Genomic DNA, 144179 nt, shown 5'->3' with positions numbered 1-144179 from the left:
CATTTTGTGAGGAAACTTTCCTGTGGAAAGAACCAAATTATACATAAATGAAAGAGGTGGTAAGATTAAATCTAAAACATATTTCACCGGCTTAATTTGTATATTATCGATATCACGAAAGAAATGAATGCTGTATGAATCTCAATCTCATTTGTGGGACTCAAGTAGAAACTCTCACTGTTCCTGTTGATTCCATTTGTAGCCTCAGGATGATATGAACTCGAAACTAAACTTACAAAATGATTATTGAAAGCCTCCGCCAACTCAATGCCAGAAACCAGGGAGTTGTTTATTGTTAATTCCCCAACGGTATGATCCGTAAAGGAACGGTTTAAGATTTTATTTATGTTTTTCCAGAGAACATCCGGTTTAGAGTTGCACTCTGGCTGAAAAAGGTCGTAAAGGTACTCTCGCTTCTTATTCCCTATAAAAGCATTGGTTTTGTTTCTATGGTGTTTAAATATCTCCCACTCATTTGTGTCTCTTATAGTTATGTACTTCTTTAACAATTTATCTTTCCTTCGTATCATTTTAAGGCATTCTTTTGATATCCAAGGTTTCTGAGATCTTGTTGGTTTTTGCTTAGGGATTGAAATAAATGATACGAGATAGTTTTTTAGAAATAGAAACAATAAATTATTATACGCTTTATCAGAGGTTTCTGAGGTATATAGGACATCGCAGTTTGTTCCTAGGAGCATAGTACGAAATTTTTGTAATGTGCTATTGTTTATGTCCTGTATTTTTGGGATAATGGCTGGCTTCTTCAGCCTGTCTTTAAGTGTCATTCAACTAAATAGGAAAATTGGCATGTGGTCACTGATATGTGAGGAAAGAACATCGGAGGTAGTATTTCGTATAGCTTCATTGGTTATAAATGTTTCTAACAGTGTGTTGCTGTTTGGTGTCACGCGTGTAGCCGTTTCAATTAGGTTGTTAAATCCATGCGAGTCAAGGAGTGTTTCAAAGTTATGCTGTAATGTAGATGGAGTTAGCATGTCAATATTGAGATCACCTCCAAGGATAAGAACGAGCTTATTTTCATTTACATAATTAAGTATCCTATCAATAAGACAGAGAAAACTGGAGACGTTGCCCTCAGGGGGACGATACATTACTACAAGCAGATATTTTTTACATGTTACAGCAAGACACTCAGTGCTCAACGTGATAAAAGAAAATTCTTCAAGTAATTCACACTGAAATGATCGTTTTATATGCATGAGCACACCACCTCCGCGTTTGTTTGGTCGGTTTAGAAAAAACGTGTTGTAATCTGCATCCTTCATGACGTCAGAATCGGTATGTAAACCATGTTTCGGTGAGCATTATTACGTCGAATTGAAATCTCAAACTGTTTAGAAGAGCGGTTAATTGATCCTCTTTGTTTCGCGCCGGCCGTATATTTAAGCGAAAACATGTGAGACTGTTGGGACCATGGGAGCAAAAAATTGAGTTAACTTCTACAGGGGTTTTCGCCATTTCGGGATGCAGAAACACAGCACGAGGTCAGGCATACACACGTTAGGCAATTTTCTGAACATCACGCTCACACTGCACATGCAGCACGTTTGACTTTTCTTCCTTAAGGGCAAAGATTTTGCCATCCTTAACCCACACAAATTTCCAGTTGCAAGCCTTTTTCCTTTGAACAGTTTTACCCAATAGCACCTTTAGGGCTGGGCAGAGGTGTTCATTGACATAAATGGGGTGACTTGAAGAATGTCCAAGGTCAGTCATTGAAAGTCGGGTTTTTTTTTTGCCTTCTGAAGAAGCAGGCTGCGCTGCGATCGGCTTTTCAGTTTAACAACACTGTTAGGACAAGTTGAGTCATTGCGAGCCTTTTCTCTGTGGCAAACGTCAATGTCACCAGGCGTTATTGTCATGAAGTTTAACAGAGTACACTGTGGGGCCAGTTGGTCATGCATAATCTGAACGAAGAAACGTAGCGTTAAACAGGACACAGAAAGATGAGGACAGGACGGGGCTACAACTTACAACTGAATGAAATCGATCGACGAAAGACACATGCCTTCTCGAGCAAAGACACGCATGCGCAAACTTGAAAGAATGGCAAAACTATGATAATCTAGAACAATCCGATAAAAGAAAAAAGAAAAGGGGAGGAATAGCAACCGCTGATGAAGGCTGTTTTACAAACATTAAGTGCGTCTTAGAAACTTTCTTTTTCCATTAGGTAAATAGATGGTGTGGTAATGCACGTGTCACTACTGCGTTGTGATATTTCATGAGCTTCCAAGATTTTAATCGCCAATTGATCTTTACCCCTTCCTAAGATCTTCATGCGGTTCAAAGAGGGAAAGCAACCTGGGCAGCTCTTGCAATGCTTTGGCAAGTGCTCATCAGTTTGCTGACGAAGCGAAGATGCATGTTCACTCAGCCTCACGTTTAGGCACCTGCCCGTCTGCCCAATGTACACACTTCCGCCGCGGAAAGGGATCGGATAAACAATATCTGTGGCGCATGAGACGTGCGGCTTCTTATGTTTTGTGCTACACCCTGAATTCTTGACGCTCTCATGATCAGCCAGAGCGCAAAGCTTTGCAAGCTTGGGGGGAGCTGAGAATACCACATCAATACCAAATTTTGCTGCCACTCAATTAAAGTTGTGCGAGAGCCTGTGTACATAGGGCATAACTTCAAACTTCCTTCTCTGTTGTTCCGGTACATTTACCTTAGATAACTGGATGAGTTCTCTTTCTTTGCGTAACTTTTTCTTTAGAGTCTCTGCGACGACAGCCACAAGAACATCGCCAGGAAAGCCTGCTTCTTTAAGTCTTTGAACCTGGTTGTCAAAACTACTACGAACTTTGTGCGGACATGACTTGAGAACACGTACAAGCGCAAAAAAAAAACACGGACAGAGAAGACACTTGGACAACACGAGCGCTTACTTTCAACTGAAGGTTTATTGATACACAAGCACAATTATATACAGCTTGCTGCATGACGTCAAACTGATAGCCCTGCCGACATCACGTGGCTGCTCCCAAAAACATTATTTCCTTTTTAGTGTGACAGATGGTGCACTGACGCAGGATGGACCGGCTTTTCTAATCAAATCTGCTCCTATTATCTCTCTCACATCCTGACAACTATGTTTGGCCACAATCTTGCAATGCGCTGAAGACAGGTTTAGATGGTTTCTTATTCTTTTCAGCACAATCATGACAGTGTTCAGAAAGATTACCGTCTCTATAATCGCCTACCTTCCTCCTGTGTTCCAGTAATCTTTCATTCAGACACCGGCCAGTTTGACCGATGTACCTAGAGCCACACGATAGAGGAATTTCATAAACTACACCAGCCGCCGCGGTGGCTCAGTGGTTATGGTGCTCGGCTGCTGACCCGAAAGACGCGGGTTCGATCCCGGCCGCGGCGGCTGGAATTTCTTTGGAGGAGAAATTCTAGAGGCCTGTGTACTGTGCGATGTCAGTGCACGTTAAAGAACCCCAGGTGGTCGAAATTTCTGGAGCCCTCCACTACGGCGTCTCTCATAGCCTTAGTCGCTTTGGGACGTTAAGCCCCATAAACCATAAACTACACCAGAAACACATGCTACAAAACGATCCCGGTGCTTGATACCGCATGGTTCTTTAGGCTTTGGAAAAGGATTAGTCAGCTTGACTAGTTTTTCCAACTTCTCCGGAGCCGAGAAAACTACTCTGACGTCACTACGTTTCGCAATCTTCTTCAGGCGATGCGAGGTGTGCAAATAGGGGATGACTACCGTTCTGTTTCCATTTGCTTCGATCTGGTTCTTGTCTTTTCTCTTTACGGTTTTCAACATTCCTTCAGATACGGATACAATGAGGCTTGTCGGAACCCAGCTGACTGAAGACGTGTCACTTGCTTTTGGAAACTATTACTCAATGAATGGCAACACGTGTTGCCACAGTACAAAGACTGTTCAGGTGACGCTGGAGGAACCTGCCCAGACGTGCTTGCCAGCTGTGTCACTCTGTGATAATGATTCTGAAGGGACATTCCGGTTTGTGAGTTTTTGCGTTGAAGAAAACTTTCAGTGCATCTCCTTTGCAGTTCCTCACCTCCTTCGCCAGCCTGTCCAGCTTCCCCTCTTTTAGCAACTGCAACGCCCTACTCTTAGCCTTGGCTGGCTTAAGAAGCGAGCGCTTAAAGTTCTTCTCAATTGCTTTTGTAGCCTTTGCATCATACACCTCCCGAGGAGGAACGACAAAGCCTCCATCCTTATCGGCTTGCATCAGAGACAGCTTTGAATCACGAAAGTGCCCAACGACGTTGTTCACCTTTGTGTGTCTTCTTGTTCTTGTTTCAGACGTGTAGGCCTTTTCGAGAGTGTCAACCCACTCCGAAATACAAACGGGCCTTTCTTTGCTTGTACGGTACTGTAACGGAGAGGATGCAATGATCGCTTCCTAATGTATGACGCATTGTGGTCCACGTAATACTAACAAGGTTGCGGCTCAGTGTCAAATCCGGGCTGGTGTCCGCGCTGACACTCGCGGCGGTGTTAAAGTTGTTGTGTATTGTGAGGCGGAGCTCTCGTACCAAGAACCAGCGACGCCTGACTCGTCCAGTAGTGGTGCGGTAGCCCCAGTCAGTATGCTTCGTGTTGAAATCCCCTCCGATAATGAATGGATGCTTGCCTGCAAGACGATGGCGGTTCCTCAGTAGCGTTTGCAATGAAGCCATCGGGTGAGATGGTGGGTGGTATATATTGCGACAAAAATCGAGGGTATTTAGTGTGTATCTTGTATGATTCCTGTAATTACGCAGGTCGTCTCGAAAGTGATGTGATGAGTTTAGTGAGTAATGGAGCGATGTATGAGTGTGGACGCCATGGGCGTATTCGTGGCGTCCGAGTGAGCAGATGTATAGCTATGAAGTGTGGCAGGGCTATGTATGCCATGAAGGAGAAGGATATGGGCCGTGGGAAGTGTGGGGAGGAGGAGTTGGAGGGGTGCGCGCTTGCCCCGGAAGCGGCGGCAGTTCCACTGCAGAATTGATAAGGAATTAGGAGGTAGCCCCGCCATACTGGAGCTTTTGTGGGGTGAGGGTAGGTGGGTTGGTTGGTTGGGGAATTCTGTGGAGTAGGTGGGCGGGATTGATGTGGCAGACTGAGGTGTAGCGAGGGAAGGGCCTGCTCTATTGTTTGGAGACGGCGTCGTACTGTGCAAGGCTGATCTTTAGGGTGTGCACCATGTGCGTAAATCCTGCTTCAATTTGTTGCTCGAAACGTTGGGAGAGGTGGTCGATGAGGTGATTGAATTTTGCCTCTAGACGCGCGTCCATCTCAGCGAGTTTAGCGTCCAGGCGGGCCTCGAGGGATGTAAGGTCGGTCTGGATAACGGGTGGGGGCTCTGTTGTTCGTTTTTTCTTGGGTGGAGGTGAGGATGGGGATTGGGGAGACGGACTCTTCCATATTTTCTGTTGATGTTTCAGGTAGTGGAGTGTGCTGGGCGCGGGAGAGACGGTTGGTGTAAGCTGTGGAAGGACGGAGGTGGGGGTCTTGATAAGAGAGGTAAGACGACTCATCTCCTCTCGCAGGGCCTGGAGCTCCCGGTCACGGGGATCCACCTGTGTGGGCGGAGGGGCCTGGGGCTTTCTGGTAGTGTTGATTCTGCCGGCCACTCTGTCCGCCCTGGAAAGTTGACGAGCATGCTGGTCTTGGCGGCGACGAGATGATGAACGCGACTTGCTGAAGCGACGGACGTTGGTGCGGTCCGCGTCTCGGTCCGGTGTGCGGGAGATGTGCTGTTGCAGTGAGGCGGGCGGTGAGCGGCGTCCCCTGCCTTTGCATCCTCTAGTGCCGGTCAGGTGGGCACCTCCACATAGTATGCAGACTGGGTTGCATGTCGGAGTGTCCTCTCGTGGGTGGGGGACACCACCACATCTTGGCGCCACATCTTGGACAGTTGTGTGTGCGCTGAAGGGTGCACACGTCCGCATGGTGTCCTGGTTGACGGCAGTTTGTGCATGCGTTTGTACAGTTTGGACCAGGCGAACATCAGCACCGGCTCGCGACCTGCAGATTCCATACACCAAGCGTCTCAGCAGCGAGCGGCGCGTCTCGGGGCGCAAAGGTCGCAACGACAGCCAGCATTACCTGCGGCCGATTACAAGATTGTCTACCGCTCGAACGGAGGCCTTTCTTTAACCGACCTTCAACCGCGCCAGCTTCGGCTCGCCCTGATAGCTGCGGCCAAGGACATCCAAGACCCAGACGCCACCCAGTTAGGCAGAAGGCTATAATGCATCATCGTTGTAAGCAGGAGTTGTCGACAGAAATACAAATCTTTTCAATTGTCGAAATGGTCGTGACGTCTCAGTGCGTGAATTTCAAACGGTCCAATTGTACTTTGGCTAGTAATTAAAGGGATCGTATAGTGATGCTCCAAGTAAGTGGGACTGAGGTTAGTTAATTGCTTAATTGACCAAGTAGCCTAATTAATCTTTCTAGTCAGACCAGATAAACAAATAAAACCGAGTAGGAAATTGGTCGAGTTCGGGAATCGAACTCGGCCCTCCGGAGTGCGAGACGAGCACGCTACCACTCCGCCATGCCAGCTTTTTTTTTCTTCAACATGGTATTTATTACAGTGATGTAATGTTCTATGTACATGAACTACATACAAGCCATTATAAAAACAGTGTTAAGCAATACATACTGAAAAGGCCATGCACTAGAAAAGGGGCAATGCAGAGCACATCACTAATAGTGAGTGCCACTCCGGTTCGTACTCAGTCTGGGCATACACGTCTCTTATATGAACAACCATTCGACTGTAGTGATCCTTCGTAGACACAACAGGTTCACAGTGTCTGTCCATCATGCGGGTTTTTCAGAGGCTGTGCAGTCCAATCAGAAAGAACATGTCCAGGGGTTCATCTATAAATGGCAGCGCAGTGAGATAGCGAACAGAATGTGGAGTCAGATGAATTCTTTTTTAAATGTGCGTTGCAGGATATCCCAGAAGAGTACTGCATCTTTGCAACTGATAAAACAATGCTCAGTTGTTTCTGGTTCATCACAAAGGCGGCAATTAACGGTAGACACAAAAATGCCCTTTTTCTCTAACCATGTTCTAACGGGCAACGTACCGGTGTGTAACTTAAAGAAAAAGGTCTTTGTACACGGCGAGACTGGCATCTACGTACTCCTTTGAGTACGTCATGCCCAGGTAAACCAAAATACTGAGAGCGGTACATGGGCGGAGGGAAGAGCATACTAATCAAATCCTTATACAACTTTTTCCTCGATAATAAAAAAAAAGGAACTGAGGAGAAAGAACAAGTAGGAAACGGACAGCCAAATACACCTCTTGCATTATGCCCCACAAACACGGACGGTCACAAACATTGGAAGACATAGTGAGGTTGGGTAAAACATGAACTAAATTTTTTTGCAGGAATGAACGTACTATTGGGTGTGTAGTGTCACGGAAAAACATGAAACGTGACACTATCTGTCGGACATACAGGTGAACTACACCAAGGCCACCAGCGCTTACAGGCGGAAAAAGGTTATCACGCCTCATGGATTCAAAAGACGAATCCCACACAAAAGTAGGGAAAACCCTGTGAAAACGATGGATAGGAAGTCTTGCGCAATGAATAATTTGCAGTACATAAAATACTTTAGTGGCGAGAAACAGATTACAGGCGGTCACCCTGCCAAAAATTGAGAGGCCATGGGGGACAAACGTTTGAGCATAGCGCTGAAGAGTTGACACGCGGTCTTTCCAATAATGTGCGCTATGCTTATAGGCACTCAAAGGGACGCCAAGGTACTTTGGTGGCCTGCATGTCCGTGTTATACTAGCATATTCAGCAGGTGTCGTACCCCAGCTACCAAACCAAAGACCGCAACTCTTAGAGCGATTAATCCGACTTCCTGACACCGAACCAAAGTCCTCCGTTAAACGAATAACCTCATCGATGCTTGGCTTATCAGTACAAAAAAACGCAAGGTCATCTGCACAAGCCAATACCTTCAGTTCGTGCCCTATTATTCGGAAACCATTGACAGCTCTGCTGTTTATAACATTTATGCAAAGTGGCTCCAAGTATAATGCGAACAGGAGCGGAGACAGTGGGCACCCTTGTTTCACCGCAGACTGAAATGGGACTGGTTGCGGCACTGAGCTCTTTCGGCAAGGTGCTGGACATCACCCACCCCGTCCTCAAGGGCCGTCGTCACGTCGGCAACGGGACGCGCTTGGTCCGGATCGAGATGAAGCAGGCGGTGCCGAACTTCTTGACCGTCCAGGGCCACCGCGTCATGTTTGACTACCGAGGCGTCCGGAAGGTGTGTTCCCGCTGCGGGCAGGACGGCCACATCGGCGCGGCGTGTCGAACGCCGCGGTGCGCTCGCTGCGAGGTGTTCGGCCACGACACGGCCGGATGCGGAGCGGCTTGCAGGCGCTGCGGTGGAAGCCACGCCACAGCGGACTGCCTGCGGCCACGGTCCTATGCGGCGACCGCCGCCTCGAGGAAGGAACCGAGTAAGGACAACGTGGCCGCAGAAACGCGGAGCCCTCCAACCGTCCGGACGCCTGTTGCCGACGCAGACCCTACGACCAGCAGCCCGAGGGAGCCCGAGCCCACCCCCGTGACGGAGGTGCCCGTGAAGGAGCAGCTCGAGGGGACGCCTTCAAACGAGGTGGAGCCGTTCGGTGCTGTTTTCGCGGAACCCTTACCGCCGCTACCCCGCACAGCTTCCTTCAACACCGAGAGCAGCAGCGGCGATGAGTCGAGCGTGGCGTCGGGGACCTGGTGGACGTACCGGACAAAGTCACGCCGCTTCGCCTGACAGGCGACTTGACGTGCGGCCAGGTGTCGGGACCGACGACTCCTGGAGGTGCGGACGACGCGCGCTTCCCGTCACCAGCCAACCACACCCTCCCATCGGCGACCCTGGCGTCGGCATCGGCTTCAGCTGCGAGCGTCGTCAAGACCACGAAGCAACCAGTGAGCGAGGCCACAAGCGCCGACGGCCCCGAAAACATGGACTTTTCCCGACCAGACTTCAAACGTGCCCACCCCCAATCATCGGAATCCGAAGGGACTGTTAACGAACGTTCTAGCAAAAAAGTGCCGCGCGCGCCAAGCGCCGCCCATGGCAGCGCTCTTTAGGTTGTATGCTATGCCGTCGGTGCTCTTGGCAGTCATGGCGGTTGTGCATCTCCTCTCCCTGAATGTTCGGGGATTTCAATCCGTAGACAGACAGAGAGAGGTGATGCACTTTGCCAGGGCTAGGGGCGTCGACATCCTGTTTTTACAGGAATGCAACTTCCGTACTTCACTTGATGTGCCGAATTTCACCACCCGGTTTTCTGTTTTTGCTTATTTTTCGTTGACTGATATTCATATGTGCGGTGTTGGTGTCGTTTTTGTAAACCCCTGCCTGCGCGCGGGTGCTCATTGCACTTTCGGGCTGGACGGCCGCACGTTTGCGGTCGACTTCACACTAAACCAGCGGCGGGTACGTGCGTTGGTTGTATATGCGCCAGCACGGCAGACTGGTAGTTCTGATTTTTTTGAGCGCCTCGACTAATTCCTCCTTGATCCATACCCCACTTTCATCGTCGGTGACTTCAATTGTGTACTTAACATCGACCGTGACGTCCGCGGACAGGGTCACGGTCGCCGTTATTGCGGTGCCCCCGCGCTCCGCGATCTCGTGACTCAGTTCCGCTTGTCTGACGCGTGGGTGCAGCTTCACGGGGATGCCTTTGGAGCGACGTGGGAGAGAGCGCAGTCAGCGAGTCGGATAGACAAATTCTATTTTCCACCAGAGCTCGCTTCTTTTGACGTTAGCTGCGAAGTTCTCGCGTTCCCTGCAGGCACGCCGGTGATTTCCGATCACCACCCCTTGTCAGTCAGGCTCGACTATGGTGAGGACACCCCACGTACTGTTACGTGGCGCATGGACACGAGCCTACTGGCGGACCCGGAAAGCGTGGCGTGGCTGCGTACGGCGCTGGCCGCATCGTGCAAGAGCTTCGTTGCGACTGATTCATGGGACACACTCAAGGCTCGTTGGCAGGCAACTCTGGTGGCAGCTTGTCAAGACCGCAGACGCCGGGTAACTCATGCACTGAATGACACCCTCAAGCGCATCCGTATAGTGCAAAGGGGAGCACCCTTAACCTTTGCCATGAGCGATTACCTGAGCCTACTCAAAGCACGTTACCACGTGTGGCTCTGCCAGTCATCACGGGCAGCTAGTCGCGCACACCAGCTCGGGCGGCCTATATCAGACCCGGCTGTGCTACGACACGTACACGCAGGCACGGCAGAGGAATTCGCTCCCGCTACTGTGCCGTTCGTGACACTCCCAGACGGCACCCAAAGCAAAACCGCGTCCGATATCTGCACGATCTTTGCAAGTCACTTCTCGAACCTGTTCTCTACGGACAGTTGGCTAAATCTTCAAGATGGTTATGACGGGCTTCTACAAAGCTTTTGTGGAAGCTTGCCACGAGTAGCTGAAGAGCTGCATGAAAACCTTTGCTCACCAGCCACAAGCCAAGAGCTGCACGCCATCCTGCAGAGTATGAATACAGCCTCTGCCCCCGGTCCAGACGGCATTCCAACAAGTTTTTATTCAACGTTTTTTTACCAGATCCAAGAGCACTGCTGAAAATGGTCAACGGCTTTCTCGCGGATGGGTTACGTCCGAACTCTTTCCGCGAATGTCGCATCATACTCACTCCGAAAGCGGGCGGTGACCCCTCCGACCCGCAAGCATGGCGGCCCATAAGCCTCTTAAACACAGACTACAAAATAGTCGCATCTTTACTAAACAGAAGAATGCGGACGATCCTGCCTCACCTAATCCACCGGGCTCAAACCAGCATCGTCCATGACCGCTCTGTGTTTTCTGAATTGGCACTCACAAGAGACCTGTTCACATTTGCCAGCAGGACGGGCTTCACAGGATGTTTTGTTTCGCTCGATCAGGCGGAAGCTTTCGATCGGGTGGAACACTCGTATTTGTTCGGAGTCCTCAAAGCCTTGCCTTCGGATTCCCGCCGCAAATTGTCAGCAGGCTGCGCCTACTTTACGCAGACCTGAACGCTCATCTCTCCGTAAACGGCCACCAGAGCGCTCCCTTCTCAGTCACCCGGGTCATAAGGCAAGGATGCCCTCTCTCCCCAACATTCTTCGTGTTATGCCTGGATCCACTCATCCGGCGCATTAACGACAGTCGATCCATACGCGGCTTCCCTCTGCCTGGCCAGGGCCAAATCAAAGTTTCGGCCTACGCCGACGACGTGTCGCTTTTCCTCAAGGACGAGGATAGCTACGCCGCTTTTTCGCGGCTGTTTCTCGAGTACAGCGAGATATCGGGGGCCCTATTGAACAGGGGAAAAAGCAAGGCACTAAGGTTTGGCACCTTCACACCGAACCTTGCTGGCGAGGTGGAGTGGGTGCAGGGAGTGAAAGTCCTGGGAGTAGTATTCCTCGCCAGTGGAGAAGTAGCCCGCGAAACCTGGACTAACCTCCGCACGAACGCTGAGAAACGCCTCTCGGTGGCGTCAACTTTCCGCCTTTCAATGGAAGAGCGCTGCTATTTAGTTAAGTCAACAATCCTAGCCGCATGTTTTTTTGTCGCCCGCGTCGCAAACCCACCGCGACCGCCTCCGCCCGATGCCCGCAATGCGGTCTTTTAGAAACGTTGCGGCACGCTATGTTTGACTGTGTAGTGGCGCGCACCTTTTGGGTACTGGTGTCACGGATGTTTTTAACCCGCCTCGAAGAGCGCACTAGTTCACGCGAACTGTTTACAAATATGCTCTTGTGTGTCGGCATGTTCGTTTTGTGGCGGCAGCGTGGAGCGGCTTCCTTAAATGGGCGTCCGCAAAGAGCAATGTTTCCAATGTTGCAGCTCCTCCGCACGCGCCTCTTTGAGCAAGCATGCGTGGACGCACTGTCGATGAGTGAGGATGAGTTCTTGCGCAAATGGTCGACATATTTCATCGTCCTGCGCGGCGGTCGAGTGTCGGCTTTTTTACTGCCTTACTGACGTGCTCAGTGCTGCGTCACTGCGCATGTGCTTGACTGATCAGAGCATGGAGTTCAGCAGCTTTTCATTGTATTTTTGTTCACATTAGAAAAAAATAAACTTCTCTTTCTACGCCCGAGCTCGTCCAAAACCAGCGAAGTTTTTTCGGCGCTGGCTTCGTGAGAAGTTTCGACAAGTGCAGGCGGGCCCCGGATCCACTGCGACCCGGAGGATCCGCAAACAGCTTCCCAGCCCAGGCGCCGTGTCTTTGGCGGTGCTCGGGCAACTTCCTGACCTTCGTGCGAGCAGCAGCCCAGTAGCCCACCCGTGATGTCATGGGAGGCCCGGGACCTGCTGCCCCACCGGTGTTCCGTGCGCCGCCCCCAAAGGTGCACTGCTTCCAGTTCACAGTTACTTCCGACGCGACAGCTGACGACATTTTCGACGGCATCGAGTCGGTTGTCGGCCCGAAAGGGCTAGAGAGCCTCTAGCACCATGGAGGCATGAAGTTCTGCGTCGCCTTGGCCTCGGCTGCGGCGCGGAGAAGATGCTAGAGGAAGGCGCCTTCAACGTGAACGGCACTTCCGTCCCAGTAGCCTGCGTGGGTCCCGCCGTGGTCCACGTGACGGCTTTTCGTGTGCCGCTGTTCGTGGGAGACGCGGCGCTGGCGGCGGCACTGAGCTCTTTCGCCAAGGTGCTGGACATCACCCACCCCGTCCTCAAGGGCCGTCGTCACGTCGGCAACGGGACGCGCGTGGTCCGGATCGAGATGAAGCAGGCGGTGCCGAACTTCCTGACCGTCCAGGGCCACCGCGTCATGTTTGACTACCGAGGCGTTCGGAAGGTGTGTTCCCGCTGTGGGCAGGACGGCCACATCGGCGCGGCGTGTCGAACGCCGCGTTGCGCTCGCTGCGAGGTGTTCCGCCACGACACGGCCGGATGCGGAGCGGCTAGCAGGCGCTGCGGTGGAAGACACGCCACAGCGGATTGCCTGTGGCCACGGTCCTATGCGGCGGCCGCCGCCTCGAGGAAGGAACCGAGCTCAACGACCAGCCGCCCGACGGAGCCTGAATCCGCCCCCGCGACGGAGGTGCCTTGCGGCGTGGGGCGCCACGCCCCACGCCGCAAGGTGGTCTCTTGTGGGCAGGACCCGCCTGCCTCGCAGCCAGCCGAAGTCCCTGACATCTGCAGGAAGCGCAGCTGAGGTCAGTTGGCGCCAGCGCGCCCGTCGTCTCGTTTTCTGGAGTTGTTCGCGGGTCAGCGCAGCGACCGTTAGTGCTTCACACATCCTGGAGGGCGGGGTTTCATCAACATCCAGATCGGGCACGCTGGCAGTCAACGACGCCAGTGTGCGACGCACGTTAACGAAAAATGCCGGCGGCTGCTCGGCTGTAGGGCCAACCACGTGTTGTGTAAAAAACACGTTACGCGCTGTACCCAGAAACTATGTGAGGAGTGTTCTCCCGGGATAGTCTGGGTTGCGTACAAGATCTCGTACTCCTCACAAGGCGAGCTCATTGCACATGGTGCGGATACAAGGTATGCCGAACCCACCAATGTACGATGGAAGACGCATGAGCATTCGTGACACAAGTTCGGTTTTGCCCGCCCAAACGAAAGAGCCACAGGCCGAGGATAGCCTGCGAGCAAACGTGCGCGGTGGGTTTGCGACGCGGGCGACAAAAAAACATGCGGCTAGGATCAAATTCAAATTCAAACTCTTTATTTCTGCCTTGTAAAGATACAGACAGCGGAGGCGCAGAAAAAGCTGTGAGAGACAGCTTGACTAAGCCGCAGCCCCCTTTCGCTTGGCAGCAGCTTGACAGCAAGGCTTTTAATACAAAAGGCAGCTGCAAAGCGTGATAACAAGTATACAATAATGAGCAGGTACAAGAGAAAACGAAAGAACATTATACAATATTGACACAATATTCACATTGGGTAGACACAGGTAATGGCAGCAAAGAAAGAAAAAGAGAAAGAAGAAAAAAAAACACACACAAAACAAAAATCCTACATACTAGCATACAAAGCACGCAAAGACCTGTTTGACGAACTGAAAAGGTCAAAATTATTATATATATACGCATTTAGCAGGGACGGAAGAGTGAACTGCAGGTGTTCTCTACCCGACTTTAACCGTGGGGTCGGGACTATCCATGAAGGAGCTAGACACCGCCGCGGACACGGGACAGAGAAAGAAGACGACACAGGGCGGTACTTGCAACTAAAAATTTATTTGGAACTTCATTGCTTTATAAAGAAAAAACAAAAAAGTTGCTTCCCAAGAACGAGCCGGCCAGAAAAAAGTGGAAGTCATTCCCTACCTGCACAGGGTTTCACATAATCTCAAAAAGATTTCAGGCATATATGGCATCGACATTGTATTTTCGGCACCCTGTAAGCTCTCTAGATTATGCAATCTAGTGGGAAAAGTGGACTCGATTCGAGGAACTTGCGGCAAGAAACATTTGGAAGAAAATAAGCGTGTCGCATGTGCAACAGGGGTCATCTACAAGATCCCCCTCAGTTGTGGGCGTTTTTATATTGGACAAACCGGTAGGTGCTTAAATGATCGCTTGAGAGAACATGCGCGTTCCATGGGGGAGGCGGGGGGTTCGAATCTGCCTGTTCATTGCCGCAACTGTCGGGGTTGTTGCCCTCAGTTCGGCCAGACCCAGATTGTTGGAAGAACGAAGGGGCAGCTCGAGAGAGAGATTGTGGTGGCCATTGCCATCTTGCGCTCGCAACCGGATGAATGCGTTAGTTCGCCTTCGGTTTCCATCCTCCAAAAAGAACTGGGTTTCCTTGACAGGTAACAGGTTGGGTGGCTTCCTTTTTACGTTCTTTTTCTTCGATTGTCTTGTGGTTTTTATGCTTCCACATGCGGTCGACGGTTTTTAACACTTCTGATATATGTAGATTGTGACTCGCATGATGAGCATTGCACAACGTTTTAAAGTCTGATTTCGGTACATTGTGACGCGCATATCTTTCCTGTGCATTGTTGTCAGTTAGGTGTTGTTATCTGTTGCTTTTCATTCATCTTTTTTACCTGATTGTAAGATCAGACGTGCCTCTGTCTTTATAAAGCCATAAAGTTTCAAATAAAATTTTAGTTGCAAGTACCGCCCTGTGTCGTCTTCTTTCTCTGTCTCGTGTCCGCTGCGGTGTCTAGCTCCTTCATGTCTCACCAACTGGCCTACACATCTACCCTCCTAAACTATCCATGACATAACTGGACATAACTACATAGCTGCGCTCTGCTACTGAAAGGCGGAAAGTTGACGCCACCGAGAGGCGTTTCTGAGCTTTCGTGCGGAGGTTAGTCCAGGTTTCGCGGGCTACTTCCCCGCTGGCGAGGAACACTACTCCCAGGACTTTCACTCTCTGCACCCACACCACCTGGCCCACAAGGTTCGGTGTGAAGGTGCCAAACCTTAGTGCCTTTCTTTTTCCTGTTCAATAGGGCCCCCGACATCTCGCTGTACTCGAGAAACAGCCGCGAAAAAGCGGCGTAGCTATCCTGGTCCTTGAGGAAAAGCGACGCGTCGTCGGCGTAGGCCGAAACCTTGATTTGGCCCTGGCCAGGCAGAGGGAAGCCGTATATGGATGGGCTGTCGTTAATGCGCCGGATGAGTGGATCCAGGCATAACACGAAGAACGTTGGGGAGAGAGGGCATCCTTGCCTTATGCCCCGGGTGCCTGAGAAGCGAGCGCTCTGGTGGCCGTTTACGGAGAGACGACCATTCAGGTCTGCGTAAAGTAAGCGCAGCCTGCTGACAATTTGCGGTGGGAATCAGAAGGCTTCAAGGACTCCGAACAGATATGAGTGTTCCACCCGATCGAATGCTTTCGCCTGATCAAGCGAAACAAAGCACCCGCTGAAGCCAGTCCTGCTGGCAAATGTGAACAGGTCTCTTGTGAGTGCCAGTGCATCAAACACAGAGCGGTCAGGCACGCTGCTGGTTTGAGCCCGGTGGATTAGGTGAGGCAGGATCGTCCGCATTCTTCTGTTTTGTAAAGATGAGACTATTTTGTAGTCTGTGTTTAAGAGGCTTATGGGCCGCCATGCTTGCGGGTCGGAGGGGTCACCGCCCGCTGTCGGAATGAGTATGATGCGACATTCGCGGAAAGAGTTTGGACGTAACCCATCCGCGAGAAAGCCGTTGACCATTTTCAGCAGTGCTCCTTGGATCTGGTAAAAAACCGTTGAATAAAAACTTGTTGGAATGCCGTCTGGACCGGGGGCAGAGGCTGCATTCATACTCTGCAGGATGGCGTGCAGCTCTTGGCTTGTGGCTGGTGCGCAAAGGTTTTCATGCAGCTCTTCAGCTACTCGTGGCAAGCTTCCAAGAAACCTTTGTAAAAGTCCGACATAGCCTTCTTGAAGATTCAGCCAACTGCCCGCTGAGAACAGGTCCAAGAAGTGGCTTCCGAAGATCGTGCAGATGTCAGACGTGGTTCTGCTTTGTGTGCCGTCTGGGAGGGTCACAAAAGGCACAGTAGCGGGAGCGAATTCCTCTGCCGTGCCTGCGCGTACGTGTCGCAGCACAGCCGGGTCTGATATCGGCCGTCCGAGCTGGTGTGCACGACTAGCTGCCCGTGATGACTGGCAGAGCAACACGTGGTAGCGTGCTTTAAGTAGGCACAGGTAATCGCTCATAGCAAAGGTTAACGGGGCTCCGATGCCCGAAGTGCGGTCTCCTTGAAACTTTGCAGCACGCAATGTTTGAGTGTGTAGTTGCGCGCAACGTTTGGATATTAGTGTCACGTATGTTTTTAACCCGCCTGGAAGTGCGCACTAGTTCTCCCGAAGTGTTTCAAAATATGCTCCTGTGTGTCGGCATGTTCGTTTTGTGGCGTCAGCGTGGAGCGGCTTCCTTAAATGGGCGTCCGCAAAGAACTATGTTTCCAATGCTGCAGCGCCTCCGCACGCGCATCTTTGAACAAGCATGCGTGGACGCTCTGGCAATGAGCGAGGCTGAGTTCTTGCGCATATGGTCGACATACTTTATCGTCCTGCGCGGCGGTCGAATGTCGGCTTTCTTACTGCCATACTGACATGCTCAGTGCTGCGTCACTGCGCATGTGCTTGAAAGATCAGACTTCAGTTCAACTGTTTTGCTTCGTATTTTTGTTCCTTTAGAAAAAAATAAACTTCTCTTTCCAGGCCGCCACCGAGTGATTCAGTTCTTTTGCGGGCGCAAGTCAGCCCATATAAAGAGCTTCGTTTGCAAGTTTTGTTGATGTCTTCCTGTCTGCTGGATTGCCGTCACTACAACGTGACATCTGGTGGAGGTGCGGGGTAGCCTTCCAGGTACCGGACAACCCCTGCAAGTCGTGACGCCAGCCCTTTGAGTTATTCACCGGAAGACCTGACTCCAGCCTACCACGCAGCCTCTGGAGCCTCCAGCCATGACTTACGCCGCAGCAGTGCACCGTCTTGCCCCTCGACGACGGGACCCAAGCCGCTATCGCCCTTAACCAGCTGCGCTGGAGCGCCGCCCTCTCGCCCCAACCCGCTCGTCCTACGAGCGTCGCACACTGCCGAGGAAATGCGACGAGTGGAAAACTCCCGACCAGTGCCGCCCACTTTGCTTCCACTGTGGCGAAGCCGGTCACATTCTCCGGTACTGCCCATACAGGAGATTGGGCATCCGAGGGTTTTCTTACGACGCTCCACGACCCGACCCGGCTAGCGACCAGCCGAAATCGAAGAGTTTTTGCGCCGGGAAGAATGCTCACCGCCGAGCCGCCTATCACGTTCCCCGTCGCCATCTTAACCGCGCTTTGTATCTCTAGCCGCGGTTACGCGATGCGTGGACGCTCCCCCAGCCAACGAAGGTTAAACTGAATAAAGCATACTTCTGAAGGAACCAGCGCACAAAACACAACGGACAAGAAAAAGGTGGTACACGACGGACAAGAAAAAGGTGGGAAAAAGGTGGTTTATTGAGCGACCTGTATTTAGTCAAACTTGAAAAAAGCGTCAGCAGTCGGTTGGAGGGTACAAAAGTAACAAAGATTTTTCGTTTTGTAGACGACTTTCTCGTTTTTCTCAATTGCAATCAGGATACCTTCCAAGTTGATGTCTCGAAAACATTGGCCATTTTCTTAGAATGCTTATCTCCTTTAACCCTTACACATGAACTTCCAAATAATGGGTCCTTGAGATTTTTAGAATTGGGCCTTCATTTCAAGTGTGATCACCTATGCTGGTCTTATGAGCCAAGGGTCCAGAAGCCGGTACTTCCTTTTGACTCAGCCCACTCTAAGTTGGTTAAAAGGAATGTAGTTCAAGGAATCTTTAGAAATGCGCTGGTAAAATCGTGTGAACACCAAATTGAGAGTAGTTTTTTAGCGCAAACAATTAGATTAGAAAATGCTGGCTACCCCACTAAGCTTTTAGCCTCAGTCGCTGAAGCAATGCTTAAAAAATCAAAACGACCCGATTCGACTGCCCCTACTGACAACACCAATAGAAAGAAAGTCTCTGTTATGCCCTACTTGCATCGCATTTCGCACAACATTAAGAAAATTGGGAAACGTGTTGGAGTTGAAGTCGTCTTTAGTGCCCCAAAGCGACTTTCCCAGCTTTTCAGAAAGGTCAATGAAACTTGTAAAAAAGAGAGTACATGCAATATCAGGCACCAGAAGAATTTTGTGCAGTGTACCGATTCAGTTGTCTATTCCATCCCCCTGTCCTGTGGGAAGCAGTATATTGGACAGACAGGGCGTTGTTTAAATGAAAGACTAAAAGAACATGATTACAGCGCAAATGTCCAAAAGCGCCGTCACATTGGTATTCATTGTCGGGATTGCAAAGATGTAGAAACAGGATGTTTGCCACACCTCGAAAAAACTCGGGTAATAGCCACAATCAGAAACACGAGGCCCCGTGAAATAGTTGAGGCAATCACGATAGCGTCGTTAAAAGAAAAGTGCATTAGCCAGCCTTCAGTGTCGCTATCTAAGAAAGAACTCGCCTATCTGGCACAAAATTCGAGGCACTAGCATTTTAACTTCCCACCTTATGCAACCGTCTTTTTCCCGCCAACTTTATTCCCCTATTTGTTTACACAAGACTTAACCTTATGTTTCTGTGGGTTTTACCTTTTAGCTGTTAGTATTTTTTGCCGCGTTACTTGTTGGCATTTTATCTTTTTCATTTCCATTGCCCTGTTAACTTTATTGCTGTTATCGCTTTTATTGGCTTTTGCCTTTTTGTTTTTATCGGTTTTTGTTATCGGTATCAATTTTCATCTTCACGAGGTCTGGCGTTTTTCCCTTGTTTTTTTCCCTGTTGTTTTTCTTGCCTCCATTGAAATTGGTCACCTTCACATGTTATATTAGTTAAGGTTTTTGGTTTGCTTGTGCCGCTTGTCTCATCATGACCTTGTAGATTTCACTTGTTCTTGCTTTCCCTGTGTGACACGCCTCCCTGACATGGCTGTATATATACGTTGCATCTTTACTTCCGAAATAAAGTTGTAAGTTCAGCGCTCCTGTCCGTCGTGTACCACCTTTTTCTTGTCCGTTGTGTTTTGTGCGCTGGTTCCTTCAGAAGTATGTATTACCAACTAGCCCAACAACAAGTGTTGAATAAAGCAGCCTCTGGAGGTCAGGTTGCTTCTGACCGCAAGAACTAAGATCCTCCATCGACAAAAACACAAGACTATGCCTCAAATACGATGAGAACTACGACGAGAACTACGACGAGAACTACGACGAGAACTACGACGAGAACTACGACGAGAACTGCGACGACGACCCCTACGACGACGACAACTACGACTACGACGACGACAACTACGACTACGACTACGACGACGACGACGACAAATGCGACTACGACGACGACAAGTACGACTACGACGACGACACGGCCAGACTTGAAGCTTTTACTGCTGCCCTTAAACGTTATTATGAAGGCTAAAAGACTCGAAGTTAGCATTCTTCGTGTTTATTTTCATTTTAAAGCATCGAGACGATGCTTCTTTGGGAGGGGGGTAATGCCACATATCATTGTAGTGTCCGTTCGTTCGCGCAAGGCCACACAAAATGGGTGTTATCATTTGTTGTTCGTGACGCGAGAAGCGACCGGACTTATCTCGATTGTTCACAGCCATGAACAGCTGACTCTACGTGTTTCTAGATTGCTCTAGATGATCTCGACCTGTTATCTCGAAGGTTCCTTGCCGGCTTTAAATTGAATAATGCTGCGAGCAGCGGGCATTCGTAGTTCGACGACCGCCGAGCACGCTTGTTGCTGCCCGTTTGCTCGCAGGCTAACCTCGGCCTGTGGCTCTTTCGTTTGGGCGGGCAAAACCGAACTTGTGTCACGAATGTTCATGCGCCTTCCATCGTACATGGGTGGGTTTGGTATACCTTGTATCCGCACCATGTGCAATGTGCTCGCCTTGCGAGGAGTACGAGATCTTGTACGCAACCCAGACTATCCCGGGAGAACACTCCTCACGTACTTTCTGGGTACAGCGCGTAACCTGTTTTTTACACAACACGTGGTTAGCCCTACAGCCGAGCAGCCGCCGGCATTTTTCGTTAACGTGCGTCGCACACTGGCGTCGTTGTCTGCCAGCGTGCCCGATCTGGATGTTGATGAAACCCCGCCCTCCAGGATGTGTGAAGCACTAACGGTAGCTGAGCTGACACGCGAACAACTCCAGAAAACCAGACAGGCACGCTAGCGCCAACTGACCTCAGCTGCGCTTCCTGCAGATGTCAGGGACTTCGGCTGGCTGCGAGGCTGGCGGGTCCTGCCCACAAGAGACCGCCTTGCGGCGTGGGGCGTGGCGCCCTCCGCCCGATGTCCGCAGTGCGGTCTCTTAGAAACATTGCGGCACGCAATGTTCGACTGTGTAGTGGCGCGCACCTTTTGGGTACTAGTGTCACGAATGTTCGTAACCCGCCTCGAAGCGCGCACTAGTTCACGCGAACTGTTTACAAATATGCTCTTGTGTGTCGGCATGTTCGTTTTGTGGCGGCAGCGTGGAGCGGCTTCCTTAAATGGGCGTCCGCAAAGAGCAATGTTTCCAATGTTGCAGCGCCTCCGCACGCGCCTCTTTGAGCAAGCATGCGTGGACGCATTGACAATGAGCGAGGCTGAGTTCTTGCGCAAATGGTCGACATACTTTATCGTCCTGCGCGGCGGTCGAGTGTCGGCATTCATACTGCCATACTGACGTGCTCAGTACTGCGTCACTGCGCATGTGCTTGAAAGATCAGACTTTAGTTCAACTGTTTTGTTTCTTATTTTTGTTCCTTTGGACAAAAATAAACTTCTCTTTCTATGCCCGAGCTCGTCCAAAACCAGCGAAGTTTTTTCGGCGCTGGCTTCGTGAGAAGTTTCGACAAGTGCAGGCGGGCCCCGGATCCACTGCGACCCGGAAAATCCGCAACCAGCCTCCCTGCCCAGGCGCCGTGCCTTTGCCGGTGCTCGGGCAACTTCCTGACCTTCGTGCAAGCAGCAGCCCAGTATGCCACCCGTGATGTCATGGGAGGCCCGGGACCTGCTGCCCCTCCGGTGTTCCGTGCGCCGCCCCCAAAGGTGCACTGCTTCCAGTTCACAGTTACTTCCGACGCGACAGCTGACAACATCGTCGACGGCATCGAGTCGGTTGTCGGCCCGAAAGGGCTAGAGAGCCTCCAGCACCATGGAGGCATGAAGTTCTGCGTCGGCTTGGCCTCGGCTGCGGCGCGGAGAAGATGCTAGAGGAAGGCGCCTTCAACGTGAACGGCACTTCCGTCCCAGTAGCCTGCGTGGGTCCCGCCGTGGTCCACGTGACGGCTTTTCGTGTGCCGCTGTACGCGGGAGATGCGGCGCTGGCGGCAGCATTGAGCTCTTACGGCAAGGTGCTGGAAATCACCCTCCCCGTCCTCAAGGGCCGTCGTCACGTCGGCAACGGGACGCGCGTGGTCCGGATCGAGATGAAGCAGGCGGTGCCGAACTTCCTGACCGTCCAGGGCCACCGCGTCATGTTTGACTGCCGAGGCGTTCGGAAGGTGTGTTCCCGCTGTGGGCAGGACGGCGGCCGCCGCCTCGAGGAAGGAACCGAGCCCAACGACCAGCCGCCCGAGGGAGCCTGAATCCGCCCCCGCGACGGAGGTGCCTTGCGGCGTGGGGCGCCACGCCCCACGCCGCAAGGCGGTCTCTTGTGGGCAGGACCCGCCAGCCTCGCAGCCAGCCGATGTCCCTGACATCTGCAGGAAGCGCAGCTGAGGTCAGTTGGCGCCAGCGTGCCCGTCTCGTTTTCTGGAGTTGTTCGCGGGTCAGCGCAGCGACCGTTAGTGCTTCACACATCCTGGAGGGCGGGGTTTCATCTACATCCAGATCGGGCACGCTGGCAGTCAACGACGCCAGTGTGCGACGCACGTTAACGAAAATGCCGGCGGCTGCTCGGCTGTAGGGCCAACCACGTGTTGTGTAAAAAACACGTTACGCGCTGTACCCAGAAAGTATGTGAGGAATGTTCTCCCGGGATAGTCTGGGTTGCGTACAAGATCTCGTACTCCTCGCAAGGCGAGCACGTTGCACATGGTGCGGATACAAGGTATACCGAACCCACCCATGTACGATGGAAGGCGCATGAGCATTCGTGACACAAGTTCGGTTTTGCCCGCCCAAACGAAAGAGCCACAGGCCGAGGTTAGCCTGCGAGCAAACGTGCGCGGTGGGTTTGCGAGGCGGGCGACAAAAAAACATGCGGCTAGGATCAAATTCAAATTCAAATTCTTTATTTCTGCCTTGTAAAGATACAGACAGCGGAGGCGCAGAAAAAGCTGTGAGAGACAGCTTGACTAAGCCGCAGCCCCCTTTCGCTTGGCAGCAGCTTGACAGCAAGGCTTTCAATACAAAAGGCAGTTGCAAAGCGTGATAACAAGTATACAATAATGAGCAGGTACAAGATAAAAGGAAAGAACATTATAAAATATTGACACAATATTCACATTGGGTAGACACAGGTAATGGCAGCAAAGAAAAAAAAAAGAGAAAGAAGAAAAAAAACACACACAAAACAAAAAATCCTACATGCTAGCATACAAAGCATACAAAGACCTGTTTGACGAACTGAACAGGTCAAAATTATTATATATATACGCGTTTAGCAGGGACGGAAGAGTGAACTGCAGGCGTTCTCTACCCGAGTTTAATCGTGGGGTCGGGACTATCCATGAAGGAGCTAGACACCGCAGCGGACACGGGACAGAGAAAGAAGACGACACAGGGCGGTACTTGCAACTAAAAATTTATTTGGAACTTCATTGCTTTATAAAGAAAAAACAAAAAAGTTGCTTCCCAAGAACCAGCCGGCCAGAAAAAAGTGGAAGTCATTCCCTACCTGTACAGGGTTTCACATAATCTCAAAAAGATTTCAGGCAAATATGGCATCCACATTGTATATTCGGCACCCTGTAAGCTCTCTAGATTATGCAATCTAGTGGGAAAAGGGGGCTCGATTCGAGGAACTTGTGGCAAGAAACATTTGGAAGGAAATAAGCGTGTCGCATGTGCAACAGGGGTAATCTAGAAGATCCCCCTCAGTTGTGGGCGTTTTTATATTGGACAAAACGGTAGGTGCTTAAATGATCGCTTGAGAGAACATGCGCGTTCCATGGGGGAGGCGGGGGGTTCGAATCTGCCTGTTCATTGCCGCAAGTGTCGGGGTTGTTGCCCTCAGTTCAGCCAGACCCAGATTGCTGGAAGAAGGAAGGGGCAGCTCGAGAGAGAGATTGTGGAGGCCATTGCCATCTTGCGCTCGCAACCGGATGAATGCGTTAGTTCGCCTTCGGTTTCCATCCTCCAAAAAGAACTGGGTTTCCTTGTCAGGTAACAGGTTGGGTGGCTTCCTTTTTACGTTCTTTTTCTTCCTTTGTCTTGTGGTTTTTATGCTTCCACATGCGGTCGACGGTTTTTAACACTTCTGATATATGTAGATTGTGACTCGCATGATGAGAATTGCATAACGTTTTAAAGTCTGATTTCTGTACATTGTGACGCGCATATCCTTCCTGTGCATTGTTGTCAGTTAGGTGTTGTTATCTGTTGCTTTTCATTCATCTTTTTTACCTGATTGTAAGATCACACGTGCCTCTGTCTTTATAAAGCCATGAAGTTTCAAATAAAATTTTAGTTGCAAGTACCGCCCTGTGTCGTCTTCTTTCTCTGTCTCTGTCCGCTGCGGTGTCTAGCTCCTTCATGTCTCACCAACTGGCCTACACATCTACCCTCCTAAACTATCCATGACATAACTAACTGGACATAACTGGACATAACTACGTAGCTGCGCTCTGCCACTGAAAGGCGGAAAGTTGACGCCACCGAGAGGCGTTTCTCAGCATTCGTGCGGAGGTTAGTCCAGGTTTCGCGGGCTACTTCCCCGCTGGCGAGGAACACTACTCCCAGGACTTTCACTCTCTGCACCCACTCCACCTGGCCCGCAAGGTTCGGTGTGAAGGTGCCAAACCTTAATGCCTTGCTTTTTAACCTGTTCAATAGGGCCCCCGACATCTCGCGGTACTCGAGAAACGCGCGAAAAAGCGGCGTAGCTATCCTGGTCCTTGAGGAAAAGCGACGCGTCGTCGGCGTAGGCCGAAACCTTGATTTGGCCCTGGCCAGGCAGAGGGAAGCCGCGTATGGATGGGCTGTCGTTAATGCGCCGGATGAGTGGATCCAGGTATAACACGAAGAACGTTGGGGAGAGAGGGCATCCTTGCCTTATGCCCCGGATGGATGGATGGATGGATGGATGAATAGGAGCGCCCCCTTTGAAACGGGGTGGTGGCAATTGCCACCATGCTCAGCTTTTCTTTATTTATTATTTTTTTTTGTTTACTGTGTTGGCAATTCTCATTAAGATTCTCCATCAACTTTGCCTACGGTTTCCTACTATTCTAACCTTATGCCACATCTCTGCTTTTCAGCCACCAATCCTCCAATCGCTTTTTGCTGACTTCCACTGCAGATTTATTTACATGACCATTGTTATCTTTAAACCCTAGGGCCTCAGAAAGAGTGACTGTGCCTGCATCGACATCCGGATGGATACCATCACATTTGATTATGAGGTGTTCAATTGTTTCCACAGATCTACCACACACTGCACATGTGTCATCTTCTTCGTTAAATTTCTTTTTGTAGCTGCGCGTTCTAAGACACCCTGATCTAGCTTCAAAAAGTAGGGCACTGCCTCTTGAGTTATCATAGAAAAATTCTTTCCTGATCTGCCTTTTCCAGAATCGATATAGTTCTACACTATGTTTCTTTTCCATTGAATTCATCCACTTTTTAACTTCCGCGTTTTTGACCTGTCGTTTAATGCTCTTTCTTTCTCCGTCCTCATGACCGGCATACTTACTGGTTAGTTTTCTAGTTCTTTTCCGCCACTGTGAGTCAACGTTCTTTCTGTATAAATATTTAAATACCTTAGCTGCCCATCTGTTATCGTCCAATTTCCTCAGGCGTTCTTCATATAGTATTTTACTCTTAGCTTCCCGTGCCTCGAACGATGCCCAGCCCATATCCCCTTGTACTGCCTCGTTTGTGGTTTTGCCGTGGGCACCTAGTGCTAATCTTCCAACAGCTCTCTGATTTACGTCTAATCTCGACTGAACTTCTGCCCTTAAGCACAGAACCGCATTGCCGAAAGTAAGTCCCGGCACCATTATTCCTTTCCAAATACCTCTTAGTACTTCATATTTGTTCTACCCCCATAATGCCCTATGTTTCATTATCCCGGCGTCTCTTCGTCCTTTTGCCCTAAGAGCCTGTTCATGCTTTTCCGTGTATATCTGCCCTTCGTTTAGCCATATCCCGAGGTATTTGTATTCGGCCACTTTGGGTATTTCGTGGACTTGTATTCTAAGCACCTGATCAGTTGTATCGTTAAAAATCATCACACCTGATTTAGTTGCGCTAAAACTGAATCCTAGAGCGTCTCCTTCGTCTCCACAGCAATTAACCAAAGTTTGTAAATCTTCCTGGCTATCTGCTAACAGTACAATATCGTCCGCATACATTAAACCCGGGAGTCGCTGCTCAACTACATTTCCGCCTAATCTGTACCATAGATTATAACCCAGATTACTTTCTTCTAGCCTTCTTTCCATATTTATCACGTAAAGCATGAACAGCAGCGGTGATAGAGGGCAACCTTGCCTTAATCCTTTGTGCACCCCTACAGTTGTGGTACTTTTTTTCCCTTCCCATGTAATTTGAACTTCATTATCTCGGTAGATTTCCTGTAGAAAATCAATTACCTCATCACCAATACCTAAATCTTTCAATATGCTCCACAGGAGTTCCCTGTTCAAGTTATCGTATGCACCGCTTATGTCTAGAAAGGCTATAAACAGAGGTCTATTTTCCGCCTTAGCTATTTCTATGCATTGGGTAAGCACGAACAGGCTATCATCTAACCGCCTACCCCTTCTGAACCCATTCTGAAGTTCTCCGAGTATCCTATTCCCTTCTACCCATGACTGCATTTTTAATTTCACCGCCTGCATTGCCAGCCTGTACATAACAGATGTTATCGTAATCGGACGGAAGGATTTTATGTTCATCTTATCTCCTTTCCCTTTATAAATCAAATTTATTTTACTCTGTCTCCAGCTGTGCGGAATTAGCTTATTTGTTATGACTGCCTCCAATGCTTTTATCAGCGCGTCCTTGCTTCTTGGGCCAAGTTCATTAATCAGCTTAATTGGAATTTCGTCTATCCCTGCGGATGTGGTTTTAGGAATATTCGCTTCCGCCTTTTCCCAGTTAAGACTAGTCAGTTCTAAGCTGTTCTCTTTTGTGCTGTCCTGTGTTGCCGCCTCATTTGGGGAGATTACCCCATTGGCGTCGCTAAAAGACGCAGCTATAAATGACGTAATGTAGTCCACAGCATCGTCTCCCTCCAAACATTTTCCCTCAGCATCTATAATCTGTTCCTGCATTCTTTGATTTGTTTTTCCCAACCAGCTTATATGGTTCCAGAATTTTCTTGGCCCCCCTTTATTTGCCTCGAGAACTTCAGCCAGCCATTTATCAGAGGACTGCTTTATTTTAGCCTGGACTAGGACCTGAACTTGCTGTTTCTTTTGTCGATAAGATTCCCATTTTTTGCCTATTTCTTCTTCAGATAACTGCGCCCTCTTTGCTTCTCTGTGTTCCCCGGGTGACTGAGAAGGGAGCGCTCTGGTGGCCGTTTACGGAGAGACGACCATTCAGGTCTGCGTAAAGTAAGCGCAGCCTGCTGACAATTTGCGGTGGGAATCAGGAGGCTTCGAGGACTCCGAACAGATACGAGTGTTCCACCCGATCGAATGGTTTCGCCTGATCAAGCGAAACAAAGCACCCGCTGAAGCCAGTCCTGCTGGCAAATGTGAACAGGTCTCTTGTGAGTGCCAGTGCATCAAACACAGAGCGGTCAGGCACGCTGTTGGTTTGAGCCCTGTGGATTAGGTGAGGCAGGATCGTCCGCATTCTTGTGTTCAGTAAAGATGCGACTATTTTGTAGTCTGCGTTTAAGAGGCTTATGGGCCGCCATGCTTGCGGGTCGGAGGGGTCAACGGCCGCTTTCGGAATGAGTATGATGCGGCATTCGCGGAAAGAGTTTGGCCGTAATCCATCCGTGAGGAAGCCATTGACCATTTTCAGCAGCGCTCCTTGGATCTCGTAAAAAAACATTGAATAAAAACATGTTGGAATGCCGTCTGGACCGGGGGCCGAGGCTGCATTCATACTTTGCAGGATGGCTTGCAGCTCTTGGCTTGTGGCTGGTGCGCAAAGGTTTTCATGCAGCTCTTCAGCTACTCGTGGCAAGTTTCCAAGAAACCTTTCTAAAAGTCCGTCATAGCCTTCTTGAAGATTCAGCCAACTGACCGTTGAGAACAGGTCCAAGAAGTGGCTTCCGAAGATCGTGCAGATGTCAGACGTGGTTCTGCTTTGTGTGCCGTCTGGAGGGTCACAAAAGGCACAGTAGCAGGAGCGAATTCCTCTGCCGTGCCTGCGCGTACGTGTCGCAGCACAGCCGGGTCTGATATCGGCCGTCCGAGCTGGTGTGCACGACTAGCTGACCGTGATGACTGGCAGAGCAACACGTGGTAGCGTGCTTTAAGTAGGCACAGGTAATCGCTCATAGCAAAGGTTAACGGGGCTCCGATGCCCGCAGTGCGGTCTCCTTGAAACTTTGCAGCACGCAATGTTTGAGTGTGTAGTTGCGCGCAACTTTTGGATATTAGTGTCACGTATGTTTTTAACCCGCCTGGAAGTGCGCACTAGTTCTCCCGAAGTGTTTCAAAATATGCTCCTGTGTGTCGGCATGTTCGTTTTGTGGCGTGAGCGTGGAGCGGCTTCCTGAAATGGGCGTCCGCAAAGAACGATGTTTCCAATGCTGCAGCGCCTCCGCACGCGCCTCTTTGAACAAGCATGCGTGGACGCTCTGGCAATGAGCGAGGCTGAGTTCTTGCGCATATGGTCAACATACTTTATCGTCCTGCGCGGCGGTCGAATGTCGGCTTTCTTACTGCCATACTGACATGCTCAGTGCTGCGTCACTGCGCATGTGCTTGAAAGATCGACATGAACTGGTGGGCGAGTTGGTCTGACATATCTTAGTGACATATCTTAAGGGCACTTTTAACTAGCGGAACGCGACGAAATTTACGCCACGTGTCGGCCGCACAAGCAGCGCAACGGCACGAGGCCAAGGGAAGAAGAGGACAAACACAGCGGTGAAAGAGCACAACTTCCTGATTTCAAATGATCGATGTACAGCTGCAACGGAAAAAGATTAGCACAAGTTACTCATGACCGGGGCGGAAAAATTGCGAGACGCGGCGCTATTGTAGCCGTATGCGCAGATAGCGAGAGTGCCTGGCACATTCCACTTTCCAAAGTAGGGGTGGCCGACAGAAAGCAGCCCATCCGAAAGCAGGCACTGCCACACGTTACTTTTGACAGTGCGTCCCCAGCACATTTTTAAAGGAAAACGGTGATGAAGATAACGTTGATCGCCACGCTAGCGCAAAAGAAAAAAATAAAACGAGATTATGTGCTTAGTCGCCTTAGCACATGGTTAGGCTGATAAGACATCTACAGGCGTTCGTTTGAGATGTTGCATCTCTGATGGGCGAATGTCTAGGTGGGCTGCTTTCTGCCGGCCACCCCCGCTTTAGGAAATGGAATGTTCCTGGAACTCTCGCTATCGGCGTACTCGTCAACAATAGCGCCGCGTGTCGCGATTTTTTCGCTCCGGTCATGATTCACTTGTGCCATTCTTTTTCCGTTGCAGCTGTACACGCGATACAGCTGCATGCGCATAATGACTGGGATTGATACTTTCTGCTGCTCTCTGTTTCTTTGTTTTTTCTAAGGTGCAAAAGAGTATATATATGCTGTTAGCATCCGGAATAAACATTTGTTGTCAGTTCAGCGCTGCGTTTGTCCTCTTCTTCCCTTGGCCTTGTGCCGTTGCGCTGCTTCACTAAGATTTGAAAGATCAGACTTCAGTTCAACTGTTTTGCTTCGTATTTTTGTTCCATTAGAAAAAAATAAACTTCTCTTTCCAGGCCGCCACCGAGTGATTCAGGGGCAAGTCAGCCCAAATAAAGAGCTTCGTTTGCAAGTTTTGTTGATGTCTTCCTGTCTGCTGGATTGCCGTCACTACAACGTGACATCTGGTGGAGGTGCGGGGTAGCCTTCCAGGTACCGGACAACCCCTGCAAGTCGTGACGCCAGCCCTTTGAGTTATTCACCGGAAGACCTGACTCCAGTCTACCACGAAGCCTCTGGAGCCTCCAGCTATGACTTACGCCGCAGCAGTGCACCGTCTTGCCCCTCGACGACGGGACCCAAGCTGCTATCGCCCTTAGCCAGCTGGGCTGGAGCACCGCCCTCTCGCCCCAACCCGCTCGTCCTACGAGCGTCGCACACTACCGAGGAAATGCGGCGACTGGAAAACTCCCGACCAGTGCCTCCCACTTTGCTTCCACTGTGGCGAAGCCGGTCACATTCTCCGGTACTGCCCATACAGGAGAATGGGCATCCGAGGGTTTTCTTACGACGCTCCACGACCCGACCCGGCTAGCGACCAGCCGAAATCGAAGAGTTTTTGCGCCGGGAAGAATGCTCACCGCCGAGCCGCCTATCACGTTCCCCGTCGCCATCTTAACCGCGCTTTGTATCTCCTAGCCGCGGTTACGCGATGCGTGGACGCTCCCCCAGCCAACGAAGGTTAAACTGAATAAAGCAGCCTCTGGAGGTCAGGTTGCTTCTGAGCGCAAGAACTAAGATCCTCCATCGACAAAAACACAAGAGTATGCCTCAAATACGATGAGAACTACGACGAGAACTACGACGAGACCTGCGACGACTACCCCTACGACGACGACAACTACGACTACGACGACGACAACTACGACTACGACGACGACAAGTACGACTACGACTACGACGACGACACGGCCAGACTTGAAGCTTTTACTGCTGCCCTTAAACGTTATTATGAAGGCTAAAAGACTCGAAGTTAGCATTCTTCGTGTTTATTTCCATTTTAAAGCATCGAGATGATGCTTCTTTGGGAGGGGGGTAATGCCACATATCATTGTAGTGTCCGTTCGTTCGCGCAAGGCCACACAAAATGGGTGTTATCATTTGTTGTTCGTGACGTGAGAAGCGACCGGACTTATCTCGATTGTTCACAGCCGTGAACAGCTGCATCTACGTGTTTCTATATTGCTCTAGATGATCTCGACCTGTTATCCCGAAGGTTCCTTGCCGGCTTTAAATTGAATGATGCTGCGAGCAGCGGGCATTCGCAGTTCGACGACCGCCGAGCACGCTTGTTGCTGCCCGTTTGCTCGCAGGCTAACCTCGGCTCTTTCGTTTGGGCGGGCAAAACCGAACTTGTGTCACGAATGTTCATGCGCCTTCCATCGTACATGGGTGGGTTTGGTATACCTTGTATCCGCACCATGTGCAATGTGCTCGCCTTGCGAAGAGTACGAGATCTTGTACGCAACCCAGACTATCCCGGCAGAACACTACTCACATACTTTCTGGGTACAGCGCGTAACCTGTTTTTTACACAACACGTGGTTAGCCCTACAGCCGAGCGGCCGCCGGTATTTTTCGTTAACGTGCGTCGCACACTGGCGTCGTTGTCTGCCAGCGTGCCCGATGTGGATGTTGATGAAACCCCGCCCTCCAGGATGTGTGAAGCACTAACGGTAGCTGAGCTGACACGCGAACAACTCCAGAAAACGAGACGGGCACGCTGGCGCCAACTGACCTCAGCTGCGCTTCCTGCAGATGTCAGGGACTTCGGCTGGCTGCGAGGCTGGCGGGTCCTGCCCACAAGAGACCGCCTTGCGGCGTGGGGCGTGGCGCCCTCCGCCCGATGCCCGCAGTGCGGTCTCTTAGAAACATTGCGGCACGCAATGTTCGACTGTGTAGTGGCGCGCACCTTTTGGGTACTAGTGTCACGAATGTTCGTAACCCGCCTCGAAGCGCGCACTAGTTCACGCGAACTGTTTACAAATATGCTCTTGTGTGTCGGCATGTTCGTTTTGTGGCGGCAGCGTGGAGTGGCATCCTTAAATGGGCGTCCGCAAAGAACAATGTTCCCAATGTTGCAGCGCCTCCGCACGCGCCTCTTTGAGCAAGCATGCGTGGACGCATTGACAATGAGCGAGGCTGAGTTCTTGCGCAAATGGTCGACATACTTTATCGTCCTGCGCGGCGGTCAAGTGTCGGCTTTCATACTGCCATACTGACGTGCTCAGTGCTGCGTCACTGCGCATGTGCTTGAAAGATCAGACTGCAGTTCAACTGTTTTGTTTCGTATTTTTGTTTCTTTCGACAAAAATAAACTTCTCTTTCTATGCCCGAGCTCGTCCAAAACCAGCGAAGGTTTTTCGGCGCTGGCTTGCTGAGAAGTTTCGACAAGTGCAGGCGGGCCTCGGATCCACTGCGACCCCGAGGTTCCGCAACCAGCCTCCCAGCCCAGGCACCGTGCCTTTGCCGGTGCTCGGGCAACTTCGTGACCTTCAAGCAGCAGCCCAGTCGGCCGCCCGTGACGTCATGGGAGGCCCGGGACCTGCTGCCCTTCCGGTGTTCCGTGCGCCGCCCCCAAAGGCGCACTGTTGTCAGTTTACAGTTACTACCGACGCGACGGCTGACGACATCGTCGACGGCATCGAGTCGGTTGTTGGCCCGAAAGGGCTAGAGAGCCTCCAGCACCATGGAGGCATGAAGTTCTGCGTCGCCTTGGCCTCGGCTGCGGGGGCGGAGAAGATGCTAGTGGAAGGCGCCTTCAACGTGAATGGCACTTCCGTCCCAGTGGGTGGCCTGCGTGGGTCCCGCCGGGGTCCACGTGACGGCTTTTCGTGTGCCGCTGTACGTGGGAGATGGGGCGCTAGCGGCAGCACTGACCTCTTACGGCAAGGTGCTGGACGTCACCCACCCCGTCCTCAAGGGCCGTCGTCACGTCGGCAACGGGACGCGCGTGGTCCGGATCGAGATGAAGCAGGCGGTGCCGAACTTCTTGACCGTCCAGGGCCATCGCGTGATGTTTGACTACCGAGGCGTCCTGAAGGTGTGTTCCCGCTGTGGGCAGGACGGCCACATCGGTGCGGCGTGTCGAACGCCGCGGTGCGCTCGCTGCGAGGTGTTCGGCCACGACACGGCCGGATGCGGAGCGGCTTGCAGGCGCTGCGGCGGAAGCCACGCCACGTCAGACTGCCTGCGACCACGGTCCTATGCGGCGGCCGCCGCCTCGAGGAATGCACCGGGCAAGGATAACGTGTTCACAGAAACGCGGAGCACACCCACCGTCCGGACGTCGGTTGCCGACGTGGTCCCTACGACCAGCAGCCCAAGGGAGCCCGAGCCCGCCCCCGCGACGGAGGTGCCCGTGAAGGAGCAGTGTGAGGGGACGCCTTCAAACGAGGTGGAGCCGTTCGCTGCTGTTTTTGCGGAACCCTTGCCGCCGCCACCCGGCACAGACACCTATGACGCCGTGAGCAGCAGCGACGAGTCGAGCGTGACGTCGGACGACCTGGAGGAGGTGGCGGACAAAGTCACGCAGCTTCGCCTGACAGGCGACTTGACGTGCGGCCAGGTGTCATGACCGACGACTCCTGGAGGTCCGGACGACGCGCGCTTCCCGTCACCAGCCAGCCACACCCTCCCATCAGCGACCCTGGCGTCGGCATCGGCTTCAGCTGCGAGCGTCGCCTAGACCACGCAGCAACCGGTGATCGAGGCCACAAGCGCCGACGACCCCGAAAATATGGACTTTTCCCGACCAGACTTCAAACGTGCCCAGCCCCAATCATCGGAATCTGAAGGGACAGTTAACGAACGTTGTAGTAAAAAAGTGCCGCGCGCGTCAAGCGCCGCCCATGGCAGCGCTCTTTAGGTTGTATGTTATGCCGTCGAAGCTCTTGGCAGTCATGGCGGTTGTGCATCTCCTCTCCCTGAATGTTCGGGGATTTCAGTCCGTAGACAGACAGAGAGAGGTGATGCACTTTGCCAGGGCTAGGGGCGTCGACATCCTGTTTTTACAGGAATGCAACTTCCGTACTTCACTTGATGTGCTGAATTTCACCACCCGGTTTTCTGTTTTTGCTTATTTTTCGTTGACTGATTCTCATATGTGCGGTGTTGGTGTCGTTTTTGTAAACCCCTGCCTGCGCGCGGGTGCTCATTGCACTTTCGGGCAGGACGGCCGCACTCTTGCGGTCGACTTCACACTAAACCAGCGGCGGGTACGTGCGTTGGTTGTATATGCGCCAGCACGGCAGACTAGTAGTTCTGATTTTTTTAAGCGCCTCGACTCATTCCTCCTTGATCCCTACCCCACTTTCATCGTCGGCGACTTCAATTGTGTACTTAACATCGACACGTCCGCGGACAGGGTCACGGTCGCCGTTATTCCGGTGCCCCCGCGCTCCGCGATCTCGTGACTCAGTTCCGCTTGTCTGATGCGTGGGTGCAGCTTCAGGGGGATGCCTTTGGAGCGACGTGGGAGAGAGCACAGTCAGCTAGTCGGATAGACAAATTCTATTTTCCACCAGAGGTCGCTTCTTTTGTCGTTAGCTGTGAAGTTCTCGCGTTTCCTGCAGGAACACCCGTGATTTCCGATCACGACCCCTTGTCAGTCAGGCTCGACTTTGGTGAGGACACCCCACGTACTGTTACGTGGCGCATCGACACGAGCCTACTGGCAGACCCGGAAAGCATGGCGTCACTGCGTACGGCATTGGCCGCATCGTGCAAGTGCTTCGTTGCGACTGATTCATGGGACACACTCAAGGCTCGTTGGCAGGCAACTCTGGTGGCGGGCGGTCAAGACCGGAGACGCCGGGTAACTCATGCACTGAATGACACCCTCAAGCGCATCCGTATAGTGCAGAGGGGAGCACCCTTAACCTTTGCCATGAGCGATTACCTGGGTCTACTTAAAGCACGTTACCACGTGTTGCTCTGCCAGTCATCACGGGCAGCTAGTCGTGCACACCAGCTCGGGCGGCCTATATCAGACCCGGCTGTGCTACGACACGTACGCGCAGGCACGGCAGAGGAATTCGCTCCCGCTACTGTGCCTTTCGTGACACTCCCAGACGGCACCCAAAGCAATGCACGTAATATCAATGCACGTAGTATTGTAAATAAATCGGAGGCTTTGTAGGCTATCTTGTTGATTCACAATACACACGCCGTAGTTAAAACCGAGACCTGGCTGAGAGATGATATTGATGATGAAACTGTTTTCCCCCGCTCTTATCAAGTTTTTCGCCGTGATAGAGCAACACGTGGAGGGGGAGTTGCGGTCCTGGTGAATCAAAACACAGAGGCACACACGTTGCAGCAAATAGCTAACCATGAAAGTGTGACTTTAAAACTGTCGTACGGGGGTAGATCATTTGTGCTTTTTGCTGTATACAGACCACCTGATTCACAACCTCAATATTTATGTGATCTGGCCGATCACATGTCTAAATTTCGTCGTGATAAAATATACCTTGTCGGTGATTTTAATCTCCCAAATAATGACAGGAATAGTCCCTTCCCTAGTACAAACAATGACATAAATTCTTCATGCATGTGTGATATTATGCTGATTCATAATTTGCAACAGGGAGTTAAGCACCCAACGCTCATACACGGTGAAGCTGCATGTATTCTCGACCTCGTCTTTCTCAGCCAAGAAACAGAACGTTTTACTGTTTCAGTTGAAACTGGGTTATCTGATCATTGCATGGTGATTTTTACTTGTCCCATTCAACAAAATGTCGACAGTGAACCTGCAAAAATTATTTCTGTGAAAAACTTCTCCAGAGCTAATGATGAAAGTGTGTTAGACTACTTCAGCTTACACCTTGACATGTTTTGAGGAACTAATGTTGATGAACTCTGGAATAAATTTAAAGAAATCTGTACGTACTGCATTGATAACTACATTCCTAATAGAACAAAGAAAACGTGTAAAAAAACTCCTTGGATCACGCGAGAAATAATACATTTGAAAAGAAAAATCAAACGTCTGAAGCGTGGGGGTGCCTGTCGAAATATAGTTAAAATACATCAGACTAACTTCACAAGCGCTTTGCGCCAGGCTAAACAAAATTACTTTCAGCATAGCCTGCCAAATTTTCTTCGTGACTCACCACATAAGTTCTGGAAATTTTTATCGAAAAAGAAAAAAACAATTACGCGCATTTCATGTCATGGTGTGCAGCTTGCTGATAAATCGCAAATCTCTGAGGCATTCAATAAGTATTTTCAGAGTGTGTTTTCCCATCATGGTTTATTTGTTCAACCCAGTACCATGTCTCCCAACTCGACCCCCGACATTGTTTCTTCATCTGGCGTATTCTCCATGCTACTTAACCTCAAACCTAAAGCGTCCGCTGGACCTGACGGGATACCAAATATTTTTTTTGCGCCGTTATGCAGAAGCCATCACAGAGTTCCTGGTTGTTATTTTCCGCAAATCATTTGAAACAGGAAACATTCCTTCCGACTGGAGGAAAGCGCGGATTGTGCCCGTGCTGAAAAAGGGTGATCCTGCCTTGATTGCTAATTATCGTCCCATATCAATAACTTCCACATGTTGCAAACTTGCTGAGCATATCATAGCTAACTACATAACTACATTTCTAAACGATAACAAGGTACTTACCCCCCATCAGCACGGGTTTCGAAAAGGCTTTTCCACTGTCACTCAGCTAACTTCTGTCATTCATACTTTTGCAAGTGTACTAAATAGCGCTGGTCAAATGGATGTTATTTTTTTAGACTTCAGCAAAGCCTTTGATGTTATTTCTCATGCCAAACTAATTTACAAACTTGAACTTATTGGTCTTCCTAATTTCATAATTCGTTGGATTTCCTCATACCTTTCTCACCGCACACAATGTGTTTGTATTGATGATTGCTATTCTAACCACCTGCCGGTCACTTCAGGCGTCCCACAGGGAAGCGTCCTCGAACCTCTCCTCTTTTTGATATATATCAATGACATTATTAACGTCATACCTACCCCTGTTCAAATTAGATTATTTGCAGATGACTGCGTTTTATTTCACCAAATTACTTGCCAAGATGATCAAGTTTTACTAAACTCCAATCTTCAGAACCTACATACATGGTGTAATAAATGGGACATGAAGCTCAATTTAGAGAAAACAGTATACATGACGATAACTAACAAAAAGGCGTCCTTCTCATTTCCTTACAATATTTCATCTCACCTTCTGACCGAAGTCAGCGACACAAGTATCTAGGAGTTACAATAACGAAAAACCTTAGCTGGAATAAACATGTATCAAACGTATGCTCCTAAGCCTTTCGAAAACTCTGCTTTCTTAGACAAACTAAAATTTGCCCCGCCTGAACTTAAAAAGTTAACCTACTTTTCAAAAATAAGACCATCACTAGAATATGCGTGCACCGTCTGGGATCCCTACACTAAACTTAACATCGAGGCCCTTGAAATGATTCAACGCAAAGCCGTCTGTTTTATTTTTTCAAAGTATCGTGTAACTGACTCACCAACCACCCTCATGCGAACTCACGGTATTGAAACATTACAGCTGCGACGGAAAATTCAAAGACTGAAACTACTTTTCTTACTAAAAAACCATAAACTGTCTATGAATGCAGACCCCTTCCTTAAACCTAACACTACGCGCCAAACACGAAATCATCATACACAATCATTAACCCCTTACAATGCTAGGATTAAGGCCTTTAAATACTCATTTTTTCCACGCACCATTGAGGAGTGGAACAGGTGTCCGCCAGATCTCTTAACCAGAGCTGTTTCTTTTGACTCAATGTTTTCTTCACAGCATTTAATTTGAGAGCAATTTATTTCTACGTTTACTTTTTGTATTTTGCTTCTGAGCCTTGTATTTATTGCTGTATTTTGTGTTACAACTTATATTTAACATTTTTCAAATTTTGCTAAACCTGATCTTTTTTGCATATATTATGTATTCGCCCCTCCTGCTTGGGCCTACTGCAGGCCTGCAGTATGTTCTAAATAAATAAATAAACCACGTCCGATATCTGCACGATCTTCGCAAGCCACTTTTCGAACCTATTCTCTACGGACAGTTGGCTACATCTTCAAGATGGTTATGAGGGACTTCTACAAAGCTTTTTTGGAAACCTGCCACGAGTAGCTGAAGAGTTGCATGAAAACGTCTGCGCACCAGCGACAAGCCAAGAGCTGCACGTCATCCTGCAGAGTATGAATGCAGCCTCTTCCCCCGGTCCAGACGGCATTCCAACAAGTTTTTATACAACGTTTTTTTTTACCAGATCCCAGGAGCGCTGCTAACGATGGTCAACGGCTTCCTCGCGGATGGGTTACGTCCAAACTCTTTCCGCGAATGTCGCATCATACTCATTCCGAAAGCGGGCGGTGACCCTCCGACCCGCAAGCATGGCGGCCCATAAGCCTCTTAAACGCAGGCTACAAAATAGTCGCATCTTTACTGAACACAAGAATGCGGACAATCGTGCCTCACCTAATACACCGGGCTCAAACCAGCAGCGTGCCTGACCGCTCTGTCTTTGATGCATTGGCACTCACAAGAGACCTGTTCACATTTGCCAGCAGGACGAACTTCAGCGGGTGCTTTGTTTCGCTTGATCAGGCGAAAGCATTCGATCGGGTGGAACACTCGTATCTGTTCGGAGTCCTCGAAGCCTTCGGATTCCCGCCGCAAATTGTCAGCAGGCTGTGCTTATTTTACGCAGACCTGAATGCTCGTCTCTCCGTAAACGGCCACCAGAGCGCTCCCTTCTCAGTCACCCGGGGCATAAGGCAAGGATGCCCTCTCTCCCCAACATTCTTCGCGTTATGCCTGGATCCACTCATCCGGCGCATTAACGACAGCCCATAAATACGCGGCTTCCCTCTGCCTGGCCAGAGCCAAATCAAGGTTTCGGCCTACGCCGACGACGTGTCGCTTCTCCTCAAGGACGAGGATAGCTACGCCGCTTTTTCGCGGCTGTTTCTCGAGTACAGCGAGATATCGGGGGCCCTATTGAACAGGAGAAAAAGCAAGGCACTAAGGTTTGGCACCTTCACACCGAACCTTGAGGGCGAGGTGGAGTGGGTGCAGGGAGTGAAAGTCCTGGGAGTAGTATTCCTCGCCAGCGGAGAAGTAGCCCGCGAAACCTGGACTAACCTCCGCAAGAATGCTGAGAAACGCCTCTCGGTGGCGTCAACTTTCCGCCTTTCAATGGCAGAGCGCAGCTGTGTGGTTAAGTCCACAATCCTAGCCGCACGTTTTTTTGTCGCCCGCGTCGCAAACCCACCGCGCACGTTTGCTCACAGGCTAACCTCGGCCTGTGGCTCTTTCGTTTGGGCGGGCAAAACCGAATTTGTGTCACGAATGTTCATGCGCCTTCCACTGTACATGGGTGGGTTTAGTGTACCTTGCATCCGCGCCATGTGCAATGTGCTCGCCTTGCGAGGAGTACGAAATCTTGTACGCAACCCAGACTACCCCGGGAGACCACTCCTCACATACTCTCTGGGTACAGCGCGTAACGTGTTTTTTACACAACACGTGGTTGGCCCTACAGCCGAGCAGCCGCCGGCATTTTCGTTAACGTGCGTCGCACTCTGGCGTCGTTGACTGCCAGCGTGCCCGATCTGGATGTTGATGAAACCCCGCCCTCCAGGATGTGTGAAACACTAACGGTCGCTGAGCTGACCCGCGAACAACTCCAGAAAACGAGACGGGCACGCTGGCGCCAACTGACCTCAGCTGCGCTTCCTGCAAATGTCAGGGACTTCGGCTGGCTGCGAGGCTGGCGGGTCCTGCCCACAAGAGACCGCCTTGCGGCGTGGGGCGTGGCGCCCTCCGCCCGATGCCCGCAGTGCGGTCTCTTAGAAACGTTGCGGCACGCTATGTTCGACTGTGTAGTGGCGCGCACCTTTTGGGTACTAGTGTCACGGATGTTTTTAACCCGCCTCGAAGCGCGCACTAGTTCACGCGAACTGTTTACAAATATGCTCTTGTGTGTCGGCATGTTCGTTTTGTGGCGGCAGCGTGGAGCGGCTTCCTTAAATGGGCGTCCGCAAAGAGCAATGTTTCCAATGTTGCAGAGCCTCCGCGCGTGCCTCTTTGAGCAAGCATGCGTGGACGCACTGTCAATGAGTGAGGCTGAGCTCTTGCGCAAATGGTCGACATATTTCATCGTGTAATAAAAACAGCGCAAGGACACAGGACGAGAACGGAGAGTAGACACACACGGCGCTGAACTTGCAACTGCGTTTATTGGAAAAACACGCTGATTTTCAAGGCAGGGCGTCAAGAAAGCGCGCGCATGCGCTTTGTCAATAATACACTTATCGGGTAATAAAATGTCTCGTAAATTCACGTGTGATTATCGGTGCTAAACACTGTTTAGCAACTTCATTTCCTTAGAGGACAATGCTACTGAAGGCTGGCTGACACATCTGTTTCCTTTTCTCAAGATATGAAATGCCTCTTCTACTTCCCTCGTGCTACGATCGTTATGTATGAACAAGATTTCGGTGTCAACGAAAAACGGGGTGCACTTACACTCGAGACAATGCTTGGCCAAGTTTGTTGAACACTTTCCCAAATAATTCTGATGCTCCAAAAGCCGTACATTAATGCAACGACCTGTCTGGCCAATATAAGTACGGCCACAGGAAAGAGGAATCTGGTAGACCACAGCAACCTTACACGAGACGAACCTGTTTCCATGGTTAATTTTACACTCTGTTTTCTTTCCCATTCCATCTCTCTTCCTTTGAACAGCTGCCCCCACCTTGCCTACCTTATTAGGTGCCGAGAACACAACGTTGACACCATACTTGGCCCCCACTTTCTTAAATCTGTGCGAGAGCGAATGTACGTACGGCATTACAGCTATATTCCTTGTTCTATCGTCCACACTGGCGCGCTGCTCAGAGTCACGTTCGGGGGTTTTCAATTTTTTCAGGATCTTTTCTGCGCACGACACAAGAACTGAGTCTGTGAAACCGGCCTGCTTACAGCGGTGTACCTGGGCGCAGAGGCTAGTCTTCATTTTGTGAGAACAGGATTTCTTTAACGCCATACTCATGCACCCGGTTACTATCCCGTTTTTTACTAGTTTCGAGTGGCAAGACCTATAGTTCAGCAGGGGCTTCTCAGTCCGAGGGGAGTATTGCCAGCACACGTGGTCTTTTTCAAAGACCAACAGTAAGTCCAAAAATTATAATGTGTTATGCTGAGGAATTTCATGCGTAAATTTCAGCCGGGACCCGTTCTTTACAAAACAATCTAAAACACTTGAGACGGTTTCTGCCTGAGGGGACTTCACAACCACAAGGTAATCATCAACATACCTAAAAATGCGTATAAAACCACCTGCCAATTCATTCGCCACTTCCTTGTCGACATGACTAAGGAAGACGCCTTAGTCATGTCGACAAGGAAGTGGCGAATGAATTGGCAGGTGGTTTTATACGCATTTTTAGGTATGTTGATGATTACCTTGTGGTTGTGAAGTCCCCTCAGGCAGAAACCGTCTCAAGTGTTTTAGATTGTTTTGTAAAGAACGGGTCCCGGCTGAAATTTACGCACGAAATTCCTCAGCATAACACATTATAATTTTTGGACTTACTGTTGGTCTTTGAAAAAGACCACGTGTGCTGGCAATACTCCCCTCGGAGTGAGAAGCTTCTGCTGAACTATAGTTCTTGCCACTCGAAACTAGTAAAAAACGGGATAGTAACCGGGTGCATGAGTATGGCGTTAAAGAAATCCTGTTCTCACAAAATGAAGACTAGCCTCTGCGCCCAGGTACACCGCTGTAAGCAGGCCGGTTTCCCAGACTCAGTTCTTGTGTCGTGTGCAGAAAAGATCCTGAAAAAATTGAAAACCCTCGAACGTGACTCTGAGCAGCGCGCCAGTGTGGACGATGGAACAAAGAATATAGCTGTAATGCCGTACGTACATTCGCTCTCGCACAGATTTAAGAAAGTGGGGGCCAAGTATGGTGTCAACGTTGTGTTCTCGGCACCTAATAAGGTAGGCAAGGTGGGGGCAGCTGTTCAAAGGAAGAGAGATGGAATGGGAAAGAAAACAGGGTGTAAAATTAACCATGCAAACAGGTTCGTCTCGTGTAAGGTTGCTGTGGTCTACCAGATTCCTCTTTCCTGTGGCCGTACTTATATTGGCCAGACAGGTCGTTGCATTAATGTACGGCTTTTGGAGCATCAAAATTCTTTGGGAAAGTTTTCAACAAACTTGGCCAAGCATTGTCTCGAGTGTAAGTGCACCCCGTTTTTTGTTGACACCGAAGTCTTGTTCATACATAACGATCGTAGCACGAGGGAAGTAGCAGAGGCATTTCATATCTTGATAAAAGGAAACAGATGTGTCAGCCAGCCTTCAGTAGCATTGTCCTCTAAGGAAATGAAGTTGCTAAACAGTGTTTAGCACCGATAATCACACGTGAATTTACGAGACATTTTATTACCCGATAAGTGTATTATTGACAAAGCGCATGCGCGCGCTTTCTTGACGCCCTGCCTTGAAAAGCAGCGTGTTTTTCCAATAAACGCAGTTGCAAGTTCAGCGCCGTGTGTGTCTACTCTCCGTTCTCGTCCTGTGTCCTTGCCCTGTTTTTATTACAAGATGCTTAACCAACTCGCCCAAACTCCCATTTTACTACAGTATATTTCATCGTCCTACGCGGCGGTGGAGTGTCGGCTTTCTTACTGCCTTACTGACGTGCTCAGTGCTGCGTCACTGCGCATGTGCTTGACTGACCAGAGCATTGAGTTCAGCAGTTTTGCTTTGTATATTTGTTGACATTAGAAAAAATAAACTTCCCTTTCTACGCCGCCACCGAGTGATTCAGTTCTTCTGCGGGCGCAAGTCAGCCCAAATAAAGAGCTTCGTTTGCAAGTTTTGTTGATGTCTTCCTGTCTGCTGGATTGCCGTCACTACAACGTGACAATTCAACTCCGATTCAATGATTTCGCGCGTTACACGTTGATTATTATTTTTTCTAATGACGGTGCTAGTAAGGTCTGGAGAATATTCTTGACACGTAAGGCAGTGGGCGGCCAGAAGGCCTTCAAAATCTTTTCCTTTAAGGGCATTTTATACATTTTTGGCATGTTCCCTCAACTTGTCATTCACGCATCTCCCAGTTTGGACGACATAAGTTTTACCACAGTTTAACGAAATTTCGTATACTACGCCTTCTGCGCATTCAACAAAGGGCCGCCGATGCTTCTTTCCAAAGTTCTTTTCCTTCGCTGTCTCGCGATCCGTCATCTTGCACAGCGCTGACAGCTTGTGAGGAGCAGAGAAGAGGACTTTCACGTCGTACCGCTGCTCTACCTTTTTCAGCTAGTGCGACAATTTGTGAATGTAAGGTATCACAGCTACTTTATGGTAGCTGGCGTCGGCTGGAGTCGGCAAGCTCGCCTGTACCGTGGCCTCCTGAGCGCCCAGGTGTGCAGCAGGACACAGGTCTCCTCGCACCAACGTAAGCTGCGGAACTTCCACATCCTGGTTGATAAATCAATGGAGTTCCTCTGGCAACAAGTGCTGAGACGACTTAGAGCAAAGCCTGCCCAGAGCTCGGCTGCCCCATCCTGCAACGTGCACATCGTAGGTGACGTTACCTTGCCAGCCTATGTGGAACGTGTTCTTTCTCTCGGACCAAAGTTGCTGTGCCGTCTGGGGAATGTCGGTTAGAGCAACTATCTTTGGTTCGTCAGGTGTCTCCGTATACACAGGCTGAAGCACGTGTTCGGTTTGTCTTGGAAGGGGTTGATGTCCTGCACCGGTGCAAGAACTCGGTTCCCTCTCTGCCTGTCAGAAGAGTGGCCGCCTTTTTACGTGATCACTCGCTTCGTCTCCTTCTGGTCGATAAGGAGGGTGGATTCACTGTTCTGCCTTGCACAGTTTTTAAAACAAAATCTAGGGATGCTATTTCGTCAGTCTTCAACAACCATCCTAAAGTATCCTTGACTAAAGTCAAGACCCGCGCAAAGAAACATTGCGAACGGTTAAACCTTTCAGAGCTTGTAAAGGCGATCGATAACAGCAAGAAAAACTTCTTAAATGCATTCTTTAGCGCGGAAACCCATAAGTTAAAAATGCTACTAAGGACTATTGTCTCTGAAGCTGGAACATGGCAACATTCTGTATCAGGTTTTTTGCAATGACAACTTAAGCTTTTCCCCGTGGACAATCCGTTTCTGCTCAAGAACTCTAACCAGGTTATAGAATTCTTCTCCCATAATCATGACAAGGGCTGCCAAGCCTTCTCAGTCGACATTAAAGACCTCTTTTATCCTTTACCTCACAAGCTAATCCTTGAATGCGTTGAGCACTCTATTGACAAATTTGGCTGCACTGCCTTCTAGAACGCAGCTGGAGTTCCAGTCCGAGGTTTTTTAGAGCTTTTAACCTTTTATTTAGGGTCAACTTGCACCAGTTTGAAGGCACACCACACCTGCAAAAGCAGGGCGTATGACTCGGGTCTTGCATTGCCCCAGCCCTTAGCGACCTTGTACTTGCTCATTTAGACCGTCTCTTAATCCCATCCTTCAAAGACCAAAACGTTCGCAGGGTCTTAATGTTTGTAGATGATTTTTAGTGGTAGATTGCGACGCGCAGGCAATTGCACGTGCTGCTGGAAAGATATGGGGCACCTTTGGAACGGTGATGAGGCCTGCTGACCTAACCCACGAACTCCCAGTGAACGGCCAAATTAGGATTTTAGATATCAGGCTCCAATTTAAAGGTGAAGGTGTCTGCTTAGGCTATGAACCGTGCGCCAGAAAACCGCTTCTGCCATTCAACTCTGCACACTCAAAGCTCGTTAAGCGAGTAACCGCCACCTCCTGCTTTAAAAACGCCCTTACAAAAAGTTGCCCGCATCTCGCCGCAGAAGCGTTCCACCATCAAGCCGATAAGCTGAGCAGTGCCGTTATCCGTAGCACCTTCTCATTTCTGTTGCTGAAGGCCTACTCAAAAAGTAGCGCACTAACGTAAGTGTGACGCCCACCCGCAGCGTATGCAACAGGTAGCTTTGATACCTTACACAAGCTCAAAAAGGTAGCGCAGCTGTACGACGTGAAAGTCGTCTTCTCTGCTCCTCACAAGCTGTCAAAGCTGTGCAAGATGACTGATCGCGAGACAGCGAAACAAAAGAACTTTAGAAAGGAGCTTCGGCGGCCCTTTGTTGAATGCGCAGAAGGCGTAGTATTTATTATTTTGGTTCTAAGACGCTTGTTGTATCTGTACCGCTGTGAGCTGTGTAGGGTCAGAGGCCTCGTCAGGCACCATTAGCCTTTAGCTTCTGTCCCTGCATCAGACTGTGTTTCGTCTGATGCTGAAATAAAGTCTGAAAATTCCGCTAAACTGTGGTAAAACTTATGTTGGCCAAACTGGGAGATGCGTGAATGACAGGTTGAGGGAGCATGCCAAAAACGTAGAAAATGCCACTAAAGGAAAACATTTTGAAGGCCTTCTGGCCGCCCACTGCCTTACTTGTGAAGAATATTCCCCAGATCTTACTAGCACCGTCATTACAAAAAAGAATAATCAACGTGTAACGCGCGAAATCATTTAATCGTAGTTGATATATAATCGATGAGAAGCATGTGTTAGCTCCGCTTCTATCACTCTGATAAAGAGCTGACATATTAGCGCATGCACTGTGGATGACGCCGGATCGTTCAGAATGCATATAGGTTCGCACGATTCCTTGGCAATAAAATTTGGAAGTTCAGCGCCGTCCTTGTTGTCTCGTCTAGTCCTCGCCTCCTTGCGCTGCCATTTATTTGTTCTAGACATGTAAAAACACGCCAAATTTTCCACGTTAGTTAGGCATCCAACTTCTTTTTGAAAACCCCTGCAGACGATGATTGATATACAATTGTCATGATGGCTGGGTGACGATTTGTGCGTATTTTACATATGTTGTAAGCTGTGCACCTTGTGTTGAAGCTGTGTTCCTTCAGGAGATATTTTCGGAAAAATTCAGTTTCATTAAGCTTGACTGCGCGGAATATGGCAATTGCAGTTTTTCTGTTTACCAGGTTTTCGATTTTTAGCACATTGTTCTTCTTGAAAAGCAGGACAGAATGAGTCCTGTAAGGTGCATTTTCTATAATGCGTACTATTCGTTTCTGTAATGCATATAACTTATCTAAGTTGGTTTTTGTTGTAGTTCCCCAGACGAATAAACAGTATTGAAGGCGTGAATGCACTAGACTATAATTAGGGCCCGGAAATTTAGGCACTAAAGAACCTCGAAATAGGTAGGCATCTAGGCTCTAAAAAATATTGAAATAGGCGCTATAAAGCAAAAATAGGCGCTTTGAATAATGCTCTTTATTCATATGTACAAGATTTGTAAGTCAAGCACGGAGCGTACGCAGTCCTCAACTGAAGCAATAAAGCGCATTCTTGAAGCTCCTTCGGTTTTTGCTAAGCATAGCTTTGCACTTTAAAAGGCTTTTTTCGACATCACATGAACTTAGTGGCGCGAACCTAAAAAATGAGAGTTTGTAAAGGCTTAGGCCTTCAGGTGATGTGGCCGTATCGTCTCCGCGTAGAAAGTCTCTGATTTGGGAAATTGTTTCTAGGCATCCATTTTTTTCTACCAATTGTTGCATCTTCGTAGAAGCAGTAGCACCCTTTCCTTGCAGACCCCGAAGTACTGCTGGTACATCTGCCACTACCTTCAACGATTCATCTATTTGGAGTCCAGCCTTTTCCAACTTTGTCATCCTTTCCGCCAATTTTGAGAAATTTGCAGTAATGCATGTCGGGTCTCTTTCCACACTCGTCTCTTGCTACGCTTCGAGATAAACACTTCGTTACACGGCATTCAAGTTACAATTCGAGAAAAACGTTCGACGAGACCCGCGCCTTTTGTGCGTGCATCGGCGCGCGCCTTTCACCATACAAAGACAGATGTCTCAAAAATGAAAAACGGCACCGAGGACCAAAGTGCCGGATTTAGGCATTTATAGGCAATAAGTGCGGTTAAATAGGTAATATTTCCTAAAAAATGACAAAAAGGCAGGCAAGTGCAAAAATGCCCCGTTTAGGCATTTATAGGCATGTTTAGCAAATGCCTAAATTTCCGGGCCTTAATATAATGCAGCTGAATTTTCAGTTGTTGGAGTAGCAGGTTTCTTAACTTAATAATAATACCTGTAGATCTGACAATAGTGGATTTTATGCTGTCGATATGATTTCACTAGTTCAAGTTTTCTTCAAATTCCCTGAAATTTATGATAAATGGAGCGCTGGATGGTCTCACCGTTATGATGAGGATTGCTGGTCACTGGCCAAAGTCAATAAAGATGGAAAGACGTTTCGGGAGCGCTACGGCTCCCTTGCTCACTATGAAGCAATCGGCGCACGGATCCGTCCTTTTGTAGCACCCAGTAGCGCTTTAAATGATTTAGCATAGATAGGATGTAGATTCCCGTCATTCCTGTTTAGTGTGTTAGACGATGTCTGTATGATAAGCGACTCAAGATTCTGCCGTGCTGATGTGTTCTTTTCTGTTGTCAATATCTTCACTTGATCCTAGTTAATCTCGTGGCCGGATTCTTGCACATGCTCGGCGATGGCGTTAGATGTTACTTTCTGGTTTCGGACGTCAGTCTGGTGCTCCCTCAGGCATCTCCTAAAGTCCTTTGTCTCACCAATATATATTGATGAGCAATCGGCGCTGTCAATTTCATACACTACGCCTGGAAACCTTTCACGAGGGAGCCTGTCCTTCGCATTCACCAGTTCTGTTCGTACCTTGCCAGCGGGGACGTGCGCGATGTTGACACCATGCTTGCGGAAAATACGTGCAAGCGCTTCGCTAATTCCCGCTACGTATGGGACAGCAGCTCTTTTTCTTTTGGTTTTTCTGTGCTCTCGATTTCTTCGGAGGCAGGCTGATTCGCTGGCATTCTTCTTTCGGTGTTCCTGATGAAGGAAAGAGGATAGCCGTCTCTTCGCAGATCGGATTCTATTATTTTCATTTCGCTCTTTAGATTGCCATCTTTACTGCAGACTTGTCTGGCACGGTTGATCAGGAAGACAACTACAGACCGTTTGTGAGCGACTGAGTGCACAGAACTGAAATGTAAGTATATTCCAGAGTGCGTAGGTTTGCGGCAAACATTAAATGAAAGGCCAGTCGGAGTACGGGTTACCGTGGTGTCCAGAAATGGGAGGCAGCCGTCGGTTTCCTCCTCAACAGTGAACTTGATTGATAGTTCAATGGCGTTCAGGTGGTACAGGAAAAGGGCCATGTGCTTGCGCTCCAGGACACAGAAACAGTCGTCCACGTCATCATCATCATCATCAGCCCAACTACACCCACTGCAAGGCAAAGGCCTCTCCCATGTCTCTCCAATTAACCCTGTCCTTTGTCAGTTGCCGCCAGCCACTGTGTCCCCGCAAACTCCTTAATCTCATCCGCCCTCCTAACTTTCTGCCGTCCCCTGCTACGTTTGCTTTCTCTTGGAATCCACTCCGTTACCCTTCAGGACCAGCGGTTATCTTGCCTTCGCATTACATGCCCTGCCCAAGCCCATTTCTTCTCTTGATTTTAACTAAGATGTCATTAACTCGCGTTTGTTCCCTCACCCACTCCGCCCTCTTCCGATCTCTTAACGTTACACCTATCATTTTCCTTTCCATAGCTCGCTGCGTTGTTCTTAGCTTAAGCGGAACGCTCTTTGTTATCCTCCACGTTTTTTGCAGGAAGAAGAAGAGGAGGTTCCGCTCCGGCCCCCTTCGGTAGTGTCACCGCTTATCGGCTTCTTTTCATGCGCAACAAACGCTCAAGAGCTCACCTCTTATGTCCAACGTTTCCTAAAGGTGAGCGCTTTCCAACCGCTACAACCATTATTCGATCCAGTCCTCTCTTGTGACCGCACCGACGTCGTAAAGTTTGCTCCTCGCCAGCCGCCGCGCTGGGCCTCGCCTCGCTTGAGGCTAGGCCTATCACCGGCAGCGCACCTACCCCAACAGCCATGCAGGTGCAAGCGCAGGGCGACAACCTCGACCCTTAAACGTCCCGATCCAGTGAGTGGACCGCAGTGCTCCGCGCATACCAGGTTCTAGAACCAAGCCCGAATACCCTGGTTGGACCCACACAAACAGCCGTGTCCGCCGTCGGTGCTCAGGCCGAGGCTGCCCCTGCGCCCTTTAAGCCGACGTACCGTGCTCAACAGCAACAGCTGCGCGTGTCGCACGCAGTCTCGCAGCGAAGTAAACCCCTTGCTTCACTCCCGCCCGGCACCATACGGGTAGTTTTTCGACCGAGAGGCGGGCTCGCTTTGAACGGAGCCATGGCGCAGCCCCTTATGCAAGCCCTGCAAGTCACTGCCGATGGCCGGGACCTAGGGGACTTTCACCTCCGGATCCATCCTACGAATAACACATTCACCGTCGCTACCCATCAGGAGACAACCGCCCTGCACCTCGTCCAACTCAAGGAAGTGGTACTCCAAGGGACCAGTTACCCTGTCGCCGCCTACATCGCACCGCCGCCCGCAGCTGTACGTGGAGTCATCTCGCAGGCCTACTGGGCGGAAACCCCGGAGCAGATGCTACGAGACCTCCAGACCCGCAACCCGGACGCTGATATTATCGCAGCACGCAGAATGGGGAGGACGCTCTCCATATTAATCACTTTTGCGCATGGACCAGTCCCTCATACCATACGCTACATGAGTGTGGTTTATAGATGCACGGCGTACAAGGGCAGTCCAGATGCCTGCACCAACTGTCGCCGACCGGGCCACAGATATGACGTCTGCCCCCACCCCAAGACTGGTCTCTGCACGCGGTGCGGGGACAAGCATGACCCGCAAGCTGTTCCTTCCTGCATCCGGATCTGCATTCTGTGTGAGGGCGAGCACCCCACGGGTACCGGCTCATGCAAGGCAAGACAAACAACTCCGAAAAAACGCAGCCCGCCGCCACAGAAAACAAAGCCCTTTAGCTAGAAGGACTTCCCCCGCTGCAAACGACCCTTCCCACTACCTCTACGTGGGCCTCCAAGGCCGCCAGGACTCATACGCCGACCTCCCAGGACCACGAAGTGACTGCTCTGCGGGAAGAGGTAAGGAAGCTGAAGGCAGCCATCTCTACCTCCACCACAGCTGTACCCCCAAATCCTTCCGGATACGCTCTTATCTCCTCGGACTCTACTGATCTTCCTCGGGTGGTCACATACGTCTGCAACTCTTTGCATTACATGGAACACACAATTACCACACCTATCGCTCACACGTTCATCAAAATTTTACCTCCAACCCCTGCACAATCTCCCTTGTTCGTTCTTAACTGCTATCTTCTACCACGACAGCCAGTTAATCTACTCCCTCCACTCCTCAAATCCGTGGCGCAATTGGCTGGATCAAATCCCCTACTCATTGCCGGTGACATCAACTGCGCACACGTGGACTGGGGCTGTCGGCGCACAAACCACAGAGGCACAGTTCTCTGCAATGAAATGATGGTCCTGCACTTGTCCATCTATAATGATTTCAGCCTGCCTACGCGGGTTGGTAACAGTGTTACTACAGATACCAGCCCAGATCTCACGCTTGGAAGAAATGTGGCCCACCTGCAGTAGGAAAGAACGCAAACCAAACTAGGCAGCGACCACCACCTAATTCGCATAACACTAAGCTATCGCCGCCCTCAGCGCAAATTTACCGTTAGACAAACTAATTGGGACCAGTTACGAAAATTTCGCCAGGAACACGTAAACTCAACACAGGTACCCTTCGACCTAGACACCTGGACTACCCAGTTACAGGAGGACATTCGCCAACATACCCGAACGCTAGACACTACCCCAGACACCCCCGTAATTGACAGTAAGCTCGCGCACCTCCTTCAAGATCAAGAACGCATAACACACAGATGGAAAACTCAAAAACACAATAGGAAACTGAAACTCAAACTCGCACAGCTTCAGACTCAAATAGAACACCACAGTGCCACTCTTTGCAAAGCTAATTGGAATCAGATTTGTGACAGTCTCCGCGGCAATCTTTCCACAACTCGTGCCTGGCACCTCTTACGCCACATGCTAGACCCCACGCAATCTAAAACACAGACACGCCTTAGCATTCGCCGCCTTACTCATAACCTCAGGCAGGACACGAACGCCTTCCTCGCGCAGGTGAAATCAACATATACCACCCCAGGTGACCCTTGCATGCACCCCGAGTACATGGGTCCACCTCAACCCCAGCTTGACGCCCCTATTACAGAGGCGGAATTTCGGACAGCCCTTTTGAAATTGCGCAATACTGCACCCGGGGAAGATCAAATTACCAATGCTGCCATCCGAAACCTTGACGATGCCTCCATATCTCATCTAGTCACCCACTTCAACGAGTGCTGGAAGTCAGGTACCCTCCCAGCCACCTGGAAGCATGGAAAAATCATATTTATTCCTAAACCCCACAAACCCATCAACATAGAAAATATCCGACCAATTTCTCTGACATCTTGTCTCGGCAAGGCCTTCGAACACATAATTCTTGCCCGACTAAACACGTACATGGAAGACAACCACCTTTTTCCGCACAGCATGGTGGGCTTTCGTGCGCACCTATCTGCACAGGATGCCCTACTACAAATTACACATGACGTGCTTGATGACACGATCCCCCACCTCACTAAAGCTATTCTGGCGGTTGACCTCACAAAGGCATTTGACAGGATTCGACACGATGCCATTTTGCGAGAACTGCAGGCTCTACACGTAGGCTCAAATACCTACAACTACGTTCGCGCCTTTCTCTCAGGCCGCACCGCCTCCCTGCACATAGCAGAGCTGAGCACACCACCTTATACGAGGGGGTACCCAAAAGAAACCGGACTTATTTTTGTTTGAACTTATTTGTTCACATTTTAAGCACACACCTTCAGTCTCCTTCAAAGTATTCCCCACTTGCAATGATACGCTTGTCGAATCTTTCATTCCATTTTTCAAAACATTGTTTAAATTCATCTTTTGTGATGCTTGACAGTGCCTCCGTCGTTTTTTTCTTCACCTCAGCAACATCAGCGAAACGCTTTCCATTCACCTATATTTTCATTCTAGGAAACAAAGAAAGTAGCACGGGGCAAGGTCAAGAGAGTATGAGGGTTGAGGAATAGGGGTCAGGCCATTTTTGGTCCAAAATTGTTGTAGAGACAGGGCTGTGCGAGCAGGGGCATTGCCATGATGGAAAAACCAGTCACCCGACCGACACAAATCTGTCCGCTTCCACTGCGCACTCTTGCCCAATCTTTTCAAAACATCCAAGTAGAAAGCCTGGCTAACTGTCTGACCCTGCGGAACAAATTCTCAATGGACGACTCCTCTTACGTCGAAAAAACAAATCAGCATTGATTTGAGGTTTGGTTTCACCTGACGAGCTTTCTTGAGGCGAGGTGAATTTGAAGTTTTCCATTGGTATGATTGTTGCTTTGATTCAGGATTCGATTCAGGAACACTTCAGTTGTCCCCATAGCATCGTCCTTGTACGTCTTTCTTAATATTTCAAGAGTTTCCATTCAACTTTTTCCGAGCAAAAATCAGAATTTCACCGGCGCGCGCTGTTCACGAAAATCAGCCATTGCAAAAACGACATTCACACAAAACAGTCGTCACCCTAAAACTCTGCATAAACTAGTCTGACCTCCTTCAACGACGGCACTCGGCTTACCGACTCTGGAATGTTCGTTCTATGCGCCCCTAGTGGCAAAACGCGGTACCATAGAAGCTTTGCCGACCAAAAAATTTAGTCCGGTTTCTTTTGGGTACCCCCTCGTACACTCGGCGAACTTGGAACCCCCCAAGGCGCGGTCCTCTCCCCTCTTCTCTTTAATATTGCTCTCATCCCCCTAGCTCATAAACTCGCTCTCATCCCACACCTAAGGAATAACTTGTACGCTGATGATATTACCGCATGGACCACTCATGGATCTGATGGAGAAATTGAGGAAACTCTTCAATTAGCAGCTGACACCATCTCTGCTCATGCGTCATCTATTGGGCACGAATGCTCCCCCTCTAAATCCGCACTTCTCCTCATAAGACCGAAATCTGCAGCTAACTCGCCCATTCAAATCGCTTTACAAGGAACCCCTATCCCCGTCACCCCCACCCTCCGTATCCTTGGCCTTTACTTGCAGGATTCAGGACGCAACGATCATACCCTTAAAACACTCAAGGCCTCCACGCAATCTGTGTTGCAACTTCTACGCCGCGTATCCTCCCTGTACAAAGGTTTAGACGAAGCGGACAGCATGAAAGTAGTGCATGCTTTTACACTTAGCCGCATTTTATACGCCACCCCATATCTTAAGCTCAACCGCATGGAAACAGAGCGAGTAAACGCCATGATTCGTCTAGCAACCAAGGCAGCATTATATTTACCCCGCAGCACTAGCACAGCCAAGCTCCTTGAACTAGGCATGCATAACACCATTCAGGAACTAGTAGACGCGCACCTCCAGACACAGTATCTGAGACTTGCCGCGAGCGCAACTGGCAGGCATATCCTCGCTTCCCTTCGCATCAACATTCCCGCTAATCAGACATCCCTTAGAGCTATTCCTCAACACATTCATACCCCCCTCGTTGTGAAACCCCTTCCCCGGAACGTTCATCCCCAGTATCACATCCCTCGCCGCATGGTTCGCGCTAAGGCCCTACACAAGTATTATGGACAAGCCCAGGACGCCATTTGGGTAGACGCCGCGTGCACAACTCATGAAGCTGTAGCTGTTGGTTACAATCCAGCCCTAGCACAGCCCCTCACACACCGCCTTCCCTCGGGCTGTACGCCTGAGGAGGCAGAGGAAACCGCCATCGCCCTAGCCCTTGTACATTCCAATGCAAACTACATCTTTAGCGATTCCAAAACGGCTCTGTTCAACTTCGCGAGAGGCAGGATTCACGCCCCTGCTTGGGAGTTGTTGAACACCCCCACCAAAAACTTACCACGCAGGGTAGAGCTCCAGTGGGTGCCGGCTCACTCTGGGAATCCAGGAAATGAGGCTGCCGATAATTTGGCCCGAGGTTTGATTTGCCGGGCTCAGGACGGCCTCGATCCAGGTTTCTCGAGAGAACGGGCGCACACCTTTGCAGAGCTCACGCAAATGCCCCGCTTGGACCGTCGGACTTACCCTCCTCCACACCCCTCCCTTACCCATTCCCAACAGATCCTCTGGAGACGCCTCCAGACCCGCTCTCTCTCACACCTCAGCTGCTATCCCACTACTGTGCCACCTCGCCTGCATGTACCCTGTGCGGCGACCCTCACGCCACTCTCCCACATCCTTTTCGGCTGCCCTGCTGATCCTCCCCCGCAGGGACAGCCAGCGTTATCAAGTTGGGAGGACTGGGAGGTCGTGCTCTCGTCTCCGGACCCGCCATCGCAGCTTGCTGCGGTGCTTCGGGGTGCCGACGTCATGGAAAAACACCACATGAACATTCCGACGTAGAGTGGGACCGTGCGGTAGTCCAGGGACCCAAGGGGGTCTAACACACTTGTCATAATAAAGTTTTTCTCTCTCTCCACGTTTCTGCCCCATAGGTGAGGACCGGTAGGATATAGCTGTTGTATACTTTTCTCTTCAGGGATATTGGTAAGCTACCATTCATGATCTGAGAGAACCTGCCATATGCCCTCCACCTCATTCTTATTCTTCTAGTTGTTTCCCTCTCATGATCCGGATCTGCGGTCACTACCTGCCCTAAGTAGACATATTCTCTTACTACTTCCAGCACCTCGCTACCAATTGCGAACTGCTGTTCCCTTGCTAGGCTGTTGAACATTACTTTGGTTTTCTGCATGTTAATTCTTAGCCCCACCGTTCTGCTCTGCCTGTCTAACTGATTGATCATGCTTTGCAGTTCTTGTCCTCAGTGGCTTAGCAAGGCAATGTCATCAGCGAATCACAAATTACTCAGGTATTCTCCATTAACTCTTATCCCCAACTGTTCCCATTCCAGTCCCCGGAATACCTCCTGTAAGCAGGCAGTGAAGAGCATTGGTGAGATCGTGTCACCCTGCCTGACACCTTTCCGTATTGGAATTTTATTGCTGACTTTATGGAGAACTATAGTGGATGTGCAATCGTTATAAATACCTTCCAATACTTTCACATAACACTCTTCTACACCCTGATTCCGCAATGCCTGCATGACAGCTGTTTCCACTGAGTCAAATGCTTTCTCGTAATCAATGAAGGCTATATATAGGGGTTGGTTATATTCTGCGCATTTCTCTATCACCTGATTGATAGTGTGAATGTGGTCTATTGTCGAGTATCCTTTACGAACGCCTGACTGATCATTTGGTTGACTAAAGTCCAAGGTTGTCCTGACTCTATTAGCAATTACCTTAGTAAATACCTTGTAGGCAACGGACAATAAGCAGATTGGTCTGTAATTCTTCAAGTCCTTGACGTCTCCTTTCTTATGAATTAAGATAATATTAGCGTTCTTTCAAGCCTCTGGTACTTTCGAGGTCACAAGGCATTGCGTATACAGGGTGGCTAGTTTTTGTAGCACAATCTCTCCTCCGTCCTTCAACAAATCTGCTGTTACCTGATCCTCACCAGCTGCTTTCCCTTTCTTCTTTACTTCCTTTACTTCCTCGTTCTTTCTTTACTTCCTCCTTCGTTACTGGCAGGATGTCCCATTGCTGTGCTCGACTGCCTCCCTCAGTAACTTGATGATTACATTCGCTACTGTATAGATTTGTGTAGAACTCTTCGGCTAATTCAACTATCTTATCCATATTGCTGATGACATTGCCATGTTTGTGTTTAAGCGCATACATCTGGTTTTTACCTATGTCCAGTTTTCTCCTCCCTGATTTTAGGCTACCTCCGTTCCTTAGAGCATGCTCGATTTTCTCCATGTTAAACTTTCTTATGTTGGCTACCTTGCGCTTATTTATGCTCGTGTCTTTCGACGTCTGCTCACTATTCAACAGCGTTCCGGTCAATCTAGCCGTTGAAGCTTGCAGGCAACGCCTCGAAGATGAAGACTCGTGGGAAGATCGGACCCCTTTCGACGCAGCAGAGCTAAGCGAGCTATTGCGCTTCTGTCTCGGTAACACCTATTTTACGTATAATGGCACCTTTTACCAACAGACTTTCGGCACAGCAATGGGAGCAGCAATTGCGGTGACAGCGGCGAACATCAAAATGGAAGTCATCGAAAAGAAAGCCCTAACTAGTTTCCAGCCGCGACCAAAAATATTTCCAAGATACGTGGACGACTGTTCCTGTTAGCCCGTTGTATCGTATGACGGTGCGGGCAGGGCACTTTTTTTTATTTCTTTCTTTTTAGCCCAAACTACAATCTGTTTCTGTGTCCTGGAGCGCAAGCACATGGCCCTTTTCCTGGAGCACCTGAATGCCATTGAACCCTCAGTCAAGTTCACTGTTGAGGAGGAAACCGAAGGCTGACTCCCATTTCTGGACGCCACGGTAACCCGTACTCCGACTGGCCTTTCATTTAGTGTTTACCGCAGACCTACGCACTCTGGAATATACTTACATTTTAGTTCTGTGCACCCAGTCGCTCACAAACGGTCTGTAGTTGTCTCCCTGATCAACAGTGCCGGACAAGTCTGCAGTAAAGATGGCAATCTAAAGAGCGAAATGAAAATAATAGAATCCAATCTGCGAAGAAACGGCTATCCTCTTTCCTTCATCAGGAACACCGAAAGAAGAATGCCAGCGAATCAGCCTGCCTCCGAAGAAATCGAGAGCACAGAAAAACCAAAAGAAAAAGAGCTGCTGTCCCATACGTGGCGGGAATTAGCGAAGCGCTTGCACGTATTTTCTGCAAGCATGGTGTCAACATCGCGCACGTCCCCGCTGGCAAGGTACGAACAGAACTGGTGAATGCGAAGGACAGGCTCCCTCGTGAAAGGTATCCAGGCGTAGTGTATGAAATTGGCTGCGCCGATTGCTCATCAATATATATTGGTGAGACAAAGGACTTTAGGAGACGCCTGAGAGAGCACCAGAACGACGTCCGAAACCAGAAAGTAACATCTAACGCCATCTCCGAGCATGTGCAAGAATCCGGCCACGAGATTAACTGGGATCAAGTAAAGATATTGACAACAGAAAAGAACACATCAGCACGGCAGAATCTTGAGTCGCTTATCATACAGACATCGTCTAACACACTAAACAGGAATGAGGGGACTCTACATCCTATCTATGCTAAATCATTAAAAACGCCACTGAGTGCTACAGAAGGACGGATCCGTGCGCCGATTGCTTCATAGTGAACAAGGGAGCCGTAGCGCTGCCGAAACGTCTTTCCATCTTTATTGACTTTGGCCAGTGACCAGCAATCCTCATCACCATGATTCCTGACCAGACGGTATGCCGTCAAACTCTCGACTACGTCTCACCGTTATATTTTAGCGCCGTTTTCATCAATATGCTTACCACGAGGGCGAAAAACAATGTACTTTGTTTTTTTAAAGTTCAGTTCTAATTTATTTATTCTTAGCCATTCAAAAAGGTTCTTTAGCAAAATATTCGCTTCGCGCTGCACATTAGTTAAGTTTGCACCAGAAAAAAATACGTTAGTGTCATGAGCATATAGTATGATGTCTGCTGGTAGAGGTACATTAATAATGTCATTTATGTACAAAAGAAAAAGGAGAGGACCGAGAATAGACCCTTGTGGGACATCATATTTGATTTCTCCTAGTGCTCATCTCGATTTAAGTATTTCTGTGCACTGCAGTCGATTACTTAAATAGCTTTTCACTCGGTTAACAGCAATTCCCCTTAAGCCATACTCACTTAACTTTAGCAATAAGGTGTCGTGTTTGATAGAGTCGAACGCCTGTTTAAAGTCAAGAAATATTCCTATTGTGAACTGTTTATTCACAAAGTTGCTATTTTTTCTTTAATGCTTAGTATTGCTGTTTCCGTACATTGTTGTTTTCTAAACCCGTGCTGTTTATCGGTCATAATGTTATTTATATTTCAAAAACTTAGTAAACGTTTATTAATCACCTGTTCGACTACTTTTGAAAAAACTGGCAAGATAGAATTTGGCCTGTAGTTGTTAATGTCATTTCTGTCAATCCCTTTAAATAGCACGGATATTTTCGCGATTTTTTATTCGTCTGGAAAGATACCATTTGAGAACATCAGATTGCAGATGTGTGAAACGGGTTTACTAGTACATGCGGCAACTGTTTTGACAGGCCGCGCTTTTATACCGTCGATACCACAAGCTCCCGAGTTCCTTAACTTGAGAAGAAGATCGCATATTTCTGTCCCATCTGTAGGTGTGAAAAATAAAGACTAGTGGAGATATACGATCTATACGTAGGGTTGCAAGTGTACGAAGTGCTTGAGGATCAACTTTTCAAGAAATGTTGATTATACTTATTCGCGAGTCAAACTCCGGTACCGCCATCGCTTATCTCAGAAACAGGGCTTTCTTTTTGATGCGGAAGCAGTTCACTTAAAGTTTTCCAGACATTTTTGGGGTCATTAAGAATAGTACTGAATTTGTTCTCATAATAACTTTCACGTGCTAATTTTATATCCCGGGTCAGCCTGTTTCTTACTTTTTTAAATTTATTAAGTACTACGGATTCCTTGTCTTTATAAAAGCAGAAGAAAGTCGTTCTCGCTCTTTTATTCTTTTTAACAGCTCGTTGTCAATCCATGGTTTTCTGTATTTCTTATTGCATTCAGTCTCTCTTAAGGGATATGCCTCCTCATAAAACTATTTGAATACTGTAGCAAAACGGCAGAACGCCTCTACAGGATCTGTCACGTTGCAAATGCAAGCCCAGTCTAGTTTGCTGATTGATCTTTCAAAAATAGCCATCATTCTCTCGTTTATTGCTCTGTATAGTGGTCGTGCGTCATGTTCACGTTGTCGGCATATTTTTATTTCTAGCTTAAAAAATACAAATATCGCCATGTGATCACTTACTTCTGATATTAGGACACCCGACTCTAGGCCAGTTGTTTGCGTCGTGAAGCACAAGTCCAGTAGGGTTTCAGATTCATTCGTCACCCTTGTACAAACAGTGATACGATTTCCCTAGCCAAAAAAAAAGAACACATCCAAAAAAGCCTCTGTGTGATGCTCCACATAAAGTAGATTAATATTAATCCCCAGTGACAACGACACATTTGCCAAGATGTGAACAGTAATCAAACATGTGGTCAATGAAATCTACCAGCTTAGATATAACTCCAGTGGGGCGACTGTAATAACGACAAATATAGTGCTGGCACATTCAATCATCAGTGATTCGTAGTCAACAAGTGTAACCGTAAACTCACCAATGACATCAAATGAATAGTTTGATTTGACATAAAAAGCAACACCTCCCCTTCTTTTATTTTCCCTGGGAAGGGAAACGCATCTATATCCTGGGAAGTGCACCGCACCAGACTCATAATGAAACCATGTCTCAGAAAAAGCTTTAATATCAAATTCGTGGTTTAATTCATCTAGGAGCAAGCAGATTCATGCTTACTTTATAAGCTTTGTGCATTCAAGTGAAACATAGAAAGCCGGTTGTCACGACGAAATGATCTGCTTTCTTTCGCGAAAAGGGACTGTCATTTTGAGCACAAATAAACCAGGAAACAGGCACAAATGACTGTCGCTACATTCATCTTTTTCATCTGGTGGTGCCTTCATGTGCCAGAAAAGCGTTTATTTTGTGCTGTGAGGTTTTCATTGAAATCAATGTTTTTTTCTTGATTCTTTCAGTGCACCTTTTTTTTCGAGCCAGGCATCTCTTGTTCTACGGGAAGTAAAGCGGTCAAGAAAGGGTGGAAACTTGACCTTCTTGTCGGTACTACATTTCTCTGTTTCGACGTCAGTTGCATCAGCTCGTGGCTTTAGCGGAAGGCGGATTCCATGTCTGACGCAGAGAGATGCGGAAGCTGCAGATCGTCTGCGATGCGATCAAGCACTTCTAGCAGATTTTCACTTTCATGTAAGAGAAGACCATGTACTTCTAGATTGAGCCTCCTGCTCTACTCATAGAGGTAATTTATTTGCTGCCGAAGCTCATGAATTTCCTGATCACTTACTTTGACCTCCAGCTTTTCCACACGTTTACGTAGGCTTGCGATGTCCGCATTTTTCTTCATCTGAATGAGATCTCGTCATATTTTGAAGACACCTCGTGCATTCACTGTTCGACATTTATCCCTGTTTTATTTATTTATTTATTTATTCAAAGTACCTACAGCGCCCATAAGGCATTATTGTAGGGGGGTATTACTATATACAATAACACATGCAAAGAAGATATTGGAAAACATGTCAGCAAGGATAACACAACATATTAAAAGAAGACTAAATGAGTTTACAACTAGTATGAGTGATGGCACAGTGCTGGTAAACACACGAGACCTGGAAAAAAATACATCAGACTATCGCTTCAACAGCACTTTCGAAATCAGGTGCACAAACCACATCATTCGGAAGCTTATTATAGCCCACGATTGTGTTAGGGAAAAACGAATACTTAAATACATTAATGCGGCATTGATAACTATTAATCTTTTTTGTGTTATCGAGTCTCTCCGAAATGTAATATGGCTGCTTTAGATAAGTGTTTTTATTAATACCGGTACAATCATTGTAAATACTGTGCAAGAACTTCAGCCTGAAGATTTTTCTTCGGGTTGCTAAAGTCTTCCAACCAATACTGTCGCGAAGTTCGGAGCTCTTTATATGAAAATTAAAATTTCCAGTCACAAACCTTGCAGCGCGTGTCTGTACCCTTTCTAACTTGTCAATGAGTCTACCCGTGAAAGGGTCCCATGCTACACATGCATATTCTAATACTGGCCTGACATTTGTTAAATATAATTTTTCTTTTAGTACCTGGGGAGAGCTTTTGAAATTTCGTTGGAAAAAATACAAAAGACGAGAAGCTTTGGCAGTTATCATGTCAACATGGGCTGTCCAGTCGAGGGATGCTGTGAGTATAACACCAAGATATTTAACCTTATCAGTAGTTTGGATAGTGTCATGGTTTAAAAGGTACGATCCAATAATTTTCTTTTTTTTGTTTTTAAATTGCACATGGAAACACTTAGATACATTCAGTTGCATGCCCCACTTCAAGAACCACTCGAAAACTCTGTCAAGGTCAGCCTGTAATACACAAAGATCATCAAGGCACGTGACAGGGAAATACAAAACGCAATCGTGAGCATAAAGTCTAACAGCGGATCTGAGACCGACAGGTATGTCATTGATGAATATGAGGAACAGTAATGGTCCGAGCACCGAACCCTGTGGCACTCCAGATAAAACATCGACTTCCAAGGCATCCACTTTAATTTTCATTTCGATTAGAATTCCAAGTTTGCGGTGAATCTCTAAACTTTCAGATGAAAGGTTCCGCTCAGCTACCTCGCCATCGGTTGCGGCACTCTGACCACTTCGGGCCTTGGCTGTTTTGTAAGTGGCACGTTTCCAGGAATTTAGGGCCGCCTAGGATTTTTTTTCGGTGCGCAGTTTATGATACTCCCGAGCGGGCGCCCACATGGTAATTAAATTGACATTCCGAACAAGGTAGGAAAATTTCCTCGTCCCGTAAAGAGTTGTTGCATATGAGACATTCAGATATGTTTATAAAAACAGGCGCGCTTAGCAGCAACGGCAGCCACACACCCTCTGAGTACAAAGTCAACGGGACCAACCTGTAACATATGAAGGGTTGTCTTAGGCGAGCGCTGCTGCTGAGTGTATGTGAACACTGCTGTCGATGTGGGCCCCTTTTGTAGTGGTCCTGATGTGGCATAGATATGAAGTGGGGATGAACGGAACAGGTGCGTTGTCTTCTGCTAATCGGCTGGATCTGGGCTTGAGGACGGAGCAAGAAGTACAGAAAGGTGGGCAAGTTGGTAAAACAGCGCGGAAAAAACACGAGGACGGAAAAAACACGACAACACGAGCGCTGACTTTCAACTGACGATTTATTACGCACATGTTACATATATAGCATTCCCGCCAAACACTAAACAGAACAAAAAACACACTGCATCATCACTGAAAATATTAAATCTACATATCTACAAATGCATGCACCAAAAAGGTGATTTCGTGGTTAGCCAGTGATAATGAGGGCTTACTAATGCATGCTGTACCCCCTTTGTCAATGTGATATGCCTCTACTATTCCCCTTACTATCTGATCCTTATGTTTGAAGATGACGGATGTCTGATGAAGGAATGGGGCGCACGTGTGCTCAGGTTGCCTGCAGTGAAGCGCCAAATTCGAACCGGCTGCCTTGTCCAAAGAATTATGGTGCTCCCTCAGGCGTTCGTTTAGACATCTCCCAGTCTGGCCAACATACCACCCACCGCAAGAAAGGGGAATCTTATAAACAACACCCTCGATGCACTCAACCCTCCTCTCTACGTGTGCTGTGGTACAACCACCACCGATCCTCCTTCCTAGTAGGGCCTCTCGCTTCCGCTCAGTCCGGGCATTCCAAGCTGGTAAAGGAAGGCATCGCCTTGTCTTGTGTTAGCGCCGCTCTGACCAAGTCGTGTGTCCATCGTATTGAGGAAGGAGTGCAAGGCCAAATTTCCAGGCTTAAGCACGATGGTTTTCCTGAGGCAACTATTGGAAGGTTATGCGAAAGGTTGGTGGCCAAAATCAAATCGGACCATAAGTGTGTTCCTCAGGCGAATGAAGTCTCAAAGCGCCGGAAGATAGCTGTCATCCCATACGTCCACGCATTTTCACACCGTTTGAAGAAAGTGGGGCGAAAATTTCAAATTGATGTGGTATTTTCGTCTCGCAGAAAATTAAGTAACATTTGCCGAGCTGTGCAGCGGAAGCGACAGGCCCTACTAGGAAGGAGGATCGGTGGTAGTTGTACCACAGCACACGTAGAGAGGAGGGTTGAGTGCATCGAGGGTGTTGTTTATAAGATTCCCCTTTCTTGCGGTGGGTGGTATGTTGGCCAGACTGGGAGATGTCTAAACGAACGCCTGAGGGAGCACCATAATTCTTTGGACAAGGCAGCCGGTTCGAATTTGGCGCTTCACTGCAGGCAACCTGAGCACACGTGCGCCCCATTGCTTCATCAGACATCCGTCATCTTCAAACATAAGGATCAGATAGTAAGGGAAATAGTAGAGGCATATCACATTGACAAAGGGGGTACAGCATGCATTAGTAAGCCCTCATTATCAGTGGCTAACCGCGAAATCACCTTTTTGGAGCATGCATTTGTAGATATGTAGATTTAATATTTTCAGTGATGATGCAGTGTGTTTTTTTGTTCTGTTTAGTGTTTGGCGGGAATGCTATATATGTACACATGTGCGTAATAAATCGTCAGTTGAAAGTCAGCGCTCGTGTTGTCGTGTTTGTTCCGTCCTCGTGTTTTTTCCGCGCTGTTTTACCATGGAAGGAGCAAGGCACGTGCTGGTGATGGTGTGAATTCTGTAACATGTGAATGGTTGTCTTAGGCGAGCGTAAGGAACATTCGGGACCGCTCCTGCTGAATGTATGTGAACGCTGCTGTCGATGTGGGCCCCTTTTATAGTGGTCCTGATGTGACGTAGTTATGAAGTGGGGATGAACGGAACAGGGGCGTTGTCTTCTCGTAATCAGCTGGATCTGGGCTTGAGGAAGGAGCAGTGCACGTGCTGGTGACGGTGTGAATTCTGTAACTTATGAATGGTTGTCTTAGGCGACCGTCAGGAACACACGGGACCGCTGCTGCTGAATGTATGTGAACGCCGCTGTCGATGTGGGCCCCTTTTGTAGTGGTCCTGATGTGACGTAGTTATGAATTGGGGATTAACGGAAAAGGGGCGTTGTCTTCTGGTAATCGGCTGGATCTGGGCTTGAGGAAGGAGCAAGGCACGTGGTAGTGATGGTGTCAATTCTGTAATATGTGCCGGTTGTCTTAGGCGAGCGCCAGGAACATTCCGAACCGCTGCCGCTGAGTGTATGTGAACCCTGCTGTCGATGTGGGCGCTTTTCGTAGTGGTCCTGATGTGACGTAGATATGAAGTGATGAAAGGGACAGGAGCGTTGTCATCTGGTAATCGGCTGGATCTGGGCTAGAGGAAGGAGCAAGGCCCGTGCTGGTGATGGTGTGAATTCTGTAACATACGAAGGGTTCTCTTAGGCGACCGTCAGGAACATTCTGGACCGCTGCTGCATAGTGTATGTGAACGCTGCTGTCGATGTGGGCCCTTTTTGTACTGGTCCTGATGTGACGTAGTTATGAAGTTGTGATGAACGGAACAGGGCCGTTGTCATCTGGTAATCGGCTGGATCTGGGCTTGAGGAAGGAGCAAGGCACGTGCTGGTGATGGTGTGAATTCTGTAACTCATGAATGGTTGGTTGTCTTATGCGAGCGTCAGGAACATTCAGGACCGCTGCTGCTGAATGTATGTGAACGCTGCAGTCGATGTAGGTCCTTTTCGTAGAGGTCCTGATACGACGTAGTTATGAAGTGGTGATGTACAGAACAGGGGCGTTATCTTCTGGTAATCGGCTGGATCCGGGCTTGAGGAAGGAGCAAGGCACGTGCTGGTGATGGTGTGAATTCTGTAACATATGAATGGTTGTCTTAGGCGAGCGTCAGGAACACACGGGACCGCTGCTGCTGAATGTATGTGAACGCTGCTGTCGATGTGGGCCGCTTTTGTAGTGGTCCTGATGTGACGTAGTTATGAAGTTTTCGGCATAACTGATGAGGCAAACGAGTCAGAATCTGTTTTGCGCGACAAGGTAATTAAAGATGTTTTCGAAGCCAAGCTGGGATTGAGCTGCTCGTCAGTTGCTAGAATACACAGACTCGGTAAAGCGTCTGGAAATCAACCAGTTATTCTCTATTTTCAAGATTTTAAAGGAAACGAAGCAATTCTTAGTAATTGCACGAAACTAAAGGGAACGGGCATTGGCGTTCAAAACGATTATTGCGCAGACACGCTTCGAAGGCGAAAACTGCTTTGGGCCAGCGCTCAGAAAGATAAAGATGCAGGAAACAAGATTTGGCTTGTACATGACAAGATCCGTATTGACGATGACATGTACACGTGGGATGATGCTTCGAACTCGCGTAAGCTGTTATCAAAGCCCAGTAAGCTGCAGCCCCAAAGCTAGCGGTTAGGGGCGCGTCAATTTCGCCTGCTCAGTCTGAACGCTAGAAGCATTGTTAACAAAGTGCAAGATTTGGAAGAACTGCTGTTGTTACATGATCCTCATTTCTGCATTATCACTGAGACATAGTTGCATGGTCTGATTCGCAATGATGACATCGTTCCGCCAGGTTACCAACTATACCGAAGAGAGAGAGGGTCTCGTGGTGGGGGCGTAGCCATTGTTGCGAAGTATGGTACTGAGGTAACAATTGCAGACCAAATCAGTGAACACGAAAGCCTGCTCCTAAATGTGTCCCTCTGGGGTAACACGTTCTTTCTTATCGACTTTTATCAACTTTTATCGACTTTATCGACCTCCAGATGCTGATGATTCGTTTCTACTTAAGTTATATGATCATCTTCTAGTATTTTCAGGTAAAAACTTAATTATTACTGGGGATTTTAATCTGCCCTGTATTGACTGGAATCGCATACAGTATGGCTATTCCGTTGCCGGTGGCACACTAATAGATATAATGTACTCTCTTAACCTCGAGCAGATAGTTAAAAATTGTACTCGCGGTAGTTCAATTCTAGACCTACTGCTTATTTCTGAAATGTTCTGTAACGGAATAGTTCGCGTGGAGCCTGGTATTTCTGACCATAATTTAATATCTTTTTCCTGGAGTAAGACTGCTAGTAAAAGCAGGCGACTTGTCTCATCAACTGCAGTTAAAAATTACACCAGAGCGGACGACACGGCCATAATTGACTACCTGGACATGCATCTTGATAGCGTTAGTCATAACGTAGAACGTTCCTGGCAACATTTTCGCGCAACGGCACAATTTTGCATTACCCACTTTGTTCCCACAAAGAAAATTTCCAAGCGTCGCGCTAACCCTTGGATCAATCGCAGTATTATTCACATGAAAAGAAAAATTAAGCGCCTGAGAAAACAGCATAAAACTTCCACACCGCAGTTTAAAGAAATGAAAAACGATTTAGTAACAAAAGTGAGGCATGCAAGAAACAATTTTTTCAGTAAAACGCTATCAGAGTTTATTTTGAGTGACCCCCCAAAATTTTGGCGTCACATAAGCCAAGATAATGAGGAGATTCATAAAATAAAATTTGAAAATAAAATTATCAATGAACCAGCATACATAGCAGGAATTTTCAATCGGTATTTTCAGACAGTTTTTTCGGAGCGGGATAAACATGAATATCACAGTACCCCAACGGCTCCAGCAAAAGCTCTATTGATTACTCGCGAAGGTGTCATTACCATGTTGCTTAATTTGGATGCAAAAAAGTCCACAGGCCCTTATGGCATTCCGAACGCTTTTCTTAGACGTTATGCTGAGCAGATTTCAGGGTTTCTAACTGATATGTTCAACTTGTCGGTTGCTACAAGTGACATTCCAGCTGATTGGCGCATTGCACGTGTTACACCAATTCATAAAAATGGTGACCGACTCTCTGTAAATAATTGTCGTCCTGTTTCAATTACAAGTACATGTAAATTGTTGGAGCACACTATTGCATGTTACATTCAAGATTTTTTAGCAGACCATAAATTGTTGTCGTCATATCAGCATGGCTTCAGAAGAGCCGTGTCTACAGTAACCCAGCTGGTTTCAACTGTGCATGATTTATCGAGTGTGCTTGATGTGTCTGGTCAGGTAGACATTCTGTTTTTAGATTTCTCAAAGGCCTTCGACAAAGTGCCTCACGGTAAACTACTGTATAAATTAGAACGCCTTGGTCTCCCTTCTTTTATTGTTCAGTGGGTCGGTGCACACCTCCCCAATAGAAGCCAATTTGTTGAAATAAGAAGTTGTGCATCTGGTGTCCTTCCTGTTACTTCAGGCGTACCACAAGGAAGTGTTTTAGGGCCACTGTTGTTTCTTATCTATGTTAATGATTTAGTGGATGTTATTCCCGGTGAAGTATCTATAAGACTGTTTGCTGATGATTGTCTTGTTTTCAAAGAAGTAACCTGCGCTAACGATCATATTTTGCTTCAGAACAGTATTCTAGCAATAGCACGATGGAGTGATCGCTGGGGGATGGAGCTGAACACAGATAAAACGGTACTCTTGCGTGTTACTAGGAAGAAGTCAATTAGAAACTAGAATATGCCTCTGTTGTATGGGACCCTCATTGTAAAAAAGATATTATGCAGCTTGAAAAGGTACAAAGAAAAGCAGTTAGATTTATTTTCGGAAAATATAAACGCTTAGACTCCCCTTCTAATTTAATGAAGCTCAATGATATCCCTACATTAGCAGCACGAAGGCAAGTTAGCCGTCTTGCATTTCTTTATAACGGTCTTTCAGGAAAGATCAAGTTACCCATACCAGAATCTGTTAAACATGCTAGTACAAGGACAACGCGGCATAATCACGAACAATCCTTAGCCCCAATCTTCGCTCGCACTAACACATTTAAATATAGTTTCTTCCCTCGCACGATCACTGAATGGAATTCTTTACCACGCAACATTTTTAAAAGCAAAGACTTTGTGAAAGGACTAGAAAGCCATATTTTGCATACAAAACATATCCTGTTTTCCTTCCAGAAGAGTTATTTGTCATGCATTTCCAATTCGTATTATACATGAGATGTGTTGTTGCCATTTATTTCCCAATATTAGTTTTATCATACAGTTGTTCTTTTAAGAAATGTGTTGTTTCCCATGTGTTCTTTCTCGCACTGTATATGTTCTTCTTGTGTTATAAATTTGTATGCCCATCCTGCTTCCACCAAAACATTGGCCTGCAGTATATGTAAATAAAAAAAAAGTGGGAATGAACGGAACAGGGGCGTTGTCTTCTGGTAATCGGCAGGATCCGGGCTTGAGGAAGGAGCAGTGCACGTGCTGGTGATGGTGTGAATTCTTTAACATATGAATGGTTGTCTTAGGCGAGCGTTAGGAACACACGGGACCGCTGCTGCTGAATGTGTGAACGCTGCTGTCGATGTGGGCCCCTTTTGTAGTGGTCCTGATGTGACGTAGTTATGATGTTGTGATGAACAGAACAGGGGCGTTGTGTTCTGGTAATCGGCTGGAGCTGGGCTCGAGGAAGGAGCAAGGCACGTGCTGGTGATGGTGTGAATTCTGTAACATACGAAGGGTTGTCTTAGGCGAGCGTAAGGAACTTTCGGGACCGCTGCTGCTGAGTGTATGTGAACGCTGCTGTCGATGTAAGCCCTTTTTGTAGAAGTCCTGATGTGACGTAGTTATGAAGTGGGGATAAGTGGGGGGGGGGGGGGGGTAGTCGCTTTGGGACGTTAAACCCCATAAACTAAACTAAACTAAACTCAGCAGTCGTTTTCTTCGTGCTCATTACCACGGGACTGGCGCATTGGGAAGGTCATTCCAGTCTACAAGAATGGTAACAGATCTTCACCACTTAACTATAGGCCAATCTGATTAACCTGTGTTTGTTGTAAAATTATGGAACATATCATATATTCTCATGCTGCCAAGTTTTTATCATCTCGTAACATTTTCATTCTAACCAACACGGCTTTCGTAAAGACCATTCCTGTGACACGCAACTTGTTCTTTTTCTTCATGATATACACGCATGCCTAGATCGTAACATTCCCACGGATGCAATATTTCTGGATTTCGAAAAAGCATTTGATAAGCATTTGATCAGCGCTTGTAGTGTCTCCCCTCTTTTCTCTGTTTTCTGTCTAAGTTTGCGCTGTTTTTTCCACCAACAATTTGATAAAGTCCCACACGCGCGCCTTATTCTTGAACTGTCACGCCTAAACCTTCATCTCCTAGTTCTAGAATGGATTCGAGCCTTCCTTACTGATCGTTATCAATTTGTTCTTGCTAACTCACACTCGTCATCCCTCTCCCCTATCTTGTCTGGCGTCCCTCAGGGGACCGTTTTAGGCCCTCTTCTTTTACTTATCTACATAAATGCTTTAACCTTTAACATCAGATCTAATGTCCGACTCTTTTCGGATGATTGCGTTATCTAGCACCCAATACATAATTCCTCTGACGCCACCATTCTCCAAGAAGATCTTGCACGCGTTGAAGAATGGTGTAGTACCTGGCGCATGTCCCTAATTAGCAGTAAAACGTCACTTTTTTCTTTCCATTGCCGACGCAACCACTGTGAAAATACTTATACAATTCTCAACAATCCTATTTCGTCCGTTGACTCATACAAGTATCTTGGTATGCATTTAAGTAAAGATTTAACCTGGTCACATCATATTCACCACGTCACCAAATCAGCTAATCAAGTTCTAGGATATTTGCGCCGTAACCTATCCTTAGCTCCCCCTCCCATTAAGCTTCTTGCTTACATAACTTTCATACGTCCTAAACTTGATTACGCATGTGCTGCATATGATCCGCACCATACTAACCTAATCACCACGCTCGAAGCAGTCCAAAACCGCGCCGCCAGAATCATTTGTTCAGACTACTCTCATTATTCTAGTTTTACAGCTAGAATAATGAGGACAGCTGCCCTGCTCCTTCCATCATCACCCCCTTGATGGCGCAAGTAGCTGGCTCTGAGGCAGCCAATCCCTCCTCCTCCTCCCCAAGAATTTTAAATCATGGCGAGACACCTTAATCAAAGGAGTTCCGCCATCTCCAATTTGGCTATATCAACTTCCATAACACAATGGAACTGTAGAGGCTTTAAAAACCGCCCTACGCGGGCCAATTTCCGCCTCTACCTTGAAACCTTCGAGTCCCTACCAGCCGTGGTTGCCCTCCAGGAGCCAGGGCTGGGCGCCACACTTTCAAATTACACGACCTTCCAACAGGATCCCGCGTCATGTCTTCTCGTTCACAAAGCCTACACAGCCAACTTAGTGGATCTCGACCTCAAGCTCGAGTATTGCTATGTAATGGTGACTATCCTACCACTCCGCCGCAGGGGCCCGCCGTTGCATATACTCAACGTGTACTGCTCTCCCAAACTCAAGCGAGTGACTCTTGCGGACCTCTTTAGCCGCGCGCTAAGAGTAGCGGGCCGCGATCCCCTGCTGATTGCGGGCGATTTTAACGCTCCCAGTCAGCTGTGGGGGTATCGCAAGGAGGAGTCGCGCGGACGTAGGCTGGCGGAGCTTGCGTCCACGTTGGGCCTCACCCTCCACACGGACCCCGTCCACCCAGCACGGCTAGGAAACTCCGTGACACGGGATACGTGTCCGGACTTAACCTTCACTCGCAACAGACGACACGCAGACTGGCTCAACACCGAGGAGACCCTCGGTAGCGACCACTGCATCATTAACACTACACTACGCACACGCCCCCTCAAGCGTCCAAGAACACAAGCCCGTATCCCAGATTGGACGAAATTCAGGCAAAATTTTAACTCACTTGATAATACACCCATTTCCGCGCAAGGCTACACAGCATGGTCCCAACAGCTGCTGGCACACCTTTCCTTGCATGAAACACACATCCAGCTCTCAGAGGCGGTGACAGACGTGGATAACCACCTTCTACACCTCTGGGAAGCCCGTCGCAGCCTCGTCCGCCGTTGGCGACGCCAGAAACACAATAGAAAGCTTAAAGCTCGAATTGCCGAGCTTACCCAGAAAGCGCCAGAGTATGCGGCCACACTTGCCGACTCCAACTGGGTAGATAGATGCAACACGGCCGCGCGACAGATGTCCAGCCGAAACACGTGGCGTCTCTTTCGAGCCCTAATCGGCCCAACCCAAACACGAACCGATACACAAAAACATTTGCAGCGAGCCATGCACGCTTTTCCTGGCAACACGACTCAACTGGCACAGAAACTTCGGGACCAGTATCTGTGTACAGCCCAAGACCCCCGTGGATCTGCGTACTCTTATGCAGGCAGAGAGAACACGGAGCTGGATCAACCTTTCCAGCTCCATGATCTGCGGGCGGCTCTCGCCAAAATGAAACGGGGCACTGCGCCAGGCCGAGATCAACTCACCGTCAAGATTTTGACGAACCTGCCCGACTTGGCATACCAGTCCCTCCTGGAATACGTCAATGCGATTTGGCGCGGGGACGCCCCCCTGCCAATCGAATGGAAAACGGCTTTGGTCACTTTTATTCCTAAAGCAGCTGGCAAACCAATTAACACGGATAACCTCCGCCCCATCTCTCTCACCTCATGTGTGGGCAGACTAATGGAGACGATGGTGCGGGATCGGTTATCTACATATCTTGAACACAAACATGTCTTTGCGAGCACCATGTTCGGATTCCGCCCACACAGATCCGCACAGGATGTCCTCCTGCAACTCAATCGGGAAGTCCTTGACCCCCTCGAATGCCCCCATAATGACCGGGTAGTACTCGCCTTGGATCTTAAAGGGGCATTTGACAATGTAACCCATGAGATCATACTCACTAACCTAAGTCACACCGACTGTGGCCTCAACACATTCCGATACATAAGCCAATTTTTAATGGATCGTCAATCCTACATTCGAATTCAAGATAGAGACCATGGTCCTTACCTACTCGGCACGCGGGGAACCCCTCAAGGCGCGGTACTTTCCCCGCTGCTCTTCAATCTGGCCATGATGCACCTGCCGGCCCAGCTGGGTGGTGTCATCGGCGTGCAGCACGCCCTGTACGCCGATGACATCACTCTGTGGGCCACGCAGGGCAGCACAGGGGACATTGAAACCAGCCTGCAAACAGCGGCGACGATAGTAGACCGCTATGCCCGCCGCTGCGGTCTTCAATGTTCCCCTGAAAAATCGGAATTTGTGCACCTCCGCCCCTCACAGAAGTGCACAACTAAAATATCGTTTTCTCTTGACAGTGGTCGCATACGCGAAAGTGATGAGATACGGGTACTCGGACTCTACATTCACAAACACAGGCGGCCAGACACTACATTGGCCAAACTCCGTAAGGTGGGGGACCAGGTGGGCCGCATGGCCCGCCGGGTTTCCAACAAACGCGGAGGGTTACGAAGTAAGGATGACTTGCGGCTGGCAAACGCCTTCGTAACCAGTCGAATTCTCTATTCGACACCTTATCTCCACCTACGGAAACAAGAGGAGGACGCCCTTGAGGTCATCCTTCGCAAAATTGTTAAACGTGCCCTTGACCTCCCCATCACTACTTCAAACAGCCGGCTTATGGCCCTTGGGGTGGTGAATACTTTCCGGGAGCTCTGGGAGGCGCACCTTACAAACCAGTACACGCGCTTGTCGCTCACGGAGTCGGGTCGCCGCCTTCTTGCTCGACTCCATATCCAACACACCCCTCCAATGGAAGACAGGTTTCGCATCCCGGAACTGTGGAGACGTGCCCTCCACGTGCGGCCTCTTCCAGCAAACATGTCACATGAAGACCATAATGGTGGGCGCCTGGCACGAGCGGAAGCGCTAGCCCGATATTATGGCAACAAAACAGGTGTATACTACGTGGACGCCTCCGGTCCTCACCACGGGGGATGGTACACGGCCGCGGTAGTTCACAACAGCAACACAGTTAACGGCCTAATTTACAGAGCGCGCAGTGCAACACAAGCAGAAGAGGTCGCGATTGCTCTCGCGGCCTCACATTCCAATTCAAAATACATAATCACCGACTCGCGAGCGGCCTGTCGGAACGTCGAACAAGGCTGCACTCCCTTCCTAGCCTATCGAATATACCAAAATTGCATACGGGATACGGACCCCGCTCACCATTACCTCATATGGGCCCCTGCTGATCAGGGGTTGGCAGGAAACGAGGCAGCAGACGCAGCCACCCGCGCGCTCTCTCACCGGGCTGTTTTCTCCTCCCCACCTGATCAGGAACCCGATTTTAATCCGGTCTATACGTTCAAAAATATAGCAACCTACTATAAAGATAGCCATCGCCTTTACCCTAGCCCCTGTAAAGGACTCAAGAAGGCGGATGAGCGGCTTCTTCTCCGCCTCTTCACCAATACATTGCTGTGCCCGGCAGCCCTAAAACATTTCGATCCCTCGTTTAGCGGCAACTGCCCGCACTGTAGTGCGGTGTCTTCGGACACCTATCACATGGTGTGGGCCTGCCCCTCCAACCCCGCTATTCCCCCATCCCCAACCAAACCCGGGAGGACTGGGAGGCGACCCTGCTCGGCTGCCACGACTGCGGGCTGCTCGGCCCAACAAGCCTTAGTCAGGCGCGCCCGGGCGGCGGCTACAGCCACTGGGGTCCCAAACTAGGGACCTCCAGCTAGTGTTTGTAAGGATCGGTCCCTTACGGGCTGATCCAAACAACTCCTGCCCGTTCTGAATAAATCTTTTCACCACCACCACCACCCTAACGCCGTCTACCCGGAACGGGCCCACAACGAAACATATAAAAAGTCATTTTTTCTTCAAACAGCCAATGACTGGAACGACCTTCCATCCGAAGTGGCGACCATCATCAATCCTGTTCCATTCAAAACCGCCATTGAAGGCATTTTGTGTTCATATTAACTCTTTTCTTTGCCCACCCCTCATGTAATGTCCCCTGTGGACCCTTGAGGAAGTAATAAATAAAATAAAAAGCACGTGCTGATGGTGTGAATTCTGTAACATACGAAGGGTTCTCTTAGGCGAGCGTCAGGAACATCCTGGACCGCTGCTGCTGAGTGTATGTGAACGCTGCTGTCGACGTAGGCCCTTTTTTGTAGTGGTCCTGATGTGACGTAGTTAGGAAGTGGTAATGAACGGAAGAGATGCGTTGTCTTCTGGTGATCAGCTGGATCTCGGCGTGAGGAAGTAGCAAGGCACATGCTGGTGATAGTGTGAATTCTGTAGCATATGAAGGGTTGTCTTAGGCGAGCGTCAGGAACATTCGGGACTGCTGCTGCCGAGTGTGTGTGAACGCTGCTGTCGATGTTGTCCCTTTTTGTAGTGGTCCTGATGTGACGTAGTTATGAAGTGGTGATGAACGGAACAGGGCCGTTGTCTTCTGGTAATCGGCTGGATCTGGGCTTGAGGAAGGAGCACGGCTCGTGCTGGTGATGGTGTGAATTCTGTAACATACGAAGGGTTGTCTTAGGCGAGCGTCAGGAGCATTCAAGACCGCTGCTGCTGAGTGCAAGTGAACGCTGCTGTCGATGTGGGCCCTTTTTGTACAGGTCCTGATGTGACGTAGTTGTAAAGTGGTGATGAACGGAACAGGGGTGTTGTCTTCTGGTAATCGGCTGGATCTGGGCTTGAGGAAGGAGCACGGCTCGTGCTGGTGATGGTGTGAATTCTGTAACATACGAAGGGTTGTATTAGGCGAGCGTCAGGAGCATTCAAGACCGCGGCTGCTGAGTGTATGTGAACGCTGCTGTCGATGTGGGCCCTTTTTGTACAGGTCCTGATGTGACGTAGTGATGAAGTGGTGATGAACGGAACAGGGGCGTTGTCTTCTGGTAATCGGCTGGATCTGGGCTTGAGGAAGGAGCACGGCTCGTGCTGGTGATCGTGTGAATTCTGTAACTTACGAAGGGTTGTCTTAGGCGAGCGTCAGGAGCATTCAAGACCCCTGCTGCTGAGTGTATGTGAACGCTGCTGTCGATGTGGGCCCTTTTTGTACAGGTGCTGATGTGACGTAGTTGTGAAGTGGTGATGAATGGAACAGGGGCGTTGTCTTCTGGTAATCGGCTGGAACTGGGCTTGAGGAAGGAGCACGGCTCGTGCTGGTGATGGTGTGAATTCTGTAACATACGAAGGGTTGTCTTAGGCGAGCGTCGGGAGCATTCAAGACCGCTGCTGCTGAGTGTATGTGAACGCTGCTGTCGATGTGGGCCCTTTTTGTACAGGTGCTGATGTGACGTAGTTATGAAGTGGGGAAGAACGGAACAGGGGCGTTGTGATCTGGTAATCGGCTGGATCTGGGCTTGAGGAAGGCGCAAGGCACATGCTGGTGATGGTGTGAATTCTGTAATATGTGCCGGTTGTCTTAGGCGAGCGCCAGGAGCATTCCGAACCGGTGGCGCTGAGTGTATGTGAACGCTGCTGTCGATGTGGGTCCTTTTCGTAGTGGTCCGGATGTGACGTAGATATGAAGTGAAGAAAGGGACAGGGGCGTTGTCATCTGGTAATCGCCTGGATCTGGGCTTGAGGAAGGAGCAAGGACCGTGCTGGTGATGGTGTTAATTCTGTAACATACGAAGGGTTCTCTTAGGCGAGCGTTAGGAACATTCGGGACCGCTACTGCCGAGTGTATGTGAACGCTGCTGTCGATGTAGGCCCTTTTTGTAGTGGTCCTGATGTGACGTAGTTATGAAGTGGGGATGAATGGAACGGGGGCGTTGTCTTCTGGTAATCGGCTGGATCTGGGCTTGAGGAAGGAGCAAGGCACGTGCTCATGATGGTAGGAATTCTGTAATATGTGCCGGTTGTCTTAGGCGAGCGCCAGGAACATTCCGAACCGCTGCCGCTGAGTCTATGTGAACGCTGCTGTCGATGTGGGCCCTTTTCGTAGTGGTCCTGATGTGACGTAGATATGAAGTGATGAAAGGGACCATGGAGTTGTCATCTGGTAATCGCCTGGATCTGGGCTTGAGGAAGGAGCAAGGCCCGTGCTGGTGATGGTGTTAATTGTGTAACATGCGAAGGGTTCTCTTAAGCGAGCGTCGGAACATTCTGGACCGCTGCTGCTGAGTGTATGTGAACATTGATGTCTACGTGGGCCCTTTTTGTAGTGGTCCTGATGTGACGTAGTTATGAAGTGGGGATAAACGAAACAGGGGCGTTGTCTTCTGGTAATCGGCTGGATCTGGGCTTGAGGAAGGAGCAAGGCACGTGATGGTGATGATGTGAATTCTTTAACTTATGAATGGTTGTCTTAACCGAGCGTCAGGATCATTCGGGACCGCTGCTGCTGAATGTATCTGAACGCTGCAGTCGATGTAGGTCCTTTTCGTAGAGGTCCTGATACGACGTAGTTGTGAAGTGGTGATGAACAGAACAGGGGCGTTATCTTCTGGTAATCGGCTGGTTCCGGGCTTGAGGAAGGAGCAAGGCACGTGCTGGTGATAGTGTGAATTCTGTGACATATGAATGGTTGTCTTAGGCGAGCGTCAGGAACACACGGGACCGCTGCTGCTGAATGTATGTGAACGCCTCTGTCGATGTGGGCCCCTTTTGTAGTGGTCCTGATGTGACGTAGTTATGAAGTGGGGATGAATGGAACGGGGGCGTTGTCTTCTGGTAATCGGCTGGATCTGGGCTTGAGGAAGGAGCAAGGCACGTGCTCATGATGGTATGAATTCTGTAATATGTACCGGTTGTCTTAGGCGAGCGCCAGGAACATTCCGAACCGTTGCCGCTGAGTGTATGTGAACGCTGCTCTCGATGTGGGCCCTTTTCGTAGTGGTCCTGATGTGACGAAGATATGAAGTGATGAAAGGGACCATGGAGTTGTCATCTGGCAATCGCCTGGATCTGGCCTTGAGGAAGGAGCAAGGCCCGTGCTTATGATGGTGTGAATTCTGTAACATACGAAGGGTTGTCTTAGACGAGCGTCAGGAAGATTCTGGACCGCTGCTGCTGAGTGTATGTGAACGCTGCTGTCGACGTGGGCCCTTTTTGTAGTGGTCCAGATGTGACGTAGTTATGAAGTGGTGATGAACGGAAGAGATGCGTTGTCTTCTGGTGATCAGCTGGATCTCGGCGTGACGAAGGAGCAAGGCCCGTGCTTATGATGGTGTGAATTCTGTAACATACGAAGGGTTGTCTTAGACGAGCGTCAGGAAGATTCTGGACCGCTGCTGCTGAGGGTATGTGAACGCTGCTGTCGACGTGGGCCCTTTTTGTAGTGGTCCAGATGTGACGTAGTTATGAAGTGGTGATGAACAGAACAGGGGCGTTATCTTCTGGTTATCGGCTGGATCCGGGCTTGAGGAAGGAGCAAGGCACGTGCTGGTGATAGTGTGAATTCTGTGACATATGAATGGTTGTCTTAGGCGAGCGTCAGGAACACACGCGACCGCTGCTGCTGAATGTATGTGAACGTCGCTGTCGATGTGGGCCCCTTTTGTAGTGGTCCTGATGTGACGTAGTTATGAAGTGGTGATGAACGGAACAGATGCGTTGTCTTCTGGTGATCAGCTGGATCTCGGCCTAAGGAAGGAGCAAGGCACGTGCTGGTGATGGTGTGAATTCTGTAACATACGAAGGGTTCTCTTAGGCGAGCGTAAGGAACATTCGGGACCGCTGCTGCTGAGTGTATGTGAACGCTGCTGTCGAAGTCGTCCCTTTTTGTAGTGGTCCTGATGTGATGTAGTTATGAAATAGTGATGAACGGAACAGGGCTGTTGTCTTGTGGTAATCGCCAGGATCTGGGCTTGAGGAAGCAGCACGGCACGTGCTGGTGATGGTGTGAATTCTGTAACATACGAAGGGTTGTCTTAGGCGAGCGTAAGGAACATTAAAGACCGCTGCTGCTGAGAGTATGTGAAAGCTGCTGTCGATGTGGGCCCTTTTTGTACTGGTCCTGATGTGACGTAGTTATGAAGTTGTGATGAACGGAACAGGGCCGTTGTCTTCTGGTAATCGGCTGGATCAGCACTTGAGGAAGGAGCAAGGCACGTGCTGGTGATGGTGTGAATACTGTAACATACGAAGGGTTCTCTTAGGCGAGCGTTAGGAACATTCGGGACCGCTACTTCGAGTGTATGTGAACGCTGCTGTCGAAGTCGTCCCTTTTTGTAGTGGTCCTGAGGGGTGTTGTCTTGTGGTAATCGCCTGGAACTGGGCTTGAGGAAGCAGCGCGGCACGTGCTGGTGATGGTGTGAATTCTGTAACATACGAAGGGTTCTCTTTGGCGAGCATTAGAAACATTCGGGACCACTGCTGCCGAGTGTATGTGATATCTGCTGTCGATGAGGGCCGTTTTTGTACTGGTCCTGATGTGATGTAGTTATGATGTTGTGAAGAACGGAACAGGGGCGTTGTCTTCTGGTAATCGGCTGGATCTGGGCTTAAGGAAGGAGCAAGGCACGGGCTAGTGATGGTGTGAATTCTGTAATATGTGCCGGTTGTCTTAGGCGAGCGCCAGGAACATTCCCAACCGCTGCCGCTGAGTGTATGTGAACGCTGCTGTCGATGTGGGCCCTTTTCGTAGTGGTCCTGATGTGACGTAGATATGAAGTGATGAAAGGGACAGGGGCGTTGTCATCTGGTAATCGCCTGGATCTGGGCTTGAGGATGGAGCAAGGCCCGTGCTCATGATGGTGTGAATTCTGTAACATATGAAGGGTTCTCTTAGGCGAGCGTCAGGAACATTCTGGACCGCTGCTGCTGAGTGTATGTGAACGCTGCTGTCGACGTGGGCCCTTTTTGTAGTGGTCCTGATGTGACGTAGTTATGAAGTGGTGATGAACTGAACAGATGCGTTGTCTTCTGGTGATCAGCTGGATCTCGGCTTGAGGAAGGAGCAAGGCACGTGCTGGTGATGGTGTGAATTCTGCAGCATATGAAGGGTTCTCTTAGGCGAGCGTTAGGAACATTCGGGACCACTGCTGCCGAGTGTATGTGAACGCTGCGGTCGATGTGGGCCCCTTTTGTAGTGGTCCTGATGTGACGTAGTTATGAAGTGGGGATGAACGGAACAGGGGCGTTGTCTTGTAATCGGCTGGATCTGGGCTTGAGGAAGGAGCACGGCAACACTAAAGACCTCTGCAGTATCATATTGTCTCTGATTCTTCAGCAGTCATTTTCTTCGTGCTCATTACCAGGGCACTGGCGCATTGGGAAGGTCATTCCAGTCTACAAGAAAGGTAACAGATCTTCACCACTTAACTGTAGGCCAATCTCATTAACCTGTGTTTGTTGTAAAATTATGGAACATATCATATATTCTCATGCTGCCAAGTTTTTATCATTTCGTAACTTTTTCATTCTAACCAACACGGCTTTCGTAAAGACCATTCCTTTGACACGCAACTTGTTCTTTTTCTTCATGATATGCACGCATGCCTAGATCGTAACATTCCCACGGATGCAATATTTCTGGATTTCGAAAAAGCAATTGATAAAGTACCACACGCGCGCCTAATTCTTGAACTGTCATGCCTAAACCTTCATCTCCTAGTTCTGGAATGGGTTCGAGCCTTCCTTACTGATCGTTATCAATTTGTTCTTACTAACTCACACTCGTCATCCCTCTCCCTTGTCTTGTCTGGCGTCCCTCAGGGGACCGTTTAAGGACCTGTTCTCTTACTTATCTACAGAAATGATTTACCCTTTAACATCAGATCTAATGTCCGACTCTTTTCGGATGATTGCGTTATCTACCGCCCAATACATAATTCCTCTGACGCCACCATTCTCCAAGAAGATCTTGCAGGCGTTGAAGAATGGTCTAGTACCTGGCTCATGTCCATAAATAGCAGTAAAACGTCACTTTTTTTCTTTCCATTGCCGAAGCAACCACTGTGAAAATACTTATACAATTCTCAACAATCCTATTTCGTCCGTTGACTCATACAAGTATCTTGGTATGCATTTAAGTAAAGATTTAACCTGGTCGCATCATATTCACCCCGTCACCAATTCAGCTAATCAAGTTCTAGGGTATTTGCGCCGTAACCTATCCTTAGCTCCCCCTCCCATTACGCTTCTTGCTTACATAACTTTCATACGTCCTAAACTTGATTACGCATGTGCTGCATATGATCCGCACCGTACTAACCTAATCACCACGCTCGAAGCAGTCCAAAATCGCGCCGCCAGATTCATTTCCTCAGACTACTCTCATTATTCTAGCGTTACAGGACTAAAATCTCAGCCTAATCTTCCAACACTGGCCTGTCGGCGTAAAATCGCCCGTCTTTCGCTGTATCATAAATTTTATCACACTACTGATCATGAAACAGCCCCGATAACACGCGCTCATCGCTTTTCTCGTAATAGTCACCCTAACGCCGTCTACCCTGAACGGGCCCACAACGAAACATATAGAAAGTCATTTTTTCTTCAAACAGCCAATGACTGGAACGACATTCCATCCGAAGTGGCGACCATCATCAATCCTGTTCCATTCAAAACCGCCATTGAAGACATTCTGTGTTCATATTAACTCTTTTGTTTGCCCACCCCTCATGTAATGTCCCCTGTGGACCCTTGAGGAAGCAATAAATAAAATAAAAAGCACGTACTGATAATCGTGTGAATTCTGTAACATACGAAGGGTTCTCTTAGGCGAGCGTCAGGAACATTCTGGACCGCTGCTGCTGAGTGTTTGTGAACGCTGCTGTCGACGTGGGCCATTTTGTAGTGGTCCTGATGTGACGTAGTTATGGAGTGGTGATGAACGGAACAGATGCGTTGTCTTCTGGTGATCAGCTGGATCTCGGCGTGAGGAAGGAGCACGGCTCGTGCTGGTGATGGTGTGATTTCTGTAACATACGATGGGTTCTCTTAGGCGACCGTAAGGAACATTAAAGACCGCTGGGTCTGAATGTATGTGAACGCTGCTGTCGATATGGGTCCTTTTTGTACTGGTCCTGATGTGACGTAGTTATGAAGTTCTGATGAACCGAACAGGGGCGTTGTCTTCTGGTAATCGCCTGGATCTGGGCTTGAGGAAGGAGCAAGGCACGTGCTGGTGATGGTGTGAATTCTGTAACTCACGAAGGGTTCTCTTAGGCGAGCGTTAGGAACATTCGGGACCGCTGCTGCCAAGTGTATGTGAACGCTGCTGTCGATGTAGGCCCTTTTTGTAGCAGTCCTGGTGTGACGTAGTTATTAAGTGGGGATAAACGGAACAGGGGCGTTGTCTTCTGGTTATCGTCTGGATCTAGGCTTGACAATGGAGCAAGGCACGTGCTCGTGACGGTGTTCAAAACTTCACCAGAGCTGCGATGAGGAACAAGAACAGAGAACGAAGGGGAAGGACAAGTGCTTGTCCTTGTCCTTCCTTCTCTGTTCTTGTTCCTCGTCGCAGCGCTGGCGGAGTTTGGGAAGATGTACCTAGTAGCTCAAACCACGATTTTCCTCTGGTGATGGTGTGAATTCTGTAACATACGAAGGGTTCTCTTAGGCGAGCGTTAGGAACATTCGGGACCGCTTCTGCCAAGTGTATGTGAACGCTGCTGTCGATGTAGGCCCTTTTTGTAGAAGTCTTGATGTGACGTAGTTATGAAGTGGGGATAAACGGAACAGGGGCGTTGTCTTCTGGTGATCAGCTGGATCTCGGCTTGAAGAAGGAGCCAGGCACGTGCTGGTGATGGTGTGAATTCTGTAACATATGAAGGGCTGTCTTAGGCGAGCGTCAGGAACATTCGGGTCCACAGCTGCTGAGTGTATGTGAACGCTGCTCTCGATGTCGTCAGTTTTTGTAGTGGTCCTGATGTGACGTAGTTATGAAGTGGTGATTAACGGAACAGGGGCCTTGTCTTCTGGTAATCGGCTATATCTGGGCTTGAGGAAGGAGCACGACACGCGCAGGCGATGGTGTGAATTCTGTAAGACACGAAGGGTTGTCATAGGCGAGCGTAAGGAACATTCGGAACCGCTGCGGCTGAGTGTATGTGAACACTGCTGTCGATGTGGGACCTTTTTGTGGTGATCCAGATGTGACGCTGTTATGAAGTTGTGATGAACGGAACAGGGGGTTGTCTTCGGGCAATCGGCTGGATCTGGGCTTGAGGAAGGAGCAAGGCTTGAGCAAGGCACGCGCTGGTGATGGTGCGAATTCTGTAAGATACGAAGGATTCTCTTAAGCGAGCGTTAGGAACTTTCGGGACCGATGCTGTCAAGTGTATGTGAACGCTGCTGTCCATATAGGCCCTTTTTGCAGAAGTCCTGATGTGACGTAGTTATGAAGTGGGATAAACGGAACAAGGGCGTTGTCTTCTGGTAATCGGCTGGATCTGGGCTTGACGATGCAGCGAGGCACGTGCTGGTGATGGTGTTAAAAACTTTACCACGGCTGCGATTAGGAACAAGAACAGAGAAGCAAGGACAAGGACAAGCGCTTGTCCTTGCCTTTCCTTCCTTCTCTGTTCTTGTTCCTCGTCGCTGCGCTGGCCGAGTTTGGCAAGATGTACCTACTAGCTCAAACCACGATTTTACTCTGGTGATGGTCTGAATTCTATAACATACGAAGGGTTCTCTTAGGTGAGCGTCAGGAACATTTGGGACCGCTGCTGCCGAGCGCATGTGAACGCTGTTGTCGATGTAGGCCCTTTTTGTAGAGGTCCTGATGTGACGTAGTTACGAAGTTGTGATGAACGGAACAGGGACGTTGTCTTCTGGTAATCGGCTGGATCTGGGCTTGAGGAAGGAGCAAGGCACGTGCTGGTGATGGTGTGAATTCTGTAACATACGAAGGGTTCTCTTAGGCGAGCGTTAGGAATATTCGGGACCACTGCTGCCGAGTGCATGTGAACATTGCTGTCGATATAGGCCCTTTTTGTAGAGGTGCTGATGTGACGTAGCAACGAAGTGGTGATAGACAGTTCAGGGGCGTTGTCTTCTGGTAATCGGCTGGGTGTGGGCTTGAGGAAGGAGCAAGGCACGTGCTCGTGGTTGTGTGAATTTTGTAGCATATGAAGAGTTGTCTTAGGCGAGCGTCAGGAACATTCGGGACCGCTGCTGCAGTGTGTATGTGAACGCTGCTGTCGATGTCAGCCCGTCTTGTACAGGTCCTCATGTGTCGTAGTTATGAAGTGGTGATGAACGGAACAGATGCGTTGTCTTCTGGTGATCAGCTGGATCTCGGCGTGAGGAAGGAGCAAGGCACGTGCTGGTGATGGTGTGAATTCTGTGGCATATGAAGGGTTTTCTTAGGCGAGCGTCAGGAACATTCTCGACCGCTGCTGCTGGGTGTATGTGAACGCTGCTGTCGATGTGGGCCCTTTTTGTACTGGTCCTCACGTGATGTAGTTATGATATTGTGATGAACGGAACAGGGGCGTTGTCTTCTGGTAATCGGCTGGATCTGGGCTTGAGGAATGAGCAAGGCACGTGCTGGTGATGGTGTGAATTCTGTAACATAGGAAGGGTTCTCTTAGGCGAGCGTTAGGAACATTCGGGACCGCTGCTGTCGAGTCTATGTGAATGCTGCTGTCGATGTAGGCCCTTTCTGTAGAGGTCCTGTTTGACGTAGTTACGAAGTGGTGATAAGCAGAACAGGGGCGTTGTCTTCTGGTAATCCGCTGGATCTAGGCTTGAGGATGGAGCAAGGCACGTGCTGGTGTTCAAAACTTCACCAGCGCTGCGGTGAATAACAAGAACAGAGAAGAGAGGACAAGGACATGCGCTTGTCCTTGCCCTTCCTTCCTTCTCTGTTCTTGTTCCTCGTCGCAGCGCTGGTGGAGTTTTGGAAGATGTACCAACTAGCCCAAACCACGATGATGCTCTGGTGATGGTGTGAATTCTGTAGCATATGAAGGGTGGTCTTAGGCGAGCGTCAGGAACATTCTGGACCGCTGCTGCGGGGTGTATGTGAACGCTGCTGCCGATGTCGTCCCTTTTTGTAGTGGTCCTGATGTGACGCAGTTATGAAGTGGTGATGAATGGAACAGTAGCGTTGTCTTCTGGTAAATGGCTGGATCTGGGCTTGAGGAAGGAGCACGGCACGTGCTGGTGATGGTGTGAATTCTGTAACATACGAAGGGTTGTCTTAGGCGAGCGTGAGGAACATTCGGGACCGCTGCTGCTTAGTGTATGTGAATGCTGCTGTCGATGTGGGACCTTTTTGTACTGGTCCAGATGTGACGTAGTTATGAAGTTGTGATGAACGCAACAGGGGCGTTGGCGACCAAATATTTAGGGGAATCCCCCAAGGTGGAGTAGATTTGTAATAAGGGAGTAATTACTCATTGACGTCCACCCGAGCGAAGCCATACGGCCACAAAGGAAAGCTAAACAGCTTTCACAGAAACTTCGTAGTTAAAGAAAAATTCGTCCTGGTCCGGGGTTCGAACCCGCGACCACCGCCACACCGGGGCAGTCGCTCTACCAATTGAGCTAACCGGAACGGCAAGCTTATGGTAGGGCGAGAGCGAATTGATAAATAACTCGAAGTGGGAACAGGGTTGATCAAATATTTAGGGGAATCCCCCAAGGTGGAGTAGATTTGCAATAAGGGAGTAATTACTGATTGACGTCCACCCGAGCGCAGCCATACGGCCACAAAGGAAAGCTACACAGCTTTCACAAAAACTTCGTAGTTAAAGAAAAATTCGTCCTGGTCCGGGGTTCGAACCCGGGACCACCGCCACACCGGAGCAGTCGCTCTACCAATTGAGCTAACCGGGACGGCAAGCTTATGGTAGGGCGAGAGCGAATTGATCAATAACTCGAAGTGAGAACAGTGTTGACCAAATATTTAGGGGAATCCCCCAAGGTGGAGTAGATTTGTAATAAGGGAGTAATTACTCATTGACGTCCACCCGAGCGCAGCCATACTGCCACAAAGGAAAGCTACACAGCTTTCACAGAAACTTCGTAGTCAAAGAAAAATTCGTCCTGGTTCAGGGTTCGAACCCGGGACCACCGCCACACCGGAGCAGTCGCTCTACGAATTGAGCTAACCGGGACGGGAAGCTTATGGTAGGGCGAGAGCGAATTGATCAATAACTCGAAGTGGGAACAGTGTTGACCAAATATTTAGGGGAATCTTCTGGTAATCGGCTGGATCTGGGCTTGAGGAAGGAGCAAGGCACTTGCTGGTGATGGTGTGAATTCTGTAACATACGAAGGGTTCTCTTAGGCGAGCGTTAGGAACATTCGGGACCGATGCTGCCGAGTGTATGTCAACGCTGCTGTCGATGTATTCCCTTTTTGTAGAAGTCCTGATGTGACGTAGTTATGAAGTGGGGATAACTGGAACAGGGCGTTGTGATCTGGTAATCGGCTGGATCTGGACTTGAGGAAGGAGCAAGGCACGTGCGGGTGATGGTGTGGATTCTGTAACATCGGAAGGGTTCTCTTAGGCGAGCGTTAGGAACATTCGGGACAACGCTGCTGTCGATGTGTGCCCTTTTTGTACTGGTCCTGATGTGATGTAGTTATGATGTTGTGATGAACGGAACAGGGGCGTTGTCTTCTGGTAATCGGCTGGATCCTGGCTTGAGGAAGGAGCAAGGCACGTGCTGGTGATGGTGTGAATTCTGTAACATACCAAGGGTTGTCTTAGACGAGCGTCAGGAAGATTCTGGACCGCTGCTGCTGAGTGTATGTGAACGCTGCTGTCGACGTGGGCCCTTTTTGTAGTGGTCCAGATGTGACGTAGTTATGAAGTGGTGATGAACAGAACACGGGCGTTATCTTCTGGTAAACGGCTGGATCCGGGCTTGAGGAAGGAGCAAGGCACGTGCTGGTGATAGTGTGAATTCTGTGACATATGAATGGTTGTCTTAGGCGAGCGTCAGGAACACACGGGACCGCTGCTGCTGAATGTATGTGAGCGTCGCTGTCGATGTGGGCCCCTTTTGTAGTGGTCCTGATGTGACGTAGTTATGAAGTAGTGATGAATGGAACAGATGCGTTGTCTTCTGGTGATCAGCTGGATCTCGGCCTAAGGAAGGAGCAAGGCACGTGCTGGTGATGGTGTGAATTCTGTAACATACGAAGGGTTCTCTTAGGCGAGCGAAAGGAACATTCGGGACCGCTGCTGCTGAGAGTATGTGAACGCTGCTGTCGATGTGGGCCCTTTTTGTACTGGTCCTGATACGACGTAGTTATGAAGCGGTGATGAACAGAACAGGGGCGTTATCTTCTGGTAATCGGCTGGATCCGGGCTTGACGAAGGAGCAAGGCACGTGCTGGTGATAGTGTGAATTCTGTGACATATGAATGGTTGTCTTAGGCGAGCGTCAGAAACACACGGGACCGCTGCTGCTGAATGTATGTGAACGCCGCTGTCGATGTGGGCCCCTTTTGTAGTGGTCCTGATGTGACGTAGTTATGAAGTGGGGATGAATGGAACGGGGGCGTTGTCTTCTAGTAATCGCCTGGATCTGGGCTTGAGGATTGAGCAAGGCACGTGCTCATGATGGTATGAATTCTGTAATATGTGCCCGTTGTCTTAGGCGAGCGCCAGGAACATTCCGGACCGCGGCCGCTGAGTGTATGTGAAGGCTGCTGTCGATGTGGGCCCTTTTCGTAGTGGTCCTGATGTGACGTAGATATGAAGTGATGAAAGGGACCATGGAGTTGTCATCTGGTAATCGCCTGGATCTGGGCTTGAGGAAGGAGCAATACCCGTGCTGGTGATTGTGTGAATTCTGTAGCATACGAAGGGTTCTCTTAGACGAGCGTCAGGAACATTCTGGACCGCTGCTGCTGAGTGTATGTGAACGCTGCTGTCGAAGTCGTCCCTTTTTGTAGTGGTCCTGATGTGACGTAGTTATGAAGTGGTGATGAACGGAACAGATGCGTTGTCTTCTGGTGATCAGCTGGATCTCGGCCTAAGGAAGGAGCAAGGCACGTGCTGGTGATGGTGTGAATTCTGTAGCATATGAAGGGTTGTCTTAGGCGAGCGTCAGGAACATTCACGACCGCTGCTGCTGAGTGTATGTGAACGCTGCTGTCGAAGTCGTCCCTTTTTGTAGTGGTCCTGATGTGATGTAGTTATGAAATAGTGATGAACGGAACAGGGCTGTTGTCTTGTGGTAATCGCCTGGATCTGGGCTTGAGGAAGCAGCACGGCACGTGCTGGTGATGGTGTGAATTCTATAACATACGAAGGGTTGTCTTAGGCGAGCGTAAGGAACATTCAAGACCGCTGCTGCTGACAGTATGTGAAAGCTGCTGTCGATGTGGGCCCTTTTTGTACTGGTCCTGATGTGACGTAGTTATGAAGTTGTGATGAACGGAACAGGGCCGTTGTCTTCTGGTAATCGGCTGGATCAGCACTTGAGGAAGGAGCAAGGCACGTGCTGGTGATGGTGTGAATACTGTAACATACGAAGGGTTCTCTTAGGCGAGCGTTAGGAACATTCGGGACCGCTACTTCGAGTGTATGTGAACGCTGCTGTCGAAGTCGTCCCTTTTTGTAGTGGTCCTGATGTGATGTAGTTATGAAATGGTGATGAACGGAACAGGGGTGTTGTCTTGTGGTAATCGCCTGGATCTGGGCTTGAGGAAGCACCACGGCACGTGCTGGTGATGGTGTGAATTCTGTAACATACGAAGGGTTCTCTTAGGCGAGCGTAAGGAACATTCGGGACCGCTGCTGCTGAATGTATGTGAACGCCGCTGTCGATCAGGGCCCCTTTTGTAGTGGTCCTGATGTGACGTAGTTATGAAGTGGGGATGAACGGAACAGGGGCATTGTGTTCTGGTAATCGGCTGGCTCTGGGCTTGAGGAAGGAGCAAGGCACGTGCTGGTGATGGTATGGATTCTGTAACATCGGAAGGGTTCTCTTTGGCGAGCATTAGAAACATTCAGGACCACTGCTGCCGAGTGTATGTGATATCTGCTGTCGATGTGGGCCGTTTTTGTACTGGTCCTGATGTGTAGTAGTTATGATGTTGTGATGAACGGAACAGGGGCGTTGTCTTCTGGTAATCGGCTGGATCTGGGCTTGAGGAAGGAGCAAGGCACGGGCTGGTGATGGTGTGAATTCTGTAATATGTGCCGGTTGTCTTAGGCGAGCGCCAGGAACATTCCCAACCGCTGCCGCTGAGTGTATGTGAAGGCTGTTGTCGACGTGGGCCCTTTTCGTAGTGGTCCTGATGTGACGTATTTATGAAGTTGTGATGAACTGAACAGATGCGTTGTCTTCTGGGGATCAGCTGGATCTCGGCTTGAGGAATGAGCAAGGCACGTGCTGGTGATGGTGTGAATTCTGTAGCATATGAAGGGTTCTCTTAGGCGAGCGTTAGGAACATTCGGGACCGCTGCTGCTGAGTGTATGTGAACGCTGCTGTCGAAGTTGTCCCTTTTTGTAGTGGTCCTGATGTGACGTAGTTATGAAGTGGTGATGAACGGAACAGGGGTGTTGTCTTGTGGTAATCACCTGGATCTGGGCTTGAGGAAGGAGCACGGCACGTGCTGGTGATGGTGTGAATTCAGTAACATAATAAGGTTTCTCTTAGGCGAACGTAAGGAACATTCAGGACCGCTGCTACTGAGAGTATGTGAACGCTGCTGTTGATGTGGGCCCTTTTTGTACTGGTCCTGATGTGACGTAGTTACGAAGTGGGGATAAACGGAACAGGGGCGTTGTCTTCTGGTAATCGCCTGGATCTGGGCTTGAGGAAGGAGCAAGGCACGTGCTGGTGATGGTGTGAATTCTGTAACTTATGAATGGTTGTCTTAGGCGAGTGTCAGGAACAGTCGGGACCGCTGCTGCTAAATGTATATGAACGCTGGAGTCGATGTAGGTCCTTTTCGTAGAGGTCCTGATACGAGTAGTAATGAAGTGGTGATGAACAGAACAGGGGCGTTATCTTCTGCTAATCGGCTGGATCTGGGCTTGAGGAAGGAGCAAGGCACGTGCTGGTGATGGTGTGGATTCTGTAACATCGGAAGGGTTCTCTTAGGCGAGCGTTAGGAACATTCGGGACCACTGCCGCCGAGTGTATGTGAACGCTGCTGTCGATGTGGGCTCCTTTTGTAGTGGTCCTGATGTGACGTAGTTATGAAGTGGGGATGAACGGAACAGGGACGTTGTCTTATAATCGGCTTGATCTGGGCTTGAGGAAGGAGCACGGCAACACTAAAGACCTCTGCAGTATCATATTGTCTCTGATTCTTCAGCAGTCATTTTCTTCGTGCTCATTACCACGGCACTGGCCCATTGGGAAGGTCATTCCAGTCTACAAGAAAGGTAACAGATCTTCACCACTTAACTATAGGCCAATCTCATTAATCTGTGTTTGTTGTAAAATTATGGAACATATCATATATTCTCATGCTGCCAAGTTTTTATCATTTCGTAACTTTTTCATTCTAACCAACACGGCTTTCGTAAAGACCATTCCTTTGACTCGCAACTTGTTCTTTTTCTTCATGATATGCACGCATGCCTAGATCGTAACATTCCCACGGATGCAATATTTCTGGATTTCGAAAAAGCAATTGATAAAGTACCACACGCGCGCCTAATTCTTGAACTGTCATGCCTAAACCTTCATCTCCTAGTTCTGGAATGGGTTCGAGCCTTCCTTACTGATCGTTATCAATTTGTTCTTACTAACTCACACTCGTCATCCCTCTCCCTTGTCTTGTCTGGCGTCCCTCAGGGGACCGTTTAAGGACCTGTTCTCTTACTTATCTACAGAAATGATTTACCCTTTAACATCAGATCTAATGTCCGATTCTTTTCGGATGATTGCGTTATCTACCGCCCAATACATAATTCCTCTGACGCCACCATTCTCCAAGAAGATCTTGCAGGCGTTGAAGAATGGTCTAGTACCTGGCTCATGTCCATAAATAGCAGTAAAACGTCACTTTTTTTCTTTCCATTGCCGAAGCAACCACTGTGAAAATACTTATACAATTCTCAACAATCCTATTTCGTCCGTTGACTCATACAAGTATCTTGGTATGCATTTAAGTAAAGATTTAACCTGGTCGCATCATATTCACCCCGTCACCAATTCAGCTAATCAAGTTCTAGGGTATTTGCGCCGTAACCTATCCTTAGCTCCCCCTCCCATTACGCTTCTTGCTTACATAACTTTCATACGTCCTAAACTTGATTACGCATGTGTTGCATATGATCCCCACTATACTAACCTAATCACCACGCTCGAAGCAGTCCAAAATCGCGCCGCCACCCTACTGAAAAAAGTTTTATGAGGCAATAATCTCATACAGTTTATCATACAAATGTCATAGACTTATCATACAAATCACATAAAATTATCATTCAAATGTCATTCATTTCTGTGAAATCATACAGTCATCATAGAGATATCATAGAATATCATACAATCTATGCAATTCGTATGATATTCTATGATATCTCAATGATTACTGTATGATTTCACAGAAATGAATGACATTTGAATGATAATTTTATGTGATTTGTATGAGAACTCTATGACATTTGTATGATAAACTGTATGAGTTTATTGCCTCATAAAACTTTTTTCAGTAGGGCAGATTCATTTCCTCAGACTACTCTCATTATTCTAGCGTTACAGGACTAAAATCTCAGCCTAATTTTCCAACACTGGCCTGTCGGCGTAAAATCGCCCGTCTTTCGCTGTATCATATATTTTATCACACTTCCGATCATGAAACAGCCCCGATAACACGCGCTCATCGCTTTTCTCGTAATAGTCACCCTAACGCCGTCTACCCTGAACGGGCCCACAACGAAACATATAAAAAGTCATTTTTTTCTTCAAACAGCCAATGACTGGAACGACCTTCCATCCGAAGTGGCGACCATCATCAATCCTGTTCCATTCAAAACCGCCATTGAAGACATTCTGTGATCATATTAACTCTTTTGTTTGCCCACCCCTCATGTAATGTCCCCTGTGGACCCTTGAGGAAGCAATAAATAAAATAAAAAGCACGTGCTGATAATGGTGTGAATTCTGTAACATACGAAGGGTTCTCTTAGGCGAGCGTCAGGAACATTCTGGACCGCTGCTGCTGAGTGTTTGTGAACGCTGCTGTCGACGTGGGCCATTTTGTAGTGGTCCTGATGTGACGTAGTTATGGAGTGGTGATGAACGGAACAGATGCGTTGTCTTCTGGTGATCACCTGGATCTCGGCGTGAGGAAGGAGCACGGCTCGTGCTGGTGATGGTGTGATTTCTGTAACATACGATGGGTTCTCTTAGGCGACCGTAAGGAACATTAAAGACCGCTGCGTCTGAGTGTATGTGAACGCTGCTGTCGATGTGGGTCCTTTTTGTACTGGTCCTGATGTGACGTAGTTATGAAGTTCTGATGAACCGAACAGGGGCGTTGTCTTCTGGTAATCGCCTGGATCTGGGCTTGAGGAAGGAGCAAGGCACGTGCTGGTGATGGTGTGAATTCTGTAACACACGAAGGGTTCTCTTAGGCGAGCGTTAGGAACATTCGGGACCGCTGCTGCCAAGTGTATGTGAACGCTGCTGTCGATGTAGGCCCTTTTTGTAGCAGTCTTGGTGTGACGTAGTGATTAAGTGGGGATAAACGGAACAGGGGCGTTGTCTTCTGGTTATCGTCTGGATCTAGGCTTGACAATGGAGCAAGGCACGTGCTCGTGACGGTGTTCAAAACTTCACCAGCGCTGCGATGAGGAACAAGAACAGAGAACGAAGGGGAAGGACAAGTGCTTGTCCTTGTCCTTCCTTCTCTGTTCTTGTTCCTCGTCGCAGCGCTGGCGGAGTTTGGGAAGATGTACCTAGTAGCTCAAACCCCGATTTTCCTCTGGTGATGGTGTGAATTCTGTAACATACGAAGGGTTCTCTTAGGCGAGCGTTAGGAACATTCGGGACCGCTTCTGCCAAGTGTATGTGAACGCTGCTGTCGATGTAGGCCCTTTTTGTAGAAGTCTTGATGTGACGTAGTTATGAAGTGGGGATAAACGGAACAGGGGCGTTGTCTTCTGGTGATCAGCTGGATCTCGGCGTGAGGAAGGAGCCAGGCACGTGCTGGTGATGGTGTGAATTCTGTAAGACACGAAGGGTTGTCATAGGCGAGCGTAAGGAACATTCGGAACCGCTGCGGCTGAGTGTATGTGAACACTGCTGTCGATGGGGGACCTTTTTGTGGTGATCCAGATGTGACGTTGTTATGAAGTTGTGATGCACGGAACAGGGGCGTTGTCTTCGGGCAATCGGCTGGATCTGGGCTTGAGGAAGGAGCAAGGCTTGAGCAAGGCACGCGCTGGCGATGGTGCGAATTCTGTAAGATACGAAGGATTCTGTTAGGCGAGCGTTAGGAACTTTCGGGACCGATGCTGCCGAGTGTATGTGAACGCTGCTGTCCATGTAGGCCCTTTTTGCAGAAGTCCTGATGTGACGTAGTTATAAAGTGGGATAAACGGAACAAGGGCGTTGTCTTCTAGTAATCGGCTGGATCTGGGCTTGACGATGCAGCGAGGCACGTGCTGGTGATGGTGTTAAAAACTTCACCACGGCTGCGATGAGGAACAAGAACAGAGAAGCAAGGACAAGGACAAGCGCTTGTCCTTGCCTTTCCTTCCTTCTCTGTTCTTGTTCCTCGTCGCTGCGCTGGCGGAGTTTGGGAAGATGTACCTATTAGCTCAAACCACGATTTTCCTCTGGTGATGGTGTGAATTCTATAACATACGAAGGGTTCTCTTAGGTGAGCGTCAGGAACATTTGGGACCGCTGCTGCCGAGCGCATGTGAACGCTGTTGTCGATGTAGGCCCTTTTTGTAGAGGTCCTGATGTGACGTAGTTACGAAGTTGTGATCAACGGAACAGGGGCGTTGTTTTCTGGTAATCGGCTAGAATTCGGCTTGAGGAAGGAGAACGGCACGTGCTGGTGATGGTGTGAATTCTGTAACATACGAAGGGTTGTCCTAGGCGAGCGTAAGGAACTTTCGGGACCGCTGCTGCTGAGTGTATGTGAACGCTGCTGTCGATGTAAGCCCTTTTTGTAGAAGTCCTGATGTGACGTTGTTATGAAGTGGGGATAAACGGAACAGGGGCGTTGTCTTCTGGTAATCGGCTGGATCTGGGCTTGAGGAAGGAGCAAGGCACGTGCTGGTGATGGTGTGAATTCTGTAACATACGAAGGGTTCTCTTAGGCGAGCGTTAGGAACATTCGGGACCGATGCTGCTGAGTGTATGTGAACGCTGCTGTCGAAGTCGGCCCCTTTTGCAGAGGTCCTGATGTGACGTAGTTACGAATTGGTGATAAACAGAACAGGGCCGTTGTCTTCTGGTAATCGGCTGGATCTAGGCTTAACGATGGAGCAAGGCACGTGCTGGTGATGGCGTTCAAAACTTCACCAGCGGTGCGATGAGGAACAAAAACAGAGAAGGAAGGATAAGGACAAGCACTTGTCTTTGCCCTTCCTTACATCTCTGTTCTTGTTCCTCGTCGCAGCGCTGGTGGAGTTTTGGAAGATGTACCAACTAGCTCAAACCATGATTTTGCTCTGGTGATGGTGCGAATTCTGTAACATACGAAGGGTTCTCTTAGGCGAGCGACAGGAACATTCTGGACCGCTCCTGCTGAGTGTATGTGAACGCTGCTGCCGACGTGGGCCCTTTTTGTGGTGGTCCTGATGTGACGTAGTTACGAAGTTGTGATGAACGGAACAGGGGCGTTGTCTTCTGGTAATCGGCTGGATCTGGGCTTGAGGAAGGAGCAAGGCACGTGCTGGTGATAGTTTGAATTCTGTAACATACGAAGGGTTCTCTTAGGCGAGCGTTAGGAACATTCGGGACCGCTACTGCCGAGTGCATGTGAACGCTGCTGTCGATATAGGTTCTTTTTGTAGAGGTGCTGATGTGACGTAGTAACGAAGTGGTGATAAACAGTTCAGGGGCGTTGTCTTCTCGTAATCGGCTGGGTGTGGGCTTGAGGAAGGAGCAAGGCACGTGCTCGTGATTGTGTGAATTCTGTAACATAGGAAGGGTTCTCTTAGGCGAGCGTTAGGAACATTCTGGACCGCTGCTGTCGAGTCTATGTGAACGCTGCTGTCGATGTAGGCCCTTTTTGCAGTGGTCCTGATGTGACGTAGTTATGAAGTGGTGATGAACAGAACAGGGGCGTTGTCCTCTGGTAAATGGCTGGATCTGGGCTTGAGGAAGGAGCACGGCACGTGCTGGTGATGGTGTGAATTCTGTAACATACGAAGGGTTGTCTTAGGCGAGCGGAAAGAACATTCGGGACCGCTGCTGCTTAGTGTATGTGAATGCTGCTGTCGATGTGGGACCTTTTTGTACTGGTCCAGATGTGACGTAGTTTTGAAGTTGTGATGAACGGAACAGGGGCGTTGTCTTCTGGTAATCGGCTGGATCTGGGCTTGAGGAAGGAGCAAGGCACGTGCTGGTGATGGTGTGAATTCTGTAACATATGAAGGGTTCTCTTAGGCGAGCGTTAGGAACAGTCGGGACCGATGCTGCCGAGTGTATCTGAACGCTGCTGTCGATGTAATCCCTTTTAGTAGAAGTCCTGATGTGACGTAGTTATGAAGTGGGGATAAATGGAACAGGGCGTTGTGTTCTGGTAATCGGCTGGATCTGGGCTTGAGGAAGGAGCAAGACACGTGCTGGTGATGGTGTGGATTCTGTAACATCGGAAGGATTCTCTTAGGCGAGCGTTAGGAACATTCGGGACCACTGCTGCCGAGTGTATGTCAACGCTGCTGTCGATGTGGGCCCTTTTTGTACTGGTCCTTATGTGATGTAGTTATGATGTTGTGATGAACGGAACAGGGGCGTTGTCTTCTGGTAATCGGCTGGATCCTGGCTTGAGGAAGGAGCAAGGCACGTGGTGGTGGTGGTGGTGGAAAACATTTATTTACAGATAAACTTCGGGAGGTGAGGTATGAGCTGACCCAAAGGGGGCCAGCCCTCACAAGTATTAGGTGGAGGTCCCTAGTTCGGGACCCCAGTGGCGTCGGCCGCTGCCCGGGCTCGCGCGACCAAGGCCCGTTAGGCCTGCAGGTCAGAGCAGCCGAGCAGGGTCGCCTCCCAGTCCTCCCGGGTTGGGTTGGGGTGAGGGGGGATATCAGGGTTGGAGGGGCAGGCCCACACCATGTGGTAGATGTCCGAAGACTTCTCCGCACAGTGCGGACAGCTGCCAGAGAAAGAAGGGTCAAAGTGTTTTAGAGCTGCCGGGCACAGCAAAGTATTTGTATATAGGCGAAGCAGAAGCCGCTCCTCCGCCTTTGAGAGACACTCGTTTAAAGGCACGTCCTGGTGATGGTTTGAATTGTGTAACATAGGAAGGGTTCTCATAGGCGAGCGTTAGGAACATTCGGGACCGCTGCTGCCGAGTGTATGTGAACGCTGCTGTCGATGTAGGCCCTTTCTGTAGAGGTCCTGTTTGACATAGTTACGAAGTGGTGATAAACAGAACAGGGGCGTTGTCTTCTGGTAATCCGCTGGATCTAGGCTTGAGGAAGGAGCAAGGCACGTGCTGGCGATGGTGTTCAAAACTTCACCATCGCTGCAATGAGGAACAAGAACAGAGAAGGGAGGAGAAGGACATGTGCTTGCTCTTGCCCTTCCTTCCTTCTCTGTTCTTGTTCCTCGTCGCAGCGCTGGTGGAGTTTTGGAAGATGTACCAATTAGCCCAAACCACGATGATGCTCTGGTGATGGTGTGAATTCTGTAACCTACGAAGGGTTCTCTTAGGCGAGCGTGGAAAGAGAAGTTTATTTTTTTTCTAAAGGAACAAAAATACGAAGCAAAACAGTTGAACTGAAGTCTGATCTTTCAAGGTCATGCGCAGTGACGCAGCACAGAGCATGTCAGTATGGCAGTAAGAAAGCCGACACTCGACCGCCGCGCAGGACGATAAAGTATGTCTAGCATTTGCGCAAGAACTCAGCCTCGCTCATTGACAGAGCGTCCACGCATGCTTGTTCAAAGAGGCGCGTGCGGAGGCGCTGCAACATTGGAAACATTGTTCTTTGCGGACGCCCATTTAAGGAAGCCGCTCCACGCTGACGCCACAAAACGAACATGCCGATACACAGGAGCATATTTTGAAACACTTCGGGAGAACTAGTGCGCGCTTCCAGGCGGGTTAAAAACATGCGTGACACTAATATCCAAAAGGTATGCGCAACTACACACAAAAAATTGCGTGCTGCAAAGTTTCAAGGAGACCGCACTGCGGGCATCGGGCGGAGGGCGCCACGCCCCACGCCGCAAGGCGGTCTCTTGTGGGCAGGACCCGCCAGCCTCGCAGCCAGCCGAAGTCCCTGACATCTGCAGGAAGCCCAGCTGAGGTAAGTTGGCGCCAGCGTCCCCGTCTCGTTTTCTGGAGTTGTTCGCGGGTCAGCGCAGTGACCGTTAGTGCTTCACACATCCTGGAGGGCGGGGTTTCATCAACATCCTGATCGGGCACGCTGGCAGTCAACGACGCCAGTGTGCGACGCACGTTAACGAAAAATGCCGGCGGCTGCTCGGCTGTAGGGCCAACCACGTGTTGTGTAAAAAACACGTTACGCGCTGTACCCAGAAAGTATGTGAGGAGTGTTCTCCCGGGATAGTCTGGGTTGCGTACAAGATCTCGTACTCCTCGCAAGGCGAGCACATTGCACATGGTGCGGATACAAGGTATACCGAACCCACCCATGTACGATGGAAGGCGCATGAACATTCGTGACACAAGTTCGGTTTTGCCCGCCCAAACGAAAGAGCCACAGGCCGAGGTTAGCCTGCGAGCAAACGTGCGCGGTGGGTTTGCGACGCGGGCGACAAAAAAACATGCGGCTAGGATTGTGGACTTGACAACATAGCTGCGCTCTGCCAATGAAAGGCGGAAAGTTGACGCTACCGAGAGGCGTTTCTCAGCATTCGTGCGGAGGTTAGTCCAGGTTTCGCGGGCTACTTCCCCGCTGGCGAGGAATATTACTCCCAGGACTCTCACTCCCTGCACCCACTCCACCTCGCCCGCAAGGTTCGGTGTGAAGGTGCCAAACCTTAGTGCCTTGCTTTTTCTCCTGTTCAATAGGGCCCCCGATATCTCGCTGTACTCGAGAAACAGCCGCGAAAAAGCGGCGTAGCTATCCTCGTCCTTGAGGAAAAGCGACACGTCATCGGCGTAGGCCGAAACCTTGATTTGGCCCTGGCCAGGCAGAGGGAAGCCGCGTATGGATGGGCTGTCGTTAATGCGCCGGATGAGTGGATCCAGGCATAACACGAAGAATGTTGGGGAGAGAGGGCATCCTTGCCTTATGCCCCTGGTGACTGAGAAGGGAGCGCTCTGGTGGCCGTTTACGGGGACACGAGCATTCAGGTCTGCGTAAAGTAAGCGCAGCCTGCTGACAATTTGCGGAGGGGATCCGAAGGCTTCAAGGACTCCGAACAGACACGAGTGTTCCACCCGATCGAATGCTTTCGCCTGGTCTAGTGAAACAAAGCACCCGCTGAAGCCCGTCCTGCTGGCAAATGTGAACAGGTCTCTAGTGAGTGCCAATGCATCAAACACAGAGCGGTCAGGCACGCTGCTGGTTTGAGCCCGGTGGATTAGGTGAGGTAGGATCGTCCGCATTCTTGTGTTCAGTAAAGATGTGACTATTTTGTAATCTGCGTTTAAGAGGCTTATGGGCCGCCATGCTTGCGGGTCGGAGGGGTCACCGCCCGCTTTCGGAATGAGTATGATGCGACATTCGCGGAAAGAGTTTGGACGTAACCCATCCGCGAGGAAGCCGTTGGCCATCTTCAGGAGCGCTCCTTGGATCTCGTAAAAAAACTTTGAATAAAAACTTGTTGGAATGCCGTCTGGACCGGGGGCAGAGGCTGCATTCATACTCAGCAGGATGGCGTGCAGCTCTTGGCTTGTGGCTGGTGCGCAAAGGTTTTCATGCAATTCTTGAGCTACTCGTGGCAAGTTTCCAAAAAAACTTTGTAGAAGCCCGTCATAACCATCTTGGAGATGTAGCCAACTGTCCGTAGAGAACAGGTTCGAAAAGTGGATTGCGAAGATCGTGCAGATATCGGCCGTGGTTTTGCTTTGGGTGCCGTCTGGGAGTGTCAGGAAAGGCACAGTAGCGGGAGCGAATTCCTCTGCCGTGCCTGCGCGTACGTGTCATAGCACAGCCGGGTCTGATATCGGCCACCCGAGCTGGTGTGCACGACTAGCTGCCCGTGATGACTGCCAGAGCAACACGTGGTAACGTGCTTTAAGTAGACTGAGGTAATCGCTCATGGCAAAGGTTAAGGGTGCTCCCCTTTGTACTATACGGATGCGCTTGAGGGGGTCATTCAGTGCATGAGTTACCCGGCGTCTGCGGTCTTGACCGGCCGCCACCAGAGTTGCCTGCCAACGAGCCTTGAGTGTGTCCCATGAATCCGTCGCAACGAAGCACTTGCACGAATCGGCCAACGCCGTACGCAGTGACGCCATACTTTCCGGGTCCGCCAGTAGGCTCGTGTCCATGCGCCACGTAACAGTACGTGGGGTGTCCTCACCAAAGTCGAGAATGACAAGGGGTGGTGATCGGAAATCACCGGCGTGCCTGCAGGGAACGCGAGAACTTCGCAGCTAACGACAAAAGGAGCGAGCTCTGGTGGAAAATAGAATTTGTCTATCCGACTCGCTGACTGTGCTCTCTCCCACGTCGCTCCAAAGGCATCCCCGTGAAGCTGCACCCACGCGTCAGACAAGCGGAACTGAGTCACGAGATCGCGGAGCGCGGGGGCACCGCAATAACGGCGACCGGGACCCTGTCCGCGGACGTCACGGTCGATGTTAAGTACACAATTGAAGTAACCGACGATGAAAGTGAGGTAGGGATCAAGGGGGAATGAGTCGAGGCGCTCGAAAAAATCAGAACTGCTAGTCGGCCGTGCTGGCGCATATACAACCAACGCACGTACCCGCCGCTGGTTTAGTGTGAAGTCGACCGCAAGAGTGCGGCCGTCCAGCCCGAAAGTCCAATGAGCACCGGCGCAATGGCAGGGGTTTACAAAAACGACTCCAACACCGCACATATGAGAATCAGTCAATGAAAAATAAGCAAAAACAGAAAACCGGGTGGTGAAATTCAGCACATCAAGTGAAGTACGGAAGTTGCATTCCTGTAAAAACAGGATGTCGACGCCCCTAGCCCTGGCAAAGTGCATCACCTCTCTCTGTCTGTCTACGGATTGAAATCCCCGAACATTTTGGGAGAGGAGATGCACAACCGCCATGACTGCCAAGAGCACCGACGGCATAACATACAACCTAAAGAGCGCTGCCATGGGCGGCGCTTGACGCGCGCGGCACTTTTTTACTACAACGTTCGTTAACTGTCCCTTCAGATTCCGATGATTGGGGGTGGGCACGTTTGAAGTCTGGTCGGGAAAAGTCCATATTTTCGGGGTCGTCGGCGCTTGTGGCCTCGCTCCCCGGTGTCTGCGTGGTCTTGGCGACGCTCGCAGCTGAAGCCGATGCCGACGCCAGGGTCGCCGATGGGAGGGTGTGGCTGGCTGGTGACGGCTAGCGTGCGGCGTCCGCACCTCGAGGAGTCGTCGTCCCTGACACCTGCCCGCACGTCAAGTCGCATGTCAGGCGAAGCGGCGTGACATTGTCCGGGACCTCCTCCAGGTCGCCCGACGCCACGCTCGACTCGTCGCTGCTGCTCACGGTGTCGTAGGTGTCTATGCAGGGAAGCGGCGCCAAGGGCTCGGCGAAAACTGCAGCGAACGGCTCCACCTCGTTTGAAGGCGTCCCCTCGAGCTGCTCCTTCACGGGGACCTCCGTCGCGGGGGTGGGCTCGGGCTCCCTCGGGCTGCTGGTCGTAGGGACCTCGTCGGCAACAGGCGTCCGGACGGTTGGTGTGCTCCGTGTTTCTGCAGCCACGTTGTCCTTGCTCGGTTCCCTCCTCGAGGCGGCGGCCGCCGCATAGGACCGTGGTCGCAGGCAGTCCGCTGTGGCGTGGCTTCCGCCGCAACGCCTGCAAGCCGCTCCGCATCCGGCCGTGTCGTGGCCGAACACCTCGCAGCGAGCGCACCGCGGCGTTCGACACGCCGCGCCGATGTGGCCGTCCTGCCCGCAGCGGGAACACACCTTCCGGACGCCTCGGTAGTCAAACATAACGCGGTGGCCCTGGACGGTCAAGAAGTTCGGCACCGCCTGCTTCATCTGGGTCCGGACAACGCGCGTCCCGTTGCCGACGTGACGACGGCCCTTGAGGACGGGATGAGTGATGTCAAGCACCTTGCCCTAGGAGCTCAGTGCCACCGCCAGCGCCGCGTCTCCCACGAACAGCGGTACTCGAAAAGCCGTCACGTGGACCACGGCAGGACCCACGCAGGCTACTGGGACGGAAGTGCCGTTCACGTTGAAGGCGCCTTCCACCAGCATCTTCTCCGCCGCCGCAGCCGAGGCCATGGCGACGCAGAACTTCATGCCTCCATGGTGCTGGAGGCTCTCTAGCCCTTTCGGGCCGACAACCGACTCGATGCCGTCGACGATGTCGTCAGGAGTCGCGTCGGAAGTAACTGAAAACTGGAAACAGTGCGCCTTTGGGGGCGGCGCACGGAACACCGGAGGGGCAGCAGGCAACAAGCAACAAGCGTAAGCAACAAGCGTGCTCGTCAATCGTCGATCTACGAATCTTTAAGGAACGAAGCAGCGCAACTAAAACGAAGGACCACGAAAAAGAGAGACACGAACACGCGCTGACTTACAACTGACTGTTTTAATCGGAAAACCACATATAAATATAAACCACATATCTCTAATCGCTGCGTCACAGGCTCACATCGTCATCGCAAACTACTAACATAAAAATAAAAATAAAGGAAAAACCATTGGCGAAAGGTAAGCACCTACAGGCTCCCACGCTTTTCCAACAGATATATCTCGCGCTTAGACAAGGCTATCGAAGTGCTGCTCACACATGAGTCACCTTCTGTGCAGATATGATACGCCTCTACTACTTCCCGTACCAGTTGTTCTTTATGGCGATACAGCACAACAGTGTTGTCAAAGTACGGAGTGCATAGGCAGGATTTGCAATGTGCAGCCAGTTTTGACGAACCGGAGCCACGCAAAGAATTAGCGTGCTCCAAAAGGCGTTCGTTGAGGCACCTGCCTGTTTGACCCACGTAGAAATGGCCACACGAGAACGGAATCCTGTAAACGACTCCAACTCTGCACTGCACAAACTGAGTGGCATGATGGACTCCGCACCCTTCTGTGGCGTTGCCGTTTTCTTTCTTGCGTTTCACTGACGCCGGAACCTTGCTCAGCTTATTAGGCGCTGAAAACAAGACCTTGCCCCCAAACTTCGCCGCTATCTTCTTCCATCTGTGAGACAGCCGATGCACATATGGGACTACCACCCCTTTGTTCTTACTTCCAGTGTCATTTTCAGCTACTTTTTCTTTCTTTGTTTTCATTTTCAAGAGTAGCCTGTTGCACGTTGGCACTAACACCTCTTCCGGAAAACCTGCTGCTCTGCAACGAGACCATTGTGGGTCAAAGCTTGAACCAACTTCATGCAAGCATGACTTCTTAATTGCCGCTCCAAGGCACGCCATGGCGATCCCGTTCTTGACCAGCTTGGAATGATTTGAATCAAAATCAAGAAGTGGCTTTTGCGTTCTTGGTGCGTAACGCCAACATACATGGTTCCTTTGAAACTTGAAGTTGATATCCAAAAACTGCAGGCGGTCTTCAGAAGGCATTTCATAGGTAAACCTTAGTTCAGGCGCCGTGCTTGAAAATACCTTCATGATGTTATTGACCACTTCAGGGCTTGCTTCCGTTGGTAGTGCCACAAGATAGTCATCCACGTTGGCGTTACGCACCAAGAACGCAAAAGCCACTTCTTGATTTTGATTCAAATCATTCCAAGCTGGTCAAGAACGGGATCGCCATGGCGTGCCTTGGAGCGGCAATTAAGAAGTCATGCTTGCATGAAGTTGGTTCAAGCTTTGACCCACAATGGTCTCGTTGCAGAGCAGCAGGTTTTCCGGAAGAGGTGTTAGTGTCAACGTGCAACAGGCTACTCTTGAAAATGAAAACAAAAAAAGAAAAAGTAGCTGAAAATGACACTGGAAGTAAGAACAAAGGGGTGGTAGTCCCATATGTGCATCGGCTGTCTCACAGATGGAAGAAGATAGCGGCGAAGTTTGGGGGCAAGGTCTTGTTTTCAGCGCCTAATAGGCTGAGCAAGGTTCCGGCGTCAGTGAAACGCAAGAAAGAAAACGGCAACGCCACAGAAGGGTGCGGAGTCCATCATGCCACTCAGTTTGTGCAGTGCAGAGTTGGAGTCGTTTACAGGATTCCGTTCTCGTGTGGCCATTTCTACGTGGGTCAAACAGGCAGGTGCCTCAACGAACGCCTTTTGGAACACGATAATTCTTTGCGTGGCTCCGGTTCGTCAAAACTGGCTGCACATTGCAAATCCTGCCTATGCACTCCGTACTTTGACAACACTGTTGTGCTGTATCGCCATAAAGAACAACTGGTACGGGAAGTAGTAGAGGCGTATCATATCTGCACAGAAGGTGACTCATGTGTGAGCAGCACTTCGATAGCCTTGTCTAAGCGCGAGATATATCTGTTGGAAAAGCGTGGGAGCCTGTAGGTGCTTACCTTTCGCCAATGGTTTTTCCTTTATTTTTATTTTTATGTTAGTAGTTTGCGATGACGATGTGAGCCTGTGACGCAGCGATTAGAGATATGTGGTTTATATTTATATGTGGTTTTCCGATTAAAACAGTCAGTTGTAAGTCAGCGCGTGTTCGTGTCTCTCTTTTTCTTGGTCCTTCGTTTTAGTTGCGCTGTTTCGTTCCTTAAAGATGCAATACCAACTCGCCCACTATGCTATTGTGATCTACGAATGTCCGCCGCTCGCGGCATCGCTCAATTTAAAGCCGGCAAGGAAACTTCCAGATAACAAGACAAGATCATCTACAGAAATCTGGAAAAACCTAGATGCAGCCTTTCATGGCTGCGATCAAACGAGATTAGTGTGGTCGCTTCTCGCGTCACTAACAAAAGTGATAACCCTTTCCTGCAGCCTTGAGCGTGAACGAACAAACACTACAATGATACGTGGCATTACCCCCCTTCCAAAGAAGGATCGTCTCGATGCTTTAAAATAAAAATAAGCGCGGAGAATGAAACTTCGAGTCCTTTAGCGTTCATAATATGGCTTCAGGCGTACGACATGTACGACTTCCGGGCGTGGGCGGCGTCGCTGAGATGCTGTCGTGCCGTCGGGGATGACTTCATAGTCGAGGTCACCGATGCGACGGAGAACCCTGTACGGGCCAAAGTAGCGTCGCAGCAACTTTTCGCTCAATCCACGGCGGCGAACTGGCGTCCATATCCAAACCCGATCACCTGGCTTGTAATGCGTGTCTCGTCGGCGCAGATTGTAGCGTCGGGCGTCGATGTGCTGCTGGTCTTGTATGCGAAGCCGCGCAAATCTTCGGGCTTCCTCGGCGCGATGAAGGTAGGCAGCGACGTCGAGGTTGCCTTCGTCGGAAACGTGCGGGAGCATTGCGTCGAGTGTTGTCGTGGGCTTCCTGCCGTATACCAGCTGGAATGGAGTAAACCTGGTTGTCTCCTGGGCGGCAGTATTATAGGCGAAGATCACGTAGCGCAGAATAGAGTCCCATGTCTTGTGTTCGGCGTTGATGTACATGGAGAGCATGTCTGCGATGGTCTTGTTCAGACGCTCTGTGAGTCCGTTGGTTTGCGGATGATAGGCAGTTGTCCTCCGATGGCTTGTCTGGCTGTACCTTAAAATGGCTTGCGTCAGCTCCGCTGTAAATGCTGTTCCTCTGGCTGTGATGAGCAGTTCGGGTGCGCCGTGTCGGAGGAGAATTTGTTCGACAAAAAATTTTACAACTTCTATGGCGGTACCACTAGGCAACGCTTTTGCTTCGGCGTAGCGGGTCATGTAGTCGGTGGCCACGATGATCCATTTGTTACCTGATGATGAAGTGGGAAAGGGGCCGAGGAGGTCCATCCCGATTTGCTGAAAGGGCTCAGTTGGCGGTGGTATGGGGTTCAGAAGTCCGGCTGGTCTAGTCGGAGGCGTTTTGCGTCGCTGACACTCACGGCACGTTTTCACGTAATGGGAAACGTCGGTTGCTAGCCGCGGCCAATAGTACTTCTTCTGGATGCGGTGCAACGTGCGAGCAATCCCGAGATGCCCTGCAGTCGGCTCATCATGACATGCCTGCATAATTTCGTGCTTGAGATTTTTGGGCACGACCAGAAGATGCACTGTCCTGTTGGGCGCAAAGTTCTTCTTCAGAAGGACATTATTGTGAAGGACGAAGGACGACAGTTGGCGATTGAACCCCCGGGGAGGCGATGCGGTCTTGCCTTTCAAATAATCAACTAGGCTTTGCAACTCAGGATCCGAGCGCTGCTGGTGCGCGAAACTGCTGGCGCTTACCGGTCCTAAAAAAGCGTCGTCGTCTTCCTGTTCCGGTGCAGCGTCGACAGGGGCTCGCGACAAGCACTCTGTGTCGGAATTCTTGCGGCCAGATTTGTAGACTACAGTTATGTCGAATTCTTGAAGACGCAGGCTCCAACGAGCAAGGCGGCCGGATGGATCTGGGCAGCAGTGCGTCAGCACTGCTGCCGAACGTGGATTGATGTCGAACGTGGATTGATGGCCTTGGTCAGATAGTTCTGCGGGTTGGTCGGGTAGGGGAATACGTCTCTGATGTCTGCCAGCTCGTCGAGGAAAGCGATCGTCGTACCTTTGTTTAGATGCCGGTATTCTTCGGTGAAGTTGGTTAGCAACACCTGGGCTTGCCCATTTCGGATTTCGGCGACTCCCCTCGCAATGCCCAATCCTCGATCCAGGAGTAACTGGGTGTTCCCCTCGATAACGCCTTCGGCATTTTCGATGTCTCCAGTACCTATGCCAACGAGAACACTTGATCGGGGCGGCACGCTCAATGCTTCATCGAGGACGTTTAAGGCAACGTGATGAGTCGCGCTCGTCGCAACAGGTGTGGCTTTTTCCGTGGGAAGCTTGATCGACTTAGATCGAAGGTCGATGACCGCCCGATATTCTTTCAGGAAGTCCATTCCCAAAATCACGTCTCTCGAGTACTGCTGTAGGATCAGGAAGGTTGTCGCATAGGTTCTCCCATTTACAGTAACTCTCGCGGTGCAGCGTCCTGACGGCGTAATCAGGTTGCCACCTGCGGTGCGGATCAGCGGGCCATCCCAGGTTGTTGTTACCTTCCTGAGTCGGACAGCGAGTGGGCCACTCATGACAGAGTAGTCAGCTCCCGTGTCCACCAAGGCAGTAACCGCGTGACCGTCGACCGTAACTTCAAGGTCACTTGTTCGCGTTCCCGTATTGTACGTTGTCTTCGGTGTCCGATCTCGGCTTCGTCGAGTAGTGAGGCTGCGGTGGGCGTACTGCGACGTTACTTCACTGGGCAGCGGTAAAAGCTTCAAGTCTGGCCGCGTCGTCGTCGTCGGTGTCGTCGTAGTTGAGGCATGGTCTTGAGTACTCGTCGATGGAGGATCTTTGTCATTGCGCTCCCACCTCCAGAGGCTGCTTTATTTAGTTTAACCTTCGGGGGCTGGGGGAGCGTCCACGCATGGCGTAATCTCGGCTGGAAGAAACAAAGCGCGGAGACGATGGCGACAGGGAACGTGATAGGCGGCGCGGCGATGAGTATTCTTCCCGACGCAAAAACACCTCGATTTCGGCTGGTCGCTGGCCGGGTCGGGGTCGTGGAGCGTCGTAAGAGAACCCTCGGATGCCCAGTCTTCTGTATGGGCAGTGCCGGAGGACGTGACCGGCTTCGCCACAATGGAAGGATAGTGGGCGGCGCTGGTTGGGAGTTCTCCACTCATCGCATTTCCTCGGCTGCGCGCGTCGCTCGTAGGACGGGCGGGTTGGGGCGAGCTGGCGGCGGTCCAACGCAGCTGGCTGAGGGCGATAGGGGCTTGGGTCCCGTCGTCAAGGTGCAGGACGGTGCACAGCTGCGGCGTAAGTCATGTCTGGGGGCTGCAGAGGCTGCGTGGGTGTCGGCGTCACACCCAAGGCCTGTTGAACCTCGTCCCGGATGACGTCAGTGAGCGATGAAAGTTGCGGCAGCGTTCCCGTTGGCAGCAATCGTCGGAGCTCCTCTCGCACAACTTCAAGTATAACCTCCCGCAGGTTATCGTTGTTAGCGGTGTCCATGCAGCTTGCTGACAAAAAGCGCGGCTGGCGGTCATACTGGCGGGCTCGGGCGTCAAGGGTTTTCTCCATTGTGGATGCCTCTTCTACGAATTCCGCGACGGTTTTCGGTGGGTTGCGAACGAGGCCGGCAAATAGTTGCTCTTTAACTCCTCGCATAAGCAACTTCTCCTTCTCTTCTTCCTTCATGCTCGCGTCGGCACGCCGGAAGAGACGCTTCATTTCCTCAGTGTACACTGCAACGGTCTCGTTTGGGTGTTGTATGCGAGACTGTAGCAGCTGCTGGGCTCTCTCCTTTCGCACGATGTTCGTGAAGGTCTTTAGAAGCTGCTCCTTGAAGGTTTCCCAGTTCGTGATGTTAGCTTCCTCATTCTCAAACCAGACTTTTGCTGGTCCCTCCAAGGCGAAGAAGACGTACCTAAGTTTCGTGGCATCGTCCCAGTTGTTGACGATAGCCACACAGTCGAACTGCTCCAGCCATTCTTCGGGGTCGGCGCCAGGCGAAGCGTCGAAGGTTGGTGGCACCCGGGGCTGGTGAAGAATGATTGGAGTCGTCGTCTGGGGCAAGCTCGTGGTAGACGTTGCGGCTGGCTTCCGCTTCCGGGTAGGGTCCGGCAGATTCCCGAACTCTGGTGCGTCCCCTTGCAGGCGTCGGCTAGCGCGGTAGACTGGACTCAGGTCCTGCGGTTGATGACTCAGAGGGCTTGTAGGGGGTGTCCGGTACATGGAAGGAGTAAAGTTTCACAGGTTTTTTATCTTCTTCTTTGCACCAGAGGTGCCCCCGCCAGAGACGGTTTGCTTAACTCGAAGACTGAAGCTTCTTTCTTCGCACCAGGGGTGCCCTGTCAGAGACGGTCTTGTGTTCAGTTGAGACGCAGGGGTAAGGCCAACACTTCAAATTTTATGTACAGTATTTACAATAGATACAAGTTAAGGCACTCGAGACAAATTAAACGGCAAAAGGACAAACAACAAAAAGGTGGAACTGGCTAATACTAGGGGAGGCCCCTACTCGGCGTTGCCGAAGATGCGTAGCATCTCGCCTTAGCGCAGAACCCCGCTTCCAGCTCCGGGGCCCGGTTTTAAATACATCAAGGCCCGGCCCACATTTGGTGGCTTCCAATCATGTTACGATGTTCACATGATTGGTTTATCGAGAGCCTGGCTAGCCCTCCAGCTTCCGTAGGGCAAAACGCCCTTTTCACAAACCCAAACGCACGGTCGTGTCATATAAAAACAAACACAAATATACATTCGTGCCAGTACGTGCGCGAATCGGTACCGCGTGTCGGGGGACACCCGTTCTTCCCAGCGGGCGCGTTCCAAGAAAGGAGACGCTCCGCGTTGAGCGCCCCCAGCCGCGTTTCAATGACTCCGCGTACACTAACGATCCCTTACACGCCCTTCCCAAGATTCTACAAAGGGCTCAAATGCCACTTTTAGAATTATAACTAAAGGGATCGGTACGGGTCACAAAACCACCCTGTGGGTGACATACCGCGGATACACTAGCACTGGCACAAACAAAACCAAAAGCAAAATAATGCACATGGGCAACAACACAACATTAAGGAAAATGCTTAAGGCACCAAGAAAACATAGGCAAATTGCACGCTAAAATACACACAGTGTCATGCCTGCCGTGCGCCGTAACACAGCGTCCAAGTTGGTGCGTTGCACCCAGTTCACCAGCATGCACACCCGCGTCCTGTTCGACACACACACACACCGACACTCGCAACTAGAGCGTTCAGTAGCACTGATACGGGGTCCGAAAGCGGCCACGTGAGCCTCCTTGGTCGCACCGAGCGTCCATGTGTGCGTTCGAGCCACTACGCGTCTCAACACAATTAACGCCTAACTGCCACTCGGCTCATTAGGCTGGTGCCACAGCGGGGCAAGAATTCAAAAATGCTGCCCTCCAGGATCGAAAACAACGTCCTGATCCTCGATAAGTCCAAATACTTCAGCACGCGACACACTTGAGGGAAAGCTTTCTCCGGCGCGCCGGGTCGAACCGCGTACTGCGTGAGGAACATAGTCCCTGTCCAGCCTAATCATATCAGTGCGACCACTTTTGCCACACGTGATTTGGCGTCCTGCAGCACGGGATGTACCGCTCCACGCGCTGACTTTCAACGTGAAGGCCACGCACCTGCCTCCTGTTACTTCGCCTCGCTTGGAGTCATTTGTTCCGTTCCTGCACGGGCATGAAATGAAATTTCCGCTCCCTGCATTATAGGCGCTTGCCGATTTCGTGGCATGATATACCTCCGAGGCTACCTGCACTCTTTCGCAGCCACTTAATCCTAATTTGCCTTGTGGCAAGTCGCCACGAATTTCCCTGTCCTCAAATGAAAGGACTTTGCCATCAATAGTGCTACGTGGCACTTCATGCCACATGCCTGGCACAGTGTGCCGTTGCGGCAACGTTTGACCTCCTCCTATCCCTAGCTCGCCAGTCTGACGTCTGTCATCGCTGGTCGTTTCACGCTGAACCGACTGCTCTTTTTCGCAGCTTGCCTGAGACCGAGTTTTTATTCCGGAACTCGCGCCCTCGTCCCTGGTCTTATCTGGGGCAGTGCTAACCTGTGCAGCTGGATCGCCGGGGTGCGCGTTCACCGCCTCTAACACCGCGACGCTGCGTTCCATCAGGCTGCTTTCTTGAACTGAGACTCCAGCTTCGCAGAAATCGGGCTCACTTTTTACTTCTGCCTGGCTGTTTTCCTCACCTGTGCTTGACAGGCATATGCCTTTGCCTTCCAGCACTGGCGGCCTCTCCGCTCGGGACTCGGGGCAGTTCTCCCTGCCTAGTTGATTAGCTCTCCTTGACTCCTTGAGCTTAGCCAGCTCGAGCTCTAGCTGCTGGCGCCTTGCTTCTAACGCCTGCAAATCCGGAGTTTTTTTCCTCGCATAGCGGCGCCTTTCCTCCATTCAATTTTGCAAGCTCAGCCTGATAATAAGCTAAACGCGCCTTCGTCAATTGCACTCGATAACTCACATCGAGTGAAGACCGGCTTGGATAACTCTCCATACCGTCTTCCGTACCCCTCAGCTGTCCTACCGGCTCGAACACAGGGACGTGAACAATGCGACCAAGGAAACTCACGGTTTCGATGCGTCGATCCGCATTGCCACTCCTTGGCGTCGGAGTCCACATCCACTTTCACCGCACGCTGCGATGAGCTGTCGGACGCCGCTGGTCCGCCGCCGGTGACCGTCGAGTTCTCGACGCGCTGCTTTCCTTGACCGGATGCAGTCCCGCGTCGCTGGACACCTGCCGTGGTCCTTGCGTCCTTGCCGCCGTCTCTCCGCAGGTCCTTTCTCGAACGCTGCTGTTGCCTGATCGTCACCTTTCTCCCTGTTTTCAATCGTCTTCCTGCGCTGTCTTTCGATGGCCGCAGGATCCTGTCGACTGCGCCAGTAAATTTTCACAGGTTCTTTATCTTCTTTCCTCGCACCAGAGGTGCCCCCGCCAGAGACGGTTTGCTTAACTCGAAGACTTGAAGACGCAGGGATAACAAAAATGAATACTTGAAGTTTTATATACAAATATTTACAGCGTATAGAAGTTTAGACACTCGAGACAAATTAACGGCACAAAGATACAACACAACAAAAAGGTGGAACTGGCTAATACTAGGGGAGGCCCCTACTCGGCGTTGCCGAAGATGCGTAGCATCTCACCGTAGCGCAGAAACCCGCTTCCAGCTCCGGGGCCCGGTTTTAAAGACCTCAAGGCCCGGCCCACATTTGGTGGCTTCCAATCATGTTACGATGTTCACATGACTGGTTTATCGAGAGCCTGGCCAGCCCTCCAGCTTCCGTAGGGCAAAACGCCCTTTCCACAAACCCAAACGCACGGTCGTGTCATATAAAAACAAACACAAATATACATTCGTGCCAGTACGTGCGCGAATCGGTACCGCGTGTCGGGGGACACCCGTTCTTCCCAGCGCGTTCGCGAGCGGGCGCGTTCCAAGAAAGGAGACGCTCCGCGTTGAGCGCCCCCAGCCGCGTTCCAATGACTCCGCGTACACTAACGATCCCTTACAGAAGGCTACCCCGCACCTTTACCAGATGTCACGTTTTAGTGACGGCAGTCCAGCGGTCAGGAAGACACCAGAAATACTTGCAAACGAAGCTTTTTTTTAGGGCTTACTTGCGCCCGCAAAAAGAACTGAATCACTCGGTGGCGGCGTAGAAAGAGAAGTTTATTTTTTCTAATGTCAACAAAAGTACAAAACAAAACGGCTGAACTCAAAGGTATGATGTCACATGCACATGCGCAGTGCCGCTGCACTCAGCACGTCAGTAGGGCAATAAGAAAGCCGATACTCGACCGCCGCGCAGGACGATGAAGTATGTCGACGACTTGCGGAAAAACTCCGCTTCGCTCATTGACACTGCGTCCACGCATGCTTGCTCAAAGAGGCGCGTGCGGAGGCGCTGCAACATCGGAAACATTGCTCTTTGCGGACGCCCATTTAAGGAAGCCGCTCCACGCTGCCGCTACATAACGAACATGCCGACACACAAGAGCATATTTGTCAACAGTTCGCGTGAACTAGTGCGCGCTTCGAGGCGGTTTAAAAACATGCGTGACACCAGTATCCGAAAGGTGCGCGCAACTACACACTCAAACATAGCGTGCCGCAATGTTTCTAAGAGACCGCATTGCGGGCATCGGGCGGAGGGCGCCACGCCCCAAGCCGCAAGGCGGTCTCTAGTGGGCAGGACCCGCCAGCCTCGCAACCAGCCGAAGTCCCTGATATCTGCAGGAAGTGCAGGTCAGGTCAGTTGGCGCCAGCGCGCCCGTCTCGTTTTCTGGAGTTGTTCGCGGGTGAGCTCTGCTACCGTTAGTATCCATATTACGTCAACTCTAAACTGGAGTAGCCACATTAAGCATATTGTCACGTTGTAGTGACGGCAGTCCAGCGGTCAGGAGGACACCAGAAATACTTGCAAACGAAACTCTTTATTTGGGCTGACTTGCGCCCGCAAAAGAACTGAATCACTCGGCGGCGGCGTAAGCAACAAGCGTGCTCGTCAATCGTCGACCTACGAATGTCTGCCGCTCGCGGCATCGCTCAATTTAAAGCCGGCAAGGAAACTTCCAGATAACAAGACAAGATCATCTACAGAAATCTGGAAAAACCTAGATGCAGCCTTTCATGGCTGCGATCAATCGAGATTAGTCTGGTCACTTCTCGCGTCACCAAGAAAAGTGATAACAACCCTTTCCTGCTGCCTTGAGCGTGAACGAACAAACACTACAATGATACGTGGCAATACAAAAGACAAACAAAAGTTTCCTCCCTGCCTGGGTCGTCCGGCGTCATGGTGAAGTGGCTCGGGGTGCAACTGTATAAAAAAACGCAAGCAAAACAAACGCGTACAAGAAGATGCGCACGACGCCCTTACAGTATTGGTCAGCGATCCTCAAAAATGAAACCTTTTTCACGTTCCTTATCCCAGGGATTACGCTTATTTACACATTTTTCCACCTAATTTGACACCAATCCAACGTTTTGCGACCATGTGGCGTTTTGTGGGTACATGTGGCGTACCCTTATGTAGGCCAAATTTATCAAATCTAGAAAAAAAACAAGACCTGGTTCAGTTTTAAAAAATTAGGTGTACTGTCACGAAGGTTCTCCGAAATGCCAAGCGTACGCACTTCAACAATGTGTTCGCAAGAGCTCTCACACTGCTCATCCTGATGAATTGTCGAGCACGTTAAACCTGCTCTTATATCGAAGTATATCCAGCAAACCAATTCTGGAAATACAGTGTGACGGAAATACTCTTACAGAAAAGCCTCTAGCAGATGCCTTTAATTCTTATTTCGTTAACCTAGCAGATAGGAAACACAATATGTCACATTCCGTACTTATGCGCCTCCAACACAGACAGCGCTTTCGTCTCTGCAACGAAAAGTAGTGAGATTTGCGCAGAATTCCTCGGATTAAAAACAGTAAAGTTAGAGACATTGACGGTCTCAAAATAAAACTAGTGAAATTCGTTTTAGAACATATTTTGTCGGTTCTTGCCCAGGTTTTTAACCTGCGCATGACATCCGGCATATTTCCAGAAGACATGAAGCGTGCAAAGGTCGTTGTGATACTCAAATCAGGTGATAAGACAACTTTTCAAATTATAGGCTAATATCAGTCCTCCCTGCCTTTTCCAAAGGACTATAAAAAATTATTGCACTAGAATGAATTCTTTTTGCGAAAAACACAGTTTAATAACCCTATGGCAGTTTCGTTTTCAAAAAGGAATGTCGACCGAACTTGCTTTATTAACACAAAAGGAAACCATAATAAAGTCTTTAGAAGCAAAGGAGCTAATTATTGGTATTTTTGTAGACTTCTCGAAAGCATTTGACTCTTTGAATCACGAAACACTTTTAGCAAAACTAGAACTTTATGGATTTCGGGGAGTGTCAATAAATCTCCTGAAATCGCATCTAATAAACAGTCAACAATTCGTCTTAATAAATGAGAACTGTTCTACTCCGGAACTCCTGAAAGCCAGTGTTCCACAAGGTAGTGTCTTAGGACCTTTGTTATTCAATTGATATATAAATAATATTGTAAACATCACAGACCATGCTTCCTTCATTATCTACGCAGACGACACGAGCGTATTTATAAGGTCTGACAGCCTTGATGATCTTCATGATGCAGCCAATCAATGCCACTCTTGAAAAGTTACATCATTGGAGTCAAGCAAACTCACTGTATATTAATAATAAAAAGACTAAGGCAATCCTTTTTATCCTGGCCCATAAACACATAAGTTGCAGATTTGACCTCTATATCGAGTCAGACAAGATTGCACTTTTACCAGAGACTAAGGTGCTATGTGTCATATTTAATGAACATTTGGTATAGAACTCGCACGTGAACTATGTCCTTGCTAATTTGGCGAAAGTAGATGGAGTACTGTGTAACTGCGGTCATGTCTTACCTGCAAGGCTTAAACTTCAGATGTATAATTGCCTTCTTTCATTCCAAATAGACTACTGTTCTTTAGTTTGGAGTACAACATCGAAGGTAAATATTAATAGAATTCGCATATTACAGAAAAAAGCCCTCCGGCAAGTTGCGGGAGTTTCCTGGGCCGCACCACCAATGCCTCTTTTTCAAGTGTACAACGTTTTACCGTTCATTAATTTATACGGCTACCGATTGATAACACGATTTAAGACATGCCTGAAATTCAATAAGGCATATCTATCACTGTTTAATATGAAACGGCCTCCTGACTTGCGATATGCTCCTCGGAACCTGGTGGGTACCGTTTTCTAGGACGAATCAGGGGTAGAACAGCATTGAAAATCGCATAAGCAGGCTTCTAAATGAGTTAATCTCAAAAGATGTAAATGTATGCAGCATGTATGCAGCAGAAACCGGGCGCACTTGAGGCGTATCTGCTAAATTTTGAGTAAATGTGTCTGCAACCGATCACTCCTCAAGGTCAGAACAACTAAATCTTTGTAGCAGTTCTTTTCTGTACCTAATTTCATTTTGATTGTTGTAATTATGTCATGTTGTTTCAGTCCTTAGCGATGCTTTTTGTTGCACTGTACTCTAGAAATTTGTTAGGGCGCAGGGCCCCTGTCAAGCTGTCTAGACTCAGACTCAGGAAGTCAGGATTAGACTTCGGTAATCTTCCTTTCCTTCGCTCTTGCTCTTAGCCTGCAAGGAATGCCGTGATAAGTTTGCTTCTCTCGCTTGCATTACAGAGGCGTCCTTTGCGGCTTACTCTACATCCAATGCAATTTTGCGCGCCCCCTGAAACGTTAACTTCTCTGCGCCGAACAATGCGAGCTGGATTTCCTCGTTCCTCAAGCCTGCAACTAGTCTGTCACGTAACGCATCTTGCAAGAATGTGCCAAAGTCGCACTTCCTAGCCAAGTGTTTCAGTTCAACAGTAAATTCTTCCACACCTTCATGCTCTAGTTGTACGCGGCGACTGAATTTGCACCGTTCGGCAATCACAGAGGTTTTCGGACACTAAAGGGTTGGAAACTAAAACTGAAATCCTCGCCAAATTGAAGGAAATTCAGGAAAATCAATTGTCTTCAGAGGCACGCATGCTTGACGTGCAATCCAGGCTGTCTACTATTGAACAAAAGCTTATAAACTTCGATGAGGCTAGAGACAGGCATTCTAAACTAGAGACATTTGCTGAAAGATCTGGCATAGAAATGGCAACTGTTTCCCGAAAACTTCATGAATTAGAGCATCGCTCGCGATGCAATAATCTAATCATAAGAGGTGTGAAAGAAGAGGAGTCAGAGAGCGCAGAGGTCCTATTGGAAAAAGTGAATGAGGATATTTTTGAAGCGAAACTTAAACAAAGGGTTGACTCTATTGAACGCATTCACCGACTTGGAAAGATGAAAGAAGGTAGTGACCGTCCGATCATTGTTAAGTTTGCAGACTTTAGGGACAAGATGAGAATCTTGAGTAATTGTTTCAACCTGAAGGGCACTGCGTATACTGCAAGTAAGGATTTTTCTAAGCGAATTGTTGAAATAAGGAAAAATCTCTGGAACTCATGTGCGAATGAACGAAAGAATGGTGCGAAAGCAAAGTTAATTTTTGATAAGTTGAAAGTTAATAATACCCTTTACGCTTGGGACGACGAAGCCAAGCAGCGGTTTAAATGCCGGGATGATTCTAGCAATGAGTGACTGAACGATCATAAACCTGATTGCTTCAAGATTATAAATGTGAACGCCAGAAGCATGATTAACAAAGTAGATGCGATAGAAAGTATATGTCTTGAGCATGATCCTGATACTATCATAATCACTGAGACTTGGCTACACAAAGGTATCGGAGACTGTGAAGTTACACCCCCCGGCTACTCCATAGTAAGAAAAGACCGTGAAAGGAGAGGTGGTGGCGTTGCGATAATGATAAAGAGCAACATAGCCTTTTCTATCAAGGAAGCGTTTGGAGATTTAGAAACTGCATGGGTCAAAATCAGGCTGAATTCTCGCAGTGTCTTAGTGGGGGCTTTCTACCGAGCTCCAAACTCAACTACTGATGTGCTTGTTGCCTTGAAAAGATTATTGGACTCCAAAATTCACTATGGTGACAATATCTTGTTACTTGGTGATTTCAATCTGCCTGAAATTGATTGTTTGTCTCTTTCTCCTGGCAATGTTGATGGAGCTACCAGTGAACAGCTGGTTGAACTCGCATATTGCTACGATTTGAACCAGATTGTTGACCAGAGCACAAGAGTATGTTCAACTACATCTTCGATATTGGATCTTGTCTTCTTGTCATCCGGTTTACAAGAGTTTTTGCAGAGTTGTGATGTGGAAGAAGGTTTGTCTGACCATAAGATGGTGGTTGTGTCACTCAATATGATTCCTGATATCCGTCATAAACCTTGTAGAAGAGTTGTTTTGAATTTTGCTGCTGCTGACGATGTCGGAGTATTAGACTACCTCGAAAACTCGTTTAATGAATTCATGAGCTTCTATGAAGACGGAGCTGGAACCGATGAAATGTGGGAGTTCTTTGCAAACATGATAGCGCATGGAGTCAATATGTTTATTCCTAAAACCATGAAAACAATAAGAAGGAATCCTTGGATTAATAGGGATATCATTCACAAAAAAAGACAGCTAAAACGTAAGCGTAAAAGATGCTCAGACCACCCGAGTCCTGTACTGAAAAACTCCATACATCTAATGAGCCAAGAATTAAAACGCCTCATCAAAGAAAATAAAGACAAATTCTACAGTCAGACTCTCACAAGATTTCTAACCGAGGAACCTAGCAAGTTTTGGAGGTATGTAAATCGCTCAGGTAAAAATAAGCAGGCAAATGATGAAGGGAGCGTAGAGTTAGCTGAGAGATTTAATTCATTTTTTACATCGGTTTTCACACGTGATGATGGCGAATCGCCGTGTTTTCAGCGTGCGGATAGTCCTCCTATATCGAATGTAGAGATCAGTGAGGAAGGGGTCCTGAATTTGCTCTTGAATGTAGACACCAAAAAGAGTCCAGGCCCAGATGGAATCCCGAATGAATTTTTATAAAGATATCCAGAGTGGACCTCCAAATTTCTAGCTAAAATTTTTCAGTCTTCTGTCGACAGTGGTTGCGTTCCCATTGCTTGGAAAAATGCGAAAATAGTGCCTGTGCTTAAAAGTGGTCCTACTTCGAACGTTGAGAATTACAGACCTATTTCCCTCATTTGCGCTAGCTCTAAGATACTTGAACATATCATCTAAAAACATTTATTAACTTACCTTGACTGTAATAATTTGTTGTTTGCTAATCAGCATGGCTTTCGCAAGGGACTTTCCACAAACACAACTCACCGGAACTGTACACGACCTCTGCTTGTCAATTAATTCCCGCATGCAAACAGACATAGTATTTTTAGATTTCGCAAAAGCGTTTGATAAAGTCTCGCACCCTAAACTGTTACTTAAAATCAGATGTATATTTAAAAACGAAACGATAACTAAGTGGTTTACGTCCTATCTTTCCTGTCGAGCACAGTATGTTCAAGTTCATGCTCATAAATCCAGCATTAGTCCAGTAGACTCCGGCGTTCCGCAGGGCAGCGTCCTGGGCGCGCTCCTGTTTTTGATTTTCATCAATGACTTGCCTAACGAACTCAGTGTACCGGTCCGATTGTATGCAGACGACTGTATCATTTATACACAAATTGGTACTCTGGAAGCTCATGTTGAACTAAATCTAAATTTGCAAAAATCAACGATTGGTGCAAAAGGTGGCAGATGGTATTAAATCCAAATAAAACAGTTTTTATGACCATTACAAGAAAGGAAACTATCTCAGATTATAGTATAGTATCAATGATAGAATAATAACCAGGGTCAATAAATACAAATATCTTGGATTAACACTTACTTCTGACTTACATTGGAATTCACACATATATAATACATGTTCCAAGGCCTCAAAAGCACTCTGGAGCCTCAGACGAAATATGCATAGTGCAACCCCTTCAATCAAATGTCTGGTTTTTAAGAGCTTGATATGGCCCATTCTCGAATATGGTAAAATTGTTTGGGACCCCCACACTGAATTCAATTGCTCTAAGCTGGAGAGAATTCAGCGTCTCGGTGCTAGGTTTGTATTTAATAAGTACCGACATTCTGATTCCCCAACGTCTTTGTGTAAACGTGCTGATTTGGAAGCGCTCGATTTTAGAACCAAATGTGACAGGGTCAAGTTTCTTTTTCAGATTATTAACCGCAGCTTGAAAATAAACCACTCAAAGTACTTTGAAATTAAAACTGGAGAAATATCACGCCATTGTCACAGCTTGTACATACCAATGCCCACCGTCCGGAATGATTGCTTTAAATTTAGGTTTTTCCCAAGAACCATTAAGGAATGGAATATGCTACCAAACTCTGTTGTCACCTCACAATCACTTAGGGAATTTTTAGATAAGCTGCATGATGTTTTATTGTCTACATGAATTATATGGCAGTGTTTTATTTTTTGTATAAGTGGTGAACGCTTTATGTACCGAATTTTTGTGCCCGTTTCAATGTTTGTTTTTGCTATCTTTTATACCTCATTATCCACTCCTGTTATAGCCCGTGATCTGGGCTGACAGTATAAATAAATGAAAAAATGAAATGAAATGAAGCAGTCGCTTTACCTCAGCATACATTTCCTCAGCGGCTGTTATCGGAACAAACAGACTTTTCAACACCTCATATGCTTCTGCGCCTATAACAGCCAAAAATACAGACAGTTTTCTTCCTTCAGCGATTTCGTTCGCGACCACAAAGAGTTCAAAACGCTCCACGTATGATTCGAAGTTCTGAGTTTAGCATCAGACTCCGTGCACCTTTCCGTAAGGAGGCATTTTGGCAGTACTCTTCCCCCTGTCAGCGTTCCTGCTGCTTTTGTTCGTTTTCGTGCTCCACCAACAGCTCAGCCGACGGTCAAGCGTTCGAAGAACGTGTCGGGTGGACTGGCTGGTCTTCTTAGCGGAGAACGTTTCTTCCGCACTCCCGAGGCGGCTCCACGCGTGGCCGAAGTGCCTCGTCGCCAGATGATATGACTGCCGCAAGACGTGGACGACGAACGAAGAATGTTTAAAAAGCGTGGAGCAATATATTGCCACGTATCATTGTAGTGTTTGTTCGTTCACGCTCAAGGCTGCAGGAAACGGTTGTTATCACTTTTGTTCGTGACGCGAGAAGCGACCAGACTAATCTCGATTGATCGCAGCCATGAAAGGCTGCATCTAGGTTATTCTAGATTACTGTAGATGATCTTGTCCTTTTATCTGGAAGTTTCCTTGCCGCCTTTAAATTGAGCGATGCCGCGAGCGGCAGACATTCGTAGCTCGACGACCGCCGAGCACGCTTGTTGCTGCCCGAGCTCGTCCACAACCAGCGCACTTTTTTCCGGCGCTGGCTTGCTGAGAAGTTTTGACAAGTGCAGGCGGGCCTCGGATCCACTGCGACCCCGAGGATCCGCAACCAGCCTCCCAGCCCAGGCGCCGTGCCTTTGCCGGTGCTCGGGCAACTTCGAGACCTTCAAGCAGCAGCCCAGTCGGCCGCCCGTGACGTCATGGGAGGCCCGGGACCTGCTGCCCCTCCGGTGTTCCGTGCGCCGCCCCCAAAGGCGCACTGTTTCCAGTTTTCAGTTACTTCCGACGCGACTGCTGACGACATCGTCGACGGCATCGAGTGGGTTGTCGGCCCGAAAGGGCTAGAGAGCCTCCAGCACCATGGAGGCATGAAGTTCTGCGTCGCCATGGCCTCGGCTGCGGCGGCGGAGAAGATGCTCGTGGAAGGCGCCTTCAACGTGAACGGCACTTCCGTCCCAGTAGCCTCGTGGGTCCTGCCGTGGTCCACGTGACGGCTTTTCGCGTGCCGCTGTTCGTGGGAGACGCGGCGCTGGCAGCGGCACTGAGCTCCTACGGCAAGGTGCTTGACATCACCCATCCCGTCCTCAAGGGCCGTCGTCACGTCGGCAACGAGACGCGCGTGGTCCGGATCGAGATGAAGCAGGCGGTGCCGAACTTCTTGACCGTCCAGGGCCACCGCGTCATGTTTGACTACCGAGGCGTACGGAAGGTGTGTTCCCGCTACGGGCAGGACGGCCACGTCGGCGCGGCGTGTCGAACGCCGTGGTGCGCTCGCTGCGAGGTGTTCGGCCACGACACGGCCGGATGCGGAGCGGCTTGCAGGCGCTGCGGTGGAAGCCACGCCACAGCGGACTGCCTGCGGCCACGGTCCTATGCGGCGGCCGCCGCCTCGAGGAAGGAACCGAGTAAGGACAACGTGGCCGCAGAAACGCGGAGCCCACCAACCGTCCGGACGCCTGTTGCCGACGAGCACCCAACGACCAGCCGCCCGAGGGAGCCCGAACCCGCCCCCGCGACGGAGGCGCCTGAGAAAAAGCAGCACCACGAGGGGTCACCTTCAAACGAGGTGGAGCCGTTCGCTGCAGTTTTCGCCGAGCCCTTGCCGCCGCTTCCCGGCACAGACACCTACGACACCGTGAGCAGCAGCGACGAGTGGAGCGTGGCGTCGGGCGACCTGGTGGACGTACCGGACAAAGTCACGCCGCTTCGCCTGACAGGCGACTTGACGTGCGGCCAGGTGTCAGGACCGACGACTCCTGGAGGTGCGGACGACGCGCGCTTCCCGTCACCAGCCAGCCACACCCTCCCATCGGCGACCCTGGCGTCGGCATCGGCTTCAGCTGCGAGCCGCGCCAAGACCACGCAGCAACCGGTGAGCGAGGCCACAAGCGCCGACGGCCCCGAAAACATGGACTTCTCCCGACCAGACTTCAAACGTGCCCACCCCCAATCATCGGAATCCGAAGGGACTGTTAACGAACGTTCTAGCAAAAAAGTGCCGCGCGCGCCAAGCGCCGCCCATGGCAGCGCTCTTTAGGTTGTATGCTATGCCGTCGGTGCTCTTGGCAGTCATGGCGGTTGTGCATCTCCTCTCACTGAATGTTCGGGGATTTCAATCCGTAGACAGACAGAGAGAGGTGATGCACTTTGCCAGGGCTAGGGGCGTCGACATCCTGTTTTTACAGGAATGCAACTTCCGTACTTCCCTTGATGTGCTGAATTTCACACCCGGTTTTCTGTTTTTGCTTATTTTTCGTTGCCTGATTTTCATATGTGCGGTGTTGGTGTCGTTTTTGTAAACCCCTGCCTGCGCGCGGGTGCTCATTGCACTTTCGGGCTGGACGGCCGCACTCTTGCGGTCGACTTCACACTAAACCAGCGGCGGGTACGTGCGTTGGTTGTATATGCGCCAGCACGGCAGCCTAGTAGTTCTGATTTTTTTGAGCGCCTCGACTCATTCCTCCTTGATCCCTACCCCACTTTCATCGTCGGTGACTTCAATTGTGTACTTAACATCGACCGTGACGTCCGCGGACAGGGTCACGGTCGCCGTTATTGCGGTGCCCCCGCGCTCCGCGATCTCGTGACTCAGTTCCGCTTGTCGGACGCGTGGGTGCAGCTTCACGGGGATGCCTTTGGAGCGACGTTTGAGAGAGCAGTCAGCGAGTCGGATAGACAAATTCTATTTTCCACCAGAGCTCGCTTCTTTTGTCGTTAGCTGCGAAGTTCTCGCGTTCCCTGCAGGCACGCCGGTGATTTCCGATCACCACCCCTTGTCAGTCAGGCTCGACTTTGGTGAGGACACCCCACGTACTGTTACGTGGCGCATGGACACGAGCCTACTGGCGGACCCGGAAAGCGTGGCGTCGCTGCGTACGGCGTTGGCAGCATCGTGCAAGAGCTTCGTTGCGACTGATTCATGGGACACACTCAAGGCTCGTTGGCAGGCAACTCTGGTGGCGGCCGGTCAAGACCGCAGACGCCGGGTAACTCATGCACTGAATGAAACCCTCAAGCGCATCCGTATAGTGCAAAGGGGAGCACCCTTATCCTTTGCCATGAGCGATTACCTGAGTCTACTTAAAGCACGTTACCACGTGTTGCACTGCCAGTCATCACGGGCAGCTAGTCGTGCACACCAGCTCGGGCGGCCGATATCAGACCCGGCTGTGCTACGACACGTACGCGCAGACACGGCAGAGGAATTCGCTCCCGCTACTGTGCCTTTCGTGACACTCCCAGACGGCACCCAAAGCAAAACCACGGCCGATATCTGCACGATCTTCGCAAGCCACTTTTCGAACCTGTTCTCTACGGACAGTTGGCTACATCTTCAAGATGGTTATGACGGGCTTCTACAAAGTTTTTTTGGAAACTTGCCACGAGTAGCTGAAGAGTTGCATGAAAACCTTTGCGCACCAGCCACAAGCCAAGAGCTGCACGCCATCCTGCAGAGCATGAATGCAGCCTCTGCCCCCGGTCCAGACGGCATTCCAACAAGTTTTTATGCAAACTTTTTTTACGAGATCCAAGGAGCGCTCCTGAAGATGGTCAACGGCTTCCTCGCGGATGGGTTACGTCCAAACTCTTTCCGCGAATGTCGCATCATACTCATTCCGAAAGCGGGCGGTGACCCCTCCGACCCGCAAGCATGGCGGCCCATAAGCCTCTTAAACGCAGATTACAAAATAGTCACATCTTTACTGAACACAAGAATGCGGACGATCCTACCTCACCTAATCCACCGGGCTCAAACCAGCAGCGTGCCTGACCGCTCTGTGTTTGATGCATTGGCACTCACTAGAGACCTGTTCACATTTGCCAGCAGGACGGGCTTCAGCGGGTGCTTTGTTTCACTAGACCAGGCGAAAGCATTCGATCGGGTGGAACACTCGTATCTGTTCGGAGTCCTTGAAGGCTTCGGATTCCCTCCTCAAATTGTCAGCAGGCTGCGCTTACTTTACGCAGACCTGAATGCTCGTCTCTCCGTAAACGGCCACCAGAGCGCTCCCTTCTCAGTCACCAGGGCCATAAGGCAAGGATGCCCTCTCTCCCCAACATTCTTCGTGTTATGCCTGGATCCACTCATCCGGCGCATTAACGACAGCCCATCCATACGCGGCTTCCCTCTGCCTGGCCAGGGCCAAATCAAGGTATCGGCCTACGCCGATGACGTGTCGCTTTTCCTCAAGGACGAGGATAGCTACGCCGCTTTTTCGCGGCTGTTTCTCGAGTACAGCGAGATATCTGGGGCCCTATTGAACTGGGAAAAAAGCAAGGCACTAAGGTTTGGCACCTTCACACCGAACCTTGCTGGCGAGGTGGAGTGGGTGCAGGGAGTGAAAGTCCTGGGAGTAGTACTCCTCGCCAGCGGAGAAGTAGCCCGTGAAACCTGGACTAACCTCCGCACGAACGCTGAGAAACGCCTCTCGGTGGCGTCAACTTTCCGCCTTTCAATGGCAGAGCGCTGCTATTTAGCTAAGTCCACAATCCTAGCCGCATGTTTTTTGTCGCCCGCGTCGCAAACCCACCGCGCACGTTTGCGCGCAGGCTAACCTCGGCCCGTGGCTCTTTCGTTTGGGCGGGCAAAACCGAACTTGTGTCACGAATGTTCATGGGTGGGTTTGGTATACCTTGTATCCGCACCATGTGCAATGTGCTCGCCTTGCGAGGCGTACGAGATCTTGTACGCAACCCAGACTATCCCGGGAGAACACTCCTCACATATTTTCTGGGTACAGCGCGTAACGTGTTTTTTCACAACACGTGGTTGGCCCTACAGCCGAGCAGCCCCCGGCATTTTTCGTTAATGTGCGTCGCACACTGACGTCGTTGACTGCCAGCGTGCTCGATCTGGATGTTGATGAAACCCCGCCCTCCAGGATGTGTGAAGCACTAACGGTCGCTGCGCTGACCAGCGAACAACTCCAGAAAACGAGACGGGCACGCTGGCGCCAACTGACCTCAGCTACGCTTCCTGCAGATGTCAGGGACTTCGGCTGGCTGCGAGGCTGGCGGGTCCTGCCCACAAGAGACCGCCTTGCGGCGTGGGGCGTGGCGCCCTCCGCCCGATGCCCGCAGTGCGGTCTGCTTGAAACTTTGCAGCACGCAATATTTGAGTGTGTATTTGCGCGCACATTTTGGACATTAGTGTCAAGCATGTTTTTAACCCGCCTCGAAGCGCGCACTAGTTCACGCGAACTGTTCACAAATATGCTCTTGTGTGTCGGCATGTTCGTTTTGTGGCGGCAGCGTGGAGTGGCATCCTTAAATGGGCGTCCGCAAAGAACAATGTTCCCAATGTTGCAGCGCCTGCGCACGCGCCTCTTTGAACAAGCGTGCATGGACGCTCTGTCAATGAGCGAGGCTGAGTTCTTGCGCAAATGGTCGACATACTTTATCGACCTGCGCGGCGGTCGAGTATCGGCATTTTTACTGCATTACTGACGTGCTCAGTGCTGCGTCACTGAGCATGTGCTTGACTGATCAGGGCATTAAGTTCATCTGTTTTGTTTTGTATTTTCTATGTTAAAACAGAAAAAATAAACTTCTCTTTCTACGCCCGAGCTCGTCCACAACCAGCGCACTTTTTTCCGGCGCTGGCTTGCTGAGAAGTTTTGACAAGTGCAGGCGTGCCTCGGATCCACTGCGACCCCGAGGATCCGCAACCAGCCTCCCAGCCCAGGCGCCGTGCCTTTGCCGGTGCTCGGGCAACTTCGAGACCTTCAAGCAGCAGCCCAGTCGGCCGCCCGTGACGTCATGGGAGGCCCGGGACCTGCTGCCCCTCCGGTGTTCCGTGCGCCGCCCCCAAAGGCGCACTGTTTCCAGTTTTCAGTTACTTCCGACGCGACTGCTGACGACATCGTCGACGGCATCGAGTGGGTTGTCGGCCCGAAAGGGCTAGAGAGCCTCCAGCACCATGGAGGCATGAAGTTCTGCGTCGCCATGGCCTCGGCTGCGGCGGCGGAGAAGATGCTCGTGGAAGGCGCCTTCAACGTGAACGGCACTTCCGTCCCAGTAGCCTCGTGGGTCCTGCCGTGGTCCACGTGACGGCTTTTCGCGTGCCGCTGTTCGTGGGAGACGCGGCGCTGGCAGCGGCACTGAGCTCCTACGGCAAGGTGCTTGACATCACCCATCCCGTCCTCAAGGGCCGTCGTCACGTCGGCAACGAGACGCGCGTGGTCCGGATCGAGATGAAGCAGGCGGTGCCGAACTTCTTGACCGTCCAGGGCCACCGCGTCATGTTTGACTACCGAGGCGTACGGAAGGTGTGTTCCCGCTACGGGCAGGACGGCCACGTCGGCGCGGCGTGTCGAACGCCGCGGTGCGCTCGCTGCGAGGTGTTCGGCCACGACACGGCCGGATGCGGAGCGGCTTGCAGGCGCTGCGGTGGAAGCCACGCCACAGCGGACTGCCTGCGGCCACGGTTCTATGCGGCGGCCGCCGCCTCGAGGAAGGAACCGAGTAAGGACAACGTGGCCGCAGAAACGCGGAGCCCACCAACCGTCCGGACGCCTGTTGCCGACGAGCACCCAACGACCAGCCGCCCGAGGGAGCCCGAACCCGCCCCCGCGACGGAGGCGCCTGAGAAAAAGCAGCACCACGAGGGGTCACCTTCAAACGAGGTGGAGCCGTTCGCTGCAGTTTTCGCCGAGCCCTTGCCGCCGCTTCCCGGCACAGACACCTACGACACCGTGAGCAGCAGCGACGAGTGGAGCGTGGCGTCGGGCGACCTGGTGGACGTACCGGACAAAGTCACGCCGCTTCGCCTGACAGGCGACTTGACGTGCGGCCAGGTGTCAGGACCGACGACTCCTGGAGGTGCGGACGACGCGCGCTTCCCGTCACCAGCCAGCCACACCCTCCCATCGGCGACCCTGGCGTCGGCATCGGCTTCAGCTGCGAGCCGCGCCAAGACCACGCAGCAACCGGTGAGCGAGGCCACAAGCGCCGACGGCCCCGAAAACATGGACTTCTCCCGACCAGACTTCAAACGTGCCCACCCCCAATCATCGGAATCCGAAGGGACTGTTAACGAACGTTCTAGCAAAAAAGTGCCGCGCGCGCCAAGCGCCGCCCATGGCAGCGCTCTTTAGGTTGTATGCTATGCCGTCGGTGCTCTTGGCAGTCATGGCGGTTGTGCATCTCCTCTCACTGAATGTTCGGGGATTTCAATCCGTAGACAGACAGAGAGAGGTGATGCACTTTGCCAGGGCTAGGGGCGTCGACATCCTGTTTTTACAGGAATGCAACTTCCGTACTTCCCTTGATGTGCTGAATTTCACACCCGGTTTTCTGTTTTTGCTTATTTTTCGTTGCCTTATTTTCATATGTGCGGTGTTGGTGTCGTTTTTGTAAACCCTTGCCTGCGCGCGGGTGCTCATTGCACTTTCGGGCTGGACGGCCGCACTCTTGCGGTCGACTTCACACTAAACCAGCGGCGGGTACGTGCGTTGGTTGTATATGCGCCAGCACGGCAGCCTAGTAGTTCTGATTTTTTTGAGCGCCTCGACTCATTCCTCCTTGATCCCTGCCCCACTTTCATCGTCGGTGACTTCAATTGTGTACTTAACATCGACCGTGACGTCCGCGGACAGGGTCACGGTCGCCGTTATTGCGGTGCCCCCGCGCTCCGCGATCTCGTGACTCAGTTCCGCTTGTCTGACGCGTGGGTGCAGCTTCACGGCGATGCCTTTGGAGCGACGTTTGAGAGAGCAGTCAGCGAGTCGGATAGACAAATTCTATTTTCCACCAGAGCTCGCTTCTTTTGTCGTTAGCTGCGAAGTTCTCGCGTTCCCTGCAGGCACGCCGGTGATTTCCGATCACCACCCCTTGTCAGTCAGGCTCGACTTTGGTGAGGACACCCCACGTACTGTTACGTGGCGCATGGACACGAGCCTACTGGCGGACCCGGAAAGCGTGGCGTCGCTGCGTACGGCGTTGGCAGCATCGTGCAAGAGCTTCGTTGCGACTGATTCATGGGACACACTCAAGGCTCGTTGGCAGGCAACTCTGGTGGCGGCCGGTCAAGACCGCAGACGCCGGGTAACTCATGCACTGAATGAAACCCTCAAGCGCATCCGTATAGTGCAAAGGGGAGCACCCTTATCCTTTGCCATGAGCGATTACCTGAGTCTACTTAAAGCACGTTACCACGTGTTGCTCTGCCAGTCATCACGGGCAGCTAGTCGTGCACACCAGCTCGGGCGGCCGATATCAGACCCGGCTGTGCTACGACACGTACGCGCAGACACGGCAGAGGAATTCGCTCCCGCTACTGTGCCTTTCGTGACACTCCCAGACGGCACCCAAAGCAAAACCACGGCCGATATCTGCACGATGTTCGCAAGCCACTTTTCGAACCTGTTCTCTACGGACAGTTGGCTACATCTTCAAGATGGTTATGACGGGCTTCTACAAAGTTTTTTTGGAAACTTGCCACGAGTAGCTGAAGAGTTGCATGAAAACCTTTGCGCACCAGCCACAAGCCAAGAGCTGCACGCCATCCTGCAGAGCATGAATGCAGCCTCTGCCCCCGGTCCAGACGGCATTCCAACAAGTTTTTATGCAACCTTTTTTTACGAGATCCAAGGAGCGCTCCTGAAGATGGTCAACGGCTTCCTCGCGGATGGGTTACGTCCAAACTCTTTCCGCGAATGTCGCATCATACTCATTCCGAAAGCGGGCGGTGACCCCTCCGACCCGCAAGCATGGCGGCCCATAAGCCTCTTAAACGCAGATTACAAAATAGTCACATCTTTACTGAACACAAGAATGCGGACGATCCTACCTCACCTAATCCACCGGGCTCAAACCAGCAGCGTGCCTGACCGCTCTGTGTTTGATGCATTGGCACTCACTAGAGACCTGTTCACATTTGCCAGCAGGACGGGCTTCAGCGGGTGCTTTGTTTCACTAGACCAGGCGAAAGCATTCGATCGGTTGGAACACTCGTATTTGTTCGGAGTCCTTGAAGGCTTCGGATTCCCTCCTCAAATTGTCAGCAGGCTGCGCTTACTTTACGCAGACCTGAATGCTCGTCTCTCCGTAAACGGCCACCAGAGCGCTCCCTTCTCAGTCACCAGGGGCATAAGGCAAGGATGCCCTCTCTCCCCAACATTCTTCGTGTTATTCCTGGATCCACTCATCCGGCGCATTAACGACAGCCCATCCATACGCGGCTTCCCTCTGCCTGGCCAGGGCCGAATCAAGGTATCGGCCTACGCCGATGACGTGTCGCTTTTCCTCAAGGACGAGGATAGCTACGCCGCTTTTTCGCGGCTGTTTCTCGAGTACAGCGAGATATCTGGGGCCCTATTGAACAGGCGAAAAAGCAAGGCACTAAGGTTTGGCACCTTCACACCGAACCTTGCTGGCGAGGTGGAGTGGGTGCAGGGAGTGAAAGTCCTGGGAGTAGTACTCCTCGCCAGCGGAGAAGTAGCCCGCGAAACCTGGACTAACCTCCGCACGAACGCTGAGAAACGCCTCTCGGTGGCGTCAACTTTCCGCCTTTCAATGGCAGAGCGCTGCTATTTAGCTAAGTCCACAATCCTAGCCGCATGTTTTTTGTCGCCCGCGTCGCAAACCCACAGCGCACGTTTGCGCGCAGGCTAACCTCGGCCCGTGGCTCTTTCGTTTGGGCGGGCAAAACCGAACTTGTGTCACGAATGTTCATGGGTGGGTTTGGTATACCTTGTATCCGCACCATGTGCAATGTGCTCGCCTTGCGAGGAGTACGAGATCTTGTACGCAACCCAGACTATCCCGGGAGAACACTCCTCACATATTTTCTGGGTACAGCGCGTAACGTGTTTTTTTCACAACACGTGGTTGGCCCTACAGCCGAGCAGCCCCCGGCATTTTTCGTTAATGTGCGTCGCACACTGACGTCGTTGACTGCCAGCGTGCCCGATCTGGATGTTGATGAAACCCGGCCCTCCAGGATGTGTGAAGCACTAACGGTCGCTGCGCTGACCCGCGAACAACTCCAGAAAACGAGACGGGCACGCTGGCGCCAACTGACCTCAGCTACGCTTCCTGCAGATGTCAGGGACTTCGGCTGGCTGCGAGGCTGGCGGGTCCTGCCCACAAGAGACCGCCTTGCGGCGTGGGGCGTGGCGCCCTCCGCCCGATGCCCGCAGTGCGGTCTGCTTGAAACTTTGCAGCACGCAATGTTTGAGTGTGTAGTTGCGCGCACCTTTTGGACATTAGTGTCACGCATGTTTTTAACCCGCCTGGAAGCGCGCACTAGTTCTCCCGAAATGTTTGAAAATATGCTTTTGTGTGTCGGCATGTTCGTTTTGTGGCGGCAGCGTGGAGTGGCATCCTTAAATGGGCGTCCGCAAAGAACAATGTTCCCAATGTTGCAGCGCCTGCGCACGCGCCTCTTTGAACAAGCATGCATGGACGCTCTGTCAATGAGCGAGGCTGAGTTCTTGCGCAAATGGTCGACATACTTTATCGTCCTGCGCGGCGGTCGAGTATCGGCATTTTTACTGCATTACTGACGTGCTCAGTGCTGCGTCACTGAGCATGTGCTTGACTGATCAGAGCATTAAGTTCATCTGTTTTGTTTTGTATTTTCTATGTTAAAAACAGAAAAAATAAACTTCTCTTTCTACGCCGCCGCCGAGTGATTCAGTTCTTTTCCGGGCGCAAGTCAGCCCAAATAAAGAGCTTCATTTTCAAGTCTTTCTGGTGCCTTCCTGAGCACTGGACTGCCGTCACTACAACGTGACATCTGGTGGAGGTGCTGGGTAGTCTTCCATGTTCCGGACACCCCCTACAAGCCGTGACGCCAGCCCTCTGAGTCATCAACCGCAGGACCTGAGTCCAGTCCACCGCGCTAGCCGACGCCTTCAAGGGGACGCACCAGAGTTCGGGATTCTGCCGGACCCTACCCGGAAGCGGAAGCCAGCCGCAACGTCTACCATGAGCTTGCCCCAGACGACGACTCCAATCATTCTTCACCAGCCCCGGGTGCCACCAACCTTCGACGCTTCGCCTGGCGCCGACCCCGAAGTATGGCTGGAGCAGTTCGACCGTGTGGCTATCTTCAACAACTGGGACGATGCCACGAAACTTAGGTACGTCTTCTTTGCCCTGGAGGGACCAGCAAGAGTCTGGTTTGAGAATGAGGAAGCCAGCCTCGCGAATTGGGAAACCTTCAATGAGCAGCTTCTCAAGACTTTCACAAACGTCGTGAGAAAGGAGAGAGCCCAGCAGCTGCTACAGTCTCGCAAACAACACCCAAACGAGACCGTTGCAGTGTACACTGAGGAGATGAAGCGTCTCTTCCGGCGTGCCGACTCGAACATGAAGGAAGAAGAAAAGGTCAAGCTGCTTATGCGAGGAGTTAAAGAACAACTCTTTGCCGGCCTCGTACGGAACCCACCGAAAACCGTGGCGGAATTCATAGAAGAGGCCTCCACGATGGAAAAAACTCTTGACGCCCGAGCCCGCCAATATGAGCGCCAGCAGCGCGTTTTTTCAGCAAACTGCCTGGACGCCGCTAACAACGATAACCTGCGGGAGGTTATACGCCAAGTTGTACGAGAAGAACTCTGACGATTGCTGCCAAATGGAACGCAGCCGCAGGTTACATCACTTACTGACGTAATCCGGGACGAGGTTCAACAGGCCTTGGGTGTGACGCCGACACCCACGCAGCCTCTGCAGCCCCCAGCCATGACTTACGCCGCAGCTGTGCGCCGTCCTGCACCTCGACGACGGGACCCAAGCCCCTATCGCCCTCAGCCAGCTGCGTTGGACCGCCGCCCACTCGCCCCAACCCGCCCGTCCTACGAGCGACGCGCGCAGCCGAGGAAATGCGACGAGTGGAGAACTCCCGACCAGCGCCGCCCACTATGCTTCCACTGTGGCGAAGCCGGTCACGTCCTCCGGCACTGCCCATACAGAAGACTGGGCATCCGAGGGTTCTCTTACGACGCTCCACGACCCCTACCCGGCCAGCGACCAGCCGAAATCGAGGAGTTTTTACGTCGGGAAGAATGCTCACCGCCCAACCGCCTATCACGTTCACCGACGCCATCGTCGCCGCGCTTTGTATTTCCTAGCCGAGGCTACGCAGTGCGTGGACGCTCCCCCAGGCCCCGAAGGTTAAACCGAATGAAGCAGCCTCTGGAGGTGAGGTTGCTTATGAGCGCAAGAACTAAGATCCTCCATGAACGAAAACACAAGACTATGCCTCAACTAGGACGACCCCTAGGATGACGACCCCAACGACAACGACGACCCCAACGACAACGACGACCCCAACGACAACGACGACCCCTACGACGACGACGACCCCTACGACGACCCCTACGACCCCTACGACGACGACGATCCCTGCGACGACGACGACTACTACGACGACAAAACTACGACAACACCGACGACAACACCGACGACGACGACGACACGGCCAGACTTAAAGCTTTTACCGCTGCCCTTACACCTTATTAGGAACGCTAAAGGACTCTAAGTTCTCGAAGCATTCTCCGTGTTTAATTTCAATACAAAGCATCGAGACGATGCTTCTTTGGAAGGGGGGTAATGCCACGTATCATTGTAGTGTTTGCTCGTTCACGCTCAACGCTGCAGGAAACGGTTGTTATCACTTTTGTTCGTGACGCGAGAAGCGACCAGACTAATCTCGATTGATCGCAGCCATGAAAGGCTGCATCTAGGTTTTTCTAGATTACTGTAGATGATCTTGTCCTGTTATCTGGAAGTTTCCTTGCCGCCTTTAAATTGAGCGATGCCGCGAGCGGCGGACATTCGTAGTTCGACGACCGACGAGCACGCGTGTTGCTTACGCCGCCGCCGAGTGATTCAGTTCTTTTCCGGGCGCAAGTCAGCCCAAATAAAGAGCTTCATTTGCAAGTCTTTCTGGTGTCTTCCTGACCACTGGACTGCCGTCACTAAAACGTGATAATATAGCCTCGAGCGTCGTGATTACGCCGCACGAAATCATGGTCCGCAAGACCGCAACGACGTCACACCCAGCATCGCATTATCACAGTAACAATGACTGCCTTGTTTGTGTCAGCCAGTGTGTCGTTGCTTTGTTTCCTCAGAGCAAAGCCGGTAGCCGAGCCGAGCCGGCGTGCGCTCGGTAGCGTACGCGACCACGGGGTGGGGTCCGCGCGGTTTTGAACTGTGTCAGCCGCAGTTAAATTGGGAGAACGTGCTTATATCTCCCCAATTAATAGCCCACATCTGGCAGCCAACGTCGGGCCTGCTTTTGGAACATTGGGCGACTGTCCGGTTCGAGGAACGCCCTTTTTCAGCACTTGCCAAGTGCTAGGCCTAGCGTGAATTTTAATTTCTAGGACCTGAGGCATGCATCCTTGAGTGTGAGGTGTACTGCACTGAAGTGTGTTCGAACTTTTCGACATGCTCAGAACATTTTTTCGTCATGTTTTCGCGGTAAGTTTCTTCAGGCATGAGAACTACTTGGTCCGCATCGAGTGAGTGCGAGGCCTCGCACCCGCGGAGTTGTTGAGCCCGAAGCGAGTGAATACGAAACCCAAGTGGGTGGTCCGAGTTTTCTGTATATATTTCCTCTGCTGTCTCTGTTCCGGCCCGGACAGTCGCGACTCCAGGATCCGGGTGGCCTGAAGCCACGGGTGCCAACACGAGCTCGCTGGTAATGAAGCTCGGCACCGGACACTCCGATACCGTCCGATACGGCGGGCGCAGAGTGCTCAGAAGCTGCTTCGTGCAGTGCGCGGGGTAGGATCACCCCACAGAGCTGATGTCTCCTCGCGGCTGCGCGCACATGACCCGTTTCGGGTGTTTCTTTTGTTGAGGTTCGTTGTGACAATCGTAGTGACGCCTAAAACTTTTCAGAGCAGCCTTCACCATGTCTGAAGAGACACGACCACCGGACAGTGGTTTTGAGAAGGGGAGCACTTTGCTGCTCGCCCGTTTTGTACCTTCGCACGGACCGTTCAGTCTCGTTCAACTCAACAAAGGGCTTCGTTCACCCGAGCTTTGCATTGCACAGCCGCCCGACACGTTTTCGAGCGAGTTAATCATTGAGCCACGAGGCCCTTTCGGACGCCGCTTCCCCTCCCGTGGCATACGTTTATTTATTTACTTATTTATTTACAATACCCCTAAGGGCCCTCGTGCGAGGTTATTACATAGGGGGGGGGCGATACAAGCATAAAAATATGGCACAGGAATTTGAACAAAATACACGTCATAATGAATTAAAACTAGTAATGTACACAAATAATAACAACAAACAACGCAGAATAAAATACTCAGTAAATTCCAATGTTATTCCAATCTATTATAGTGCGAGAAATGAATGATTTCGCGTAGAGCAATGAACGGCATGTGATGCGTTTTATTTTGTTAACGTGGTCACGGCGAGGAAAGATTGCAGGGTGTGGCAAAAAGAAGTCGTCGTGGAGGATGGGATGGTGATACAGTTTGTGAAGCAAGGTTAGGCGAGCGAAATGGCGTCGACATGATAGCGGTTCCAACTCGGCACGTTGTTTTAATGCTGTGACACTGGTGAAGCGTGAATAATCTGAAAAGATGAAGCGAACAGCACGGTTTTGCAGGGATTCAAGGTTGTTTATGATGTAAGCTTGATGAGGGTCCCATATGGCAGAAGCATACTCAACTTTCGGGCGGATTAGCGTGATGTAAGCAAGTTTTTTTAAGTGTGAAGGCGCGTGTTTGAGATTATGCCTAAGAAGGCCGAGTGCGCGATTTGCTGATGCTAAGATTGTGTTAATATGGTAATGCCAAGTTAGGTCAGACTGAAAGTGAACTCCTAGGTACTTGTAAGTTGTTGTAAGTTCAACTCTATCCTTATTGAGGAAGTAGGTTGTAGCAATTCGAGTGGAACGGTTAGTAAACGACATTAACTTTGTTTTAGATGCATTTAGAGACATTAACCAGGAAGAACACCAAGCCGTTACAGCGTCAAGATCAGTTTGAAGTGAATGGCGGTCGGTTTCATTAGTCATATTACGATATATTACAGAATCATCCGCGAATAGCCTAATTTGAGACGATACACACTTGGGTAGATCGTTAATAAAAATTAAAAAAAGCAGAGGGCCAAGTAGACTTCCCTGGGGGACTCCAGATGTTACGGGGACAGAAGACGAGTTAAAGCCGTAGACAGAGGTGAATTGTTTTCTGTTATCGAGGAATTGTTTTATCCATCAAATAACGTTGGGATGGAGATTTAAGTTTGTCAATTTGGTTAGGAGCCTGTGGTGGGGAACGCGATCAAAAGCTTTAGAATAGTCTAAAAATACTGCGTCAACCTGTAAGCCAGCGTCTACTGCGGAAAATATGTCGTTAGTAAATCCAGCGAGTTGTGCGTCGCATGAATAACCCCTGCGAAAACCGTGCTGGTATTTGAAAATGATTTCAATTTCAATTTATTTCCCAGAAGGTTCTGGTCGGCTGACTGGGCTAAAGCTGTGCGTAAACAGCTTGACGAGGCCCCAGCCAGCCGTTACAAGGCATAACAGCACACATTAAAAGAATATTCATAAACATAGAGAAGCAAATAGTTGATACAACAAGGAAACAAAAGAGTATCATGGATTCAAGTAAAGGCAGTGAACATATAGTTACATTAAGAGGAAACCAAAAATATCAATTCGGCAAATAACACTAACTGCAAGGAAATATACATACAATCAACTCAATAAATGACAGTAAATCTTACACACTTTATTAACGCTTTAAACGAGAAATTTGTTAAACAAACTGAGGAAAATTGGAGAGAAATTTTCAACTAAGAGAAAGAACATCAGGTTACATCGTGCTCCTCTAGATAATTAATTACTTGAGTAGGAATTATGTGTTCCAGGAGTTTACAGATGTTGCTGGTTAATGAGATAGGGCGATAGTTAAGTGGAATGGTGCGGTCTCCGGATTTGAAAATGGGTATTACTTTCGCTGTACGCCAGTCGTCAGGAATTGTACCAGATGATAATGATTGTGAAAAAAGTGATGTCAATACTTGATAGAGGTTTAGAGAGGCATTCATTAGTATTTTGTTATTAAATCCAAGGTGATCAGAGCTAGTAGTAACTTTGAGGTTATTCAAAAGGGCAAGAATGCCTGATTCATTAATTATAATTTCTGGCATGGAAGTGACGGAAGATGACTGTAACATGGGCTAGGAAGTGGTGTCTTCATGGGTGAACACTGAGACGAATGCGTCGTTAAGAAGCTGTGCACACTCGGTTTCAGTTACTGGATCACCATCAGGATTAGTTAGTACGATTTCGGGGTGGGAACTCGGATTGATGACGCGCCAGAATCTATGAGAGTTATTGGTTAACATGGTGGACAGGTCGTGACTGAAGAAATGATGACGAGTTGTTTTAAGCAGTGACTGATATTCGTGATCGCAATGTCTGTACTTTGTCCATGATGATGGAAGACCTGTTTTGACTGCTTGGCGGTACAAGCGTTTTTTTCTTATTATTAAGACGACGAAGGCGATTTGTGAACCATGGTGCATTTTTATGATATCTGATGGTGATGACTGGCACAAATTTGTCAACAAGATTAGTCAATGTGTCTTTAAGTGATTTCCCATTTGTTTCGACTGAGCGAGACGAAGAGTAAGCTAGGAAGTCCTCTGAAAATGATTGCAGTGCAGAGTTAATCCCATCGAAATTAGCGCGGTTGTAGCAATGAATTCGCTTAGTGGATGTTTTCTTTCTACCGAATGGACGAGTGATGTACCCAGTGATGATGTCATGATCAAAGGCATATAAAAGGCATGTAGAGTGTGTTTCGAAAATCTTGCAGATCCAATGGAGCCACCCAGGCTTCCTGTCCTGTAGACATCGTCTCGCTGCCGCCTGCTGCGACAGAGCTGCCTTTATCTTGTTTGGCGCATCCATCCGGGGCAGCCGTGGCGGGACGAGTCAGCAGCCACCTCCGGCTGCTGTTACTCTGGCGACTACTGCCGAATCCTGGCCTGAAGTTTTCAACCAGCCTTCTCTTCGCAGGCCTGCGGACACGTAGAGCACGGGCCGCGCCAGTCGTCCCAGAGGAGACCTTCACGCCGCCTTCGGAATACCGCGGACGACTGCGTGGACACTGTCGGGGTGACCTCCACCGCAAGACCTGCCACAAGGCCCTCAAGACCAGGAGACTCCTCCATAGCATGTACTAGAAGGCGCATGGGTCTATTTAAGGTTGGGGGATGTGTGGTTCACTTCCCCGCAGTGCACCCTACTATGTCCCCAGTGGTTCACTTCCCCGTGATGCACCCTACTTAACCGTGTTATTACTTCAACTAACAAGGGAGGCGGCCGGCGGCACGAGTGCCACGGATAGCGTGTTTGTTGCGCGCGCGCGCGCGGGGGGGAGACTGCCCTTTTTGGCTCGGGAACGGAGACGCGCCCTGACGTTCGGCGCGAGGCTCCGCTCTTCGCGGGCTGGCGCGAAACATCGTGGGAAGGAGCCTCGTCCTGTCCGGCCGCGGAGTATCCCTTGGCCTAGCGTGGGCGAATATTCGCTCGCAACCGTGCGTAGAAAATTACACCAGAGAGAGGGGCCTAGGATGCTCGACGGAGAAGTCGGAACTCCTCAGGGTCGGCAAGCATCCCACCCAAGCGACACTGGAGGTCGTTCTCGAGGGACAGAACATCCCGGAAAAGAACATGATAAGGATCCTGGGCATGTGGTTGCAAGGAAGCCGGAAATGCAGCCACACCATCAGCCTGCTGAGTAAGGCGGCAGAGCAGGTGGGCCGTATGATCAACAGAGTCTCCCAAAAGAGATATGGAATGAGAGAAGAAGACACTCTCGAGCTAGTTAACAGCCTAATTGTCAGCCGAGTCACGTACTCCCTGCCGTACCACGCGACGACCAAGGCGGAAAGAGAGCAAGCCGACATCATTCTCAAGAAGGCGTACAGGACTGCTCTGCACCTACCCAAGCACACGTTGAACGAAAAGTTGCTCCAGCTAGGCATCAGCAACACCTTCAGCGAGCTCGCCGAAGCTCTGCTGGGAGCGCAAACCACGAGACTCAGAGGCACCCCCACGGGACGAGCGCTCCTAGGAAGGTTGGGTCGGGACACGAGCGGACTGGTAGACAGATACGCGGACGTACCGGACCACCTTAGCAAAACCATTAACGTGGGACCATTGCCGAAAACCATGGACCCCAATCTTCACGAAAACAGACGAAAAGCGGGGGCCGAGTACGTGGAGAGAACGCTAGCCCAGTTAGACAACACCGCATACACGGACGCTGCCGTGGACGCGGCCGGCGGGGGCATAGTCTATTGTTTTGCTTTTCTGAAACTTAAGATAATTTTGGAAATGAAATTAAGGAAGTAACTTTTTCAATAATTTCACTTGCCAAAAGTTTCATGTTGCTCTTGGGTTTGTATTCACTTATTTTTAATTATCATTGATCTTCAAAGCAGAGATGTTACACACCTTGATTTTTTGCCATATCTTCACGCAGCGTGGGGGATGGAATGATCTGTCGCGCGCAGTATAACTTGCAACACTCGTCAGGTGGTACGAGCTGATGTCACGAAGCAATTCAAGTCGGGCGCTGCTGCAAATTTATGTATGTATCTGCCGAGAAGCGGCCCTCGCGCTTGGTAGTTTCCATCAAACGCAAACTAGGAAAAGGTGGCTGCCAGAGCGTTGCACGTCATTCTGACCGCGACTGTACTCACCCATAATTTTATTTTTATGTAATTTCTGCAAACCATAGAGCTCCTTCATCAACAGCTAGCAATTTTCATTGTTCTCGTCGTGATTATTTTTTTCAACGGTGCAACTGAAAAGACGTGTCATTCATGTCGAACTGGAGGAAGCTAAAGAGCTCATGCAGAAGGCTCAAAGACATCCTGAGGAATGAGTGTGAAATATATAGCACGCAGAGAGTGGCAAGAGACAATTCAAGTCTGAGATAGACATCAATCTCTAGGGTGGCTCAGATATCAATAGGGTCCCTTCACGGCAAGTATTGCTTACGCATATGCAGTCGGTGCAAATACTCTTCGTGCGAAATTCAGATCACACAATTATCCATTTGTTAATCAAATCCCGAGAAGTGAACTTATCTGCAGCCTAGCCATGGTTGCTTGAACCACCAAAGATAACATTACAGCTGTTTCATACAAAAATGCCAAGAAATAGAGCCATGTACTCGAGAAGTGTAAGACAGCAATCCCTTGACACCAGTTTCCTTTCACAGGGTTCTCTACTGATGACATTGTTCATTTCGCATGTAAGAGCTATATGGTGGGCAAGATGTTGTTTAGAGACCATTAGCCGAATTTGCTTAAAAATTACGAAGAACGACTTGGACGGCAGGCAGGTGACGCAGATGGACTCAACACCATACGAAAGAGGCCATTTCGCCTTTTGCCGTTATGATCTATTTTTGCTGTATTAGTGTGCATTTCGAGGCCACTGCATTGCAGGCATTGAAACGCTTGAGTGATTATTTGTACAAGCCACAAGTCATGTCACAGTTCCTTCTGAAAGTAAGGTGTAGGGCATTATAGTTGACAATGGCTTTTGCACAGGTAGTTCATACATAAGGATGTTGCGCATCCACATTAGTAAATACTCAATAAACTTGCTTTAATTAAACCTGCACAGGTTTCAGTGAAACGCCATTTGTGGTTTAATTGTGTGTGGTTGTGGTTGTGGTTTAATTTGATAACTCTGGAATGACTTATGCTGTCAAGTAGGCTTCATGCGGCTTTATATAAAGCCCATATCATTTTAGTGCCCCCCAAATTTCTTGTCTCATTTAGATAATTAATTAATTCCTTTCAAACTGGTCGTTGCTTCTGCTCTGTAGCTCTGCAATGATGCAAATGAAGAACGTTTTTCTGTTAGTGTTCTGTGATTCACTTGAGGTTTCAGCAAGATGAGTTCTTGGGCAAGTTCGTTCATTGTAGCGTAAGGATGGGCGGCGAAAAGGGACAGTCACATTAAAAAGACGGGACACGGATCTTCGTTCATGGGATTGTCTCTTTTACGAACCAATCTTTACGCTACTTAAGGTTTCGCAGTGCGTGGTTGTTCACTAGTCTTGTGTGGATATTGCTGGTGGAGATTGGTATGAAATTTCTAAATCGGGCCTCAATAAGGGCGATAATGTTTTGCGAGTGAATGTGTGTGACTGCTGTGAAGTAGTGGTTGGAATGGTTTTGGTAGGCGAGTGCCATAAGACGGCAGTGTCAGTTCTCCACAATAAATACCACTTCGCACTTGCCGTGAACACTAGTGCCATTATTTATTCATCTACTCCGTAATATGATGCGAATGGAATCGCTGACGCTGAATCGTACTGTTCTCTTCTGCTAAAAAATAGGAGAGGACAATAATGTGTTCTGGGGCGCTATGCCAGAAGGCCCGAGTTAGGCGCTCGCCCGAGTTTCATCCGAGTTTGCGATGACAGCAGTCAGTGAACGAAGATAGCGCGGAACGTGCGCAGGCAGCGGACAATAAAATGTAGATATAAAGCCACGTAAAGGCGATACAAGCGCACCCTGCACGCCTGTTTCACACTTCAAACACAATACACTGCGCAATACCAGGCCGCAGCGTTACCTGAAGTTATCAGCGCCATATCAGCAATCGCGAAATCGAGACTTCTCTGCTATCTATCTGCACACTCACCGCTAGCTGTTTGACACGCCTTTCCGGGCGCGTCAAAGGCGTTAGAGCAAAACAAAACTGCGCGAAGACGACGGGACAAAAGAAAGGCACGAATACACACACACAAAGCGCAGACTTCTAACTGACATTATTTTGTAAAAGCAGGGTGCTTATAAAGGCAATCACAGCAAACTACGAGACAAGCAGAAGCAACGTGCGAACGGCAATGACAGGGTAAAAAAGACCACGTGTGAATTACGACGCATGAAAAGTTCGGATGTGACCATCTAAGAACTTGATTTCCTGACATGAAAGAGATAAAGAAGGGGCGCTAACACACTTATCACCCCTTTTAGAAATGAAATAGGCCTCGATGACTTCTCTTTCGGTTTTTGTTTTGGCCTTTGAAAGGAACTTTGTTTTTTCCAGGTAGGGAGAACAGTTTTTGGTGTCGCAGCTCTTACAGTGCAAGGGTAGATTGCTGCCGGTGCCACTGCTAAGGGATCGCCTGTGCTCTAAAGCGCGTTCATTAAAACAACGGCCAGTCTGGCCTATGTAGGAACGACCGCATGACAAAGGTATTTCATAAACAACTTCGGAAACAGATTTTGTAAACTTGTTCCGGTGGTTCTTCTTGCAGGTGGTGGGTTCTTTTCTTGTTCCAGCCAGTAGAGGGCACACTTTTTTCAGCTTGCAGGGAGCCGAAAAAACAACGCGTATCCCATACCTTTCTGCTACCTTCTTGATGTTATGGGAAAGGCAATGAAAATACGGCTTGACAAATGGTGGCTTGGGATCCGAACATCCTTTATCTTTTACATGTGTAGATTTTAGCCTTTGAAGCAGGCTTTCGCAGGTGCCAAGAAGTAAATGACGGGGATAGCCAGCGGAAAGAAGGCGCTCAACTTGACAGCGAAAACTGGATGACATGGTGTGGGTACAGGATTTCTGCAGGGCAGAGAGGCATGCAGACATGATGATGCCACGTTTCACTAGCTTAGAATGAGCGCTTTTATAGGGTATTAGACTCTTGTTAGACCTTGGGCTATACGACCAGCAAACGTGGGCATCAGTGAAGTGCAGATTTAAGTATAAAAACTGTATGCGGTTGTCCCTTGTCAGTTCATGAGTAAAAAGTAAGCTTTGCCCCTCAGAGGAGAAGGCGTTAAGAATGTTAGTGACAGCAATGTCAAGGTCATAGTTAGAAGAATTGTCTAGAATCACTAGAAAGTCATCGACATAACGAAACACACGTGATACAGGGTGGTTTAAAAGCTCTTTTTCTAAGCGTCTGTCTAAAAAAGCCACAAAAATGTCACACAGCACTGGAGCAACCGAAGACCCAATGCAAATTCCGGACTTTTCAACATAAAATCGTCCGTCGTAAAAAGTGGCTGTGGAACTCAGGTAAAACTGTAAAAGCTCTAAAAAATGCTCGGTACTGATGCCAGCCATATTGCGAAAAACTAATTCACCATGCTCTTGAGGGGTTGTACACTGCTGTTGTAGGGGGATGAGGGGTTGTACACTGCTGTGAGGGATCGCATTTTTTGTCTAAGTTGGACTTGACTATTGCAGCTCTGAAATGAAGAAACACAGTAATGAAGCAAATGAAGCACTTTTCGTTAAGCTTCAGTGTGGGCTTATAACTGCGCCCCATTGCAGTCTGGGGCGATATTAATATTGATGTATTATCGGACGACTGCAGAGACTCTGTCTTTCTTCTTGAGTCATTCAACCTAAAAAATGTCGCAGAACGGCAGATTGGGCGAGTTGGTGTTCTATGGTGACAAGTACATACAAACAGCGCTAAACAACAGGACCAGAACAGGTCCTGTTGTTTTCCTTTCTGGTCCTGTTGTTTAGCGCTGTTTGTATGTACTTGTCACTAAAAAATGTCATTACCTCTCCGACTCGGATAACCAGTCAATCCGCATCTCTCATAGACCATATGTTATGCAACCTTGACACAAATATGCCAGCCGGTGTGTGCGACGTTGTTGTTGCCGATCATTGTTCACGTTTATGTTTCTGCCAAGAGCCTCACGCTACCCCCTAGTCGAAGACACCCAAGGCGATCTTCCCCTATTGATTACGTGAGGGTTAGAAAGTTACTTGAGTTAATTAACTTTTAAAATATGATTAATAACGATGTAAATGTTATGTTTGTAAACTTTGTTTCTTACGTTACCAATATAGTAACCGAATCTAGGCGTGAAAACCTTAAACACAATTATGATGACCCCATATGCTCCTGGATACTTGTTTGTTCTGAAGAGTAAGGATTCATACTACCAGAGATGGAAGAAAATTAAAACAAATGACTATTACCGAAAGCAGTTAAAGTATTACAGGAATAAGTCAGTAGCAATGATTTGAAAATCAAGAAAACTGTATTATGAAAAACTGGTTATTCAAAACAAGCAGGACACGAAACAACTATGGAAGATAGTCAGAAAGGTAATTGGGATAGAACGACAAAATAATGTCACCCCCATCAATATCTCCCCCTTCTTGACAGGGGGAGATATTGGAGATTTATTGGAGATATTGGATTAGGGGGAGAATTCTCAATTCCATTATTCAATATCTCCCCGTATGTTCCTAATCATTTTAACGATTACTTCAGTAACGTTGGTTCTGGTCTTACTAGTCAATTGCCGTTGCAGTTATCTTCATCATGTATACCTAAAGCGGTGTGTAATAACTTCTATCTTCATGACGTTTCCACTGACAACATCAGATCTATTGTCAGTAAGATGGCAGTAAACAAAGCAGTTGGTCTTGATGACATACAGACACGGGTAATCAAAGAAAACATTTATTTCCTTGGTCCTTACCTAGGCCACTTGTTCAATCACTCCATAAAAAATAACTGTTGCCCGGACATACTCGAAGTTGCTAAAGTAGTACCTATATATAAAGATGGAGGTCGAAACCAACCAGGTAGTTACAGACCAATATCTGTACTGAGTGTGCTAAACACTCTCTTTGAAAAGCTAATTGCGCGAGAGGTTAAAACATATCTTAAAGAGAATAATATTATTGCACCTCAACAACACGGATTTCTTGAAAATGGACCATCTTCCACAGCTGTATTAACGTTATCACAAACCCTTAATTCCGCCAAGCATAAAAATCCCATAGCTCTCATTGTTTTCTTAGATATTAAAAAGGCATTTGACATGGTCTGTCATCCCATCTTGTTGTAGAAATTAGAAAGCTATAGTTTTGCAGAGCTCGCTCAAATTCTTTCATAGCTACTTATATTCACAGAAACAAAAGGTAATTATTAATGCTTTTATGTTAGATATTAAAAGTATATCTTGCGGTGTAGCACAGGCCTCTGTTATCGGTTCCATTTTGTTTTCACTTTAAATAAATGATCTTCCACAGGCACTTCACTGTTCCCAATTAATAGTGTGAGCAGATGACGCCGTCCTGATAGCTACTGGTGAATCTCTTCCGGTGATTCAAACAACAATAATGAGTAAACTTCAAATCCTGTCTTCCTGGTTCTTACAAAATCGCCTAACCTTGAATGTAGCCAAAACTAAGTACGTCATTTTTCATTCTACGTAAAACGAAACCAGCCATTCAATTACACTTACTCTAGGTAGCTCGTTAGTACAACCGTCTCGTATTTCAAATACCTGGGAGTTATTTTGATTGTCATTTACATTGGAAGGAAAAATTAATAACGTATGCAAAAAATTTGCTTTCGGATGCCTCATGCTCATTAAAGCAAATTATTATTTTCCGTACGGTGTATCACGCTCCCTATACTATTCCTTCTGCCATTCACATATCAGTTACTGTTGTGAATCGTGGGGCAAAGCATATAAAACCTACTTGTGACCTTTATTTCGTCTACAGAACCGGGCATTGAACGCGATAAGATGTGATTCAGATCACTCTAGGAGCAACATTTTTGATGCTAATCAAGTACTATTGTTCTCATCTATGCTTGACTATAAAATCTCGCTCTTGATAAACAGCGTAATAAACACTATCTCTCCCGTTCCGTTAAGCCTTTTTGCCCTACTTCTTCGTAATACATGACAACCATGCAATTGTAAATTTAACCTTCCAAAATGTAGCAATGTACATGGTGAACGCCGGATAGAGTTCAATGGAGCAAAAAAATGGAACGCACTGCCCATCCAGATAAAAATAGCCAGAAATCTTAAAACGGCTTGTAAACTGTATTTCATGTCTAATCAAATTTTGCCTGAAACTCTTGTTTGTGAATTCTTGACACCTCATTTTTCTTGGTGCTTGGTTCTGGTATGTTTTTCTTTGCATTCTGTGTACTCTTTTCTTATTTTTGTTTTTGTATTTTGTATTCTTGGTTATTCTTTGTATTCTTCTTGCAGTCTCCTAACTTATTCTTGGTTTTTGCTGCGTGTTTTTGTAACCTGCACTATTGTGTATAATGTGATTAAACATTTAGGCTTCCGCGCTCTGTGGCTGAACTGCAAGTATTTTTTGCAATGGATCGGTGACTAGCTTTGTAGCTATCGATCCAAACAGTGTTTGGGTATATCACCTGCTCTCGCAATAATGTTTACATTATAAAAAAATGACCTGGGTCGCACAAGGCCCATCGCTGGGAGTACCTCCCACCGCTGGGAGCAGCGCAGGGCAGTGGCGCGTCGCTTGGCCGATGCATCACTGCGGCCGGACGGGTATGAGGGCTCCCAGGGATCTACGAATGGAGGGAATGACGCCCTGCTCAAATAGGAATTAACCGATTGCGCTATCGCGTCATACTCGTAAGGTAGAGCTGAAGTTTCACCTCTAGTTTTTTTTTTTTTTATTGTGGACAAGTGCGGTAGCACCGGGATTCAAACCACGGTTTTCCTGCATGCTAGACGGGTGTTCTATATGGTGCGATCGCTTGATGTACGCAGTGCTTCTTTGGATTTTTAGAACCGGATGCATGGAAGAATAGTAACTGTAGAAGACGAGGCATGCTTTCTTGAAGCTCTGCAGCGTGTGCGTCAGTGGACGAGGTGAACCAGGACAGCGCTAATTTCCAGATGACTTGGACTCCTAGCTTCCTAAACTGGTAAAGCAAGAGGAAAAGGTTTAATGATCCACAAAAAAGGGTGTTGACTGAGCTGAAGTCCTCAGGGCAGGTTGCCTTGGCCGACGACCGCGCCAGTTGGATGATCACTCGTTAGGCACCACTTGCGTCTCCCTGCTGCTCCGGGTGTCTGTAAATGCTGCGCGTTAGCTTGGCACCCACATACTATATCAAAGACGCTGCGCCACGTCCAGGTGGGTGGTGGTGTCTATTTTGTAGTATATCGGAATCTTTGAATATGACGCGAGGCTACGATTCGTCTCCAGTGTAGTGTGGTAGAGTCGATGGGTCTCAAGGCGTCCAATATGTGTGAGGTAAGGAGACAAAGTGAGGGGCAGCAGCTCGGTGGGAAAACCATTGACCATCTCTTTCCCTTCTAAGCCCTCCTGGCCTGAGGCCCACGAAATGCGGTGACGTTTCGTGAGGCGTGGGACCACGATGATCGACGCTCAAGTGGGTGGTGGCCTGTCGTGCAATGGCGGCAGGCTTTTTGAGAGCCGGCGACGATGTGGTTACGAACATCGATGTTATCAATACCTTTGATAACCAGTGTGAGTGCAGTGGCCTCTGCCATGGCTGGGCTCTCGGCTGCTATAGGGACCTTGAGGAACATATTGAAAAGTGGTCCACGGCCCCTGCCGCGATAGTTTCGCCGTCCCGGTAGGCTGCCACAGACACATGCACAGCTTCGGGATCTCTAATTTTTTGCGTAGGCGCCTAACCTTGGGTCAGCGGCGACCTGTGTGCGGCTCGTGGTGCGTGTGCTTTCGTGTTGGGGACACTTGAATGTGGTGTCCGAACCCATGCGAGAGTGATTCTTCGGATACCACTGTTCACAGGGCTTCCGGGGTGATTACTCGTTTCTGGACTACTACCCGCCACGGCGGTCTGGCGCGTGGCCTTTCGGGATATGCGGACGGCGTCATGTAATTCAAAAGTATTTGTAGTTCCACGGCTGAGAGCATTTAATTAGGAGTACTCAAGTGTAGGCCTAGGGCCGTCCGGTACGCAATGTGAATGATTGGATCAATGTGCTTCTCTTTGTGTAGTGCTTGATATGGGAGACCGCAGGTGATCCGTCTGACTATGATGGTATTGGCCAGTCTAAGAGTGTCCTCTTCTTTCGTCCAACCGCGGTGTTTGGCAGTGCGTTTGA

General features: G+C 49.6%; 2 protein-coding genes across 3 annotated transcripts in view; both read left to right on the top strand.

The window, feature by feature from the left end:
* Nucleotides 1–6285, top strand: part of LOC149325704 (polyamine-transporting ATPase 13A3-like) — a 783814-nt gene extending 777529 nt beyond the window's left edge. Inside the window, exon 21 of one of the 2 annotated variants that reach the window (XR_016286322.1) lies at nt 5551–5569. Coding sequence is in view for 1 of the 2 variants with exons in the window: in XM_089563621.1 (XP_089419747.1) it covers nt 5551–5688 (138 nt within the window). In the remaining variant the exon portion in view is untranslated. Of the gene's footprint in view, nt 1–5550 lie in introns of both variants that reach the window. The other variant, XM_089563621.1, reaches the window with a different exon arrangement.
* A 42618-nt stretch (nt 6286–48903) lies between these two features.
* On the top strand, nt 48904–114098 carry LOC149325703 (uncharacterized). The gene is made up of 2 exons (XM_089564369.1): nt 48904–49500; nt 113403–114098. The coding sequence occupies exons 1-2, from the start codon at nt 48904–48906 to the stop codon at nt 114096–114098; spliced, it is 1293 nt and encodes a 430-aa protein (XP_089420495.1).
* Nucleotides 114099–144179: the final 30081 nt, after the last annotated feature.

Source organism: Amblyomma mixtum, chromosome 10 (genome assembly GCF_055824585.1).
Source record: "Amblyomma mixtum isolate Tamu chromosome 10, ASM5582458v1, whole genome shotgun sequence".
NCBI lineage: Eukaryota > Metazoa > Arthropoda > Arachnida > Ixodida > Ixodidae > Amblyomma > Amblyomma mixtum.
Note: the sequence above shows the minus strand (reverse complement) of the source record. Positions and strands in the feature narration are given on the sequence as shown.

Coding starts and splice junctions, on each gene's coding strand:
- LOC149325703 (XM_089564369.1), top strand. CDS start 48,904: ATGGCGCAGCCCCTTATGCAAGCCCTGCAAGTCACTGCCGATGGCCGG. Junction 49,501..113,402: donor CGGGTACCGGCTCATGCAAG/GCAAGACAAACA, acceptor CGGCAATCACAG/AGGTTTTCGGACACTAAAGG.